Source organism: Podarcis filfolensis (genome assembly GCF_964270895.1).
Source record: "Podarcis filfolensis genome assembly, chromosome: 1".
NCBI classification, from domain to species: Eukaryota; Metazoa; Chordata; class Lepidosauria; order Squamata; family Lacertidae; genus Podarcis; species Podarcis filfolensis.
Window position 1 is genome coordinate 129,428,134 of NC_139604.1, and position 144,179 is coordinate 129,572,312.

The 144,179-nt window shown below is 45.9% G+C and overlaps 1 protein-coding gene across 3 annotated transcripts; it reads left to right on the forward strand.

Annotated features, from left to right (window-relative positions):
• The first annotated feature begins 32,873 nt into the window (after positions 1-32,873).
• On the forward strand, positions 32,874-112,624 carry TMEM260 (transmembrane protein 260). 3 transcript variants are annotated; one of them, XM_083614013.1, is made up of 16 exons: positions 32,874-33,005; positions 39,859-39,890; positions 40,707-40,858; positions 64,980-65,157; positions 68,079-68,192; positions 71,120-71,299; positions 72,798-72,838; positions 74,801-74,884; positions 75,309-75,426; positions 76,978-77,150; positions 79,562-79,733; positions 81,209-81,357; positions 84,282-84,458; positions 85,559-85,612; positions 88,035-88,125; positions 91,362-91,757. In XM_083614013.1, exons 1-16 carry the CDS (start codon positions 32,912-32,914, stop codon positions 91,641-91,643), a joined length of 2,091 nt encoding a protein of 696 aa, XP_083470139.1. In that variant the 5' UTR covers positions 32,874-32,911; the 3' UTR covers positions 91,644-91,757. The 3 variants fall into 3 exon arrangements, with proteins under 3 accessions (XP_083470139.1, XP_083470141.1, XP_083470140.1); XM_083614015.1 differs by lacking the exon at positions 91,362-91,757 and adding an exon at positions 112,290-112,624 and having other exon boundaries at positions 32,875-33,005; XM_083614014.1 differs by having other exon boundaries at positions 32,875-33,005; positions 91,307-91,401.
• The last annotated feature ends 31,555 nt before the right edge of the window (positions 112,625-144,179 follow it).

Sequence of the window (144,179 nt, forward strand, 5' to 3'; positions counted from 1 at the left end):
GATTACAGCATTTTTGTGTCGACGATGTTGATGTTGTCGAATGTTGTCATGCATTTTAATCTGTTTTTAAGTTTACAGTTGATTTAATGTTTTCTTGGAATGTTTTAAACTATTATTATTTTTACGCTTTAAAGGTAAAGGTAAAGGGACCCCTGACCATTAGGTCCAGTCATGACTGACTCTGGGGTTGCGGCGCTCATCTCGCTTTACTGGCCGAGGGAGCCGGCATACAGCTTCCGGGTCATGTGGCCAGCATGACTAAGCCGCTTCTGGCGAACCAGAGCAGCTCACGGAAACGCCGTTTACCTTCCCGCCAGAGTGGTACCTATTTATCTACTTGTACTTTGACGTGCTTTTGAACTGCTACGTTGGCAGGAGCAGGGACCAAGCAACGGGAGCTCACCCCGTCGCAGGGATTCGAACCGCCGACCTTCTGATCGGCAAATCCTAGGCTCTGTGGTTTAACCCACAGCACCACACGTGTCCCTTTTATGCCCTATGCATAATCAAATTATTATTATTATTATTATTATTATTCTTCTTCTTCTTCTTCTTCTTCTTCTTCTTCTTCTTCTTCTTCTTTGCTGCTTTTTCCCCTGATGGAACTCAAGGCAGCTTATAAACAAAAATAAGAACCACTAAAAACATAGGAAAAAACCAATCATTACAAATCTATTGAACTATTTAAATATATAAAATCTATTTAAAACATACAAAACGTAATTACAGTGAATTACAGCACGGCACCAACCCTTTCGTTAAAAGCAGTCAGTTCCCAAAAGCGTGTTGGAACAAGAAGGTATTCACCAGCTGGCAGAAGGACAGCAAGGAGGGAGTGAGTCTGGCTTCTCCAGGGATGGCATTCCAGTGTCTGGGAACAGCCACCAGGAAGGCCCCGGCACTCAGTTGAACACAGAAGCTGTGTATTAATCTTCCTATATACATAGAAATGTAAGGCTGTCGTCACGCAGCCCCCAGTGGAGGATCTGTAGTGCCTCATCACAATCCTGTATTTGCATGAAATCAGAGCACAGTCCTCATTGGATATATTGAACCTGGGACCTTCTGCTTGCTGAATGCATGCTCTTCCACGGAGCTACAGCCCTTCTCAACATATCCTCCTAGGTGGGGCAGGCTGTTCCATGAACCCCCAGAGGATTCAGAAAGTCTATGTTAAATAGAGGAGCATGAGATATCCCCCACTCAACTAGGCTTTCCCCATTGAATTCTGGAATGTGCATTAGGAACAACAGAGACTCCATTTCCTCAGGGTCTTGTAAAAGAATAATGTGGTGCAGTGGTTAAGAGCGGTGGACTCGTAATCTGGTGAACCGGGTTCGATTCCCTGCTCCTCCACATGCAGCTGCTGGGTGACTTTGGGCTAGTCACACTTCTTTGAAGTCTCTCAGCCTCACTCACCTCACAGAGTGTTTGTTGTGGGGGAGGAAGGGAAAGGAGAATGTTAGCTGCTTTGAGACTCCTTAGGGTAGTGACAAAGCGGGATATCAAATCCAAACTCCTCCTCCTCCTCCTCCTCCTCCTCCTCCTCCTCCTCTTCTTCTTCTTCTTCAACAACAACTGATGAACTCCTTTTACAGGTCCAGAATAGAAAGTGTCCTTTCATATTGTATCACAGTGTGGTATGCTGGCCTGACAGCCACGGACAGAAGGTCTCTACAGAGGGTGGTGAATACAGCACATGATATCATGGGCTGTCCCTTGAGTCCGCTAGATGACATTGCAAGGGATCGTTGCCTTAGGAGAGAGAGAGAAATTCTCAGGGATGACTCGCACCCCGGCCATCACCGCAGGAGATATAGAAGTATAATCAGCTGTACCAACAGGCTAAAAAATAGCTTCTGTCCGTGGGCTGTTAGGCTGTTGAACGAAAAATAACATAGTGAAATTGGCTTGCAAGGTGGTGTGTTGTTTGATAAGAGATTGAGTGTTGCGGGGGAGGCTTGTTTAATTTCAGTGTACACAGGTTGTCCAATGACAATAAAGGTATTATTATTATTATTATCATTATTATTATTAGGAACGTGGGAACCTAGGAAACTGCCTTCTACTGTAGCCATCTTCAACTATCTCAAGGGCTGTCCCGTGGAAGATGGAGCAAGCTTGTTTTCTCCTGTTCTGGAGGGCAGGACTCGAACCCATGGCTTCAAGTTACAAGAAAGGAGATTCCAGCAAAACTTCAGGAAGAACTTTCTGATGGTGAGAGCTGTTTGAGAGTGGAACTGTCTGCATTTTAATGTTTCATTGCTGGCCTTGAGGCAGAAGTGATTGGCATCTGACAACCCCTGGAGTGCCGCAGTCTGCCCATTTCTGTTCTAGAGCCTCCGTCTCTCCTCGCACCTGGACCCCATTAGTCCCAAATACAGCCCTCAGCAAAAAAACAAAACAAAAAGGTGTTCTGCTGGAGCATCTCGGGAAAAGCTCCCTCTTCCAAGTTAGCAGTGACGAATATAGGATTTGTAAAAGGGATGGCAAAGGCGACAAGCTCACATCTCAGAAAAACAGTACGGGAGATTGTTGCGCCGCGGTCTGACCAGCAGAGGTCGCTGCCGTGCAGCAGGAGGTCCCTGCTGCTCCACCTACCAGATATAGCCCGCAAAGCTCTTAATCAGACTCTCGAGGGAGGCATTCCATTAGGATTACCGCACTGGAAGTTAAGCACACGTTCTGGGGCTTTGCTGAATCAAGGCCTAAGTGCGCTCAGACTTCGCCGCACGCCGGCAATCTGGGAATACGGCAGCATCTGGAAAACAGACCCTATTTTTAACCACAAGTCTTTCTGGTATCAATATTCCAGATTATATATATCGCAGAAATATATACCTTTCTTTCGCTTTCAGTAGGCAGCCAACCTCCGTCACAAGCGCCGGAAGCGGCCGAGGCGACTGGACGTCCCATGGACTGTCCCCCTTGGCCAGGGCACAGATTATGGAATTTACCTTCTGCAAACTGTTGTTCTACCTAGCTCAGTATGTCCTACAGTGTTGCATGAGCCTCTGTGGTGTAGTGGTTAGAGTGTTGGACTAGGACCAGGGAGACCGGGGGTTTGAATCCCCACTTGGCCATGAAGCTCAACTGGGTGACCCTGGGCCTTGCCTCTCCGGCTAACCTGTCTCACAGGGTTCTTGTGAGGATAAAACCGTGGTGTAGCATGGGTTGCCAGTTCCCGGGGCCACTCAGAGCAGGCTGGGGAGGGAACGGATGGAATACGCATGCGCATTCAACTGCCTAAATGCATCGGCTTCACCCAGGAGATTGCAGCCGCAGAGATAAGGAAATTTCGTTGTCTGGAGAGGTCACTTCCTGGTTCACATGGAGAAGCCATTTTCAATGGAGCCCAGTGACAGAAATGTGCCGCTATTTCGAGGCAGTACTGAGTGTTTTGTGCCTCGGTCAACCCCCACCCCATGCTATGTCACTGGGATAAAACGAGGAGTTGGAGAACCATGTGCACCACCTTGAACTCCCTTAGAGGAAGAAGTGGTATATAAATGTAATAACCATATTTTTTGCTCTATAAGACTCACTTTTTCCCTCCTAAAAAGTAAGGGGAAATGTGTGTGCGTCATATGGAGCGAATGCAGGCCGCGCAGCTATCCCAGAAGCCAGAACAGCAAGAGGGATTGCTGCTTTTGCTGCGCAGTGATCCCCCTTGCTGTTCTGGCTTCTGGGATTCAGAATATTTTTTTTTCTTGTTTTCCTCCTCCAAAAACTAGGTGTGTCTTATGGTCTGGTGCGTCTTATAGAGCAAAAAATACAGTAAATACACTGACTGGCAGGAACATTCCAGGGTTTCAGGCAAGGGAGTCTTTTCCCAGCCCTACTGGGAGATTATGCTATAGGGTGAACCTGGGACTGTCTGCAGGCAAATCAGGTGTCCACTGCTGAGCTGAAGCCCCTTCCCCACGACTGCAGCCCCCTGCCCACTCCCAAAGCTCAGTACAATGAAATCAGTGTTGAAAGTGCTGGGATGCAACTCGGCTTATATTAGGGCTGGTAGATTTGCATGGGAGGAAAGCAGACAGAAGAACTGCCGAGCTTCCTAAACTGTCTCACTGCCCCTTGATCTCTGTGCAGACCTCTCAGCAATTGCTAGACGGATATTCTTAATAATAATAATAATAATAATAATAATAATAATAATAATAATTTATTATTTATACCCCGCCCATCTGGCTGAGCTTCCCCAGCCACTCTGGGTGGCTTCCAATCAAGTATTAAAAACAATACAGCATTAAATATTAAAAACTTCCCTAAACAGGGCTGCCTTCAGATGTCTTTTAAAAAGAAGATAGCTGCTTATTTCCTTCACATCTGAAGGGAGGGTGTTCCACAGGGCGGGCGCCACTACCGAGAAGGCCCTCTGTCTGGTTCCCTGTAACCCTGTAACCGCATCTTAGAGATGCGGACCTCACTTCCTGTTCCTTTCTCCAGAGTAGACATCTTCCCCTTGTCTCCTTCTCTTGCAGAAATCAAACAGCAAGCAGGGCCCCCAACTTAGGTTAGTTAGAATAGGAATTCTTTACTACCCAATATGTATTTCCTGGGGTAAACAGCAGCTTTCTCATTTTCTTACCTGAAGTCTCAACGTGATCAATTTCAGGTAGAAAGCAAGATGATGCAAGCAAGGATTCATAGCTCGACTCAAGTTCTGATGTTGCATACAGCCCCCATACGCCAACAATTAAAACCACGCCAAGCCCGAAGTAGGAACTTGAAATCACTACTATCTTTAATTTTCAGGGTAGAAATCTAGGAAGCTACCTGATAACCAAGGCAGAAAATTCCCACAGGAACATAGGGAGCTCTTTATATAGAGTTAGACCATGGGTAGGCAAACTAAGGCTCGGAGGCCGGATCCGGCCCAATAGTCTTCTAAATCCGGCCAGTGGACAGTCTGGGAATCAGCATGTTTTTACGTGAGTAGAATGTGTCCTTTTATGTAAAGTGCATCTCTGGGTTATTTGTGGGGCACAGGAATTCGTTTATTTTTTGTTTCAAAATATAGTCCGGCCCCCTGCAAGGTCTGTGGGACAGTTGACCGGCCCCCTGCTTAAAAAGTTTGCTGACCCCTGAGTTAGACCATTGGTCCATCTATCTCACTATGCCCCACACTGACTGGCAGCAGCACTCCTAGGGCCATTCCCAGCGTTTCTTGGAGATAAACCTGGGATTGAATCTGGAGTCTTCTGCATACAGTGCATGTGCTCTGCTCCTGAGCTGTGCTCCTTTTCCTTTTTTTCCAGTTGACCCAAAGGGGTTTGCAAGAAGCTCGATTCCGCAGAGGACTTTCTGTCATCTCTTCCTGGTAGCGAGGGATCAGGCTACAAGTTATTTAGGGATGCTTTGGTCCACACTACATGCAATGCCTAACCTTCCCCACTAGATGGAACCAGATGGTGACATTTGGCTCAGCAGCAAGCGCAGAGTTACAGCGCCAAAAGGAAAAAGAGATTTCTGGGACAAACGGTTTGTTTGTCTGTCTGTCTGTTTGTTCAACTTGTATACAGCTTTGCATTTCAACATAAATCTCCAAGCCGTTTACATATATCAACAAAAATTGTTGTTGTTTAGTCGTGTCCGACTCTTCATGGCCCCTTGGACCAGAGCACGCCAGGCACTCCTGTCTTCCCCTGTCTCCCGCAGTTTGGTCAAACTCATGCTGGTAGCTTCGAGAACACTGTCCAGCCATCTCGTCCTCTGTCGTCCCCTTCTCCTTGTGCCCTCCATCTTTCCCAACATCAGGGTCTTTTCCAGGGAGTCTTCTCTTCTCATGAGGTCACCAAAGTATTGGAGCCTCAGCTTCAGGATCTGTCCTTCCAGTGAGCACTCAGGGCTGATTTCCTTCAGAATGGAGAGGTTTGATCTTCTTGCAGTCCATGGGACTCTCCAGAGTCTCCTCCAGCACCAGAATTCAAAAGCATCCATTCTTCAGCGATCAGCCTTCTTGATGGTCCAGCTCTCACTTCCATACATCACTACTGGGAAAATCAACAAAAATAAAACAATACAAATTCCGCATTCGGTGTTACTACTAACAATGATGATTCTAAAATCATGGAAGGGATCTCAACGGTTATCTACTCCAAACCTTTGCAATGCAGGAATCTCAACACACGGCCCCCCATCTCATTTGAAACCATACCAGACACTACTTAGCTTTGCAACTGTGCTGTTGGTTTTATTGCTGCACCATTTGGGGGGATAATTATTCCCACATTTTAAGTAACATAATTGCACAACAATAAATCTCGAAACAATGTACAGGAGGACATAAATAAATAAAAAGCACAGAGGCAAATCATACACCAAACATCAAAACACAGCAGCAGCATCAAAATGCAAGGTAATTACAGCATAATCTCATAAATGGTGCCCCCCCCATAGGATAGCATGTAATACAGCCAGGAATTCAGAAGCTGTGCTGACACCCACAAGTGCTCAACAACCACATTCTCATTGCACCCACCATATCACTCCCCTCAATTCTCAGTTCTGCAAAACACACAACCAATAATCATGTACAGAAAGATTGGCATCTACAGAAACAGTAACTCCAATAACTGTTAGAGGATTCGGGACAGATAAAATAACTTCTTTAACCACGGCATAGGCAAACTTTATAACTCGCTCCGTGTGTGTCATGATTGCCACACCCAAAACCAGAGCTTTTCCAAACTTTTCACGATGGTGACACACTTTTTAGCCGTGCATCATTTCGCGACACAGTAATTCAGTTTTACTAGCAAAACAGAGGTTAAACTCCTTTTTTAAAGATAATCTTTATTGATTTTATGATTACATACTATACAAATAGACATTGCATTTACATTTACTCCTAAGAGTTGACTTCCCTCCTTCCTCCTTCTGGCTTTTTTATGTCATCTCTAAGTTTTTTGCATTGTCTTTATCGATTTTGTATATTGTTGTTCTTCATTCAAATTTATCCGCACCTTATCCTATGTATAACATACATTTTCCCCGTTCTTTTTGAAATGTTTCATCACCCTGTTGTCGAATTTCCCCCATTAATTTGGCTATTTCCGCATATTCCATGACCTTGTACTGCCGCTCTTCTACTGTTGGCAATTGTTGTTTCCACACCTGAGCCAGCAGTAATCTCGCCGCTGTCGTTGTGTATAGGAACAATTTCTGATCCTTCTTATCAATATCCTCTCCCACCATCCCCAACGAGAATGCCTCTGGTTTTTTCAGAAATGTGTACCTAAAGATCTTCTTTAATTCATTGTATATACTTTCCCAAAAAGCTTTTACCTTATCGCATGATCACCACATGTGGGAAAAAACCACCTTCTTTCACCCCACACTTCCAGTAATTCTTGCTTCCTGCAAACCAGAGGTTAAACTGGCCCCTTTCCAGGAAGAGAGTGGGGAATGTTTGCACGACACACTGCTGAAGAGATTTCCCCACCCTGGTCCAAAGTTGGAATCTGGCATGTGCATTAGGAATGTGAACAGAGACATAGGAAGCTGGCATATACTGTACTAGGGCTGGGTGATATCTGGTTTTCAATATAGCGATAAATCACCAGCTAAAGGAAGGAACTATGCAGAGGTGAACAGGACAGTGTCCTGGCAACTGCTACTACTTAAAGATCTAAAACTGAAAAATGATATTATCAATCACCTCATGGTTACTTTCAGCAGCAGGCAAGCCAAAATGCATCCCAACAGGACTTTTGGTTTTGGGCTTGGGTAGCGCTGTGGGTTAAACCACAGAACCTAGGACTTGCCGATCAGAAGGTCAGCGGTTCAAATCCCCGCGATGGGGTGAGCTCCCGTTGCTCGGTCCCTGCTCCTGCCAACCTAGCAGTTCGAAAGCACGTCAAAGTGCAAGTAGATAAATAGGTACCCCTCTGGCGGGAAGGTAAATGGCGTTTTCGTGCGCTGCTCTGGTTCACCAGAAGCAGCTTAGTCATGCTGGCCACATGACCTGGAAGCTGTATGCCGGCTCCCTCGGCCAATAAAGCGAGATGAGCGCCGCAACCCCAGAGTCGTCCACGACTGGACCTAATGGTCAGGGGTCCCTTTACCTTTACCTTTACCAAATGGTGGTATTCAGGACAATCCAAAGTATGGCGATGAGTCATAGTGAATACAAATAATCTGGGACTGCCAGCAGGCCTAGCTGTTACACACACTATGATTTGCCATATATTGCCAGCTCAAATATTATGAAACAATTATCACAATGTGAACTTCAAACCGATTTTGGACAATATACTGTTGAATGGTTTCTTTAAATATTAAGGTTCATTATTGTTTCACAAGATGTGTATCTCTTTAAAGGCCAGAGCAAATAACATGACCTAGTTTTACAGCTGTGAAGCAGTACAGCAGGTGCTGTTAAGTTGTATTAATTAAGCTGTGTCAGCAAATGGGTATAGTATATAAAGAGCAGTACCCTGGTGAATGGATGGGTCATACTTATAGATTTAATGTAAGAGGAGTTTTTGGTTTTTTAATTTTGTTGTTGTTTAGTCATTTAGTTGTGTCTGACTCTTCGTGACCCCCTGGACCAGAGCACGCCAGGCACTCCTGTCTTCCACTGCCTCCCGCAGTTTGGTCAAACTCATGCTGGTAGCTTCGAGAACACTGTCCAACCATCTCGTCCTCTGTCGTCCCCTTCTCCTTGTGCCCTCCATCTTTTCTGACATCAGGGTCTTTTCCAGGGAGTCTTCTCTTCTCATGAGGTGGCCAAAGTACTGGAGCCTCAGCTTCAGGATCTGTCCTTCCAGTGAGCACTCAGGGCTGATTTCCTTCAGAATGGAGAGGTTTGATCTTCTTGCAGTCCATGGGACTCTCAAGATTCTCCTCCAGCACCATAATTCAAAAGCATCAATTCTTCGGCGATCAGCCTTCTTGATGGTTCAGCTCTCACTTCCACACATCACTACTGGGAAAACCATGGCTTTAACTATACGGACCTTTGTTGGCAAGGTGACGTCTCTGCTTTTTAAGATGCTGTCGGATACTTTTGTGTTTCTTCATTGTTTCCTGAACGTGTGGTATCCCCGGCACGCTTTCTGCACCGCAATTAATCTGCTAAATACGGAACAATATCGCCCAGCCCCAGCATATACTGAGTCAGACATCTACACTGACTGGCAGCAGCCCTGCCTGGAAATGCCAGGGATTGAACCCAAGACCTTCTGCATGCAAGGCAGACGCTCTCTACCACTGCGCCACAGCCCTTCCCCAGCTTCCTGCCCCCGCCGGCACAGCTTGAAAAGGCTGCTGTTTCCAGATCAATCTCACAAGCTCCAGTTTCCACAAGTCCAGCCTCAGAGAGAATCCATCTAAATGTAACTGACCAAATCCTCAAATCTCCAAATAACGAAAACAAGGCGATGCAAGTAATGCAATCTGCCGGAAGTTGGCTGCAAAGTGACTTGGATCTCCGCTGGCTTAGGAGAAAGTGTCCATTAACGAGGGATTAACATGAGTGCAAGGGAAGCACATGGCCAGGCCACTCCAAGTAGGGAAAGAGCTGTTCCGTTTGCCTTTGGGGAGGGTGCAGGGAGGCAACGCTTTAGATGTGCCCCCCCCCTCAGTGGCAGAGAACCATTTCCTGAATTTTGATGGGAGAAGCAGGGAGACCCAAACTGATCTCTGCCTCCCCCACTGCCATGAAACCATTTGGAAAAGTTGCCAAAGTTCTGCAGTCAAACAGCAGGCCTCTGTAGACGCCCTTCTTATTGTGCATTCATGGTGATTTGTGCTCCTGAAGAAGAAGAAGAAGAGTTTGGATTTGATATCCCGCCTTTCACTCCCCTTCAGGAGTCTCAAAGCGGCTAACATTCTCCTTTCCCTTCCTCTCCTACAACAAACACTCTGTGAGGTGAGTGGGGCTGAGAGACTTCAGAGAAGTGTGACTGGCCCAAGGTGACCCAGCAGCTGTATGTGGAGGAGCGGAGACGCGAACCCGGTTCCCCAGATTACGAGACTACTGCTCTTAACCACTACACCACACTAAAGCTATCAGGGTGGCGTTATCTGATCCAGCTTTAAATATTGTTTGCACCCGCAAAATGTTCAGAGCAGACAAACATCCTTGTTTCCAAATTGTGCATGGCCTTGAATCCTGCAACTTAAAAAAAATATATTTTTTTTTATTAGGAGTTTCAAAATAATGGTCAGTCAAAAATACATCATCCTCATTCCCCCCCATTTTTCCCTCCCCCCTCCCCAAAAAGAAAAAAGCCCCCCCCCCCGCCAGACTTCCCTCAGCTCCTCTCTCTGGTTTCTCAGCACATGTTAATCTCTGCATGTTATAAAATTATAAAGATCCTTAAGTTATCTATATATATGTTATCAATAAAAAGTCTGTGTATGTTTATTCAAAACCTGCCAAGGAGTCCAGTTCATTTTGTTGTTTCTTTAAGTACTTTGTGAAAGGTTCCCATTCATCTTTAAAGTCACAGTCATCCTTGTCGTGTAGTCTGTGCGTCAATTTCGCCAGTTCTGCGTTACCCATCAATTTCTCTTGTCGCAGTTCTTTGGTCGGGATTTCCTCGTTCTTCCATCCTTGTGCTATTAAGACTCTTGCCGCCGTTGTTGCATACATAAAAATGTTTTTCAATTTCTTTGGCAGGTCTTTTCCTACAATCCCTAACAAAAATGCTTCCAGGTTTTTTTTACAAATGTTAATTGGAACATTTTCTTCAACTCATTGTATATCATTCCCCAATTTTTTTGATTTTACTACAATCCCACCACATATGGTGAAAAGTCCCTTACATATGGTGAAAAGTCCCTTCTTTTTCCTTACATTTCCAGCATATATTTGAAGCAGTTTTATACACTCTTCCTATTTGCACTTGGGTTATGTACCATCTAGAATCCTGCGACTTTCCAAACCAAAAATGTTCCTGGGTATGTGTGTCGTAGTCCCACTTTTGTTCGCCACCGTGCCTTCCACATGTGCTGCGCCGGGAAAATTATGGGATGGTGTCTCAAACACAGGGGTGCTCTCCTGGCTTGGTCACATCCACAGAATGGAAGATGGCAGGATCTGCAAGGATGTGATCTATGGGAGCTAGATTATTATTGGCACAGAAACGGAAGCAGGAAGAATTACCAGCAGTGATCAGAGGAGGGATGACTGCTGGGAGGAGTGCAGAGAGAAGAAACGCCATGCTCTGGTTATCTCCCGCTTGGACTACTGCAATGCACTCTACGTGGGGCTACCTTTGAAGGTGACTCGGAAACTACAACTAATCCAGAATGCGGCAGCTAGACTGGTGACTGGGGGCGGCCGCCGAGACCATATAACACCGGTCTTGAAAGACCTACATTGGCTCCCAGTACGTTTCCGAGCACAATTCAAAGTGTTGGTGCTGACCTTGAAAGCCCTAAACGGCCTTGGCCCAGTATACCTGAAGGAGCGTCTCCACCCCCATCATTCTGCCCGGACGCTGAGGTCCAGCGCCGAGGGCCTTCTGGCGGTTCCCTCCTTGCGAGAAGCAAAGCTACAGGGAACCAGGCAGAGGGCCTTCTCGGTAGTGGCGCCCGCCCTGTGGAACGCCCTTCCAGCAGATGTCAAAGCGATAAACAACTACCTGACATTCAGAAGACATCTTAAGGCAGCCCTGTTCAGGGAATTTTTTAACGTGTGATATTTTACTGTATTTTTGGTTTTTTTGGAAGCCGCCCAGAGTGGCTGGGGAGGCCCAGCCAGATGGGCGGGGTATAAATAATAAATTATTATATATATTATTATTACAGCAGAGCAGCAAAACTGGAGGCCTCCATATGTCCTGGCTGCAACAAAACATGTCTCTCCCGTGTTGGTCTCTACAGCTACCGCTGGTGCTGTAACTCTGCAACTGTTTGACTTCACCCCTGAAGGCACGCTCTTCCATCTCGAGATAGACGGATGCCAGCCTAGGGCAAGAATGCCCCAGCAGGTGGCACTAATTTGGTAACATTGCAGAAGCATCTCAGAACAGCTAATCACAGCAGAATAATACGCCCACCTGAGCAACAGAACTTCCTCCCCCACTCTCCTCCCCCTGCGTGTCCCCTAAATTTGTTCTGATTTCCCCCCAGCCCTCCAGAGCAGATTTGGGGGTGGCATGGAGTACCCAGGGGGTGAGAGGGGGAGGAAGGCCCTACCCTGCAAGCAGAAGTCATGTCTGAGCTTGCAAGCTTCCCCCAGTGGTTAGCCACTGTGAGAAAAGAACTAGATAGGATACTGGCCTGATCCAGAAGAGCGCTTCTTGTGTTCTCTTGCTCTTACAGACACCGGCTGCTCTGCTGTGATTTTTGACCCTGGGTGTCAAAGAGGAGCAGCTGCACTGAATGTGGAATTTAAGCAATATCTGTTGATTTTTGTTGAGGTATGCAGCAAAAGGTATAAAGCAGTATACAAGATAGATGATGATAGATATAGATAGATACCAGTAGATAGATAGATGATAGATAGATAGATAGATAGATAGATAGATAGATATAGATAGATAGATACAGTAGATGATAGACAGATGATAGATAGATAGATAGATAGATAGATAGATAGATAGATAGATAGATGATAGATAGAGATGATTCAGCAGTTCTCAACCTGTAGGTCCCCAGATGTTGTTGGACTACAACTCCCATCATCCCCGAGCTCTGGCCTTGCTAGCTAGGGGTGATGGGAGTTGTAGTCCAACAACATCTGGGGACCCACAGGTTGAGAAATAGATGATAGATAGATAGATAGATAGATATAGATGATAGAGAAGATGATAGATAATCCATCTGTATGACAAATAAGGAACATGGTGTCATGGAAACAGAGGGATGGTGGGAGGAACCAGCTGGGGAACCCCCAAGGTAAGAAGCCTCAGAGCCTGGGGAATGGTGGTGGGACAACGATGAGTGGTCAGACGGAGAAGACTGGGAAGAGGAGGTGTTGGCAGCTGACGATGTAACAGGGTTTAGTGAGCAGGAAGAGTCTGTGGCAGAGAGCAGCCCAGAATCAAAAGCTGAAGCAATAAACCTAACAAATTTGATGTTGGCACTGGAAACTCCTGAGATTGAGGGTCTGGTAAGATTGGAGACTCTTGAGAGTCCCATGGACTGCAAGAAGATCAAACCTCTCCATTCTGAAGGAAATCATCCCTGAGTGCTCACTGGAAGGACAGATCCTGAAGCTGAGGCTCCAAGACTTTGGCCATCTCATGAGAAGAGAAGACTCCCTGGAAAAGACCCTGATGTTGGGAAAGATGGAGGGCACAAGGAGAAGGGGATGACAGAGGACGAGATGGTGGGACAGTGTTCTGGAAGCTACCAGCATGAGTTTGACCAAACTGCGGGAAGCAGTGGAAGACAGGAGTGCCTGGTGTGCTCTGGTTCATGGGGTCATGAAGAGTCGGACATGACTAAACGACTAAACAACAACAAAGATTGAGGGTCAAGAGACATAGGGTTGTGGGAAGCTGCCCTATAGTGGGACAGACCTGGGGAAGTTGGCAGGAAGAAGATTGGCAGAAGCTGGCAGAGGTGTTTGGGTGATGCTGCCAAGTGGTCCTTGTCTCTGGCTCCCCATACTCTGGATTTCTGAAGTCGGTGAGGTTTTCTGGAGACCATCCCTGAACACAATGAAAAGAACTGCTGTGCTTAAGCAAACCAGCTGATATTTCTAAATAAATGGCTTTCTAAATACATTTAGCTGTAGTGACCGTTCTAACTTTTTCTTCAAAGGCAGACAACAGAAGATCAGATACCTGAGTGTTACACTAACACTACTTCTTCTTTGGCAATCACTCATAGCCGAGTAAGATTGTCTTCCATGAACACAGTCTTAACGGTGAGTCCGTAAGTGATTGTGGAGGCCAATTCTGGATCCACACATCCTTCCACAGTGGGGACATTGGTTTCCAGGTGGGAGTTGATCACGGTGTGGATTTGCCAAACGTGCTTTCCTTTTAACACCTTACTCCCTTTCGTCCTGAGTTCGTGCTTCTTCAAAGTTCATGACGCCTTTGGTAGAGACTATTTTCCCATTGGACCTCTCGCATGCCAGTGTTTCCCAATTGCCAGAGTTTATACTACATACCTTTAAGATTTGCCTGGAGAGAGTCTTTAAACCTCTTTTGTTGACGACCAGCATTACGGTTTCCATTCTTAAGTTTGGAATAGAGTAGTTGCTTTGAAAGATGATAATCAGCTTTGGGTGTACAGTGGTACCTCGGGTTAAGTACTTAATTCGTTCCGGAGGTCTGTTCTTAACCTGAAACTGTTCTTAACCTGAAGCACCACTTTAGCTAATGGGGCCTCCTGCTGCTGCCGTGCCGCCGGAGCATGATTTCTGTTCTCATCCTGAAGCAAAGTTCTTAACCCGAGGTACTGTTTCTGGGTTAGTGGAGTCTGTAACCTGAAGCGTCTGTAACCTGAAGCGTATGTAACCCAAGGTACCACTGTACATCTGTTCCAGCCCCCAACAAAAAAACAATTATTTAATTTAATTTTAAAAAGGTAAGGGAACTTAGTTCCCCCGAGTTCCTGCTCAAAACCCCTCATGGGTATATAGATTTATTATGATTATTGTATTTAGTCACTCCTCCATTGACTCCTGAGACAGACAGATGCCGCCGACAACAATTTATATTCCACCTTTCCCCCAGACCGGGACTCAAAGCTGCTTGCAAAAATTAAAGCAACATCGGTAAAATGCAAAAAGCAAAACACTTATAAAAGAGACTCATCAAAAAGTAATTAAACTTTAATAGAATCAAAACAATATAAAAACAAATGTATTAAAATACAGATCAAAAGAAAAGCATGGCACTATTGAAGCAAATTTCTTAAGAAAACAGTCAAAGGCCTGGCAGAATAAAACAGTCTTCACTTGCTGGCGGAAGGACAATGAGGAGCCAGTCTAGCTGTAGATTATGCCAGCGGTTCTCCAAGGTTTTTTTTCCTCTGGGCCAGACTTTCAGAATAAAAATTTGCTCATGCCACACCGAATTTTTTATTGATAAGAAATACATTGGGAAACAAGAAGAAACAACACCTAGCAGTGCTTGATTTATAACGCAGAACACAATGACTTTATAATACGATCACAGGATATCCAGAAAGTATAAAGCAGCTACAAGAGAACACCGATCATTTCCAAAATATAATTATAAACGAGCCTCTTACATATGTACTTTAAGTATGTACACAAACTCAATGAAAGGTGTGAACTTGCTTTTGCCGGGCAATCTCATTTATATCAGATCTAATTTGGGACAAATAAAACTCTCATTTCCTTATCAGGCAAGGAGGGAGGCAAAGAGGAAGAGGTGAGTCAGGCTGGTGAAGAGTCCCAGATGTCTCCCCACCTCCCGGGTAGCAAGCTCCCCTCTCCCCAGTCTCCCAGGACCAGGAGAGGCATGAAGTGGGAAGAGCAAAGGCAGGCATGCCGGCGTAGTCTCTGATTGCTTGGGAAAGTAGGAGGAACCTTCAGCAGCTGTGGGAAGGCAAGGACCTTCAGACTCTGCACTGCCTCATAGGGGCCAGACTAATTGAAGAAGTGTTGCTGTGCTCATTAGGCCTGGCATTCCCGAGCAGATCCTGTTTCTTCTGATGAAAAGTTTTCACTTTGTGTGGTTTACTGCTGGCTTGCTTCTGACACATAGGCGGCTGCCTTGTACGGAGCCAGACCATTGATCTAGCAGGCTCTGTATGGTATACACTGCCTGGCAGTGTGACTCTCCAGATTTTCTGGCAGGATGTATATCCCAGCTCTGCCTGGAGATAGGCATGGAATCTAGGACATTCTGTACGCAGAGCAGATGCGCTCCCACTGAGCTGCGGCCCTTCCACAAATCACAGAAAACTAGTAGAAAGCACCTCCCTGAGATGGAAGGATATTTTGAAAAGGAGGATCCTTTAATTCTGTGTGCCTCCAGGTGCAGTTCAAAGTGCTGCATCAAAGATACAGGTTTCCCCACCTCAATGTGAATGAGGCCCTACAGAGAGTTGCTGACATCATCTCTCTCCCTCTCCCCCCCCCCCCCCCCGCCATTGCCCCTGGCTTTGCGGTGCCAAAGACGACTTTTGAAAGAGCCTTGAGTTACAGAGAGAGAAAGAAAATATCTGTGGAAGAAAACTGCCTTGAGCTGTTCTTTAAGTTAATTATCACTTCTTTGGGTACCCTGAATGGCTGTTCAATGACAGTGTCAGCGAGTGGAAAGAAGCAAATTACTTTAATTATGGAGTAATTGCACAGAGTGATGGTAATTAAATCTTGATCAGTTTAAGTGAGCGAATTAATTGCTCCAACTTGGAATGCAAATCACAGCGAGAGGAGTTGTTTTGTAGTTTAATTAACACCAGCCACTAAATTCTTATCATATCTAAAATGCTGCCCATTAATGAGTTTGAATCTGGGCTCACCTTAATAGGAACTAGGACAGAATCCCTGCTGCGGAAGGTATGGCAGGCTGGGCGAAAAGGGATGGGGAACTTAATATTCTTGTCAGTTGTGCAGATATTAGTTGCCCACTCCACTCTGCCTTCCAGTGTAACGTGCAAATAGAAATATTTCCATATAATTAGCTTTTGGACCCCTTTCTTTTCAAAATTCCCTGATCTGCTAAAGAGTATCTGCTTTCAAATATGACGGGGGGGGCCTCCCACCAAGTTGCATCTTTGCAACAAGATCCCTTCTGTCTTCTGTCACTCTTCTGTAACCAAACCCACCCACCCATTTCCTGATACCTGTCTCTCCACTTCTGGAACTTCATGCCGTTGCAATAAACCTAACAAATTTGATGTTGGCACTGGAAACTCCTGAGATTGAGGGTCTGGTAAGATTGAGGGTCAAGAGACATATTGTTGTGGGAAGCTGCCCTATAGTGGGACAGGCCTGGGGAAGTTGGCAGGAAGAAGATTGGCAGAAGCTGGCAGAGGTGTTTGGGTGATGCTGCCAAGTGGTCCTTGTCTCTGGCTCCCTGTACTCTGGATTTCTGAAGTCGGTGAGGTTTTCTGGAGACCATCCCTGAACACAACGAAGAGAACTGCCGTGCTTAAGCAAATCAGAACTTCAGGTTACAGTTTCCGCTAACACGGAAGTAGTACCTTGGGTTAAGAACTTTGCTTCAGGATGAGAACAGAAATAGCGCGGTGGCGGCAGCGGGAGGCCCCATTAGCTAAAGTGGTACCTCAGTTAAGAACAGTTTCAGGTTAAGAATGGACCTCCGGAACAAATTAAGTTATTAACTAGAGGTACCAATGTAAATGGCTTTCTAAATACATTTAGCTGTCGTGACCGTTCTAACTTTTTCTTCAAAGGCAGACAACAGAAGATCAGATACCTGAGTGTTACACTAACACTACTTCTTCTTTGGCAACCACTCATAGCTGAGTAAGATTGTCTTCCATGAACACAGTCTTAACAGTGAGTCTGTAAGTGACTGTGGAGGCCAATTCTGGATCCACACATCCTTCCACAGTGGGGACATTGGTTTCCAGGTGGGAGTTGATCATGGTGTGGATTTGCCAAACATGCTTTCCTTTTAACACCTTTCTCCCTTTCGCCTTGAGTTCGTGCTTCTTCAAAGTCCATGACGCCTTTGGTAAAGGCTGTTCTCCAATTGGAGCATTTGCAGACCAGTGTTTCCCAGTTGTCAGTGTTTATACTACATTCCTTTAAGATTTGCCTGGAGAGAGTCTTTAAACCTCTTTTGTTGACGACCAGCATTACGGTTTCCATTCTTAAGTTTGGAATAGAGTAGTTGCTTTGAAAGATGATAATCAGCTTTGGGTGTACAGTGGTACCTCGGGTTAAGTACTTAATTCGTTCCGGAGGTCTGTTCTTAACCTGAAACTGTTCTTAACCTGAAGCACCACTTTAGCTAATGGGGCCTCCTGGTGCTGCCGTGCCGCCGGAGCACGATTTCTGTTCTCATCCTGAAGCAAAGTTCTTAACCCGAGGTACTGTTTCTGGGTTAGTGGAGTCTGTAACCTGAAGCGTCTGTAACCTGAAGCGTATGTAACCCGAGGTACCACTGTACAGGTGCCCAGCTGGCCTGGGTCTCCTGGCCCTGCCTCTCACCCCCTAGCTCCTGCTGGTCCAGCCTCCCACTCCGTCTGGGCTGTGGCCTCTGGTCATTCTCCCCTCAGGCCTGGCAGAAGAAAACTACAGATGGATGGAAGCCCAGTGCTCTCCCCTCTGCTTTTCATGCAGAACGTCCTGGGTTCAGTCCCCAGTGGCAATGTCTCCTGCATGAAACCCCAGAGAGCTGCTGGCATTCTGTGTAGGCAATATTGAGCTAGATGGAGCAATGTTGTGATTCACTATAAAGCAGTGTCTGATGTTCAGGGACAATGCAAAGGTTCAGGGACGATGCACCTGCTCCTGTTCAGAAGTGCTCCAAACTCTCAGGACAAAGGGAACAAGACGTCATCTTGCTCTGGAACCGATCTCATCTTTGGGAAAGTGCCTGTGTTTTTTTGGGGAGGCGGGGGGAAGTGAGTGGGGGGCAAAACATCTGGATCCCCCTCGTCCTTTTATCTGCCCATCTTTGAGAGATTTAGTAGCTTACTTTTTATTTTAGTCTCTTCCAACACATTTCTGCAAAGCTGCTTTGGGCTGAGTGCTTCTTAGTCTCCTTTTCTGTTTCTATTTAAACATATAAAAATGTTTTTAAAAGCACATTTGGGGGGGTGGAGATGGGGGGGTGGGCTGCCTAAGAGCGAACTGGAGACGTGCCCCATTTGAGTCTTGTTTACAACGCAGCTCAGCGGCACAATAAATTGCAATAGATTAAGATTTCCACTAAACTGCGTATGTGTGCGTATATGTGTTGGGGTTATGTTTTTGTTTTTTGTTTTAACTCTTCTCAAAGTGCAGAATCTATTAGTTCACAACCTTATGTTTCAGTCGGAAGAAAGTAGCTTTGCACTCCATGAAATGTGTTAATGCACGGATAGAACCCCTCTTATCCTTTCGCTTTCGCCAGTTCCAATCAGCAGAATGGATTATGTTTTTAATAATCTGACATTAGTATTAAAAGTGATATTTAAGGCATTAGTCCCTGTAACTGGCACAGCGCGTGAGAGGGCCGCAGCGTCCCCCTTCTCTCTTTGGCGACAAAACATATGTTTACGAAACAATGCATTAGCGAAAGGGGACCAGCCAAATACGTGGAGATCAACGGAGGAGACTAGATTACGCTCCGAACATCACTTCCCTTCTGCTTCCCCCCCCTCCTCCAATTAGTGGAGAGAGAAAGATTTGAGAGCCATTATGGAACTGATTGTGGAGAAACGGATTACAGAGACAGTTCATGACTGGTGGGCAGGGAGGCCGTGGCTACGACCGGAGGACCAAAATTTGGCTCGGCGTGGGGAAACCCAAGCGCGGCTCTTTGGGCATCTCCGTTTGGCCCTTGGCCAAACCACATCTCCCCTAGAGCCAGTTTCCCCCCACTTACCTGTCCTGCTCCTCACCCTCCATAAGTACCAGGCTAGAATGTATCCTTGAACTCTGATCATACCTCTTGCCTTCCTGGGTAGAGGACAGGGAGGTAGAAGAAGAGTTTGGATTTGATATCCCGCTTTATCACTACCTGAAGGAGTCTCAAAGCGGCTAACATACTCCTTTCCCTTCCTCCCCCACAACAAACACTCTGTGAGGTGAGTGGGGCTGAGAGACTTCAAAGAAGTGTGACTGGCCCAAGGTCACCCAGCAGCTGCATGTGGAGGAGCGGGGAAGCGAACCTGGTTCACCAGATTACGAGTCTACTGCTCTTAACCACTACACTACATTGGCAACATACACACTGGTGTATATGTAGAAACGAACCATAGAATCATAGAATCATAGAATCACAGAGTTGGAAGAGACCACAAGGGCCATCGAGTCCAACCCCTGCCAAGCAGGAAACACCATCAGAGCACTCCTGACATATGGTTGTCAAGCCTCTGCTTAAAGACCTCCAAAGAAGGAGACTCCACCACACTCCTTGGCAGCAAATTCCACTGTCGAACAGCTCTTACTGTCAGGAAGTTCTTCCTAATGTTTAGGTGGAATCTTCTTTCTTGTAGTTTGGATCCATTGCTCCGTGTCCACTTCTCTGGAGCAGCAGAAAACAGCCTTTCTCCCTCCTCTATGTGACATCCTTTTATATATTTGAACATGGCTATCATATCACCCCTTAACCTCCTCTTCTCCAGGCTAAACATGCCCAGCTCCCTTAGCCGTTCCTCATAAGGCATCGTTTCCAGGCCTTTGACCATTTTGGTTGCCCTCCTCTGGACACGTTCCAGTTTGTCAGTGTCCTTCTTGAACTGTGGTGCCCAGAACTGGACACTGTACTCCAGGTGAGGTCTGATCAGAGCAGAATACAGTGGCACTATTACTTCCCTTGATCTAGATGCTATACTCCTATTGATGCAGCCCAGAATTGCATTGGCTTTTTTAGCTGCCGCGTCACACTGTTGGCTCATGTCAAGTTTGTGGTCGACCAAGACTCCTAGATCCTTTTCACATGTACTGCTCTCAAGCCAGGTGTCACCCATCTTGTATTTGTGCCTCTCATTTTTTTTGCCCAAGTGCAATACTTTACCAGGATGAAGAGGAACCATTGATGAGCACCCTTTGGGTTCGGTCAGTCAGCCAGTTATAAATCCACTGAGTGGTAGCATAGTCAAGACCGCATTTTACCATCTTCTTTACAAGAATATCATGGGGCACCTTGTCAAATGCCTTGCTGAAATCAAGGTAGGCTACATCCACTGCGTTCCCTTCATCTACCAGGCTTGTAATTCTGTCAAAAAACGAGATCAAGTTAGTCTGACATGACTTATTTTTCAGAAATCCATGCTGACTATTGGTGATCACAGCATTCCTTTCTAGGTGCTCACAGACTGTTTGCTTAATGATCTGCTCCAGAATCTTCCCTGGTATTGATGTCAGACTGACTGGGCGGTAATTATTTGGGTCCTCTCTTTTCCCCTTTTTGAAAATAAGGACAACATTTGCCCTCCTCCAGTCTGCCGGGACTTCGCCTGTTCTCCAGGAATTCTCAAAGATGACTGCTAGTGGTTCTGAAATCACATCTGCCAGTTCTTTTAATACTCTTGGATGCAGTTCATCTGGCCCTGGAGACTTGAATACATCTAGACTAGCCAAGTATTCTTGTACTATCTCCTTAGTTATTCTGGGCTGTGTTTCCTCTGCTGAATCATTTGCTCCAAATTCTTCAGGTTGGGCATTGTTTTCTTTATCGGAGAAGACTGAGGCAAAGAAGGCATTGAGGAGTTCAGCCCTTTCTGTGTCCCCTGTTTGCATTTCACCATCTTCTCCTCTGAGTGACCCCACTGTTTCTTTGTTCTTCCTTTTGCTACGAACATATCCATAAAAACCTTTTTTGTTGCTTTTAACCTCTCTAGCAAGCCTGAGTTCATTCTGTGCTTTAGCTTTTCTGACTTTGTGTCTACACGTGCTGGCTATTTGTTTGAATTCCTCTTTGGTGGTTCCCCCCTTTTCCATTTTTTGTACACATCCTTTTTTAATCTTAACTCAGTTAAAAGTTCTTTAGATAGCCACCCTGGCTTCTTTAGGCACCTTCCATGTTTCCGTCTCATTGGTATTGCCTGAAGTTGTGCTTTTACTATCTCCCTCTTAACAAACTCCCAGCCATCATGAACTCCCTTTCCTTTTAGTATTACTGTCCATGGGATCTCACCCAGCACTTCCCTAAGTTTTATGAAGTCGGCTTTAGAAAGGTAAAATTAGCACACGTTGCTTTGTCCACCTTTGCCTCTAGCCATTTCCATCACTGGCACGTGGTCCCCAAAATGTTGCCCAAAAAGGAATGGTCAGGTGCAGGTGCCAGGAGAGGATCAGTAATAACTCACATGGCGTCCATGAAGTTAACTCGTTAGTCAAAGAAACAAGACAGCTCAGGAGGTCAGGCCTAGTGAGCACAGCAACTCTTCCCAGATCTTGCTCCAATGAGGCAGTTGTGGAGGCTGAAGGTCCCCACTTTCCCACAGCTCCCTATGTCTCCTCCTCTCCCAGGTGCTTTCTAAGCAATCTGAGATTCTGTCTCTGCATCTGCCTCTGCTCCTCCCTCTTCATACCTCTTCTGGTCCTGGGAGACCAGGGGGGAAGGGAGCTGGTCGCAGCAGGAAGGGGAGAGAACCTGGCTTCCTCACCAGCCTGCTTCATCTCTGCTTCTTGGCTCCCCTCTTCTCTAGCCTCTGCTTCTGCCTCTGAGTCTGGACTGCTCTCTGTCACAGACTCTCCCTGCTCACTACAACCTGTTGCCACGTCAGCTTTTGACACCTCCTCCTTCTAGTCTTCTCCCACTGAGCCCTTGGGGGTTTCCCAGCTGGTGCCTGCCTCCATTCCTCTGCATCCAGCCAGTGCACGATAGGAATGTGGACCTTTGGGAATCTTTCCAGCTGCAAACTTCAGCATTGTCCACTTACTTCTGGCATTTTAGCAGAGATAGCCTGACGAGATGTTGTTGTCAGATGGGAAGAAGATGGGCTTAGGAGCTGATAACGTCACAACCACTCAGGCCATCTTCTCAATTATAGAGCAAGGTATGTGTGCACCTTCAACTGAGACCAGTGGTTACTTGGCAGCTAGTGCAATTTTTTTCAGCAGCAGTATAACATGACAACGATATTCTGCCCTGCTGAGCGGTTGATTTTATATCCCTTTTTCTGTCCCGGCGCCCTCTAAAGAATCCTGGGAATTGTCATTTGACAAAGTACTAAACATTCTCCTGGAACTTCAGACGCTGGGGATTTCAAGCTGAGACCTCGTGAAGGGTGAAAAGAGGCTCCACCAGTGAACCCTGGTCCTGTCAAATGCATTCAATAGCTGTGTAAAAATAGGCACTGCTCAGTCACTGTAATGTCAGAGGACAACTTGTGTCACTGAGCAAGCTATCAGAGATTAGAAACCCACAATCTCTGCTGATCAAGCTTGTAATTGACAGTATGGTTCATGGAGAAGGGCGTTATGGGAAGATGGCAGCATAGATCACGTCGGAAGATGAGGGAGAGCTCTGTCAGTAGAGCATGAAGCGCTTAATCTCAGGGTTGCAGGTTTGAGCCCCACGTTGGGCAAAAAGATTGTGGCAATGCAAGATTTCTGCATTGTAGAGGGTTGCATTAGATGACCAGATGGGCCGATGGCCTGATCCAGCGGGTCTCTTCATATGTTCTTATCTCTCCAAATAGAGGACTGCCCTCTGCAGAGTGGGGAACATGGCCACCCTAACTCTTAAGCCAGTTTAAGTGTGTGAATACTGTTTTGTCTTATGATCAGCCTGTTAGTTCTTTTTAATGACTCGCCTGTCTCCTGCCCCCACCCCCACCCCAAAAAGTGCCTCTGAGTGTTTTCCTATTAACCTTATCACCTGATGGGCGAAAGAAAAGGTTTAACGGAAGCTTAGGCCTAATTGGATGGCATTTCTGTATTTTCTTATGTAAAACTGGTTCTGGTCCATTGTTTTTATTTATTTGCAATAACTGTGCTCATTGGACTTTGTAATGACAATGCCATGGGTGAAGAGAATTTGCTCTAAGTATTATTCTCTCTCCCTTCCGTTATCTCCTGCCTCTCCTCTAAACTAGGCCTCTCAGGAGAAAAGCTGCAACAGACCCCGGCAGGAGAGGCACCTCGCTGAGTACACACAGCTTCGGTTGGTTTTGGAGATGCCTGCTCCAGCTGCGTTTGAGATTGCTTTACAAATATCTTGTTTATTTTTCCCCCTGCTCTCTTTCCACCTTGTGTACTTGCTAATACAGAGCAGGAAGGGGAAAGGAGGCAAAAGAGCGAGAGAGAGAGTTGGGCATCGTACGGAGAGAGAGGTGGTGCCATAAAGCAGGAAGTCCCGGATTCAAATTTTGCCCGTGTGCAACGAACTTTCTAAGGGTTAAAGCAAGTCTTCATATCCAGTACCGACATTCACATACTGTAGATAAACTCATCCCCGGTGCCTCCTACCAGTGCCGGATTTACGTATAAGCTAAACAAGCTCTAGCTTAGGGCCCCACTCTCTTGGGGGCCCCCAAAAAATGTAAAGGAAAAACAACAACTGGATGTACATTTCCAAAATATAAGATAAAAAAAATAAAAATAAAACCTATATCCAGCAACAGTGTTTTGTGTTGTGTAGGGTCCTATGATGTAAGTCATGGGCCCTGCCTGCTAGCCTGCTCCCTCAAATATCACTGGTTTGCTCATTTTTATATAAAGGGTGCCTACATTCTGCATGGACTGGTCGCATGGCAACATGTGCAAATGGCTTGAGATACATACCTATTAGGTCAGTGATGGCCAAACTTGGCCCTCCAGCTGTTTTGGGACTACAGTTCCCATCATCCCTGACCACTGGTCCTGTTAGCTAGGGATGATGGGAGTTGTAGTCCCAAAAAACAGCTGGAGGGCCAAGTTTGGCCATCACTGTATTAGGTCCAAAAATTACGATATAGCATATATTCAACACAAAAAAGCGACAATTTGTTGTTGACATAGGACAGCTGGACATATCAAGGGCCCCATTACCTTCAGGACCTTAGGGCCTCATCAGACCTAAATCCGGCCCTGCCTCCTACACCTTCAAGTGTCCCTATTTTCCAGGGACAGTCTTGGATTTGCAGAAAGCGTCCCTGTTTCTTATTTGATCCCGGAATGTCCCACTTTTCCTTAGGACATCCCTATTTTCATAGGAGAGATGTTGGAGTTATGTAACCCGTGATCCAAGGAGATAAGCAACTATACAGCCTTTAGAAGACATCTGAAGGCAGCCCTGTATAGGGAAGTTTGCTGAATGTTTAATGTTTCATTATGTTTTTATATATGTTGGAAGCTGCCCCGAGTGGCTGGGGCAACCCAGTCAGATGGGCGGCTGTAGTAGTAGTAAAACAACAACATCATCATCATCATCAACAACAACAACAACAACAACAACGGGGATGTCCCTATTTTCATCAGAGAAATGTTGGAGGGTATGAAACGACACAATTCTTATCACTAACATCATTTGTACTCCCAATGATGTGAACGATTGTAAAACTTATAAAACAAGAAATTAAAAATGACTTCCAATTAGTCTCGCTGTGCTTTATCTGTTGATTATTTTACACTGATCAGGTACATATTTCTTATATAGTTTTTGTTAAATTTCCTACAAACTTATATTTATACAATGCAAGGTTCAGTCTAATTCTGCCAAAAAGAGGGCCAGATTTAATGAAGTGAACATGCATGAAGGCCAACCACAGTTTTCTCGAAGTGGTTGAGCTGTTTTTTTTACAATTTCCCCCCCAAAGTTGTTGAGCTTTATCACAGATTCTTTGGACTCTGGCCTGTAATGCATTGTTGTTGTTGTTTATTCGTTTAGTCGTGTCCAACTCTTCGTGACCCCCTGGACCAGAGCACGCCAGGCTGAAAAACCAGAGAGAAGAGCTGAGGGAAGTCTGGGCGGGGGTGGGATGATATGTTTTTGATAAATTGTTATGTTGAAATTCTTAATAAAAAATATTTTTAAAAAAGGGGAAAAAAGAAAACGCTTTCCGGCTAACCGATAGCAGCGAGGAAAGGTTTTCTAAATCTATTACACTCCACTGTGCAATGCAATGTGGATTTGGCATATCACGATTTTGAGTTTAAACTGGGCTTCCTTGCTTTCGGACCCACCTCTTCGCCCCTCGCCACCTCATTTTCTTCCTGCTGTTGCCTTCCTCCATTTCCATTGCTCTCAAGTCCCTCCTTGCATCTCTTGCTGACTTTCTTAAAGATATTTGACTTTTTCTTGACTTGTTCAGGGTCGTAGCTTTCGCTGTTCCTTATACTGATCCTTTCCCCTCAGATTCCTCCAGTTCTGTTTCGCTGACTCTCCACTAGAGTATGCTCAAGTGTCACAAGTTTTAGAGCTACAGCGCAAGGTGAAGTGTTAGAAACTTAAAGCTTAATCTCAGGACTAGCTCTATACCTGGAAGGGGAAAGTATTTTCCTGTTTTTTCTTCAGCTTTTTTTTTTAAAACAAAAAACACCTTAATTATAGAAAACTACAGAAAACACCAATCCACACCTACAGCAAAATATATTAATTGAATCAAATAAGGTTAACAAAAAAAGCACACCCCTGAAAATGTCATGTCCATCTCATTTTCCAAAAACCCGCTAAATGCAGACTTAGGCTTCACTTACTGGGTGTCCTTCAGATCCTTTGGACTACAACTCCCATCATCCAGTGCAACACTGTGGTGTTGGGGCTGATGGGAATTGTAGTCCTAAATCTCCTGGAGGGCGCCAGTTGCACAGGCACTGATTATTTGTGAGACAAGAAATTTGGTATAACAAATCATAGACTAGAGCAGAATGCTAGTGGATCTAGCCAGATCGCTTCTGTTTCACTCCTCCCCAGTGGTGTCTGTGCACGTGTGTCTTAAATTTCCCAGAATGAAAGATTTTTCAGAAAAACTTGTAGGGCTTATTTTTCCACATAAAAATGTCCCTTTTGTAAGACTGTTAGTAACAATGAATGGATGCAAGTTGCAAATACAATACTGGGCAAGCTTGACATTTTCAAAGTTTCTAACTTTGTTTATCCTTTCATAAAGGATGATAACCCTGAAGATTGTCACAAAAGACTCTCACAAAATTTATTAATCTGATCTGTTCAATGGGTGGGTGGGGGGGAAGGAATTACTGTAAATGTATCTGTTTCCATGTTAGATACTGAAAGTGAATAAACATTTGTTACCCCCCCAAAAAAGTTTCTACCATCGTTTCCTAAATGCAAGGAAAACACGGTAAATTAGATCACTCTCTACGGCATCAGAATTCCTTTTGCAAACTGTCAATTACCCCATGCAAATGACCTGACTTGCACTGAAAATTGTTCAAGTCCAACATTTCCTGGAAAACACAAATCACTGACCATCCAGCTTGAATCTGACCCACCCCCCGCCAGCACTTCCATTCATTTCAATGGAGGGAGCAACATTTGTTGTTGTTTAGTCGTTTAGTTGTGTCTGACTCTTCGTGACCCCATGGACCAGAGGACGCCAGGCACTCCTGTCTTCCACTGCCTCCCGCAGTTTGGTCAAACTCATGCTGGTAGCTTCGAGAACACTGTCCAACCATCTTGTCCTCTGTCGTCCCCTTCTCCTTGTGCCCTCCATCTTTCCCAACATCAGGGTCTTTTCCAGGGAGTCTTCTCTTCTCATGAGGTGGCCAAAGTCTTGGAGCCTCAGCTTCACGATCTGTCCTTCCAGTGAGCACTCAGGGCTGATTTCCTTAAGAATGGATACGTTTGATCTTCTTGCAGTCCATGGGACTCTCCAGAGTCTCCTCCAGCACCATAATTCAAAAGCATCAATTCTTCGGCGATCAGCCTTCTTGATGGTCCAGCTCTCACTTCCACACATCACTACTGGGAAAACCATGGCTTTAACTATATGGAGCAACATTATGTGCATTGAAAAGGTGTGTGTGGGAGGGGGACACACACACCACACATGAGCACCTGGGCACACCCAGACCTCTGAACCGGGGTGGCTACCTTAGATGGTCCACGATCGCCCACCTGCTCAGAATTTGATACACAACATTTCAATCAAGCCATCCCTTAATCTCCTCTCTTTTCCCACTCCCCCCTTTCCTTAAAAAAAAAATTAAATGAAATGCAAACCTAATTTCCCAAACGTCTCTGCTTAGATTTAATCCACATGACTGTTCTATCATCCCGGTTATGTGCTCCGCTATATCTCTCAAGCCCCCCCCCTCTCCATTTGTATTCAAAACCCTTTCTTTAATCTCCTCCAGTACTCCAGGTACAGCTTCTCTAGTCTTTTGTTACAATCCCATAATGATTTCTGTGAATGTGTGTTTTATTCTTCTATCAATACTTCCCTGTACTCTATTTGCTTTCTAAACTACTGCCACGCGTTGAACTACTGTTTCTTTTTAATAAAAAAATATCCTTTACTACAATCCTCGGCCAGATTTGCATCTCTCTCTCTCTCTCTCTCTCTCTCTCTCTCTCTCTCTCTCTCTCTGTGTGTGTGTGTGTGTGTGTGTGTGTTTTCTTAGATATCCTTCTGTTTGGCATACAAACATCCTCCATACAATGCACTAAGTCCAGTGTCTGAAAATGGGAATTCAGGTGAGAGAAACACACACACACAACCCCCCCAACAGTTTTTACATATAAATCACATGCATATGTTGTCCTTGCAGCAAGGGAGCAGGGGCTTAGCTGCAGGACAATTCTGCAAGAAGTGGAAGCTGGTCCATTAGAGAAAATGAAGCAGTGTCTCACTAACTTTAGTCCAAAGAACCTAAGGACTATTGGCAAAACCTGTTGGTGTTTCGCAACTTTCTGACTAGACCTAGCAGAGAAAACGCAGAGTTCACAGAAGCAATTGGCAACTTGGCTGCAGACAGGATGGACAAAGCAGGAACCAGGAACTTGTAGTTAGGTGTTTATTATATTGCTGTTGTTGTTGTTTAGTCGTTTAGTCGTGTCCGACTCTTCGTGACCCCCTGGACCAGAGCACGCCAGGCACTCCTGTCTTCCACTGCCTCCCGCAGTTTGGTCAAACTCATGCTGGTAGCTTCGAGAACACTATCCAACCGTCTCGTCCTCTGTCGTCCCCTTCTCCTTGTGCCCTCCATCTTCATCTTTCCCAACATCGGGGTCTTTTCCAGGGAGTCTTCTCTTCTCATAAGGTGGCCAAAGTCTTGGAGCCTCAGCTTCAGGATCTGTCCTTCCAGTGAGTTTATTATATACAATGGACTATTTACAGGAACAGAACAGAACACGGATCTTTAACTAACTCTCTCTCACACAACTCACAACTCCTGCACTGAACTGACACTCAAACTCGTACATTCCAGTTAGTAGGCCATTAATCATTATTCCTGTGAGAGAGCTTGACCAATCATGGAGCTGTCTCCATGCCTCTGTATCACCAGGCAGACTTACTCCTTCACATTGCCTTGGCTGTCGGCCAAATGCTAATTTTCTGTGTGGGTAGCTGCACGTATTCAGATTCCCAACAGCCTGTTGGATGAGGCCAATGGCCCATCTAAGTCTAACATTCTGTTCTCACTGGGGCCAGCTAGATGCTCCATGGGGAAGCTTGAAGGCAGGACCCAAGCACAAGAGCTATCGCTCTTCCTGCAGTTTCCACTGACTGGTTTGTAGAAACATCTGTAGAGGCAGAGCACAGCCACCATGGCTAGCATGTCAGGAGTTCAGCCTACACTCGAGTAGGACCCTGGCAGAGACGCATGCCCGACCTGGCATGTCTCCTCCCTCCTGGTCGATCGTTTGGGAGTTTCAAAAGCTTTGTTCTGCCTAAACATCACAGCGACCAATGCCAACCGACACCGGCACACTCAGGGATCCGCAGAGTTTGCACAGATTGCGTAACAGACCTCAGCAACTCAGCATTTTGGCTAATCTACTTTATTTACATATAAACACACACGGAGCACTGCAACATGGCTCCCTCTCTCTCTCGCATCAGACAGCAAAGAGAAAAAGAACAAAGGACAATAGTCCCACTTCACGGAACGCAGTAACACAAACATCCTGTCTCCGTCACTTCCAACTCTGCGGAGTCAAAACATATACCGTCATGTGAAAGACAAAAATCCCATGACTGCAATCATGGACCAGGAATTCTAACAGCCATTGACAGCCCTCTCTCTCCTCCATGAATTTGTCTAATCATCTTCTAAGCCATCTATGTTAATGGCCATCACTGCCTCCGACGGGAGTGAATTTGGATATTGAACATTTCACTCTAGCCCTTTACTTCCTGCTCTTTCTCTCTGTCTCCCCAGCCTCCCACCCCACAATTTGCCCAAATTTACTTCCTTTTTAGGATTATTCTGTATCGTGACAGCTATTTCAGCTATGCAACAAAACTGGTTGACAAAGGGAAGGGGTGGGTGGGGGACTGTGCACCTTCAAGGCTTGTTAATTCTCCCGGAAGAAGTCATAACTGTATTATTATTATTTTAATGTTCCATTCCAAGCAATCCTTCACAAATTCCAGCTTGTTTGCACTGAGAAGTCACATTAGATCTGCTCTTGGGTGCTTAGCGCAAGTCTTGCGTTTTGAATCTCATCTGTGCTATGAACTCAAAAGGGGGCCTTAGGCAAGTCAGTCTCTCAGCCTCAGTCCTTCCAGCTGCCAAATGGGTATAATACCATATTGTCTTTTACAGTGATGAGGGGAGTTGTGGTTCAGCAAACCCTGGAGTCTCCCTCTCTCATAAATAGCAGAACTTGGGCCTATTCAATGAAGCTGAATGTCTGAACACAAAAAGAGGTGCGCTGGATCAGGCCAGTGGCCCGTCTAGTCCAGCATCCTGTTCTCACAGTGACCACTCAGAGATCTATGGGAAGCTGGCAAAGGGCCTGAGCGCAAGCGCAATCTCCCCTGCCATAAAAGAGAATTGGTGCAGATGCATGTACACGCATGCACTCTCCCCACGTTACGTGCACGCTGCATGAATTCGCGGTGATAACACAGGCCGGTTGCGGACCTGAAATCAGGGTGTGGTGGTATAAACCATTGCTAGAAATGCACAACATCAAAAAAATGAAGTTCATGTCCACTGGGCCCATCACCTCCTGGCAAATAGAAGGGGAAGAAATGGAGGCAGTGAGAGATTTTACTTTCTTGGGCTCCATGATCACTGCAGATGGTGACAGCAGTCACAAAATTAAAAGACAGCTGCTTCTTGGGAGAAAAGCAATGACAAACCTAGACAGCATCTTAAAAAGCAGAGACATCACCTTGCCAACAAAGGCCCGTATAGTTAAAGGTATGGTTTTCCCAGTAGTGATGTATGGAAGTGAGTTGTTGTTGTTGTTTAGTCGTGTCCAACTCTTTGTGACCCCATGGACCAGAGCACGCCAGGCACTCCTGTCTTCCACTGCCTCCTGCAGTTTGGTCAAACTCATGCTGGTAGCTTCGAGAACACTAGCCAACCATCTCGTCCTCTGTCCAGCTCTCACTTCCGTACATCACTACTGGGAAAACAATAGCTTTAACTATATGGACCTTTGTTGGCAAGGTGATGTCTCTGCTTTTTAAGATGCTTTCTATGTTTGTCATTGCTTTTCTCCCAAGAAGCAGGCGTCTTTTAATTTCGTGGCTGTGAAGCTGGACCATAAAGAAGGCTGATCGCTGAAGAACTGATGATTTTGAATTATGGTGCTGGAGGAGATTCTTGAGAGTCCCATGGACTGCAAGAAGATCAAACCTCTCCATTCTGAAGGAATCAGCCCTGAGTGCTCACTGGAAGGACAGATCGTGAAGCTGAGGCTCCAATACTTTGGCCACCTCATGAGAAGAGAAGACTCCCTGGAAAAGACCCTGATGTTGGGAAAGATGGAGGGCACAAGGAGAAGGGGACGACAGAGGACAAGATGGTTGGACAGTGTTCTCAAAGATACCAGCATGAGTTTGACCAAACGGCGGGAGGCAGTGGAAGACAGGAGTGCCTGGCGTGCTCTGGTCCAGGGGGTCACGAAGAGTCGGACACGACTGAACAACAACAGAATATACTTGACTGTCCTTCCTTTAGTGTATTGCTTGCATCCCTCTGGAGGCAGGAATGGCCACCAATTTGGATGGCTTCCAATAATGGAGGATAATAATGTCTACTTAACCATGATGTCTGTGCTGTGCCTCCACATTTGCTTCTGAATACTAGTGGCTGGAAACTTCAGGAAGGGAGAGGGCTCTTGTGGTCATGTCTGAGCTTGCAAGCTTCCCCCAGTAGTCAGCCACTGTGAGAAAAGAACTAGATAGGATACTGGCCTGATCCAGAACAGCGCTTCTTATGTACTCTAGCTCTTACAGACACCGGCTGCTCTGCTGTGATTGTTGACCCTGGATGTCAAAGATGAGCAGCTGCTGTACTGAATGTGGAATTTAAGCAATATCTGTTGATTTTTGTTGAGGTATGCAGCAAAAGGTATAAAGCAGTATACAAGATAGAGAGATGATGATATAGATAGATGATAGATAGATACTGTAGATACATGATAGATAGATGATAGATAGAGATGATTCAGCGGTTCTCAACTTGTGGGTCCCCAGATGTTGTTGGACTACAACTCCCATCATCCCTGAGCTCTGGCCTTGCTAGCTAGAGGTCATGGGAGTTGTAGTCCAAGAACATCTGGGGACCCACAGGTTGAGAAATAGATGATAGATAGATAGATAGATAGATAGATATAGATAGATAGATATAGAAGATGATAGATAGATGATAGATCTGTATGACAAATAAGGAACATGGTGTCATGGACGCAGAGGGATGGTGGGAGGAACCAGCTGGGGAACCCCTAAGGTAAGAAGGTTCAGAGTCTGGGGAATGGTGGTGGGACAATGATGAGTGGTCAGAGGCACAAGAAAGGAACTACAACAACAGCAACAGAACTGCGCACCAGGCGCAATTGGGAGCTTCATTTGCGCGTTCTCGGTAGTAAAGTGAGGCTTGCCCCGGCGTGGCACGCGGGAAGGAGGTGCAGAGAAGGAGGACTGCCCTCGATGCGGCGATCTGGGGCCTCAAGGAACCCCTCAAGGAACTACACGCCTCCGCAAAGACTCCCCATCTTAGCGACCCCGTTTCCCCGCAATCTCCCGGGTCCTCTCGTGCCTGCAGTACCGCTGCCCGCCGGGCGGGGGAGCGCGTCGCCGCAGCCAGGCCAGGCAAGCGGAGAGCGCTCCGGCGTGGGCGCAACCACCGCGTAGGGGGTGCAGGAAGCTTCCCTCCTCCGCGCCCTCGGGGAATGGAACAGGCCGGCGTTGGCCGCGCCCACAACCCGGAAGCCGGCGGGCGGGCGAGCGGGCGGTGAGACGGGCTGGGCCTGCGCATGCGCGGCTCCGATCCATGGGGCCGCTGAGTGGGGCCGGCGCGGTGGGCGCGGGGGTGGCGGCCTTGTACGTGGCGGCCCTGCCCCTCTCCGTGCCCGGGGGAGACTCTGGTAACGTACCCGTCCCCCTCCTCCTATCCCCATGATGCGGCGAGGGGCGGGACCCTCTCGGCAAAATCTGCATATATTTGCATATTCTAATTTATGTTAATATGGAGCCTCCTTGGTTTGTGCGGGTTGTCCCCCCCCTTTCTCCTTCTCCCTCTATTTATTATGTATTACATATTTCATTATATATTTATTGGTTTCATAAAATTTATGCATCTCAACTTTGGAACTCCCTGCCTCTTGAGGGCGCCAGCTAAAAATATTCCTCTTCAGACAAGCCTTGCTTACCCAGGTTCTTAGAAAGCGGAGGTGACCTTAATCTGTTTCAGTACTTTAGATTTGTAGGGTTAAAAACAGGGTTGTGATTTTCCCCACCGCACCCCACACTCGGTTATTGCTGCTTTACCTTTTAGTAACCCCCCCTTTTTATTTTAAAAAAGCAGGGTATAAATTTTATGAAATAAAAATATGAAAATTGTATGTGGGGGAAAATACGCACCTCAGAGTGGTTTTACAAAAATATAAAGCAATAAAAGTATCACCAAAAAACCAACAAACAAAAATCCCTCCAAGGCGTTTTACGAGAAGATAAAACAATTAAATCCAGAATTCTCAACCCTACTTTAAAGAGTTTTAAGGAGGTCACTATTACTCCCCATTTGGTAGGTTCAAAACTCACATCCACTGCATACATATAAAGCACTTTATTATATTATTATTATTATTATTATTATTATTATTATTACGTGACCTCCAGCTCTCAGAGTTGCAAGAAATAAAACATCATGTTAAAAACACTTTAAAACAGTTTAGAGTCATGGAAATAGGGTGAGTTCTAAAATTATATACCTCACGTGTCAAAAGCCGGGGTGAATTTATAAGGAAAGTGCCAGGAGCACGTCTGTGGGGAGGGAGTGCCGCAACTTTGGGGCTACCACAGAGAAGGCCCCGCGAGCTTCTTAAGGGCAGAGGAAAGCCGCTCCTCAAGTAAGTCTCCCAGTGTAGTGCAGTGCCTGATGGACGTTTACAAAATTTGCATGGCATGGAGAAATTGGATAGACAAAACTTTTTCTCTTTTCATAGCACTAGAACTTCTGGGCTTTCAACAAAGCTGGATGTTGAAAGATTAAGGGCAGATGAGAGAAAGCCCTTCATGCAGGACATAGTTGAACTGTGGAACTCCCTTCCACAGTAGGCAGTGGGGCCACCAACTCAGATGGCTTGGATGATTAGAGTCCAGGGGTCAACAAACATTTTCAACAGGGGGCCGGTCCACTGTCCGTCAGACCTTGTGGGGGGCCAGACTGTATTTTGGGGGAAAAAGAAGAACGAATTCCTATGCCCCACAAATAACCCAGAGATTCATTTTAAATAAAAGCACACATTCTACTCATGTAAAAACACCAGGCAGACGCCACTAATAATAATAATAATAATAATAATAATAATAATAATAATAATATAAATTTTATTTATACCCTGCCTTCCCCAGCCAAGACCGGGCTCAGGGCAGCTAACACCAGATATAAAGCAATTGATTGAAATACAACTTGAAAAACAAGATTAAAATACATTAAAATGCAGCCTCATTTCAGCAGAAACTCAAAAACTTTTAGGCGGGGGGGTGAAAATGCATTTTAAATAAAAGGACACTTTCTACTCATGTAAAAACACTCTGATTCCCAGACCGTCCGTGGGCCGGATTAAGAAGGTGATTGGGCCGGATCCGGCCCCCGGGCCTTAGTTTGCCTACCCATGGCATGGATGATTAGACCTTCAGGGAGCAGAGAGCTTTCCACGATTCCTAGCCATGATGACTATGCTCTGCCTTCACTGCTGGAGACAGCAATGCTTCTGGAATACCAGTCGCTGGAAATCGCAGGAGGGGAGGGGGCTCCTGTGTTCAAATCCTGCTTTCGCTGGTCGGCCACTGTGAGCCTGCTGGAGTAGATGGGCCACTGGCCTGATTCAGCAGGTTCTTTCTTACGCCTTTATGGCTGCTTCTCATTGGGCTGTTGGGGGAGTTCCTCGTGAAGGTATTTTGTGCTTCTGTACAAATGCGAGTGGCGCTGTGGTCTAAACCACAGAGCCTAGGACTTGCCGATCAGAAGGTCGGCGGTTCGAATCCCCGCGACGGGGTGAGCTCCCGTTGTTCGGTCCCAGTTCCTGCCAGCCTAGCAGTTCGAAAGCACGTCAAAGCTTGCCATTTGGCCTTCGTCAGTCAGGGTCCATGGTGCTCACACTTGGGGACTCCCTGTGGGAGTTATGAAGCTAGGCTAAGCTGGCTTGGCAGCTGAAGGAAATCCGTTTTGAAAGGCAGGTCAGTGTGCACCATCCCTGGGAGCCAAAGATGCCCATCCGGCCTCAGGCTAAGGAGTAAAAACCACATGGAGAAACACAGGGAGCTGCCTCATAGCAAGCTAGACTCAATATAGTCTACACTGACCGGCAGTGGGTTTCCAGGACAGGGGTCTTCCCCATCCCTTCCTGGGCATGTTGGGGATTGAACCCGTGACCTTCTGCATGCAGAGCAGGTGCTCTATCACTAAGCTCTATCACCGGATCCCTAGGGATCTTCTGCTACCACTCTCAGGACTCATCTTCACTTCTGCTTGTCCATTCATTGCAGGCACAGATGAGAGCGGTTTTCTGTTTGCCCCACTGTTTCCCCGGGAAAACTCATTCTTTAGTGCTGAATCGGAGCAAATGTCTATTTGTGGAAAACCTGGTTGACGTTTGTGCCAATTCAGCGGTAAAGATTGGGTTTTCTGGGGGTGGGGAAGGAGTGGGACAATCAGACATCTGCATGAGCCCTTGGTGTTTGCCCCTGCAGCCTCTTATCCCTCACCAGGCCCACTTCAATGTAACAGGATGACATCCTCTTATATGGAGGAGCTCTGTGGGTTAAACCACAGAGCCTAGGACTTGCCAATCAGAAGGTTGGTGGTTCGAATCCCCGTGACGGGGTGAGCTCCCGTTGCTCGGTCCCTGCTCCTGCCAACCTAGCAGTTCAAAAGCACATCAAAGTGCAAGTAGATAAATAGATACCGCTCCGGCAGGAAGGTAAACGGCGTTTCCGTGCGCTGCTCTGGTTCGCCAGAAGCGGCTTAGTCATGCTGGCCACATGACCCGGAAGCTGTACGCCGGCTCCCTTGGCCTATAAAGCGAGATGAGCGCCGCAACCCCAGAGCCATCTGCGACTGGACCTAATGGTCAGGGGTCCCTTTACCTTAACATTAAATCTGACCTTGGGATTCAACTAAGCCGGCTGATACCCACTCCTTTGCAGCAATACTGACCTTACATGCCATGGGAAGGGAGAAGTGGGTATTGGAAAAAGGAGGTGCTCCCTGTTTTGTGCATTCTGCACATCACTGAAGCATTGCCAAGTGGCAGCTGTATGGATTTCCTGGAAAAGTTTGAATCAGATTCCCGCCCCCCCCCCCGCCCCGCAAATACATCAAAAAATTTTCAGTTTGCACCAGGAAAATTCTCCGCTGCATCGGAGAATGGTAATAGTTTAGCATGTTTGCTTCGCTCATGCTTACTAAACAAAGACATTTTGAAACTGCTCAGATTGCCTAATGCTATATTTGCAAGTGCCAGCCATTCATCTGTCAGGGTCATTACTGGGACTGTGCAAACGTCAGTCTCCCTTAGCAGAACTTTGCTCCTCCCTGGTCCTTTCCACTGCCATGCCGTGCTAAGCTAAACCAAGGATTGTCTCAGAGTGTCATCCGAACCAGGATTTATGGTTTGGCTCTCTCCTCCCTAACCAAATAACAAGCTTATAGGTTCAGTGGTGCCTTTATAGGATTGCAGTTTAGGCTGCTGAGATAGTTTAGCGTTACGTCGCTGTTGGAGAGTGTGGATTCGGCAAATACCGAAAATATAATTTGCAGTTGTTTTTCTCAGTTCAGTCCCGCCCTGAAAATGCAGTTAAACTCTACAGTAGCAACGTTTTGTGATTTGCACGTGCAGTACAACCAAGATGGAGCGGTATTTTAAGCAAATTGTCCCCCAAGTGTAGAAATGTATGACAGACAAACAGTCTCTCAGGTGGTCTTGCCTGGAATATATTTGGAAGCCAATAGGATCAGAAAATAGTCCTAGGAGAGATTGTTGCTTGGCCCCATGGCGTTTGAGTTGTGGGGTCCTGAAAATTAGTCCATTCTGTCCCCTATGCTGTTCAACATCTGTAGGAACCCCTTGGGAGCTGTCATTTGGGGATTTGGAGCATGATGTCATCTGTATGCAGCTGTTATCTCTCCATTCCCTCTGAATCAGGAGAGGCTGTGAAGGTGTTAGACCAGTCCCTGGAAGGAGTGGGGAACTGTGGGTGGCTGATTCTTGGAAATAAAGTATTAGGTGTGTTCTGGGAGGGGCTGCACAGATCCGGGAGTATTGTGCACCAGACACTCTTATGTCTCGCCAGAGTGGTGCATGCTCAGGTTATCTCCCGCTTGGACTACTGCAATGCGCTCTATATGGGGCTACCTTTGAAGGTGACTCGGAAACTAAAACTAATCCAGAATGCAGCAGCTAGACTGGTGACTGGGAGCGGCCGCCGAGACCACATAACACCGGTCCTGAAAGACCTACATTGACTCCCAGTACATTTCCGAGCACAATTCAAAGTGTTGATGTTGACCTTTAAAGCCCTAAACAGCCTCAGTCCCGTATACCTGAAGGAGCGTTTCCACCCACATTGTTCTTCCCGGACACTGAGGTCCAGCGCTGAGGGCCTTCTGGCGGTTCCCTCGCTGCGAGAAGGGAAGTTCCAGGGAAACAGGTGGAGGGCTTTCTCGGTAGTGGCACCTGCCCTGTGAAACTCCCTCCCACCAGATGTCAAGCAAATACTGTAAACAACTATCTGACTTTGAGAAGATATCTGAAGGCAGCCCTCTTTTAGGAAGTTTGTAATGTTTGATGCTTTATTGTATTTTTAGTATTTTGTTGGAAGCCTCCCAGAGTGACTGGGGAAACCCAGCCAGATGGGTGGGATATTATTATTATTATTATTATTATTATTATTAATAATAAATTTGTTTATTTATTTATTATTATTTGGTGTCTCTGGCCAGGAGTATTTATGCCCAGCTTAGGCTGGTTTGCCAGCTGTGGATGCCCCTGGACTGGGATAGCGTGACCTCAGTTGTCCATGCCGCAGTGACCTCCCACTTAGACTACTGCAGTGTACTCTTTATGGGGCTGCCCTTGAAGCTGGTCCAGACGCTGCAGCTCTGCACTTGCTGCCAGTGAGCTACTGAGCCCAAGGTGTCAGTGCTAGAGTAAAAAGCCCTAAATAGTGCGAGACTCAACTACCTAAGATAGCGACTTTCCCAGTAACAACCATCTTGGGCCCTACAGTTGGCCAGGGGAGACCCAGTGGTGGTGCTGTTTCCTGCTACTGCCCAGTTGGCAGTGACCCATGACAGGGCCTTCTCGGTGGTGGCTCCATGTTTGTTCCCTGCCCTCCCCAGTGAGCTGCATCAGTCTCCCTCATTATTGGCTCCCAGCGGAAATTTATAAAGGCATCCTTGCTTACCCAGGCATTTGATGGCTGGTAGATATTGGCCCTGGCAAGTTTGAAATTCGCCACTGCTTTTAACGTTCTTAGTGCTTTTTAAGTGCCTTTAAACCTTTCAAGTTTGCTTTTATTTTATTTTAAGCTGTATGGTTTTATAAATAGCTGGCTTGATTCCCTCCAGATACTGTTGGACTCCAGGGGTTTCATTCAACGTAGCACGAAGCAAAAATTCCATCAGTGCTAGGATTGGTATCCATTTCACAGCCAGTTAGCTCGATAAGTAGATAATCTGATTTCTTGCCGCTCTTCCCAGTAAGGTCCCAGGGCGGTTTGCAACAATTTTTTTTTTAAAAAAGGTTAAGATTGGTTTACAACAAATGACAGTCGAGAGAGCCCAGGGTGGGTCCTAAAACATATCTCATGTTTCAGAAGCCATGGTACAGGTGTGTCTTCAGGCATGTGATGAAAACCACCTAAATAATACGTCAGGTGCGCCTCCAAATATTTATTGGTGCTGAGCGCTGGAGCCGATGGGAGTGATTTGCTTTGGACGCTCGTGTTTAATTCAGACCTGCCCAAAAGTACTATCCTTCCTACAGTAATGTGAAACAGATTTGGCTAATGCCATCTGACATATCTTACAGTGCATCTGATCCCATGTACAGTGCTTTGAAGATGCCACCGGCCGAACGAACATTCTTGACACCACTCTTCTCTTTCATTTCATTAAAAGAAATTGCAAAAAAGGTGAAAAAATAATTCAGAACAGGGCTTTTCGTACACAATAAACTGAGGCCAAATATAATGGCAACGCAGCAGAGAATTCACAAGTCCCTTGGGAATACACTGCCACAGGTATATGGCCATGTTAGGGTGGTCCCCTGCTTCAAAATGCGAAGCTGCAGATATTTTGGGAGACAATGAACGATATCGGTAAATCGGTATTGAGCCGAGCTGCTGTGGAAATGGAAGTTTGCATGGTTATTTCACATCCCTTTCTGCAATACTGTTTGCGTCACCCGAATAGTTCCATCATCATCATCATCATCATCATTATTATTATTATTATTACAATACACCTTCATTTATCTGCTGATAGAAGTGCCGAGAAAAAAAAACACGCAACAAAAGATATTTTGTGCAACGACATCAGTGGGGGAAGAAAATATTCTTGGAAAAATTTCATGCTGTTAAATCTCCACAGATTTACACTTTTATCCAGTCAAATTAATGCAAAACCCCCAACGCAAGGGTTTGGATTTTCAAAACTTGGGAGGAGTGTCGTTCCCTAATAGTAATTATTGGTTTTACATTATTTTTTCACAGGGGAGCTGATCACAGCCGCCTATGAGCTTGGAGTAAGTATTAGTTTTATTGTTTAATCAATGCTCTCATTAACAGTTTTAGGAATTAAGGAAGTTTAATTAAGCATGGAGTTAAAGTAGATTAATTTATTTTCAAACCACAGTTTTTGCTAACTTATAAGTACAGCACGCGACAATTTACTCCCAAGTTTTAAATCCAATTAAACTAAATTATAAAGCAAAGGCTTTACTGTATATACAGTAGTTGGCTTATTATCAACCCAAATTTTGTATAAGCTGGGGAGAATAAAATAAATCGGGTTAACAATTTTAATAAGTTTTGTTATTTAATAAACTTTTATTACGGCGTGTGATCCCCTTTAGGCGAGACCTTAGGACTGTCATCGCGGTGGTAATCCGATAGCAGTGTGGTCTTTCAGCTTGCTAACCAATAAAATAGTTCAGAATCTGTTCTTTCTCTCTATTTTGGTCGAATCGTATATGTGCATGTATATATATTTGGAATCCCAGCCTTTTGAATGACCCTAATATATTATGAACCCAAACTTCAAGCCATTTAAAGGACAATGGCGACGAGTCCCACCGCATCTCTTAAGTGGTGCATTCATCTCCTTGATGAATGTAGCAAATCCACTAAGGCAAATATTTCTGCAAAGTTTAGAATCGGCACTTTAGAGAGACGAGATGAGATGAGAAGGGGTGGGGGAGAAAATCTGCTTTTTTAAAAAAGGGACTGTGCTCTGACTTGCGTGTTTATTATGAGGCAGATAAAGCACTTATTTCTCCATCAGACAGCCCTTGTGTGACATCTTCACTGCAAAGCCTTCTCTGTTTGTTTTTCCCTCCTAGGTTGCTCACCCCCCAGGCTATCCTCTTTTCACTCTTTTGGCTAAACTGGCAATTGAGCTGCTCCCTTTCGGCTCGGTCGCTTTCCGCGTGAACCTGCTCTGCGCTGTGCTCGGAGCCGCCGCAGCGCCGTTTTTCTTTTACACCGTGGCCAGGTAAAGTAGATGCTGCTGGTATATATTTCCCCCCTGCTTTTCCGGGATCTGCAGTTACTGGGTAGGATCTTTTAATTGTGGAGATGAGCTTCTCCCCGACACAAAAGCAGCAGCGGCGGTGGCAGTGGCTGCTGTCCATGACAGGCTGTGCATGCAGAACCGAACAAAATGCATAATTTTCCGGGCGAAGGCAGGCCTTGACAGGACATGACGCTAGCTCTGTGTGAGTCCAAGGGAGGACTCCTCACCCCCCCCACCTCGCCTCACTTGCTTTCCTGGAGTGGCTAACGGCTTCTGAAACACCAAAGGAGTTTCAAGAACAGTTTGTAACATGGGTGTTTTGGGGATTCAGTTTTGGGAAAGCGGCGGGGACAGGGGATGTCGAAAATTGTGCATGGCTAGTGCAGGCCCCTTGCATGAGTCTAAGCTGGCCTTTGGATCCCAAGCTCAGTTGATTGTGGAAAAAACTACAGAGCACCAGAGAACTAATATCTCTCTGCCCTGATGCATCTCGGCTCTCGGCTCCATTCCAGAAGCGGAAGCTGGCGGATGCTCCCTCGTGGAAGCTGCCTGCTTGGGGTTACGGAACAAACCAGACACTTTGGGAAATGGAAATCCACCGTATCAGTAGGGCTGGGCAATCTATTGATACAGAGCTTTCCAAACGATGCGTCGCGACATGTTCGTGTGTCGGCTGCAGTGTGTAGCTGTGTCGTGCAAACACTCCCTGAACTTCCCCAGGGCTGGAAAGGGAGCGAGCAGACGGCGGTTTGCTAGCAAGACTGAATTGCTGTGCCGCGAAAGGATGCGTGTCTAAAAAGTGCGTCACCAGCACGCAAGGTTTGGGAAGCTCTGTATTGATATATCGTCCCCAAACCGGTTTTTGAAGTCCGTATCGTGATAGAGGTTTCAGCGTTCTGGACCCGGCAAGATACCGCGAATCGTGATGGGCGTTCATTTTTGACCTGGCAGTATATTGTGAACCGTGGTGTGTGGGTGTGTCTGCCACGCAGAAATCACAATGTAGGAAAAACCGTGACTCCAGCCGATGCCTCTGCGTAGCTCCATCCTTATTTCAGACACTGTGATATATCGCGGTGTTTAGCTGGTGATATATCGCGATGTTGGAAACTGGATGTCGCCCAGCCCATGTATCAGCAGGGCAAAGTGTTCCATGCAGATTGTACAGCTTTTGCACTCATCCTGGTTGCCGCTCTCACCTGTGGGGAAATGGGCAGAGGCCCATTGCCTGAATTTGGAGTCCCTGCACTCGGACTGCTTCTCCGTGGCGTGTTCCATTTGCCTAAGCAGAGCTGGCACTGCCTGCCTAAGAAGGAGGGGAGCCTTTGGGGGCCGGCAGAGCTCAGCATGTGCCCTGGATGTGCATTTAGTCGAGGCATGTACATGTGCTGGCCCCGCAAATCCCCAAGCATAAAGCATTTCGTTTTCAAACATCCCTGCAAGAGCGTACCCCGGACTGCATTTCTGGGGACGTTAGGGCATGATCTTAGGAACATAGGCTGCTGCCTTCTGCTGAGTCCATTTAGCTTAGTATTGTCAACACTGGCTGGCAGCAGCTCTCCAGCATTTCAGGCAGGGAGTCTCTCCCCGTCCTACCTGTAGAAGCTTGGGAATGAAGCTGGGACCTTCTGAATGCAAAGCAGATGTTTTGCCTCTGAGCTACGGCCCTTCCCCCTGATTTTAGAAGTAAGCAGCTGATCTAGTTATTAATCTTGTATCCCCTTCCTTTCCCCTCTCAATTTCTTGCTTGTTTCTGCCTCCCTCCCTTCTATACCCACTTCGCCTTTCTCCCTTTCTCTTAACCTTATTGTAGTTCGTAGTCATATCCTTAGTGGGAAAACGTCATTCATAAATTGCCTTCTAAAACAATAATAATATCTGCAATCAATCTAAATTAATTGGGATACATTCCGTGAACTGTTTTGCTTTAAACAAACGGTGCACACAAGGAAATATCTGCTATATACTAAAAGCCCTTCCCTCCTTTGGTTTAGCAGTACAACTCTACATTAAAGTCAAAAACAACATTCAGCTGAATCGTCACGGCTGCCGAATTTTCAGTATCCACCCCAGCGCTTGCTGCAAACTGCTAATTGATTCATCTGGCTACAGTTTATATAATTTAAATTTTGTATCGGGCCTTGGAGTCTTCACAAAAGTTAAAAACACACGCACAGACAACATCCCCCCCCCTTGCCGGAAAACCCCCAACTAATTTATTTCAAAAGAGTGGCAACATTGTTCAGTCTCGTTGATGCTGATCAGGTTTATCTAACCAGAAGTAACAATGTTTGTCATTACAAAAAGACACAGATGTCTTTTTTTTAATAAGTTAACAATACACGCATCAACTGTACTGGCAAACTTTTAATTGCTGGCGTTACGAAGGGGAGGCAGCTGCCTGCTGGTGCGTTATTCCACCTGTGTGTACAGTACAGTGACTTGGAATACTGTACTGACCAAATAATATTGAGATGCAGCTTGGATTGGCAGGGGCCGCAGTGGCAATGGGAGATCATCAGTTGGAAGTGTGTGTGTGTGTGTGGAGGGGGAATTTTCAGGATATACCGACTTGCAAGAAAATATGAACAATCTTTCCCTTTTTTTGCATTGCAGGATTCTCTGCTGCTAACCATGTGCAAAAGAGAAAGCATTTTGGGGTGGCCTGGCTTGGTTATTCGTTAAATTTATACCCCTGTCCTTCCTTCCAAAGGAGCCCAGGGTGGCAGCTGCTACAGTAATTCAAAAATACATTTAAATAATGGTACTACATTAGCTCCCCCCGCGTCTTTCTGTATCCTAACTCATAGGTGAGAAATGGTATTTTGGACGGTTCAAACCATCTTTTTGGGCCGGCTTTGGCCAGCCCAGTGGCCTCCAGAGAGTTCGGACTGCGCTGGCTGTGCTGTCAGGGGCTCACAGGAGTTCATATTAATTGTTTCAGTCTCAGGGTGACTCAAGAAGATAACATACAAACAGATAAAATCGCCGAGAAGCCAGAAGTGTAACCAACGACGTACAACGCACAATTCTCCAAATTCTCAGCCAACAACACAGTAAGGACAAGCCTTACCTGGCTCTGCTCAAAGATGACCACAGCTGTAGAGGCTTGCTCAGGGGTAGGCAACCTAAGGCCCGTGGGCCGGATGCGGCCCAATCGCCTTCTAAATCTGGCCTGCGGACGGTCCGGGAATCAGCGTGTTTTTCCATGAGTGGAATGTGTCCTTTTATTGAAAATGCATCTCTGGGTTATTTGTGGGGCATAGGAATTCATTCATTTCCCTCCCTCCCCAAAAAAATATAGTCCGGCCCCCCCACAAGGTCTGAGGGACGGTAGACCGGCCCACGGCTGAAAAAGGTTCCTGATCCCTGGGCTAGCTTAACCACAGAAGGCCTGGGCGGATGGAAGTGTTTTTGCCTGGCATCTAAAAGCTGTCACTGGAGATGCCAGCTGTGTTCCCCTGGAGAGGATTCCAGAATCTGGTGGACACCTGAATTGGTGCCGGCTACCTGAGGCCCTCTTCACCCTCACTTCTAGCAGGGTGGGAGACTGCTCCCTTCTCCCTCCCTACTGTGATCCCAGGCAATTGTGATATATTTAGGGAGGGCAGCCATCTGGGTCTTTCCCAAATGAGCGGCGTAAGACTGCGAGTGGCCCCTGTTACGTATGCTGGTGAGGCTGATAACAAATTGGCGCTGCAGCAAAATGTTGCAGCGTGGTAGTGTTCCTGTTCAGGATGCTTATATCTCCCGCCTTACTTGGTTTCCCTTTCTAATCTTATTATCATCCTGTTATTACAATTAATACCATTTTTTCAAGTGTTCAAAACGCTTTTGAGTGCACTGTCTACTTGTAAGTCTTCCAGCAACCCTGTAAGATAAGTCAACATCGCCCATGACACAGGTGGAAGGACTGAGGGATATCTGTCTATTTTACTATCTAAGGGCATGCTTGTCTAAGGCCACCTGTTGAGTTAATGAGAGGATTCGAACTGGTGACTTCCCGATTTGTAGCTGCAATATGCATCATGCTGACCACAGTGTTAGGGCCCAAGGCCAGTCATATCAGTCTTTCCTATCACCCATTCTCTCAGTTGGGAATCAGCCGGGTGGGGAAAACCCAAATGATAGGCCTCACCCACCTGGGCAGTCACATGCATAAAGTAGACACAGGATTGTATCATAGGAGAAGCAGCATCCACACCTCTGTGGCTTCTTGTGGAAGGATTGTTCTGATTGACAAGGGTCAGAGAAATAGGGCTTGTTTAATGACTTGGGGATAACAGTATAAGGGAGATAAATGCTGCAAGGGAGAGCATTTCAACAAACAATCCCAGGCTGGGATAGCTGGGATAGCAGGCTTGTTGGTTTTTGAATGTCTGATGTAGATTTTTTCAATTTCGTTGTTCTGTATGGGACAATGACAATAAAGATTATAATCGTATCGTAATATACAGGGCAGTGATATACTGGCACACTGCTAAGTCATACCAAAATAGATCACCGAGGCAGCTACTCTAGAGTAAGGAGTGTGGACAAGCAAACAAATATATTGCAGAAGTAAATGTGATTTCTTTCTGTGATTTATTTGTTTGCTTGTCCACAGTGCTTACTCTGGATTAGTTGCTTTGGTGATATATTTTTGCATGAGCAGCCTGGCATTTTGTATTAATCCTACCTAGCCACTTAACAATAGTATGTTTCCTGCCAACAACCCACGGCCTGAAACTATGGTTTGCTGTTGGCACAGTGATTTTTTTTGTGCCAGTGAACTTTGGTTTGTTCTAACCGTGGCTTGGCCGCTGTGTGGAATCCTTCCCTTAACCACTGCTCATTTTTCCACCTCATCCCTCACCAACGCAAGAGCAGCTGGGAAACAAACCAGATTTCTGGAGAAACCATCGTTTGTTTGTTTGATCATCTGTGGGACGTGATTTCTTAAACAAACCATGGCTTAGTGTTACATGCGAACAAGACCAGTGTCAAGGCAATTGTTAAGAAACCCTGTCATGGGACTGTGCCAAATCGGCAAAGGCTGTCTCACCCACATCAAAATGCAGTTTTTGTTTTGGCTATAACCGATAGCACTCTGCCAAGAGAGGTTTCTTGGACTGGTATGGGCGTGCGGGTAAACCAATCATTTTTCCAACTGAAACTGAAGGTTTATGAGTATTTCTGTACAGGGGCTATTTCGAAGATACGTCAAATAAAGCGTCACATTCTCTCCCTGCTCCCCAACCCTATCATGCTAGCAAATTATTTAGTTTGATGGCAGTGCGTTGGCCTTGCCAAACTGTCCGTGGGCAGGGGTGGCTCCTCTTATTTAGAACCCCAGTTATTCATTATTAACCATTCCTATATTGCTTTCGAAGCTCAGGAGTGCTTTGAGAATCCTTATTCCATTCATTTTTCGGGGGCGGAAACCACCCACCCTTAATAATCCCCTTTAATGGGCGTGGAACTGAGGCCAACCGATAACAAGTTGCCCCAGGGTATTCAATGAAAAATTTCATGGCTGGGTGATGCGCTGAACCCACATCCAAATGCCAGCAGTGTAGCCATGCTCGTTCTTATGGCTCGGGGGCTTTCCTAGGGAAATGCCAAACGCCGCTTTCTGCAGACGACTTGTTTCGGAGGCAGACCGGGCACCTTAGATCAGCCACTCTTTAATTCCTTACGAGTGAAATTTCAAGGGAAAGGGAACTTTGCGGGGCTTGCGCGTGAACAGCCTCCTGCAAGCGGAGAAGGGAGCAGCCAGCCTCTTTTGAAGATCCTCATTACACATTTTCTTTTCTACCAAATAAGAATTAACATTGCTTGAAACCCAGACCTGCTCCGCCAAGCACTCCTGCCAGGCTTCCTTGAAAGAGATGCAAGGCTGTTCAGGGAAAAGCGCCTGGTGGACTCCGCTCTCGCTCGCTCGCTGGCTGCTCCTAGGCTGTGATAAATGTTTTACATACTGTGTGCCTTTGGGCACAGCCGCCTTCAGTGCCTTATTTGCTTAAGTACACCTCTCTAATATTTCATGAATAGGGGCTTCCCCTATCAGATAATTCATCCTTAACTAATTTTCAGCGTCGTTAAAGGAGTAGGGTTAATAGCAATAATATGGGGAAAGGGCCCCAAAGCTTTTTGGAGGGAAATATATAAAGCGCGCATTCTCAAGGCAAAGAGTGCTTTTGTCATATCGGCTGGGAGCAGCGTTGAGCCTAATGTTGGAGAAGAATAAATAATAATACTCCCAAGTTCCATTAGTGGTGGCGCAGGGGGGCGAGGGGGCAGAAATCCCCTCGTCTATACATTTTATTTTATATTAATCTCTAATGCATTCCTAGTAATGCCTCTCTTTGTAAGGATACGTCCTCATCCTCTGTTTATTCTAAACATCACAGGATGAAGCCTTACGAAGGAATTACATTTGTGTGCGGGTTTTTTGTGGTGGTTGTTGTTGTCCTACAGCAGAAAGAGAAAAATAATAAACAGGTAAATTGAAAATAAAATCGCAATGGCAAGCTAATTTTGGGAGGTTTTTTTTTTAAAAAAACACATCTTTTTTAGGGAATTAACAATTCATGCCTCAGACGCCAGGCATTTGAAACTCTGTATAGTATTAGGGCATGTATTTACTGGAAAAGAGTGGCCAAATGTGTCATTCAAACATCTTGAAGACTGTTTTTTTGTTTTACACATCCACAAACCCAGTCTTATAGGAACATTTCAATAAGGCTCTTTTAAATGTCCTTTTTAGTGTGCATTCATGATGATTTCTGCTTATGACAGTATTTGGGGCAATCACTGTTTCGTTAAAACATTTTGGGGCAGACCAACTGTTTCATTTCCTTTTTTTAAAATACAATTTTTATTAATTTCTTTTTAACACAATATTTCAACATACCAATAACAAAGCATATAAATTCTTTGCTCTACTGATCTTGTGACTTCCCTCCACCCCTTCAACAGGTTTTTTATTTTCAAGTCTTTGTATTGCACTTTATATCCTCCGCTTCTGACCTTTATATCCTTATAGTCAACTCTGTCTCTTGGGTCAAAAAGTTTTAGAATTTACAATTTTTCGTCGCAGAGTTAATATCAGTCCTGCGAGTGTCTTCACATTTTTACAATAATTATTCATATACCCAATAAATCCAAGTGTTTCGTTTCCAATCCGTGTGCGTCCTGTAGTTTCCTGCGGAATGAACCACGAATGTTCCAGGTTTTTAATTTGGTTTTTTTTTTGGCCCACCTTCTTTGCGCTCCAGCGCAAGGGTGCCGCTCTAGACGTCAATCGTGCTGTGACATTGGAAAGCATTAAAGGTAAAGGTAAAGGGACCCCTGACCATTAGGTCCAGTTGTGAACGACTCTGGGGTTGCAGCGCTCATCTCGCTATATTGGCCGAGGGAGCCAGTGTACAGCTTCCGGGTCATGTGGCCAGCATGACTAAGCCGCTTCTGGCGAACCAGAGCAGCGCACAGAAACGCCGTTTACCTTCCCGCCAGAGTGGTACCTATTTATCTACTTGCATTTGACGTGCTTTCGAACTGCTAGGTTGGCAGGAGCAGGGACCGAGCAACGGGAGCTCACCCCGTCGTGGGGATTCGAACCGCCGACCTTCTGATCGGCAAGCCCTAGGCTCTGTGGTTTAACCCACAACGCCACCCGTGTCCCTTGGGAAGCATTACAGAACAACTATTAACTCAGAAGGGTGCTTGGGCTGTCCACTATAAAACCCACCGGTGATGCATTTTTATTGCATCAGCAATAACGGTGCAGAATACACCCACGGAACAGCAGTGGAGGGGTGCAGTCGCAACTTCTTATACATCACCCACTCTGTCCCAGCTCGCTGCAGCTAGTAGGCCTTCTCAGGAGTTTTGCAGTTTGAGGACAGCGCTTTCCTGCCACGTTAATGGGCCTTTCACACCAAAGCCAGACATAGATCGCAACCTCCAGCACGGAACATTTGTACAGCCAGCTCTGACAATAAGCCACAGAAGTGTTCCACCGCAGCAATGTTTGCGGGATGTTGTACGCTGTGATGTTGCACAGTCACTGTGGGTTGCAGACCACATGTACCTCAGCTGTGGTTTACATGCATTCCCCCACCCCGTGATAAACTCTTCTTCTTCTTCTTCTTCTTTTTTTTTAAAAAAGGTGAAATTAAGTCTAAATGACACTCTGTAGAACAGCCGCAGGAATGCTTGAAGTCCCTTTGGGACATTCTTGCTTTTTAAATTTATTTTAAGTGCCTAAAAAGTTTGCCTTCTGCTCCTCTACCTAAAAAGATTCAGGAAATATTTACAGCAGCTTTTCCTGACCTGGTACCTTGCAGATGTTTTGGAATGCAACTCCCATCAGTCCCAAACATCTGGCCATGCACCAGGTTGCAGAATTCCAAGGTATGTCATTTCAGGGTGGTGAGAGTGGGTGCAACTGAGTTCTAGATGCCCCCGAGGTGTCTCCAAATACGATATCAACCCCCCTATATTTGCATAGGGCAGAGTGACCTTTAAAAAAGTCTTCCGGGGTCTCTTTTGGGTGGTGGGGCTCAGAAACAAGAAAAATATATATCTCAAATTCCTTCTGTAATCCAATAGGTGCTTGCAAATATACGGAAAGTCTGTCGCTTTCCTTTTTTCCTTTTTTTTAAGGCAGCAAATAATTAATGAAGTGCAGATCCTCCGGGGAACAACGGCAGTTCAAGTGGCAAATCTGTTTTCCCCCTCAGACAATAGGCACCCTTCAGAAAGGAGCAGACCATCTCTATGGTAATCTGGAGCCGAGAGCGGCCTATTGATTTGGCAGAAGAAGACATTATACAGTGTCAGTTGGGGTTGTTAACAATTTCATTTGTTGCCTGACCTGAACTTAACCTTCTGGAAACCTTTTTCCTTCCGTGCGCATATAAGCGCACGGAGGCTGTTTGCAGCGCTGACAGTTGAGTACAGTAAAGAATCGTTGCTTGGCTTCTCGCTGGCATTTTTTTTGTTTGTTTTTTGTGTGTTGTTTTAATTTGGTTCTGTTGTTTTATAACCAACCAACGAACCATCTCTCCCCCCCCCCCAGCCATCACTTTCCACAATTTCCTCTCTGTATATGCTATGTAAATCAGTTCTTTTAACAGATTCTGGTCCTTTGTCCAGTGCTGTGTTTTGAGGCATCTTCCCCAAGTTTTCCTCTTCGTTTTCAGGTCAAGATAGTTTCATTTTAATGCTTAATTGAAGGAGGCTTTTTGATTCGTACAATAGTTTCATTCATTCCCACTTAAGAGGACATTGTTCTACACGCGGGATTAGTGTTAACTGTATTCTGACACTTTGTTCTTCTAATCATGGTTTGAATTCTGCCAGGTATTTAGGACTCTCCCCCCCCCCCACTTTTTATGTGAACGGGAAAAAACAACCACCTTCCAGTTTCCATCTATACTTCTTGCCTGAAATAGGAATTCCCTCCCAGAAAAATCTCTTTTAGTCATCTCCTTAATTTTTATCACTTCAATTTCTGCCTGAGCAGATCTGATATGAAAACCTCTGTTTTTAACAGCTGTTACTGATTAGGTTTAAAACGACTCAGCTCCTGAATTTTCCATCTTTTAACTTTTTGGTGTTTTTTTAATGCCAGTTTAATTTTTTAAGATATCCTTTTGACAGAATTGGTTTGCGTGGGTGTGCTGGTTCCCCATCTCCTTTTTCCTTTTGAGGAGGGGGCACCTTTTTTATGTTTTGTATGCTAACATTTCAGCCCTTTCAAAACAAATGTTGCAGTGGTTGTTCAATACAATCCATATGCATTCATTCTCTCGCTTATTTTATTTATTTATTTAAAAATATTTTTATTTATTTGTCAGGAAGTGCAAACAACGAATATAAAGTAGGCGAAGAATCAGAAATGTAAAGCATAAAGTGGAAGGGGAAAAGTACAAAGATAATAGCCCAGCTCCAAAAGAATAATTAAAGTATTGACTCATACCAGGATTCCCTTTGCAAATAATGAAGAAGTGGAAAAACAAAAGTGTTATCTACCTGTGAGTTCCGACATCATTGAAAGCAAAAGTTCTATAGAATCTTAGATGAGCCATAATATTTGCTTATTCTTCCTTCTAAGTGAAATTCTTGTATTCTTTCCGTTAAGCAGGGATGGAGTTATAGGGTGTTTAGCAATACTCATTTTAGCAGTTGTGAAATGTGCTGCATTGCACATGGAGGAAGAAAGGGAAAAAAGCAGAAATCCTTAGACCTGGGATGTAATTCTTTTACAAAATGTCTCTTCCTAAGGTTTTGCAACTGTACTGAAGAATGTTGCGTTCTCCCAAGACTGCCGAAAAGAAATAAATTCACATTAACCAGTATTCCCAAAGTGGAAAGTTATAATTCATTCCATCCGGGTTTGAAACTGCAAGATGGGTGTTAGGGTATAAGGCCACCCTCATGTTTGTTTTGCCTGTGTGTGTATTCAGAGAAACACAGGAGAGGACAAGAGCATAAATTAAAAGCAAACGTTAACTTTTTGCTTGTGTGTGTAAAGGGTGAAATCACTACAAAATTCTCTCTTGTTTACATTATGGCAGGAGACGTTTACATTTTTTCCTAGGTAGAAATACATAGCGAGAGCAAGCCTTGCCCCCTTTCCTTTAATTTTTAGCTTTCATTCTTGGCATGTGGGAACTCTTGAAGCAGAAGCCACGACATATTGGCTCATCTAAAATAAAAGCAAGGCGTCCACAGGGCAGCTGACAAGCCACATCGATTTGCCTGCCTGTTTGCACCCGCAGCCGAAAGTCACAGAACAGCACTGACATTTCCCCCCCCCTTACCCTGAAGTGAAAGGAATCTTAAATATGCCGTGGAGGGGGCGAGGGGGGGGGCGAAGGTGGCTTCTCCAAAGTTAAGCCAGAACTGTGTAAATCAGAAGGTAAATTTGGTTTCAAGTCACAGTCTGCTAAAGCGAAAGGCTAGCTCTTTGCTGCGAGTTTGCAATGCACCCATTTTGCAGCTCTCGGATCCTGAGTTTAAACGGGACGAGTTGACTCCCACTTTGGATTTATATTCCCTTTCCCACCCGCCTCTCGATCTTTTATAAACTTGTGGCTCGTTTGAGGAATTGTTCGGCTTTCTTCGCAGAATTTGAGGGTGCTTGCCTTTGTTTGACCATGCAGTTTTGACTCCTTCCTTCTATGGCCTGGTGGTGAGGCTGCTGTATCAACCACCACCCCTCCAAAATCCTGAAAGAATCCTTACCTGCCTACTGTCAGGCAAATTAATTGATCAGATTTTCCACCTGCGCGGGTGTCTCCCTTGCTTTCATATGCCAGCCTGGAGCAAATGGAGACTTTACTCTTTAAGCCCAGAGCTTATTCTCTTCAAACATTGTATCTCTGACCATCATCCCATTCAGCGACGAGCAGAAAATTAAAACGCCGCACTTTGAAAAGGGAGTGCGGAATCTTCCGATTTAAGGTATATTTGGGTACATTTCTCCCAGATTAGACTATTCCCCTTTGTCTGCGGTTCTTGCAAGGCTCTTTATAATTTCGGGAGCAGCTAATACTTAAGTAACAAGTAGCTTCTAAGTTTTAGCAAAGTGGGGGTGTGGAATAATAGGCTGTAGAAAGCTCTTCTATTAATTTCCCTTTTAGGAGACTATCTACCATGACCCTTTGGCTAATTGATCTCTCTCTCACACACACACGGAGAGATATTTCCTCCCCTCTCTCTCACTTGCAGCAAAGTTGCATTGCATTAGACTTTATAGGGACCTTAACCGATTTCCCTCATTTGCATTTGCTTTAAAATAATTTTTTAGCAGATGCTGGGTTTCTTTCTTTTTTTTGTTAGACTCAAGGATCCATGCTTCATTTTTGGGAGCCGGGAGGGGGGTGTTGGAAAGAAAAAAGCAGGCCAGCGCACCCCCTCCCACCCTTAATTTTCTCCCCCCCCCAAAAAAGGGAGTCTTTCGTGACAGCTAGTCAGAGTTAGAATTAGTTCAAGGAAATGTTAATAAAGCGCTGCCTGGCCTAATCCTCTTGATATCGCCAGGTATCCTCCTGTTCACGGGTTAATTGCTTTAAAAGCGGAGGCAGTATTCTGAACGGTGGGCTGCTTCACCTTTTCACAGCTGTTCCCATTGAGTGACAACTAAATCCCATGTGTAAGATGGGGAAGAGCTCAATCTCCAATTGGGAGAAAATTTATGTAAACCGCAATCCCTTCAGAATGTGCGGAAGTCATAGACTTTCTTGATTTACTCTGCTTTTCCAAGAAAGCTCCATTGTCCCCGTCCCTAAGTCCCATCAACCCTTTGTAGCCGAATATCACAGCCGAGGCAGATAGCTTGAAATATATAAATGCTATCATAGCTCTGATTAATAGCACCGCTTATGAGTCAGGTCTGATAACGCGGCTGCTCTCCACTCAATTTCAGATACCGCTAATGGAATCTGTCTTCTGCAATTGTAATGTTAGAAGGTCTAATTTGCTATGGAGCTTGGATCTGTCACCAGTAGGGGATTGCGGGGTCAGAAGGGAGCTGGCAGGTTTTTGCCCTGAAGCTTGTATCTCTCACTTTGAAAGGCGCAGCCCCCCGCCTGTTAGTGAGCTGATAGGCCCCTCTGTGGGGTTTATGCCACTTCACACAATAGAGGAGGGCTTCCTAGCCTGCCTTCATAATTGTGAAGCGAGCTCATATTTCCACAGCCCTCTCCGCTGCATAATTTCTAATAAGTGGGCTCTTTTTTTTTTTTTTAACAAATGTCAGATTATGAAAAGTTTCCTCAATTACAAAAAAAAACTTATAAAACATTTAAATTGCTTAAATCTGTTTCCTGCAGAGTTTCCTCTTTTCTTTTCCTTCCTCCCACCCCTCCAACCTCCCCCCTTCCTACCCCATACCCCTAACTTTCCGTTCCACCACTTGGCATCCGGGCATCTCTTCTTAAACTACACCAGTTGAAGCTGTAATAAAGTGCAGGTTGGGTTTTTTTTTAAAAAAAGTATGTATATAGAGAGATTTTTTGGAAAAAAGCATGACTTGGAACGCTAGATTGGGCCGCAACGTCAGCCCTGGCTGCCTTAAGGAGATAGCCGCCCGCCGTAGAGTTAGGTGCAACTTCTGATGACACCATTTTTGCAATTTCTGGGGGAAAGTGCCCTTTGGAGTGTGTTTGCACTGTGCGGCTGCTTTCACGTAACACTTCTCGCGCGAGAGAAATCGTAGGAGCTCCACCTTCTTCAAACATTCCGCAGAACCGTCACTCCAAAGTAAGTGTTTTCTAATCCCTGGACCTGCTGAACTTCCGCCAGGTTTCATTGGTAGAATTGGAAAAGAGGGAGAGACTTGACCTGTTCTAAATAGGATCGGGCCTTTGATTGGGGCACCAGAAATTCTCCTTTGTAACCCGCCCAAACCTAGACAGCATCTTAAAAAGCAGAGACATCACCTTGCCAACAAAGCTATGGTTAAAGCTATGGTTTTCCCAGTAGTGATGTATGGAAGTGAGAGCTGGACCATCAAGAAGGCTGATCGCCGAAGAACTGATGCTTTTGAATTATGGTGCTGGAGGAGACTCTTGAGAGTCCCATGGACTGCAAGAAGATCAAACCGATCCATTTTTAAGGAAATCTCTCCATTCTGAAGGAAATCAGCCCTGAGTGGTCACTGGAAGGACAGATCGTGAAGCTGAGGCTCCAATAACCACAAGGGAGCCTGTTTGAGAATCGTAGAATTGTAGAGCGGGAAAAGCAGCTAAAAGAAGCCCTGAGAGATGGCCGTCCAACCTCTGCTTAGAAACCTCCAAGAAGAAGAAGAAGAGGAGGAGGAGGAGTTTGGATTTGATATCCCGCTTTATCACTACCCAACTGAGTCTCAAAGCGACTAACAATCTCCTTTCCCTTCCTCCCCCACAACAAACACTCTGTGAGGTGAGTGGGGCTGAGAGACTTCAGAGAAGTGTGACTGGCCCAAGGTCACCCAGCAGCTGCATGTGGAGGAGCGGGGAAGCGAACCCGGTTCCCCAGAATACGAGACTACCGCTTTTAACCACTACACCACCTTCCACTGTTGGACAGCTCTCACCATCAGAAAGTTCTTCCTGACGTTGAGTCAGCATCTCCTTCCTTGTCATTTGAATCCATTAGCCTGGGTCCTACATTCTTCTGGAGCAGGAAAAAACACCTTCCATGTGGCATTGTTGTTTGTGTCCATCTGTTTCGAGAGACAGCGGAGTTCACCTCCGGGGCTGAAGTCACACTGCTGGAGAATCCAGCACCTGCTGTGGTTGAAGTAACTCATAACTGCTGCCTCCTGCATAGTTTCTGCTGCGTTAGCAGTGCTGAAGTGACCTCCCCATGGCGCAAGCCTAGGCAGTGTGTATGGAGGTCCTGGGCTGCCCCCAGGTGACAAGACCCCCCCCTCCGTCAGCCTCACTGATGTGGTCCAAAGGAAAGCAGAGCAATATGCTTGGCACCAGCTTGGCTGCAGGAGTTGCTGGAAGGAGACATACTAAGTGCCACATCCAACTGCCTTAGGGAGTCCACTCCAGATTTGTGTAGGGTTTACTTTACAAGGTTGTAAAGACTGCAGAGCCCCTTCATGGATCACTGCCTTGCCGTGGCGAAGGGGCTTGAATAACTCAGAGAAGCTATGAGCTATGCAGTGCAGGGCCACCCAAGGTGGACAGGTCATAGTGGAGAGTTTTGACCAAACGTGATCCACCTGGAGCAGGAACCGGCAAGCCACTCCAGTATCCTTGCCAAGAAAACTCCGTGGACAAAGACAACAGGCATATAAAAGTTATGACGCTGGAAGATGAGCCCCTCAGGTCGGAAGGCGTCCAACATGCTACTGAGGAAGAGCAGAGGACAAGTCCAAGTAGATTCAGAGCTGATGAAGCAGCTGGGCCAAAGCCGAAAGGACGCTCAGTTGTGGGTATGCCTGGAAGCGAAAGGAAAGTCCAACGCTGTAAAGAAAAATATTGTATAGGAACCTGGAATGTAAGAACCATGAACCTTGGTAAGTTGGATGTGGTCAAAAATGAGATGGCAAGAATAAATATTGACATCCTGGGCATCAGTGAACTAAAATGGACGGGAATGGGCGAATTCAGTTCGGATGTCCATCATATCTACTACTGTGGGCAAGAATCCCGTAAAAGAAATGGAGTGGCCCTCATAGTCAACAAAAGAGTGGCAAAAGCTGTACTGGGATGCAATCTCAAAAATGATAGAATGATCTCGATACGAATCCAAGGCAGACCTTTTAACATCACAGTAATCCAAGTTTATGCACCAACCACTGGTGCTGAAGAAACTGAAATTGACCAATTCTATGAAGACTTACAACACCTTATAGAATTGACACCAAAGAAGGATGTTCTTCTCATTATAGGGGATTGGAATGCTAAAGTAGGGAGTCAAGAGATAAAAAGAACAACTGGCAAGTTTGGCCTTGGAGTTCAGAATGAAGCAGGGCAAAGGCTAATAGAGTTCTGCCAAGAGAACAAGTTGGTCATCACAAACACTCTTTTCCAACAACACAAGAGACGACTCTACACATGGACATCACCAGATGGGCAGCATCGAAATCAGATTAATTATATTCTCTGCAGTCAAAGATGGAGAAGCTCTATACAGTCAGCAAAAACAAGACCTGGAGCTGACTGTGGCTCAGATCATCAGCTTCTTATAGCAAAATTCAAGCTTAAACTGAAGAAAGTAGGAAAAACCACTGGGCCGGTAAGATACAATTTAAGTCAAATCCCTTATGAATACACAGTGGAAGTGAGGAACAGGTTTAAGGATTTAGATTTGGTGGACAGAGTGCCTGAAGAACTATGGATGGAGGCTTGTAACATTATACAGGAGGCAGCAACTAAAACCATCCCAATTAAAAGGAAATGCAAGAAAGCAAAGTGGCTGTCCAACGAGGCCTTACAAATAGCGGGGGAGAGAAGGCAAGCAAAATGCGAGGGAGATAGTGAAAGATACAGGAAATTGAATGCAGATTTCCAAAAAATAGCAAGGAGAGACAAGAAGGCCTTCTTAAACGAGCAATGCAAAGAAATAGAGGAAAACAATAGAATGGGAAAAACCAGAGATCTGTTCAAGAAAATTGGAGATATGAAAGGAACATTTCGTACAAAGATTGCCATAATAAAAGACAATAGTGGAAAGGACCTAACAGAAGCAGAAGACATCAAGAAGAGGTGGCAAGAATACACAGAGGAAGTATACCAGAAAGAAATGGATGTCTCGTACACCCCAGGTAGTGTGGTTGCTGACCTTGAGCCAGACATCCTGGAGAGTGAAGTCAAATGGGCCTTAGAAAGCACTGCTAATAACAAGGCCAGTGGAAGTGATGATATTCCAGCTGAACTATTTAAAATTTTAAAAGATGATGCTGTTAAGGTGCTACACTCAATATGCCAGCAAATTTGGAAAACTCAGCAGTGGCCAGAGGATTGGAGAAGATCAGTCTACATCCCAATCCCAAAGAAGGGCAGTGCCAAAGAATGCTCCAACTACCGCACAATTGCACTCATTTCACACACTAGCAAAGTTATGTTTAAAATTCTACAAGGCAGGCTTAAGCAATATGTGGACCGAGAACTCCCAGAAGTGCAAGCTGGATTTCGAAGGGGCAGAGGAACCAGAGACCAAATTGCAAACATGCGCTGGATTATGGAGAAAGCTAGAGAGTTCCAGAAAGACATCTACTTCTGATTCATTGACTATGCAAAAGCCTTTGACTGTGTCGACCACAGCAAACTATGGCAAGTTCTTAAAGAAATGGGAGTGCCTGATCACCTCATCTGTCTCCTGAGAAATCTCTATGTGGGACAAGAAGCCACAGTTAGAACTGGATATGGAACAACTGATTGGTTCAAAATTGGGAAAGGCGTAAGGTAAGGCTGTATATTGTCTCCCTGCTTATTTAACTTATATGCAGAATTCATCATGCGAAAGGCTGGTCTGGATGAATCTCAAGCCGGAATTAAGATCGCCGGAAGAAATATCAACAACCTCAGATATGCAGATGACACAACCTTGATGGCAGAAAATGAGGAGGAATTAAAGAACCTTTTAATGAGGGTGAAAGAGGAGAGCGCAAAATATGGTCTGAAGCTCAACATCAAAAAAACGAAGATCATGGCCACTGGTCCCATCACCTCCTGGCAAATAGAAGGGGAAGAAATGGAGGCAGTGAGAGATTTTACTTTCTTGGGCTCCATGATCACGGCAGATGGTGACAGCAGTCACAAAATTAAAAGACGCCTGCTCCTTGGGAGAAAGGCGATGGCAAACCTAGACAACATCTTAAAAAGCAGAGACATCACTTTGCCAACAAAGGTCCGTATAGTAAAAGCCATGGTTTTCCCAGTAGTGATGTATGGAAGTGAGAGCTGGACCATAAAGAAGGCTGATCGCCGAAGAATTGATGCTTTTGAATTATGGTGCTGGAGGAGACTCTTGAGAGTCCCATGGACTGCAAGAAGATCAAACGTATCCATTCTTAAGGAAATCAGCCCTGAGTGCTCACTGGAAGGACAGATTGTGAAGCTGAGGCTCCAATACTTTGGCCACCTCATGAGAAGAGCCTGATGTTGGGAAAGATTGAGGGCACAAGGAGAAGGGGATGACAGAGGACGAGATGGTTGGACAGTGTTCTCGAAGCTACAAACATGAGTTTGACCAAACTGCGAGAGGCAGTGGAAGACAGGGTTGCCTGGTGTGCTCTGGTCCATGGGGTCACGAAGAGTCGGACACGACTAAACGACTAAACAACAACAACAACAAAAGACTGCGGAGAGAATAACTGGGTGCACTCTTCCCACCTTGGATCAAATCTCTTGATCTCTTTCAGCTTCTGCCTTCTGGAAGAAGGTACAGGGTAATAAAGACTAGGACTAGCCACCTGAGAAACAGTTTCTATCCAAATGCGATCTTGGTTTTAAATGCAGTGTAAAGTAGTCTCTATGGGAGTATATTGTATTCAATTATGGGGTATCAGAGTTTTTAGGGGCATACCAGGCTGGGATAGTTCGGATAGCAGGCTTGTTGGTTTTTGAATGCCTGATGTAGATTTTTCAATTTCGTTGTTCTGTATGGGACAATGACAATAAAGATTATCGTATCGTATCCTTAGCCCATGGGTAGGCAAACTAAGGCCTGGGCGCTGGATCCGGCTCAATCACCTTCTAAATCCGACCCGCGGATGGTCCGGGGATCTGCATGTTTTTATATGAGTAGAATGTGTGCTTTTATTTAAAATGCATCTCTGGGTTATTTGTGGGGCATAGGAATTTGTTCATCCCCCCCCATATAGTCCAGCCTCCCACAAGGTCTGGGGGACAGTGGACCGGCTCCCTGCTGAAAAAGTTTGCTGACCCCTGCCTTAGCCTTTTCTTCTCCCAAAGATGTCCTGCAAGATGTCTATGTAACAGCCCTCCAGATAGTTGAAGATCTGAAGTCCAGAGGTGTCCACTTGTTAGCCCATAACTTTACAGTAGAGCACGTGTTGTGAATGCATGTTTCAGTCCACACAGCACCTCCATTTTTAAAGGGATCTCAGATGACAGGTGACTGGGAAGACTTCTGTGCCAGAAACCCTGGGGAGTTGTTGCCTGTCAGAGTGGGTGACATTGGCCGATGTTGACGAGTGGTCCAACGCAGTATGACGTAGCTTCCTGTCCTCACTGCGCAGATGCAACAGCCCCCAAGGGAATTTTATCTGATAGCCCCACCAAATTTTAAAGGGGCCCAATTCAAGAAGTGAGAAAATGCAACGTGCAAAGGGGAGACTTCGGCTCGAATCTTTGCTCGGCTATGAAGCTTACTGGGTCAATCATACTTACCCTAACTCACCTCTCAGGGAAGTTGTGACTTCTCTTGAAAACTTTTGTTATTGGGCAGGATATAAATATATAGAATAAATAAATTAGTAATACATTAAATAAATGGTTCCCGATTGCTGGTCAGCAGGGGGGGTCCATAGCACCGTTCACATAACAAAAACAACCAAACAGATATCAAAATTTTCAAAACTAGGGGGTCCGTGGCTTGGCTTTTGAAAAACAGTACTTACTTAATTGGGAACCGCTGTATTAAATAAATGGTGTCAGCTTTGCAAATAGCGATAAACATTTTATTTCAGCAAGCTTGCCCAGGCGTACAATTTTAGGCAGCCATATTTATTTTAACCAATTTTTACCTGTGTCTTTTCACTATAATTATTTTTGCATGTAGGTTTCACCTGTGTTTGATCTGCAGTTTTATTCTCTGTGTGGCTACTTAGAAAGTTTTTTGATTGAGTGGTTGAATAAATCTTCCAGAACAAAACGAATAAATAAACGTGCTTCTGGAGCCATCTCACACATTGGCCCACAGCACTCCGTAGCTCTTGAGAAATGATTCCTGGCTCACTTTTCCAGCTACTGCTCATTTTAGACTTCTGAAAGAATTTCTTTTAAATAGCGGGAGAGCCCCCAATTCTTGTTGGTTTGGTTTTTTATTCGTATAGGTGCTAATCATTGTTCGCTTCAGGTGAGAAGGAAAGAGACCCTCTCTTTCAGGACAGATAAAAAAAGGACTTCATCGCACAGCACCTAGTTAAACTGTGGAATGAACTCCCTCCCTCCCTCCAACCTTTGTTGTTGTTTAGTCGTTTAGTCGTGTCCGACTCTTCGTGACCCCATGGACCAGAGCTCGCCAGGCACTTCTGTCCTCCACTGCCTCCCGCAGTTTGGTCAAACTCATGCTGGTAGCTTCAAGAACACCATCCAACCATCTCATCCTCTGTCGTCCCCTTCTTCTTGTGCCCTCCATCTTTCCCAACATCAGGGTCTTTTCCAGGGAGTCTTCTCTTCTCATGAGGTGGCCAAAGTATTGGAGCCTCAGCTTCAGGATCTGTCCTTCCAGTGAGCACTCAGGGCTGATTTCCTTAAGAATGGATGGGTTTGATCTTCTTGCAGTCCATGGGACTCTCAAGAGTCTCCTCCAGCACCATAATTCAAAAGCATCAATTCTTCGGCGATCAGCCTTCTTTATGGTCCAGCTCTCACTTCCATACATCACTACTGGGAAAACCATAGCTTTAACTATACGGACCTTTGTTGGCAAGGTGATGTCTCTACTTTTTAAGATGCTGGCTTTAAAGGAGGATTAGACAAATTCATGGAGAAGGAGAAGCCATTGATGGCTTTTTCCCAGGATGGCTACACTCTGTCCTCCCCAGTTGGAGTCAGCAATGCTTTCCAATACCAGATGCTGGAAACTTCAGGAGGGGAGAAGGCTCTTGTGTTCGAATCCTGATTGTGGGTTTGCCACACAAATCTGGTTTCCCACTGCGAGAACAGGAGGCTGGACCAGAAGGACCATTGGCCTGATGCAGCAGCGTGTCTTCATCATCATCATCATCATTTTTTATTTGTATACCGTCTTTCTATCTTACAATACTCAAGGCGGTTTACAAGCTGAAGAAACAAAAAATGTACATCTTATAACAATCTAACGCAATACAAAAATGTGATAATAAAACGAAGCTGTAAAATAAGCAACCTACATCAAATAAAGTAACATTCAACAATCATTAAAGGTAAAGGGACCCCTGACCATTAGGTCCAGTCGTGGCCGACTCTGGGGTTGCAGCGCTCATCTCGCTTTATTGGCCGAGGGAGCCGGCATACAGCTTCCGGATCATGTGGCCAGCATGACTAAGCCGCTTCTGGCAAACCAGAGCAGCGCACGGAAACGCCGTTTACCTTCCCGCCGGAGCGGTACCTATTTATCTACTTGCACTTTGACGTGCTTTTGAACTGCTAGGTTGGCAGGAGCAGGGACCGAGCAACAGGAGCTCACCCCGTCGCAGGGATTCGAACCACCGACCTTCTGATCGTCAAGCCCTAGGCTCTGTGGTTTAACCCACAGCGCCACCCGCGTCCCTCTAATTATTAGAACAATTATTAGAATAGTACAAAATAATATCAACATATAAAAGTTTAAGAGAAATCCACTCAACAGTTACAATAAATACTTTCTAAACTATAATCGATAAAACAACGGCAAACCACAGTACATAAAATAATGCAATACAAATTGAGAAGCAGAGATTAGAGGGTGGAGCAAGGCAGGTGGAAGAAGGCCTTGCCTGATGGAGTCTCTCCCCTCAGAGTGTCCTTATTGGTAACTGATTGTAAGACTTTCCTGGACCAGGCTAGAATTGGTGACTGATCTAGAGGGATGTTGTCTGTGCATAGGGCATTTGTGTTTTTTAGGGATCGGGCAGAAGGCGCCACTGGTGTGTTGTAGTGGCTATAATGCTGGAACGTGATTTTTAATTTTTTCAACGTGTGCTTATTACGTATAGACATTGTTGTAAACCGCTTTATTATATTTTATGATATAGCAATGTGCATATTTTTATAAATAAGACCTTGAGCTGGCTCCCTCGGAAGAGCACAGAAAAATTACAACATATTACATTGCTTTTTCGCATATTTCAATCAATGGCTGTTGCTGTTTTACTGTGCATTTTTAATTACATATTTTGATTACAGGTCTTTTATATTTTAATGCCTGCGTTTGCATACTTTTAAACTGCTTAGAAGTCCTTTTTTGCCATGAAGTGGTATATAAATTAGGTAGTTGACTCAACAAAGCAAAATGAAGCAAGCATTGCCACTACCCTTCCTTATTTTTTCCCGTCCCAGATGTGGAGACAGACTGACTGGACTTAACTGTCCAGAGGTCCTTTACCTTTCCTTACCTACCTGTGCCAAAGTCCATTAAACTGAGCCTCCCGGTCAAATATCTGTGGTTGCTGTTGTTTGTGCTGTTGTGTAGTCCAGGCCTTAAAAAGGTGTGGGGGGGGCAACACAGTCTCATAGCTGACCCCCATTTTTTCCCCCATGCTTGTTTGAACAGCAGCATTAATGTGTGCCTGGGTCAAAAGTTTCGGGGTTGCTTTTCTTTAAAAAGCAAAACCTTTGGCTAATATTTGAGGGGAGGAAGTGTGATGCAAGAATCCAAACTCCTTGCTTTACGTCATTTTTTTTTGTGCAGGGAGGGGGCAGAGATCAACAATCACCAACATTTCAGCGGTTAGATGCCATTTTGGAACGCTCCAGAAGGAAGCCACATGTGGACACGCTATCAACTGGGTCCCTGTTGGTGTGGCGGTCCGCCATTTTGTTTCTCTCAGAATATTCCTCAGGAGGAAGCTGCGTTAGCGTAGCCGGGAGGGGTCAGCGAATTTCGTCCTTGGAAAACACTGAAACACTACACCTGACAGCCTGCGAACAGGACCACAGGGCTCTGGGGCTGGTTTTTGGCGCAGAGCCAGCCTGCCCATGGCGGAAAAACAACCCCAAGACCCTGTTCTCTCATATAAAAATACCAATAAACTGTCATTAACGTTTTGTGCAGGCCTGTCAAGTCATGTTTGAACGCAACTGTCAGGGAACTGCCATCGGAACTAGAGGAGGAGGCGAGGCTCCACAGCGATGCTGGAGAGGGGCCAAGCAGGGAGAGAGGCAGGTCTCCGGCTGGGGAAGAAAATCAGCGCAACACCAGGGATAGAGGGGGGTCGATGGGGGAAGCAGAGAGGAGGCTCCAGGACTCTTCGCAGGAGACCAGCGAGGAGAGCACAGGTCCTCCGCTGCCCACACCCACCCTGCGCAGAAGACTTCCGCGCAGGGAAAGTAGGCGGCGACTTGGCGTCAAAGAACTTCTTTGCTGGAAGAGGTTCAAGAAACGCCCACTGACGGATTCTGCTAGCGACTGAACAGCCACGGAGTGGATGGCTGTCCAGACAGAAACGGTTTAACAAGGCAACCTAGCCCAGAGCGGCGGTAACTTACGCACGAGCAACCCCTAAAGCCATTACAGCAACCTTAAGGCGTAAGGGTTTTTTGATTTTTTGTTTTGAAAAATAAAAATAAAACCTTGCATTGGGATGGACCAAGATCGTGGTGAGAGCACTTTAAACTTTTTAAAAAAGATCTTTATTGAAACTTAACATATATACATAATAACCAAGATTCCCAATGATTCCCTCACATAAAATATAATACCTAAATTACAACAGCTGCATAATTATACACTTAAGTATAAAACCCACCACCCACCCTCTACTTCCCTTCCACGCATAAAGTATTAACAATTAACAGATAAAAGGGAGAGAGGAGGACTGGCATTACCAAATCTAAAATTATACTATGAAGCCTGGCGTGGCTAAAAGAATGGATTGTATTGGAAAACACTAGTATTTTAAATCTAGAAAGTTTTGACAGTAGGTATGGATGGCACGCCTACCTAGCGTACGAGAAGGTTAAGGTACGTAATGGCTTCAAAAATCATATACTCTGAGAGCACTTTAAACCTTTGTCCGCTCAGCAGTCCTGGTGGAAATTGAGGCCCCTGTGTTTATGGTATTCAACCGTGCCAATGGGAGATCCCCCCCCCATCACCACCACCACAGTTCGTATCTGAAGAAGTGTGCATGCAGAACAAACTTAGTTGGTCTCTACGGTGCTACTGGACAATTTTTTAAATTTTTAAATTTATTTCGACTTCGTCAGACCAACATGGCTACCTCCCTGAATCTAGAACCGCAGTCCAGTTTCATCCTCGGTCCCCTCAACCACACTTTTGCTGAACCCGGGGCTGCTGCAGGATGCTTGGAAACGGATGTGAAAGCTATTGCAACGGGTGTTTTTGTGTGTGCGCGTGTGAGAGAGAGAGAGCACTCCTGTGCATGCACAGAGTCTCCAGCCCTCACTAGCTCTCTCTGAACTCTCAACCAATGGATCCTGCTTCCCCCAAGCATTTCAGAGCTGAACGCTTGTAATCAAGAACCGATCCAGAAGTCCAGATTATGGCATGTTTTTAAAAAGACCCCAAACCCAAAACAAGAAAAGCCTTGCAGTGGGTGCGTCCCCCCAGAAAGGTGTATTTTGCTGCTGCTGTTGTTGTGGGTTTCCAGATGGGTAGGGACGTCAGCCCAGAAGGACAACGAAGGCTCCTTCAATTTTGTTTTTCCGTCTGAGGGGTGGGGTGTGTACGAAGAGTTGTTGGAGGAGACGGTACATTTTCTTGTTATCTGTGTTTGCAGGCTTTCTGGCAAGCATGCTGCAGGAATCTTTGCTGTGGGGATGTTTTCGTTTTCTCGCCTCACATGGCAGTGGTCCATCACGGCAGAGGTTTTCAGCTTAAACAATCTGTTTGTGGGGCTGCTGATGGCTCTCTGCGTGCGCTTCCGGGAGGCTGCGACCGCCAAGGAGAGATCAAAGGTAGACCGCTCACGATCAAAAGCCATCACGATAGATTATTTCCTTCCCCACCTACACCATTAATGGAAGCAACCCGAGCCTACAAATAATAATAATAATAATAATAATAATAATAATAATAATAATAATAATAATAATAATTTATTATTTATACCCCGCCCATCTGGCTGGGCTTCCCCAGCCACTCTGGGCGGCTTCCAAAAAAAATATTAAAATACTGTAATACATCAAACATTAAAAGCTTCCCTAAAGAGGGCTGGCTTCAGATGTCTTCTAGAAGTCTGATAGTTGTTGTTCTCTTTGACATCTGGTGGGAGGGCGTTCCACAGGGAGGGCGCCACCACCAAGAAGGCCCTCTGCCTGGTTCCCTGTAACTTGGTGTCTCGCTTTGAGGGAACCGCCAGAAGGCCCTCGGAGCTGGACCTCAGTGTCTGGGCAGAACGATGGGGGTGGAGACGCTTCTTCAGGTATACAGGACCGAGGCCGTTTAGGGCTTTAAAGGTCAGCACCAACACTTTGAATTGTGCTCGGAAACGTACTGGGAGCCAGTGTAGGTCTTTCAAGACCGGTGTTATATGGTCTCAGCGGCCGCTCCCAATCACCAGTCTGGCTGCTGCGTTCTGGATTTCAGCCTTCCAAGATGTTTTGGACTACAGACCCCATCAGCGCATGGCCGTGAAGGCTGGGGGTGATGTGAGTTGTAGTCCGAAACATCTGGAAGAAGCTGAGTCTGGGAAGGTTTATCTCGGACCAAACTGCATACGATGCTTTAAGACCTGGAACAGACGAAACTGTCTGCTACTGAGTCAGACCATTGGACATCTAGTTCAATATTGCCTGCCCTGACTGGCAGCAGCCCTCCTGAGGTTCAGATCGACCTACCTGGAGGTGCTGCCAAGTTTTGAACCTGGGGCCGTCTGCATTTAAAACAGATGCTCTTCCACTAAACCCGGATTTGTTCCTGTAGGAACGCGGGAGACTTCTTCCTACTGCCTAAGTAGGATGGTGTTTCCTGCTTGGCAGGGGCTTGGACTCGATGGCCCTTGTGGTCTCTTCCAACTCTATGATTCTATGATTCTATGATTCTATGATTCTATGATTCTATGATTCTATGACTGCTTGTCCATCTAGCCCAGTATAGCCTGCTCGGACAGGCAGCAACTCCTGTGAACATGAGAAGAGCTCGGCTGCCAGATCAGGCCAAAAGCCCAACTATCCCATCATCCCTGCTCTTATTCCCAGAGACTTCCACAACACCTGCTACCTGAGCCTCTTTCTAAACCCATAGATGGCTGGGAGGTTGCACCAGTGCTGTAGAATTCCCTCCCTGCTGAAATATGAGAGACTCCCATCAGTGTCGGCATTCCGCCGGCTCCTGAAGACGCAAGCGTTCCATTGAGCAGAATTTCTTGTTTTATTGTTTCAGCTGTTTGTTTTATTTTTACTTGTTTTACTTGTTATGCATTTTGTTTTTAAAAAACGATTCATTGTTTACTTTAAGTATCTTTTTAATGTTGTGTGTTTTAAATATGAGTTTATTTTATAGCTGTAAACCGTGTAGAAGCCATTTTCGCATATAAACGGTATATAAATTAATAAACGATAATATATGTGCTGCACCAGTGAGAGGCATTCTCTCTCTCTCTTTCTAATTATTTTCTCTGATTATGAGAGAAAATGAGGTGGTGGGATTTTAATTTTTTTAATGAAAAATGTGGTGCATGAGTTGAGATGATACTGCCCCAACAGTTTATCTCTGTAGCCTGTCTCACAGTTGAGAGAAGAGTCTTAAGCATGTAAGAATTTCTGAAAGGTGGTGCTTTGTCCTGGATCTTAGGCAAGTCAATCAAAAAATTACATTTTTTGGGTATTTTTGTAACAAAAAACTCACCAACTTTCAGGCTGCCCTCGTTTTTAATTTTTGAAACATTCACACCAAAGGCCTATTTAGTCTTATTTCCTTCAGTGGCCAACCGGTAAAAACAACAGTCCCTGTTAATCCCATTTAACCTCAGTCCCTGGTTATTAGGGGTGGGGGCAAATTTCAATTCAGTTCACCTCTGAAAGCGATTTTACCTAATTCACACTTTCAGAAACACTATGGCAGGGCTGTCCAACCGATCGACCGGGATTGACTGGTCGATTCCCGGGATGTTAGAGTCGATCACAGTCGATCACGGGCTCTTTTTCCTTTGCGGGGAAAAAAGAGTATCCAGCCCCGCTGCCTTGCACTGTCCTCCATTCGCACACGATCGGAAGAGGCTGTTTGTTTCCTGAATGATAGTTTGGTGAGAGTTTTTCCCCTTTCCCCCCTAAAGAAAGCTCAACATTTTATACCTGTCCCTCTAAAAAAGGTGAACAACATTGACTTTCCTCCCCACAAAAAGTTCAACAACTTTGACTTTCGTCCCCCCAAAAACTCAACAACTTTGACCAAATCTCAACAACTCTGATCACTGCCATATTTTTTTTCTGTGAGTAGATCGCAGTCCCTTGGGAGTTGGACGTCCCCAGACTCTGGTAACCGAAACACAGTGATTCTTTGAAATTTGCACTTCTCTGAAATGTGCAATGCAATTCTCCAGCAAAGCATAGTGTGCACAAAAATGCATATATTGGACTGAAGTGTGTATAAAAATGCACAGATTAGTGAGGGGGAGGGGAGTTAGAAATGCATTGTATTAGGAAATTTCTTTTCAGAAATAATAATAACAATACTACTACTAATAAGAATACAGCAATTTATTTATAGCCCATCCATCTGATTATCATATTTCTATATAAAATATTCCCACAAGCATCTGGTTGGCCACTGTGGGAGCAGGAAATTGGACTAGCCAGATCTAGCACGTTCTTCTTACGTTCTGAAAAAACAATTTAAAAAGCGACGATTAGATGCTCGTTTCGTTTCCTTTTTGCAGATCTGCAAAGCGGGCGCCTTCTGCTGTGGCCTCAGCTTGTGCAACCAGCACACCATCGTCATCTATGTGATTTGTGTCACGCTGTGGGTTTTCTCCTGCTTGCTCAAGGAGAGGGTGAGTACCCACAAGCGCACTTTGGAAAGAAGACTTGGGTGGCCGAGAGAGTCCAGGGATGAGCGTGGCCAGACACTCTTCGCAGCCTTCTCTCTGTGGCGCTGTGGTCTAAACCACTGAGCCTCTTGGGCTTCCCGATCGGAAGGTCGGTGGTTCGAATCCCCACAATGGAGTGAGCTCCTGTTGCTCTGACCCAGCTCTTGCCAACCTAGCAATTTGAAAGCATGCCAGTGCAAGTAGATAAATAGGTACCACTCCAGTGGGAAAGTAAACAGCATTTCCATGCACTCTGGTTTCCGTCACAGTGTTTCATTGTGCCAGAAGTGGTTTAGTCCTACTGGCTACATGGCCCGGAAAGCTGTCTGTGGACAAACGCCAGCTCCCTTGGCCTGAAAGCAAGATGAGCGCTGTAACCCCAGAGTTGCCTTTGACTGGACTTAACTGTCCCGGGGTCCTTTGCCTTTTACCTGGGCATGCAGAAAGGGGCAGAGCTTGCCACCCAAAGTTGCAGGAGGGAGATTCTAATAGCTTGGAGGAGGTAACTTGGAACTGGTCCCTTGCAGTGCAACTGACCGAGTGCAAAATGGAAGACATCTCTAGGTGGTTTGAGGAAGTGCTATTCCCCTTGGGACCTGCGCATAAAAGCAAGCCTACAGTGAAGGGTTAGGGGGTTTGCCAGTTGGTTCCAGGAACCCCCATTATTGTGAGGAGGGGGTGGTTTTGTGATTTTTTTTTCTGTCCTGGGAGAGAGCCAAGGTAGATGCATGGAGTTTTGGGTGAGAGCCAGGAAGCTGGCAGGTGTCTCAGAAGGAGAAAGAACTGGGAATAGTCCGTATTTGTTGGTATTAATGGTTTTATTATTGTAACTTGCTCTACGCGGGGCCGCCCTTGAAGCTGACCCAGAAACTCCAGCGGGTGCAGAATGCCATGGTGAAACTCCTTACAGGGTCCTCACCGCGGGATCACATTCATCCAGTGCTTTACCAACTGCGCTGGCTCCTGGTGGAGTACAGGGTTGGGTTTAAGGTGCTGGTTTTGACCCTTAAAGCTCTATGTGGCCTAGGACCCACGTACCTACGGGACCGCCTCTCCTGGTATGCCCCGCGGGGAACCTTAAGGTTCACAAATGACAACATTTTGGAGGTTCCAAGTCACAAGGTGGTTAGGTTGGTCTCAACTAGGGCCAGGGCCTTTTCAGTACTGGCCCCAATGTGGTGGAACGCTCTGTCACAAGATACAAGGGTCCTGCGGGACTTGACATCTTTCCGCAGGGCCTGCAAGACAGAGCTGTTCCGCCTGGCCTTTGGTTTGGACTCAGTCTGAGCCTTATGTTTCCCTCCCCTTATGATTTTGACTTTTAAAATGAGGCTGCATTTTAAATTGTTTTTTTTTCCTTTTTCTTTTTTCTTATTATGTTTTTACTGTAATTTTATTGGTGTTAGCCGCCCTGAGCCCGGCTCTGGCCGGGGAGGGCGGGGTATAAATAATTTATTGTTGTTGTTGTTGTTGTTGTTTTATTCTGTGTTTTTGTAACATTATTTGTTGTTTTAGTTTTCTATACACTGCTTGGAAAGGTTTTTATCACATATTAAAACCATGTATAAAAATATAGCCCTTATGTTTTTATATCTGTTGGAGGCTGTCCAGAGTGGCTGGGACAACCCAGTCAGATGGACAGGGGACAAATAATAAAATCACCATCATCATCATCATCATCATCCCCGTTATCATTCCAGACAGCAAAAAAATAGGTCTCTGTTCCCAAGGACCTTACAATCTAGAATGGGTTGCTTGTTATGTATTAAAGTGCAGTTTTTAAAAAAAAAACAAAACAACAACAACCATGCAACCAGTTTTCAGAGGTCTGTTGCCCCTGAACATGGAGGTTCTGCTTTGCTAATAGTTATTGATAAACATCTTCCTTCAAGAGCTTGTCTAACTTTAGCCTCAGAAAGAATGCAATAATCCTTTCAGTTGCCCTGTTAGCTGCGTTTTCCTGTCACAGTAAACTGTGGTTTGCCAATGTTAGGCTTAGTGGGATGTCTGAACCAGGGATTGTGGGTCCCTCTGCTCCTAAAAAAGCCATAATGTAAAGCCAAGATTTGTTCTTTACTTACTAATTGTGGTGTGAGCAAAAGAAATGATAGTCAGTGCTTCAGACTAAACGCCAAGCTGCAGGCCGTGGTTTGTGGTTCCTCTCACCCAGCGGGGAGGAGCAAAGGGAGAACAATCTGTAAACAGCTAACCATGGTTTACTGTGACATGCAAACAGAACTGTTGTCTTTTACAGTTAGACATACACCCATTCTCTTCTGAATCCTTCTGTGCGGCTGCGTCCTGGCACTCCAGAGCTAGAAAAATAAATGGGATCAAGCTATTGACGAAGAGCATGTTGTGTGTGGGTGGGTGGGGGACAAGCCTTAGTTATTTAATTTAATTATGGGCGAAGGGGGTTGCAGGTGGAAAGCCAGCCAACTCTGATCATCGCAAAGTGGTTTATCTCCGCATTGCAGCGTTTCCCACCACCCATGGCACAGTTTCAGTGGCGAAACGCACCACCAACATGATCTTTCGGGCAGCCTCTAATATTATTCGCTTCACTTTAAAAATTTATCCTGCCATGCAGAAGAGATCAGAGCGATGTCATTTCCCCCGAGTAATCCACGGAGATGGTGCCGTTTTCAACATCGCCTTTTCGCGGGGACTTAACGTGCAAATTGAGAGATCAGTTCTGTGTGTGTCTATATATATATAGACACACACACACACACACACACACACACACATATATATATATATATATATATATATATATATATATCCATATGTTTCCTTTGCCTTTCCTTGATGTCCGATGGCAAAGTTCCGGCACGACCCCACTGAAATAATCACCATGGTGCAATTTGTCATTTTATTTATTGGTGCAGGAATTGTCCCCAGGCCACATGCTAAAGTTGACTTTCTGCTTCCTGGCCGGCTGCCTGCCGTATCTCTACCTGCCTTCCTCTTCCTACCTCAACAAAGCGCGCTGGACCTGGGGAGACCAGACAACCCTTAAGGGATTTACGACCCATCTTCTCAGGGAAGAATACGGAACCTTCAATTTGGTAAACCGGGGGTTGGGGGAGAGAGGGGCTCTCTTTCGGAGAACAAGATTTCTCTTCTGTGTCTTGAGTCCGCGTGGCTCCGAATCTTTTAGACGCACAGCCTGGGATCCTAGTGGCAGAAGAGCTTTAAAAATTGTTATTTCTCAAATAGCGGTTTCGTAGCCCCTGTGCTTCTTCTTTGGGGTGGCTAAACCGCTTGGTAGCTAGAGAAATAAATGCGATCTCCCTCGTGCCGCTTAATCGTAGTTATTTTGTTCCGAAGGGAAAATGAGCAGGCCGGTGAGGCCGTCACAGCTGCGGTGTGACACTCTGCTCTGCTCGTGTCAATGGAAAGGGAAGGCTGAACATATGCAATGAATTGGAGGCATAGCTGTCAACCGTCCCTTATTTAGCGGGAAACTCCCTTATCCCAGCGCCGTGTCCCGCTGCTGCCCCTTATTGATGGTGTCCCTTAAATTTCCCGGGTTTCAAAGGAAGCAGCTCCTCTCCCTCCCTCCCTGCCTGCCGGCCAGGGAGGAGGGAGGCTCCAACTGTGTTGCTTGGCTGCGTTGCTCACCCAATAAGGAGTCTAAGAAGGACTGGGGGGTGGCGCTTGCATGCCTTGTGCCGATCAAATTGGCCACGTTGCCTGGGGACTCGCCTTTGCTCAGCGCTTCCCAGCGGAGAGGTGACGGTGGTTTTCCTTGCTGCATCCCCTTAGCCGGGTTGCTGCGCTGTGGGAACCACCGCTTGAGGCTTTGTTTGGCTGCTGGCTGGGCTTTCTGCCTTTGGCTTGGAGGGGCTCAGAAGTTGAACATACCTGTGCTCGCAAAATCCCTTATTTTGGCTGCTGATCCCTTATTTTCGAGGCTGCTGGTCCCTTATTTTCAAATCTGTAAGTTGACAGCTATGATTGGAGGTGCCCTGGGCAGGGGGTGTCCAACAGATATCCAGCTGCTAGCAGTTTCCAAAAAGGTAGTGGATTCGGTCCAGAAAATGAGGATAAATCTATCAAGGGCTATGAGCCAAGATGGCTCAGCTCTGCCTCCACGGTTGAAGGCAGCAATGCTTCTGAGCATTGTCTGGAAACAGCAGGAGGGGAGAGGGCTCCTGTGTTCGAATCCTGCTCCCTGGTTTCCCACAGGCATCTGGTTGGCCACTGTGAGAACAGGATGCTGGACTAGATGGGCCGTTGGCCTGATCCTGTAGGCTCTCTTTACGTTACCGGGACCAGCGGCAAGTGACTCTGAGGAAAGTCCGCGATAAGGGAGGACATGGCAGTGGCGCAAAAATTTATGCCTGGAGAAAGTGCATGGGGATTTTTTCCCTCTCTCCTTTTCTAGAACTTGGGACCCTCCGATAAAGCTGAATGTTGGCAAATTCAGGACAGGAAAAATAAAGTGTACTTCCGCCCATGGAGTTGGCTCTGACAATATGTAAAAATCCTGGGGTTAACCTCTGGAAAAAGAGGGCAGGAACCTATTGCAGCATTTGTTGAGTGTTTTTCTTTCCTGTGTAGGCAAAATTAGAGAATGGATCGAGTATGGCTGATATATTGCTGTAAGTGAATCGTTTAATTTCTTTCTTGGTCTGGGAGGGCTCATAACAAAATCCTACACTGGTGACCTCTTCTTCTTCTTCTTCTTCTTCTTCTTTGTCAAAGAGAAAAACGACTACCAGACTTTTAGAAGACATCTGAAGGCAGCCCTGTTTAGGGAAGCTTTTAATGTTTAATATTGTATTTTAATATTCTGTTGGAAGCCGCCCAGAGTGGCTGGGGAAACCCAGCCAGATGGGCGGGGTATAAATAATAAATTATTATTATTATTATTATTATTATTATTCTGTGTATTATATGTATATCCTTCTTTTTTCACTGCTAGGGACTCAAGGCAATTGATAAAAATAGGAGCTGCTAAAAACATAGGGAAAATCATTTAAAATCCAATTAAACATTGAAAAAATTATATACACACACACATCATACAAATAATTTTAATAAAAGCAGCACTGCACACCAACCCTTTCATGAAAAATGGTCCGTTCCCCAAAGCACATTGGAATAAAAAGGTCTCCCATCTGCTGGCAGAAGGAAAACAAGGAGGGAGCCAGGCTGGCTTCTCTAGGGAGGGAGTTCCAAATTTTTGGAGCAGCCACACAGAAGGCCCTGGGGATTATACGGCTGCAGCAGGCAGCAGCATTTTGTCTTCCCACAATGCCGCTGTTGTAACATTGTTCCAGGGCAGGGATGCTCAGTGGAGTTGATCTCCGTGAATTCTCACACAGCTGACCAGCTTCGTACCTCTTGGAACCAATGTGCAGATTGGAATTCATTATCCAATGGTCTCTTGCACTTCCCAAACATTTTGACATGTCGGATGTATCGGAATGTACAGTCATACCTCGGGTTACAGACACTTCAGGTTGCGTTTTTTTGGGTTACAGACCCACCGAAACCCGGAAGTACTGGAATGGGTTACTTCCGGGTTTTGGCGATCATGCATGCACAGAAGTGCTAAATCGCGTTTTGTGCATGCGCAGAAGTGCCGAATCGCAACCCTCACGTGCGCAGATGCGCCTCTGTGGGTTGCAAACATGCATCCCGCACGGATTGTGTTGGCAACCCGAGTGTCCACTGTATTTAAAAATGAAAATACTGATGTAACGTTGGACATGCATGTTTTGAAAGAAGATGCTTTTCAAAAAAATGAGTTTAACAATCTTTAAACACATTTTTGAGAGGATTAATGTACAGATGGGGACGCCGGTGGCGCTGTGGGTTAAACCACAGAGCCTAGGACTTGCCGATCAGAAGGTCGGCGGTTTGAATCGCCGCGACAGGGTGAGCTCCTGTTGCTCGGTCCCAGCTCCTGCCCACCTAGCAGTTTGAAAGCACGTCAAAATGCAAGTAGATAAATAGGTACCGCTCCGGCGGGAAGGTAAACGGCGTTTCTGTGCGCTGCTCTGGTTCGCCAGAAGCGGCTTAGTCATGCTGGCCACATGACCCGAAAGCTGTACGCCGGCTCCCTCAGCCAATAAAGCGAAATGAGTGCCGCAACCCCAGAGTTGGTCACAACTGGACCTAATGGTCAGGGGTCCCTTTACCCTTTACCTTTACCTTTAATGTGCAGATGAATGTGGCAATTGGACGGTGTAGACGTCTGGGGAACCACAGTTGAATTTGACGCAGGCTGAGTCACTTCACCTTGAAACACCGTGGGAACCAGCGGCCAAATATTCATTGGAACCTTGGGCAAAATACGTCTTTAAAGGGTGGTCCAGGGCAGGTGTCAACTGTGGGCCATGCAGGGCCCCAGCAACTGCCCAGGCCTGCCTTGTTGCATCAACTTAGTCTTCCCAATTGTCAGAATAGGACATCATGACTTCCACTCCATGGCTCCTGAGACCCCGTGATTTTTCTGCCAGCGGTTGTACTGCCGTGATTTGTCGATGCATTGATTTGACGGATGTTGCAACACCTCCTTTTAGCTTTTAATATTTTGACTTTTGATGCCTTTGCAGTTTCCAAGTGACTGACATGAGGACGGAGCTCTCCGCCATCACCCAAGCCCTTGCGATCATCGCATGTTTGTGTGCAGCAGTGAGGTAGCGGCAGGTTTTTGTGGGTTTACTTTTCAAAATGTTGTGGGCTGTATTCTCCTCGGTTGTGCGTTGCTACAAACCAGGCCTTTGTGGGGTGTTTGGACCGCTCCCTTATTGTACCGATTAGTGATTTTATGGCTGTGTAGCTTATTTATTTTATTTCACTGCAGTCTTTGTATTCCACCCTGGGAACCTTGTCTGAAGCGTAGTTTTAACGATCACATTAAAAATAATGATTTAAGCCAATGGCAACCACCTTTTGCCTGGCTGTCTTTGGAATCACATCTCTGATGCACCTTTCGTGACGTTAGTTGTGTGTGCTGCATCTTCTGCCGTTCTTCAATTAAAACGCAGCTTTGTCATTTGCATTTTTCCACCTTAATCACTCTCTTAATCGCAGTCTCTCTCCCCTCTCCCCCTCTTCTAGGCCCAAGATGGAGAAGCCAAATTTAGTCTGGCTGTTCACTTCAATGCTCCTTGCCTATTCATTTTTCTTTGCTTGGAGAGCAAATCTGGATATTTCAAAGCCGCTGTTTAAAGGAGTGGTATGTTTGCTTTCAAGGTTGCTATTTACGTTGTTGTTTTTTAAAAAACCAAAATGCCTGGTTTTAATTTAATTTAAAGCTTATTTCAGGATTTAGAAATTGCTCTGCGATGTCTGAGCAGAGAGATGAATGTCTGGGGGAGGGAGAGAAAAGTTCAGGGGGGGGATGTATTTTTCCATTTCCCCCCAAAGCCCATTTCTTGGGGGCGGGGGCGGTTCTGGAAAAAAATGAAAAAGAAAAAGCACTGTGACATGTGAAAGGCTGTAGAAGTTTGTTTCAATCTGGGCAAACTTTCAGCTTTTAGAAAGTCTGTGATAGATAGGGTGACAAATACGAAGAAGCAAAAAGAGAAACTGATAGTGATATCTCAGATAATGAGACTGATTAAATTTATGGTATTCATCAACTCTTGGGTCCTTCCCTTTTTCGCAGAAAACATGTTATGGACATGAGTGCTGTACTTGACTTTGTTGAGGACTGGAGAAAACCTAATAATTTTCAGCATACATTATACTTTTCTCTTTTTTTCTATAATGTTGATGCGTTCCCTTGTTTTTATTGTTTTATACCTGCTCCTGATAGACTGGCCAAATGAAAAAAGATGCCAGGTTGTAACTAAAATTACATGCAACTAAAATTTAAACCTGAAAATTCCAACTGTCCCAGGCAGAGATTACCTTCTTTGCTGGTGATGCAAGGGATTTAACCTAGGGCTTTCTGCACATGCTCTGCCAGTGAGCTGTGGCCCTTCCTCTAGATTTCGGAAAATCGAAAGACAATCTCCCAGGTCTATATTCACCAAAGCTGAACTCCATGCAGTGTTTTGCAAACATGCATTGTGTGGGAGATTTGCAGTCAAACCTAACAGTGCTAGTTAGTATGTGAAGGGGTTAAGGACCACATAGTTCTCAATTACTAGAGTAGCCTCTGTGATGTCACATCCTTTCTCTGTCTCTCTATCACGCTGCAAGCAAGGAAGCAGAAATACATCAACTTTGTTCTCTGCCTCTCATATGTATCTGAGGCTGCTTTGCTGTATATATTTCAGCTAAGCACATTTACCTGCATTTTATTGTTGCTACTAAGGAAAATTCAACTCTGAGACCTAGCGACTGTAAGTAAAACATTTTAAACTTACCTTGCAGTCTGTGGTCTTAAGGCCAGGTGCCTTAAGAGCTGGGATGTATTAAAAAGGTTTAAAAACCTATTCTTAGGCGTCAGTAAATCTGCCTAACAGTGAGATTTAAACTCCAGTACTGGGTCTCTTTAGGTGCAAGCCCTGCATTTTAAAAACAGGCACAAGCCATTTTGTGTTACTCCAAACACAGGGGTCTCTAGAGAATCAGTTATAATTAATATATCCTTACTATAATACCTAGGATAGCTCAGTTGGTGGAGCATGAGCCCCACGTTGGGCAAAAGATTCCTGCATTGCAGGGGGTTGGACTAGATGACCCCCCGTAGTCCCTTCCAACTCTGCATTTCTATGAGTCTAATACCCATCACATTTCTACACAGTTGGGGAAACGCTGTCTGTCTATCCTTCTGCAGGTTGAGCGATTCTGGATGCAGAGCAATGCGGTGGTTGCTGTTCTAGCCGGCCTCGGTTTCTCCTCGCTTTTCTCTTTTGCAGAGGGGTTAGCTGGAAACAGGCGAGTGCTTCGCTGCCTGGAATGGCTTTTTGCTGCCGTTCTGGTTACCGGGCAAATCTACTCTAATTACAGGTAACTGCAAGAAAGAGCACAGTGGGTTCAGCTTTGCAGAGTGTGCTTAAAAGTCCAATTAGCGTCGTGTTCATTTCCCACTGTTCCCTCAAGTGGTTCAGGGCAGCCACACCTGCTTCTCGCTTCCTTATTTATCCATGCAACTCGTGTTGTAAGGAGGCATCGTCTTCTGTTCTCCCTTGTATCCATCGCATGCAGCGCCGCTTCCGTTCCACTGCATTTCGCCTTTCGCTAAATGCTACGTCATTCATCTGGCTGCCCTGCTGCTACATGCCATCCCACTCTGTGCAAAGGAAAGGGAATGCAAACAGGGAGGGGGATATAATCAGTTACATATCAGAAGGAGCAGGAACAACAACAAATCCCAAACTGGTTTGATTTCCATTCTGGACATGGACATGGACATGTAAGCAAACATCAGCCATTTTCCCTTCCGTTTCCATTTCCATTGAAATTGTCTGATGTCCCTACTCACAACACCCTTGCGAGATAGGTTAGGCTGAAAGATAGCAATTGGCCTATTTATTACTATTACTATTACTATTTACTACTACTACAGGTTTTTTTATTCTTTTACTCGTACCCAGTCACTCTAGGCAGCTCCCAACAAAATACAGTGGCACCTCGGGTTAAGTACTTAATTCATTCCGGAGGTCCGTTCTTTTTTTTTTTTTTAGGAAATATTTATTAAGATTTTACAGAGACAAATATACAAAAACACATAATAAAAAAATAAAAAATAAGTAAACATACAGAAAAAATAAGAAAAATTAAAAACAATTATTTTTCATAACTTAAAACTCATTTGCTTGTTTCTTTGACTTCCTCACACCTCCCCTTCTTGTATTCCCATTTAAATAATCAAATCAGCAAATCCTTACCCTCTTTCATTTATCTTATCTCTATAACTTAACATTTTATAACTCAGTATTTTCATCCATTATCAATTCATTTTTGCATATTCTTATTAACTTTGTTGCTAATACCACTTATTTCCAATCCAACACCATTTTAGTTATTTTTTTACCTGTTTATACCCTTCTTCCATATTCTTAAAGCATTACAGCTGGAAACCCCTTAAATTCTATCCAACATCATTCTAACATTCATTAATTTTACAATATTTCTGTAGATAGTCTTTAAATTTCTTCCAATCTTCTTCCACCATCTCTTCTCCCTGGTCTCGGATTCTGCCAGTCATTTCTGCCAATCCGGGGGTCCGTTCTTAACCTGAAACGGTTCTTAACCAGAAGCACCACTTTAGCTAATGGGGCCTCCCGCTGCCACCACGCCGCCGGAGCATGATTTCTGTTCTCATCCTGAAGCAAGGTTCTTAACCCGAGGTACTATTTCTGGGTTAGCAGAGTCTGTAACCTGAAGCGTATGTAACCCGAGGTACCACCGTATTCACAACGAAACACCAACCATTAAAAACTTCCCTATACTGTACAGAGAGCTGCCTTCAGATGTCTTCTAAAAGTCATATAGTTGTTTATTTGTTTGACAACCGACGGGAGGACGTTCCACAGGGTGGGCGCCACTACTGAGAAGGCTCTCTGCCTGGTTCCCAGTAGCTTCACATCTCGCAGTGAGGGAACCACCAGAAGGCCCTTGGAGCTGGACCTCAGTGTCCAGGCTGAACGATGAATGTGGAGACGTTCCTTCAGGTATACAGGGCTTAGCGTGGATCTGAACCCAGGTCTCCCTGCTTGTAGTCCAATCATCTTGCTACGCTAGCTCTTGCTTAGAACCCTTTAAGACTTTGCACTGCTTGGGCAGGATGGGAGCGTCTTCTAAAAACGTGCCACCTGGGATCTTATTATTAGCAAAAACGCTTCATCAGGGCAGTGCTGGATTTACGTATAAGCTAAACAAGCTATAGCTTAGGGCCCCACTCTCTTGGCCCCCCCCCAAATTATGAGTCTTTGTAAATTGTGTTTCTAAAGGAACTTTTGTTATTGCCAAATGCCAATGTGTTTGCATTATTAAGTTTGCAATGAATAAAAAATCATTTAAAGTTAGAGCTTAATAATTATTTTACTATTAATATACAGGGTGAGGCCCCGTGGAACATGTGTACTCTTTTAAAAGACTCACCCTGTACTTCTTCTTAATTGTATTTCACTATTTTGAACCGGGAAGGGCGGGGTATAAATAAAAATTTATTGTCATTATTATTATTATTATTATTGCATTGCTTGTAGAGAATGTCAGGTCCTTAATAAACAAACACTACGCTGCCCAGTGGCCTGTCATTGCTCTTGGAAAGGTTTGCAAATGCTACAAATCCTGGGATTCAGAGCCACGCTGTGTCTCTCACTCCTGTTTATCTAGCTGAGCTACTTGGGGATGGACTAAAAGCAACACAAAACAGCTTTTCCTTTTCTTTCCCATTATCTCTTTCCGCCCAGTGTCTGCGACCAAAGCCACAACTACGTCGTTGACCGCTTTGCGAGGAACCTTTTGTCCTCCATGCCTCCAGATGCCATCGTCCTGCTGAGAGGGGACTTGCCCGGCAATTCTCTCCGTTACCTCCATTATTGTGAGGGAGTGAGACCTGACGTTACCTTGGTGGACCAAGAAGTAGGTGGAAAGCGAGGTTTGCATACTTTACAGAGTGTGAGATGACAGTTCCTTGCAAGGCATGGGAACAAGAGAAGCTGCTGTGCTGGCCAGACGTTGGTCCATGTAGCTCAGTCTTGCTGATGCCGCGAGCAGTTTAAACCAGAGTTTCAGGTCAGGCAGGTGACACTCCTGGCCAGGGCCGGATTTAGGTTTGATGAGGCCCTCAGCTCCTGTAGGTAACGGGGCCCTTTATATGTCCAGCTGTCCTTTGTCAAAAACAAATTGTCACTGGTTTTTGTGTTGAATATATGCCATATGGGAATTCATGGACTTAATAGGTATCTAAAGCCATTTGGACATAACAAAAAAATGTATTTTATCAAAGTAATTGTTGAACTGAAATACAATTAAGAAGAAGTATATTAATGGTGAAATACAATGTTCTAGGGGTTGTTTTTAGAAGTCTGCAACGGATTAATCCGTTTTGCATTACTTTCTATGGGAAAGCACGCCTTGGTTTTGGAACGCTTTGGTTTTGGAACGGACTTCCGGAACGGATTAAGTTTGAGAACCAAGGTACCACTGTATATAGAAATGAGCAAAATAGTGATATTTTAGGGAGCAGGCTAGCAGGCGGGGCACATGACTTATATCATAGGAGCTTACACAACACAAAACACTGTTCCTGTATGTAGGTTTTATTTTATTGGTTTTTTTATTTTATATTTTGGAAATGTACATCCAGTTTTTTCCCCTTTAAATTTTTTTGGGCGCCCCCCCCCAAGAGAGTGGGGACCTAAGCTATAGCTTGTTTAGCTTATACGTAAATCTGGTACTGCCCCCAGCCCTGCCAGTTTGCATTTCTTAGTGCAGAAAGTATTGATCTGATGTGTAGAGATCTTTCCTAATCTACTTAATTCAAGAGGCTTCTGGAAGGACAGGGTCCAGGCAGGAACTACAACCAACAATGTTGCTCCCGCAACTTGGGACTGGGACTGGCCGGCTTTTATCTGCGGCCCTGATCCTCTGGTGACTTGCCTCTCCTGGCCTGGAGGCAAGCACTCCTCCTGCAGGAACTTAGTTCCCTCCGCCTCTCTGCCCTGAGCCTCTGCAGCTCAGGAGAGGCTGGAGGGTCACCGGACCCAGAGGCAACCTCAGCTTCCCCTGACGGGGCTGAGAGTGGAGCACCTGCAGGCAACGGGTCCTCCATCACCTCAGGAGCCAGAGCAGACTCAGCTGGTGCCTGCACCTGCAGATCCAGCACAGGTGAGGACCCTTCAGGCTCAGGCCCCAGCCCCGGCTCAGCTGGTTCTGGAGGCGGGGACTCCTGTGCAGGCTGGGATTCCTCAGGTTCAGCCTCCGAGTCCGAATCCCAGGCCATCACAGCAGCCTTAGTGTCAGGTTTTAGGTATGTTTATTTACATCGATGGTGCTTCGAGTCGTAGAAGCCCACAGGCCTCATCTTTAATTTCATCTCGTCTTGCCTGCGCTAGATGATGACTTACCACTGGTACTTACTGAAGATGTCAAAACATTTGCCTGGCGTCATTTTTCCTGGTAACCGGTGGAATCCTCTGGAAGGGACGCTGCCCGATGGGACGACCACATTTAACCTCCATCACTTTCTCAAAGTAAATAAACAGTAAGCATTCCTGTTCGCATAATAGCATTCCTTTTCCCCATAAAAACTGCATCAGTTCCATTCTCAAATTGCTCTGTGTTAGAGGAGGCTAATCTCCCAGCTGGGGCCCTGATTGGGACCACCTAAGTGTTTTTGTGTGTCCCCAAAAACTACTCACCTGCCCCAAGTTTGATAGCAGCAGCAAAAAGAAGTAGACTTCTGGTGTCACCACACATAAAGCTCTGATTCTTCCTTGGCTCATTAAAAAATAAAGTTAACCACCCTTGCTTTCTATAGCGTCTGAACCTGCAATCCAAAGTACAGCTTTCCTCCTGAACACTCATGTTTACATCAAGAATTGGTATAGGTGTGTGTTGTGTGCATGTATATATGTTGAGCACACACACGTTTTTGTTGTGATTGTAATTCATTACCTACCTTCACCCTAATGATGTCCCAGGGTGGGTTACAGCAAAACTATTGAAATAATAATAATAATAATAATAATAATAATAATAATAATAATAATAAAATATTTCTACTCCGTCCATCCATCTGGGTCTCCCCAGCCACTCTGGGTGGCATCCAACAGAAGGTTAAAAATACATTAAAACATCAGTTATTAAAAACTTCCCTAAACAGGGCTGCCTTCAGATGTCTTCTAAATGTCAGAGAGTTGTTTATTTCCTTGAAATAAGGAATAATGGGAGGGCATTCCACAGGGCGGGCGCCACTACCGAGAAGGCCCTCTGCCTGGTTTCCTGTAGCTTTGCTTCTCGCAATGAGGGAACCGCCAGAAGGCTCTCGGCGCTGGACCTCAGTGTCTGGGCAGAACGATGGGGGTGGAGATGCTCCTTCAGGTCTACTGGGCCGAGGCCGTTTAGGCCTTTAAAGGTCAGCACCAACACTTTGAATTGTGCTCGGAAATGTACTGGGAGTATTGAAAACAGTTTTAAAAAAATATTTCAGAAATAAGATGGGTCCTTAAAAATAATGAGTTGTGGGTACTTCGTACAAATTCGTACAAATTCTTTTGTTGGTGTAATGTATTTATGGCTATGTTTTCTAAGTGTGTTGTCAGTCGCTTGGAGACATTTGTATAACAAAGAACTAAGAAGTCTAAAAGAATCATAGAGTTGGAAGGGAACCCCAAAGGTCATCCAGTCCAACAGCTCTTACTGTCAGAAAGTTCTTCCGTATGTTTAGTCTGTTAATAAGAATAGCTATATCCTTGCAATTATTGGTTTTCTGTAGAGGGCTGTGTACATATTGGTTACCAGTCTTTTTCTGAGCTCAGTTCAAAATGTTGAGTTTTGGCCGTTAAAGCCAGGATGTGACCCGAGTATCTTGCAAATCATCTCTCTACCCTCTCCTCATTCCCCAGTGATCCTGAGATGGTACACCTTTTTATTGCACAGCAGAAGGCAAAATATATGTTCTGTGTTGCTCCAGAGTGACCGTAAGTTACAGGAAGGTGGGTGTCAGTTGTGTTCAGTGTTGGAACACATGACCTGCAAGGTCCTCTGAGTCTTTAATTTTATGGTGAGAGCAGACTACAGACTTCTCCAGTCCAGCAACGTCTTCTCCACAGATTCTAAATTGCTGTGGGAAGCCTAGCCTAATTAATCTCTCTCTGAACAGTTTTAATTGTTAAACTCCGCCTTCTGCATGTGGTGGTTTCCTTGTTACCCAGAACCAAGCTACATTGTTGACATACGAGAGGCCTCCATCAGTATTGACATCTTAAAGTACCCATTTTTAGACGAGCGTTCCTCCTGTTCTCTTAACTTTAACTCCCTGTTGTGAATGTTTAAATTGCTGCTTTAACAGAGTGCATTGCAGTAAATCCAATCTTGAATGTAAATTAAATAATAATAATAATAATAATAATAATAATAATAATAATAATAATAATTTATTTATACCCCGCCCATCTGGCTGAGTTTCCCCAGCCACTCTGGGCGGCTCCCAATCAAATGTTAAAAACAGTACAGCATTAAATATTAAAAACTTCCCTGAACAGGGCTGCCTTCAGATGTCTTTTAAAGATAGGATAGCTGCTTATTTCCTTCACATCTGAAGGGAGGGTGTTCCACAGGGTGGGCGCCACTACCGAGAAGGCCCTCTGTCTGGTTCCCTGTAACCTCACTTCTTGCATTGAGGGAACCGCCAGAAGGCCCTCGGTGCTGGATCTCAGTGTCCGGGCTGAACGATGGGGGTGGAGACACTCCTTCACGTATACAGGACCGAGGCTGTTTAGGGCTTTAAAGGTCAGCACCAACACTTTGAATTGTGCTCGGAAACGTACTGGGAGCCAATGCAGATCTCTCAGGACCGGTGTTATGTGGTCCCGGCGGCCACTCCCAGTCACCAGTCTAGCTGCCGCATTCTGGATTAATTGCAGCTTCCGGGTCACCTTCAAAGGTAGCCCCATGTAGAGCGCATTGCAGTAGTCCAAGCGGAAGATAACTAGAGCATGCACCACTGGCGAGACAGACGACGGGCAGGTAGGGTCTTAGCCTGCGTACCAGGTGGAGCTGGTAGACAGCCGCCCTGGACACAGAATTAACCTGCGCCTCCGTGGACAGCTGTGAGTCCAAAATGACTCCCAGGCTGCACACCTGGTCCTTCAGGGGCACAGTTACCCCATTCAGGACCAGGGAATCCCCCACACCCGCCCGTCCCCTGTCCCCCCCAAAACAGTACTTCTGTCTTGTCAGTTTTCAACCTCAATCCGTTAGCTGCCAGCCATTCTCCACCTGCCTCCAGACACTCACACAGGACCTTCACCACCTTCACTGGCTCTGATTTAAAGGAGAGGTAGAGCTGGATGTCATCTGCATACTGATGATATTGATAATATTGGTGGTGATGATTTCTTTTGCAGCTCTAGTTCCCCATTTGTATTTTGTTTTTTGTTTTTGTGTGTGGCTTGTTTGCAACAGCAAAGAAACCTTTGTCTGCATTGGGCTCCACGAAGGTGACCCCACCTGGAAGAAAAGCCACTCCCTTTGGCCGTGGGGCTCCTGCGAGAAGCTGGTGCCTTCGGAAACTCCCTTCGACCCCGGAGAGTGGATCGAGAGAACCAGAAACCTCTACAACTGGAGCGAGGAATATGGGAGGTGAGAACAGCAAAACTGGTGGCTGGATTTGAAAGTTTGCAAACCTGGATGAAGAACTTGGATGCAGTTACATCCAGCCTAGTTGTCCCCAGTCTTCCTTGGCAACCTTAGCTCTTGAGCCATGGTGTTGGTCTCAGAAATGGGGTGTGTGGTGGCTTATACCGTATTTTTCGCTCCATAAGACACACTTTTTTCCTCCTAAAAGGGGGAAATGTCTGTGCGTCTTATGGAGTGAGTGTGTGGTTGGTTGCTGGCTCCCTTTCCGGCCCTGAACCCTTGCCCAGGCCTCCACTGTTGAATGTTCTGCGGAAGGAGGCTGTATGTTTCCCCAGCAACATGTGACTGGCTGATTATCTGTCTGGAAACTGTAGAAACTGCTCCTTTTCCTTTCCTAAAGAAGCTGCAGAACTGTGAGTTGAACCCCATAAAAACAGGATTTTTTCCCTTTGCAAAGTAAGCTCAACAACTTTGAGCAGATCCCCCCAAAAAACGGGTCTTTCCCCCTTTCCTCCTCTAAAAACTAGGTGCGTCTTATGGTCAGGTACGTCTTATGGAGCGAAAAATATGGTGCGTTACACCAGACTTTCCCGGGAGCTTTGGACTACAATTCCCATCAGCCCCAGCGAGCATGGTCCAGTGGTCAAGGGTGATGGAAACTGTAGCCCAGCAACATCTACAGGGCTATGTTACAGGCAAAACATTAAAGGCGTTTTAAAAATCAAGCTTCTAGTCCTTCTGATTGTGAAGCTATGCCTGTGGGCACGTGGGTTGTGCTTGCTGAAATCTCAGGAGCTGGAGTGGCAACTAAATAAGAATGAGAGGGAGGGTTTTTTGTTGTTGTTTTTTTTTGGTCTTATGTTGCTCTTTGCTGTTCCATCATAACCAGAATGCTTTGCAGAATGAGACATGGTGTCCAAATGTGCTCGACATCCCACGATTCAGGTGCCCCACAGAATTCTGCTGTCCCTGACGCAGAATGGCTTTGAGCGCCAAATTCCAGTGTTTGTACAGCGTGACCCTGTTTAATACTCTCAGTCTCTCTGTGGCCTTTTCATGTCTGATGAGCCAGTTAATCAGCTCCTGTTGTTAACTTCTTAAAGGTTCGATTCATCTTCATGGGAGTTGGTGGCAAACGAAGAGATGTGGCAAGCCAGGTGAGAAATCCGCCCCCACATATTTCCCCTTCTGAATGGGTTTTAAAGGGAAGGGAGACACCGTGGTGTCCACACGGGCCTTCATTTGGGAAACGACTATCTTCTTATTCTTCTTTGGCTATCACTTGTAGCCGAGTAAGATTGTCTTCCAAAACAGGGTTTTAGCAGTGAGTCCATAGGTGACTGTGGAGGCCAATTCTGGATCCACACGCCCTTCCACAGTGGGGACATGGGTTTCCAGGTGGGAGTTGATCACGGTGAGGGTTTGCCAAGCGTGCCTTCCTCTTAGCATGTTTCTCCCTTGTGTCTTGAGTTCCAGTGTCTTCAAAGCCCATGACACCTTTGGCAAAGGCTGTTCTCCAGTTGCAGCACTTGCAGGCCAGTGTTTCCCAGTTGTCGGTGCTTATACCACATTTTTTTTAGATTTGCCTTGAGAGAGTCTTTAAACCTCTTTTGTTGATCACCAACATTACGCTTTCCATTTTTAAGTAGTTTTTAAGTAGTCCATTTTTAAGCAGAGTACAGTGGATGCTCGGGTTGCAAACGTGATCCGTGCGGGATGCATGTTCGCAACCCGCAGCAGCGTGTCTGCGCACGCGCGGGTTGTGATTCAGTGCTTCTGCACATGCGCAAAGCGCGATTTAGTGCTTCTGCACGTGCGTGACCCCCGAAACCCGGAAGTAACCCGTTCTGGTACTTCCAGATTTCGGTGGGTCCGTAACTTGAAAAAATGCACCCTGAAGTGTCTGTAACCCGAGGTATGGCTGTAGTTGCTTTGGAAGACGATAATCAGGCATCCGAATAACATGACCAGTCCGACGAAGTTGATGTTGAAGAATCACTATAGCTCAGTGGCAGAGCCTCTGCTTTGAATGCAGAAGGTCTTTGATTCAGTCCCCAACAGCATCGCTAGGTAGGGTTGAGAGTGCCCCTTCCTGGAACCCCCCAAGAACCACCACGAATCAGTGACAGCGATCCTGAGCTAGATTGACCAATGGCCCAACACAGTGTAAGGTTGCTTCCTTTAAGGGGAGTGCCATGGCTCAGTGGTGCAGCACACAGAAGGTTCCAGCTTCGATCCTCTGCATCCCCAGATCCCCTGTCCTGAAACTCTGGAGAGCTGCTGCCGTTCAGTGTAGACCATACCGAGCTAGATGGGCCAATGGTCTGGCTATAAGGCAGCTTCTTATCTTCCTGTGATGATTGTGCCACAAGTTGCAGCAGTAAAACTGCTTTAGCGTTTGCAAAGCTAAGCAGTGTCCGGTATGGTTTCAAATTGGATGGGGGGGACCGCGTGTTGAGATTCCAGTAATGCAGGGGTGGGGCTAAATGACCCTGGGGGTCCCCTCCAACTCTGCAATTCTGTAATTAATAAGCAGGTGACACAATGAAGGCATTGGAGAAATATAGGAAGCAGCATTTTGTGACCTGCAGCCAGATGCAAATAGTGTCGGCATGAACCTTTGTGAATGCAAATAATTTCAAGCAGTGTTTCTCAACCTTGGGTCCCCAGATGTTGTTGGAGTACAACTCCCATCATCCCTGAGCTCTGGCCTTGCTAGCTAGGGGTGATGGGAGTTGTAGTTCAACAACATCTGGGGACCCACAGGTTGAGAAAGGCTGAAGTAGAGGAAGGCTGCTTTGAGGCCTCCTTTGCTTAGCCCCAACCCAGCAATAATACAGCAATACAACTGCTAGCCTGTTTGCAAAGCTAAGCAGGGTCCTGTATGGTTTCAAATTGGATGGGGCCCCCTGCATGCTGAGGTTCCAGCATTGCAGCGGGTTGGACTAGATGACCCTGGGAGTTCCCTTCCAACTCTAGAATTTTATTATTCTTTACTGCCACCATCTTCGGCACCACACCTGTGGCATAGTTTCTCTGGCTCCGTGTCCTCAGCCAACCCTGGTTCAGGGGCACCAGCTGGTATTTAAAGAACCCTTAACCCTGACAGTAATGTACTTCTGTTAGAATTCCTGCTCCGTGATTGCAGTCATGGGATTGTTGTCTATCACATGACGGTATACATTTTGAATCCACAGAGTGGGAAGTGACGGAGACAGGATGTTTGCGTTACTGTGTTCCGTCAAGTGGGACTATTGTCCTTTGTCCTTTCTCTTTGCTGTCTGATGCTAGAGAGAGAGGGAGCCATGTTGGAGTGCTCCGTGTGTGTTTATAAATAAAGTAGATTAGCCAAAATGCTGAGTTGCTGAGGTCTGTTACGCATGATGCACAAACTCTGCGGATCCCTGAGTGTGCCGGTGTCTGTTGGCATCGGTCGCTGTGGTGTTCGGGCTGAAGAAAGCTTTTGAAGCTCCCAAACGATCGACCAGGAGGGAGAGAACATGCCAGTCGGGCATGTGTCTCTGCCAGGGTCCTACTCAAGTGTAGACTGAGCTCCTAACAGCTTCCACTTTTTTGCAGGATGAAGACAGCCTTCTTCATTTTTGACCTAGCGGAAACGGCTCGTGTGTCTATGGATGTGAAAGCCCAGCTTTATACATATGCTTACAAGGTAGGTACCTTGTATTCTTTAACTTAAAGAAGCAGAGGGGAAGCCTTAGTGTGTATGATGGAGTTCTGTCCTGCTTTCTGACCTGGATCCCCAAGGAAACTTCCATTCTTCGCTCCCTTCCCTAGCATCTTCCTTTCCAAAGCTCTCTCCTTTCCCCTCCTTTTTGCTCTGCTGGACCAATCTTCCTGGGGCATCACAGCAGCACAGCCAATTACTGCCTGAGGCTTTGTCAGCTGTGGGCACAAAACCTCAAAGGTTTCAATCCTGTGCACACTTACCTGAGAGTAAGTCCTATTGAATTCAGCGGGACTTCCCTCTGCATAAATATGCATCAGACTGGGCTGCGTCTTACAATGTGTGTTTGTTGAACACGTACTACTTTTCTGCAGTTCTGAACGAATACTTAACTTATTTTTTTGCGGATTTTTGGTGCATCAAGCGTGACCTTTAAAAAAAATAACCTAAGTGAGTGTTAGTTTAAAATTTGAGAAGAATGAGGGCATGGTATGAACATGCGACATTTCTGCGGGTTTTCTGCAAATGTTTAGGAAGCAGGGTGGATAAAAATCAACGATTTTTTTAAAAAAATAAAGTTTTTTTATTTAAATCAGATTTTTTTCTATTTAAATCAAATTTTTTTATTTAAATCGGATTTTTAAAATAAAATGATTTTGGAGGGAAAATATTTCTAAAGATAGTTTTCTATTTAAGTTACATTATTGTCCAAAGGCTATTCATCAGGAAATAAGAATTTGTTTTAAGTTTTTCATGTGTGTTAAAACTCAGTCTAAGTTTGTTTTATAAAAAAAGTTTGACCACAGTAGTCAACAAACATGCATACATATGCTATAATGCTATTGTTTTAGTTAAATAAATTGTTTAAATTGTTATTAAGGAAATGATTATTTTTCTCCTTCCAGTAAAGTGCAGCGGAAAAGTTGTCCAAATATAAACAGTTACCGTATATATTCGAGTATAAGCCGACCCGAATATAAGCCACGGCACCTAATTTTAGCACAAAAAACTGGGAAAACCTCTTGACTCGAGTATAAGCCGGTTCACCACACCACAAACCTGGTGGTGGCATAGCTGTCAATTTTCCCCTTTTCTTGCGAGGAATCCTGTTCGGAATAAGGGAATTTCCCTTAAAAAAATGGGAAACGTTGACAGCTATGGGTGGTGGCGACAGCAGCGGAGGAAGAACAAGCAGCCTGAAAGGGCTGCTTTCCGGCCACTTGTCCCTCCGCTGCTGCTTCTGCCACTCGCAAGAGCAGGCATAGGAGCCGTGGTTGGGAGGGGCACAGCGCAGCAGCCGCCGCCGCCCCGCTCACTTGAGTATAAGCCGAGGCAGTGGCGTAGCGTGGAGGGTGCAGGGGGGGCCGGCCGCACCGGGTGCAACATCTGGGGGGGCGCGCTCGCTGCCTCCGGAGTTGCCAAAGAGCCTCGGGCGCAGGCTGTAGCAGAGCCCCATGTCTCGCGGAACCGATGAGCTGTCCGGGCTGAAGGCATCCGGCAGGCAGCGGCTCTCAGCGCTCGCCGCGGTCCCCGCGCGTCAGGGCCGCGGAGGGCGCGCCAGGCAGCCCCTCCTCACAGCCCCGCTGCCGCTGCTGCTGCTGCAGGGCCATGTTGCATTTTCCTCGCCTCTCTGCCCTCCTCCTCCTCCGGGCAAGCGGTGTCGTTTGGGCGGCAGCGCCAGCGGCAACTCGCCTCAGATCACCTGACATGGACCCGCCGCCGCCGCCATGGCTACCTTACCGTAAATACCCCAGCCCAGGCAGCAGCAAGAAGAAGCTGGCAGCGGCAGCAGGTTAGGGGTTAGGGGGCGCAAATTACTTGCCTTGCCCCGGGTTAGGGGGCGCAAATTACTTGCCTTGCCCCGGGTTAGGGGGCGCAAATTACTTGCCTTGCCCCGGGTGCTGACAACCCACGCTACGCCGCTGAGCCGAGGGTTTTTTTTCAGCATAAACAATGTGCTGAAAAAGTCGGCTTATACTGGGGTATACAGTGGTACCTCGGGTTAAGTACCGTATTTTCGCTCCATAGGGCGCACCTGACCATAGGGCACACCTAGTTTTCAGAGGGGGAAATCAAGAAAAAAAATATGATTCCCCCCCCCCCAGCTCTGGGAGCAGCGGACAGGCTGCAGGCAGCCTGTGCGCATCTCCCAGACCTTCTCCCTGCTTTTGCGGGAGGTGGGGGAATTCCCCCATCTCCCGCAAAAGCCCAAAGGAGCCGCGCACCCTTTAAGGTGCCCCCAAGAGAAAAGCCCCCAAGAGCGGCATGCTCTTTAAAGGGTGTGCGGCTCCTGTGGGCTTTTCTACGAGGTGGGAGAAGGGACTGATGCGGCCAGTCAGTCCCTTCTCCCTCCTGTGGAAAAGCCCTCAAGAGCCGCACGGAGCTTGTGTGCGACTCTTGGGGGCTTTCCCCGCCTGCCTCCCCCCTGCATTCGCTCCATAGGACGCACACACATTTTCCCTTGCTTTTTAGGAGGGAAAAAGTGTGTCCTATAGAGTGAAAAATACGGTACTTAATTCATTCCGGAGGTCCGTTCTTAACCTGAAACTGTTCTTAACCTGAAGCACCACTTTAGCTAATGGGGCCTCCTGCTGCCGCCGCACCACCAGAACCCGATTTCTGTTCTTATCCTGAAGCAAAGTTCTTAACCTGAAGCACTATTTCTTGGTTAGCGGAGTCTGTAACCTGAAGGGTATGTAACCTGAAGCGTATGTAACCTGAAGCGTATGTAACCCGAGGTACCACTGTATACAGTAACTTACTAAACCTCACAATAATTTCATAATGGTCAGTCTATGTATTTCTAACAGTATAGCCAAATCAGTAATTTTTGATATACAGTGGTACCTCGGGTTACATACGCTTCAGGTTACAGACTCTGCTAACCCAGAAATAGTACCTTGGGTTAAGAACTTTGCTTCAGGATGAGAAGAGAAATTGCGCTGTGGCGGTTCAGCAGCAGCGGGAGGCCCCATTAGCTAAAGTGATACCTCAGGTTAAGAACAGTTTCAGGTTAAGAACGGACCTCTGGAACGAATTAAGTACGTAACCAGAGGTACCACTGTAACTGTAAAAACTACTCTGAAAATTTATTATTCCCAAAATGAAACCTTCATCTGGTTGTAAATATTTGACTAGTGATTTAAATCAATTTGATTTAAATCAGATCCATCCTGTTCGGAAGAGCCTTCAAAACTGAGTTCTCCCCCCATTGCCTCTAGCTGTACAAGGAGATCGTCAGCACCCACAAAGTGCACCCGGTCAACTGGCACAAGAACTACGCGATTGCCTGTGAGAGGATGTTGCATCTTCAGCCAGGAAGGGAAGACCCGGAACTACTGCTGTCAGAAGCCATCAAGCACTTCCTCCTCTACACGGAGAAAGCAGCAGACGAGCCCCAGCAGAGCAGCATTTTGCAAGCTGTGAAACACCTGAAGAAGGAACTTCGGGGGTTGAGAAATATGAAAAAGGGCAGGGAGACTTTTCAGCAAGGCACAAAGTGAAGGAGTTGTGGACAACACATAGAAAATAACTCTTGGGGAAATAATGAAATGTAAGAAGAAAATGTAAGTTGAACAGTCTATGGGTGGAAGCGAAGTCAACCTCTTGGTTGCTTACTTTGTTAAAAAAAATTGGGGGAGAGCAGGGCCAGATTTAGGTTTGATCAGGCCCTCAGCTACTGAAGGTAATGGGGCCCTTTATACGTCCAGCTGTCCTTTGTCAACAACAAATGGTCGCTGTTTTTTCCTGTTGAATATATGCTATATGGTAATTGATGGACCTAGTAGGTATCAAAAGCCATTTACACATAACAAAATATGTATTTTATCAAAGTAATTGATACAGAAATGAGCAAACCAGTGATATTTTAGGGAGCAGGCTAGCAGGTGGGGCCCATGACTTACATCATAGGAGCCTACACAACACAAAGCACTGTTGCTGTATGTAGGTTTTATTTTATTGGCTTTTAATTTTATGTTTTGGAAATGTACATCCAGTTTTTTCCCCTTTAAATTTTTTGGGGGGGCTCCCAAGAGAGTGGGGCCCTAAGCTATAGCTTGTTTAAAGGTAAAGGGACCCCTGACCATTAGGTCCAGTCGCAGACGACTCTGGGGTTGCGGGGCTCATCTCGCTTTATTGGCCGAGGGAGCTGGCGTACAGCTTCCGGGTCATGTGGAACCAGAGCAGCGCACGGAAACACCGTTTACCTTCCCGCTGGAGCAGTACCTATTTATCCGCTTGCACTTTGACGTGTTTTTGAACTGCTGGCTTATCCATAAATCTGGCACTGGGGGAGGGTCTAAGAAAGGGGTGAAATGATAGAGGCTTTATGAAATGGCGTCAAACAAACAAACAAAAACAATGTGCAAGCTGGGAAAGTAGACAGAGAAGCATTTCTCTTTTTGCCAATAGTACTGGTGGCGCTGTGGGTTAAACCACAGAGCCTAGGACTTGCCGATCAGAAGGTCGGCTGTTCGAATCCCCGTGACAGGGTGAGCTCCCGTTGCTCGGTCCCTGCTCCTGCCAACCTAGCAGTTCGAAAGCACGTCAAAGTGCAAGTAGATAAATAGGTACCGCTCCAGCGGGAAGGTAAATGGTGTTTCCGTACACTGCTCTGGTTCGCCAGAAGCGGCTTAGTCATGCTGGCCACATGACCCGGAAGCTGTACGCTGGCTTCTTCGGCCAATAAAGCGAGATGAGCGCTGCAACCACAGAGTCGGCCAGGACTGGACCTAATGGTCAGGGGTCCCTTTACCTTTACCTTACTGAAACCTTTAGTCATCCAATGCTCTCAGTAGTTTGTGCACAAATTGAAGGGCATGTGTTTAAAACAGATGGAAGTGTTCTGCGGCCCAAGTGCAACAAATCCACTTTCAGAAAGGAACAGCCTTTTTGCAGTTGGAAAAGCAACAGGAAAATGCATTGAGAATTGAAGTGAAGGAGAGACTTGACGGGAAGATGTACCAACACCCCTCAGCCAGATCGGGAGCGATCGGAGGGGCCGTGCCCATTGCCAAATAAGTCCCCTGCAAACGAGTCGATGCAAACTTTCAACGGAGTCTCTTGCGGGCTACTAAATCCAGCCCGTTATTTGGAGAGCCCAGCAGCCTCATCGGCACAGCGCTCCTTTCCGTGCACCATTTGCAGCCTCCGAAAAAAAGTTGCAAATTTTCTGGTGGCATCCCAGGATTGTTGTAATTATCCAAAGGGGTGGGACCATAAATCTAGCGGTTGAGCGCCCGCTTTGCATGCAAAAGGTCCCGGGTTTAATCCCCAGCACCTGTCGGTTGGGCTGGGAATGCCCCCTGCCTGAAACCCTGGAGAGCTGCTGCCAGTCAGTGCAGACAATACTGAACTATATGGACCATTGGCCTGGCATGGTATAAAGCAGCTTATATCTTCCTATGAATTCTGGCATTTGGTCTTAATCAGGATTACTCACCATCAATACAAAATTCATTATCCTTAGGATGATGGCTACTGCCAGCCAGAGAAGGCAATACTGGGCTAGATGAACAAATAATCTAACTCTGTATAAGGCAGCTTCATATGCATATAATGCACTGAATGCGGAGCTTTCGTTGAGTTTGGAAACTGTGGTTAGTACAAAACGCACCCGCTAGGTTGCTAACTGGGACTGGGTGCATTTCGGCTGTTTTAAGACAGCTGTCCCCATCTCTTCTGGGTGGGTGGGTGGACTAATTCAGGGTGCTGGTTTTGACTCTTAAACATCCCCAACCTGCCCGACTTGTCTCTTACATCCATCTCCAGTGCCTGTTAGCTTCCTCCTTAATCTCAGAGTTGCCCTTGTAGAACTCAGCAGGGAGGAGGATGGAGACAAAAACTAGAATTAGTTGAACCCGGTGCTATTTTTCCAGAAAAAGAGGTGCTGGATCTCACTGTGAACACCTCCCTCATTCTTTTGGAAGGGCAATTTTCTAATGCTCCTCTACATTTGCTTTTTTAAAGTGTATATTGCCATTTTGTTTTCGTTTCTCATTGTGTTAGCTGCTCTGGGGGGTGTTTTTCTTAACCTGTGGGTGCACGATCGTTCATCGAATAAACAGATAAATTACCCTGTTTTCCTGCCTGTTTTGTAGCATCCTCTTGCCGCTGCAAAATCGCTTAGAGTGAATAGACAGTTGCAGTGCCTGCAAACAGTCAGGTTGTTTATCCATAGCATCGACCAAGGAGGAATGACCGCCATCTTTGTCCCTGCCTGTTGCCCATGCATGCTGGAGCTGATGCGAGTTGGGAGTCCAGGGACAATTCTGGTGCAAGGACAAAAGGCCCACCTGAACAGCCCCTCGCCCTCTTACCCACACCTGGAAACTCCGTGCTGTCCTGCTCCCAAAACAACACTGCCTGCGGGGAAAGGGCCAGAGTCTCCTGAAACAGGGTTAATAATAATAATAATAATAATAATAATATGCCCCCCCCTTTCTGGATGGGTCGCCCCAGCCATTCGGGGCAGTTCCCAACAAAATATTAAAACCACACTAAAACACCAGCCATTAAAAACTTCCTTGAAGAGGGCTGCCTTCAGATGTCTCCTAAAAGTCAAATACAGCGGACGCTCAGGTTGCGAACATGATCTGTGTGGGATGCACTTTCGCAACCCGCAGCAGTGCGTCTGCACACGCACAGGTTGCGATTCGGCGTGTATGCGCAAAGCACGATTTAGCGCTTCTGTGCATGCGCGGCTGCTGAAACCCGGAAGTAACCCATTCCGATACTTCTGGGTTTCGGTGGTCCGTAACCCGAAAAAATGCAGCCTGAAGCATTTGTAACCCGAGGTATGACTGTAGTTGTTTATCTGTTTGACATCTGACAGAAGGGTGTTCTGCAAGGCAGGTGCCACTACTGAGAAGACCCTCTGTCTGGTTCACCAGGTGCCTGAGTCTCCCAGTAACCCCAACCCTTTTTTCATTACTGAACTGATTGCCCGACCCTGGTTGCCCTCTGGAAAGCAAAGCTCCGCTTGCCACCAAACATCCACCCAGCGCGTCCAGAATGAGGCCTCCTCGTTCCTTGCAGCGGCCGCGGTGCTTGAAGGAAGCCAACGGGCAGAAGTTTAATTCCAGCGGTCCTCCTGGGGCCCCCGGCCTCCCCGAGTTTCTCAAACAACCTTGTTCCCTTCGTCTCAGTTGCACAAACCGGTTGCCAAGTAAACACATTTCTGCATTTTCCTAATTACTTTCCTATTTGCGTTTTGCCTCCCCTGTTTGTTCCTTTTGCAGATCTGGTCCTTGTAATTAGCTGCCGGTCCTGCTGCTCACATGTTGAAAAGGAGAATTTGTGGAAAGCGAATAGGGGGAGAGTGTTTTTCTTTTCACCCTCTTTTTTTTTCTCTCTCTCTCTTGTGTGCGTGTGCTGGGTTTTTCTTAAACCCTCCCCCCCCCAAATTTTATTTTATTTTTTGTTAAAAGAATCTCCCCCCACTCCACACACCGCCTCCTCGCTTGCGGACTAAAAGGGAACGGCGTTAAGAAATGCAAATAATGGCTCTTTATTTGATTATGACAGTTAATTAATAGCAACCTGTTTTAATGAATTAAGTCACTCAGGGCCCTTCAGCACTTGGGTAAGTAGTAGCCAGAATCTGTAGGGATTCTCGGCCCCCCTGCACCCTGCTCCAATTGTGTAGCCGCTAGACTCCAGAGCACTTACGCAGGCCCCTGTATAGAAATGTCCCCTTAATGAAGAGGGAAGGTTTTAGGAGCTCGCTTGGCATTCAAAGATCACTGGCGAGCTATTCAGGGGCGGAGGGGGGAGAGAGCCCCTGCACCCCCACCCCACCCCGACTATTCCTCCGTACGAGGAATAGTCACAGTTCCGCACCATTGTTCTAGCCAAGGTCCTTGATCAAAAAGGCCTCCTGGTGAACTCCACTGGGCTCCCTTTCAGACGACAGCCATAATTAAAACCACTAATTCTCTTTTAAAAGTGCTACAGGATGCCATTGCGGGCCCCTGTTTTGGAGTGTCCTTTGTGATGTCATAAGCCGTTGAGGGCCGGGAGTTGGGTTTGTATGATGGGATGGGGAGCTCTTTTTTTCTTGAGACCAAGAGGTGCCCGTCACCAAGTTTGCTCTGCAACAAGGGTTCCTGTGACAGCCGTTGACGAGGTCTTGACTACTGCACAATCCCCGAACCCTCCATCTGCCTCCTTGTCCGCTGCAGCCAGGAAATAAATCTCAAAGGGGGATGGATGAGAGGGGAGGGGGACGGGCTGGGAGAGGGTGGTGGCAGTGGGGCTAATGGTGGGGGCTGGAGTTTCGTTGACTGATCGGCCAGGGCTTTATTGGTCTTGGCGTGACACCAACGGAGACAATCCTGCGCTCCCTTTCTCCGGCGGTTTGAAGATGCCCACTGGAGCCTGCCGGGCTCAGAGCACGGCCTTTTGAACAGCATCAATGGACGCAACAGTTCAGCTGTTAGGGGGACAAATAAACGAAGGAGGGCTCATTAAGACCTTTTTTTGGCTGTCTCGGTGCCTTTTGCCCTTTTATCACACTGCCTTATTAGTCTCCTACTCATCTTGAACCGGGAGGGGATGAATAGGAGTTGTCGAGCGCTAATTGGCAAAGACTTTTAATCATAGGCTAAGGACTTTCGCTGACTTGAAAGTAACTTCTCCATGGGAAGGGGCCAAGAAGAAATCACAAGTCGTTCCTCTTCCCCACCCCTTCGCTCTTGTCTACAAAAGCATTATCAGAGGGAGGGAGAGAGAGAAAGAAAGAGAGAGAGAGAGAGAGAGAGAGAGAGAGAGAGAGAGCGCTTGCTTAGTACTTGGTAATAAAAAAATTGAAAAAATGCGAAGTTAAGCAACCGTTTGTTCGCCTTTAAAGGCACCTACTTTTAAAAGGCAGCGGTGGTGCTCCACAGCCTTCACAGTTGCTCAGTCCCAAGGAGTTTGGGCAGACCTGCTCACGAGTAAGCATGCTGGGGTGGCCATTTTAGGACCCAATATTGATTCAGAAGATAAAAACGGGTGCCCTTCTTTTATGGAAATGGAACACAAATAAATCTGGCACCAAGAGAAGTATGTTCATTTCCCTCCTGCCAAAATGTCTTGCGCTTTTCTCGAGTACAATTAAGAACCACCAATCTCTGTGCTTTTTCAGGATGCTGTGAAAATCTCCTCTATGTAAAAGTACTGTTGTCACATTTTTCAGTATTCAGCATATAAGCTCACCGCTGGGCAAGCTGTTAGATTATTTTGCTCGTTTTTCTTTGTAATAGAATACTATTCTAAAACATGTTATAGTATATAATGTAAACATCTACGTAAAAAAGTCTCATCAACTTTATTATCTTGTTAAACTAATTAGACAATATAAGGGGCCTGCCGTATAAAACACTATTTTCAAATGTTTAAAAACTATTTTACATTGAGAGTATAAATATATAATATAATTCACACAATGTCTTAATAGTTGATACTTAGTGTATATAATTATGACAATACAGTCACAATTCTGGCATCTAGATCGTAAGTGTGTGTGTGTGTGTGTGTGTGTGTGTGTGTGTGTGTAAAAAAAGTATTTGCACTTAAATTCTCACTGATCTTTCTATTTAAGATATTTCTCAACTGCTTATTGAGCCAAAGTAAAATCTCCAGCGACAGCATTTGAAAAGCAGACTGCTTGATAGATTAAAGGATGCCTTAGGAGAAAGGTTTACACCTGCCTCCTGCTAAATTAACGCGATGTGACAGAGGTGTGTAAAATTATTCATGGAGTGTGGGAAAAGTGAACAGAGAAAAGTTGTTCTTCCTGTCTCTAATATCAGAACTCAGGGGGAATCCAGGGAAGCTGAATGTTGGATGACTCACCATGACTATGGAATGGTCACCAACTTGGATGACTTTAGAAGAGGAGGAGATCCTTGGAGGAGAATGAGCCCAGCACTGGCTGGCAGCCACAATGTATATGTTCTGCCAGCACTATCTGAGACTGGACAAGACTGAATACCAGTTGCTGGAAATAGGAGGGCGGGGGGAGAGGGCTGTTGCGTTCAGCTCCAACTTAAGAGCTTCCACTGATGGGCAGCAGGTTCTTCTTATGTACTTGGTTGGGCGAGAGCCCACCCCAATAACCAATACACAGGCAATGTCCAAAGGGAAAAGGGGCAACTCTTATAAGGCAGCTTCCTTTATCCAGTGGGTAGAGATCCTTCATGAGCAAATCAGGATCTGCACAGGAGTGTCAGGTCTAATCAACGCAGCAACTCAGGTCTTGACCCCATGAAGCAGTTGCCGAGACTAAAGGTCCACTGCCTAAGCCTCCTGTTTCCCTGGTCCTTCCCAAGCAATCTGAGACTCCTCCGACGTGTCTCTGCTCTCTTCATGCCTCTTCTGGTCCTGGGGAGACCGGGGGTGGAGGAGCCTGTCGCAGCAGGAGGGGGAGACTCTTGTGACTCTTCACCAGCCGGACTCATCTCTGCCTCCTGGCCTCCCTCCTTTCCTGCTTCTGCTTCTGCCTCTGATTCTGAACTTCTCTCTGCCATGGATTCTCCTTGCTCACTAAGCCCTGTTACATCTTCAGCTTCTGACTCCTCCTCTTCCCAGTCTTCTCCTTCGGACCGTTCATCATTGTCCCACCACCACGCTGAGCTGTCTTTCCTTGCGGGTTCCCCAGCTAGTTCCTCCCACCATTCCTCTGCACCCAACCAGTCCATGACACGGATGGGGACAAAGCTAGAAATAGCTGACTCAGCCTGCCATTGGCTCTGGCGCCCCCTGCTGTTGGGCTCCCTGCCTCCTGCCCTACCAGTTCCCCTGGGTACCAGCCAACATGGAGGAGATCACTGGTTTGTTCCCCATGTCTCCAGGTGGAAAGATCTTGAATAGCAGGACCTGGAAATAATATCTGCTTGGAGAAATTTATGCAACATCAAAGTAGACTGACTGGCAGCTACAGTCTTTTCCCACAGGGCTCTTTAGACTGTAGCATTTATCCATTTGCCATGAGCTAGACCCAAACTTTCTTGAACTATGGACTTTTTACAACAATGGGACAAGTCAGTCATGAATCAACCTCAGTCCCCATTGATTTCAGTGGGACCTCAGTGGAAGCAACGTACAGTGCGATTCTACTCAGAAGTAAGCTTTATTCAATTCAATAGGGCTTACTCCACGGTAAGTGGGGCTAGGATTGCGGCCTTTGTCTGGATCCTACCCAATATCTTCCCCATGGCTCAAAGCAGTGAGCAACCACGTGCTCAAAGAACAACCAGGCAAATGCTCAATAGCTGGAGACCATCAGATGTGGGTTGAACACAATGTGAAAAAGGATATAGGAGGGTATCTTAGCAGATCACAAGCTTAACTCGAGTCAACAGTGTGATGCAGCAGCAAAAGAAAGCTAATGCTCTTCTAGGTAGCATCAACAGAAGTATAGTGTCCCCATCAAGGGAAGTAATAGTACCACTCTATTCCGCCACGTGGGTGGCGCTGTGGTCTAAACCACAGAGCATAGGGCTTGCTGCTCAGAAGGTCGGCTGTTCGAATCCCCACGACGGAGTGAGCTCCCGTTGCTTGGTCCCTGCTCCTGCCAACCTTGCAGTTCGAAAGCACGTCAAAGTAGATAAATAGATACCGCTCCGGTGGGAAGGTAAACGGCGTTTCCATGCGCCGCTCTGGTTTGCCAGAAGCGGCTTAGTCATGCTGGCCACATGACCCGGAAGCTGTACGCCGGCTCCCTTGGCCAATAAAGCGAGATGAGCGCGCAACCCCAGAGTCGTCCGCGACTGGACCTAATGGTCAGGGGTACCTTTACCTTTTTATTCTGCCTTGGTCAGACCACACCTGGAATGCTGTGTCCAGTTCTGGGTGCCACAATTTAAGAAGGATGTTGACAAGCTGGAACATGTGCAGAGGAGGGCGACCAGGATGATCAAGGGTCTGGAAACCAAGCCATATGAGGAATGGTTGAGGGAGCTGGGTATGTTTAGCCTGGAAAAGAGGAGCTGTGATAGCTGTCTTCAAATATCTGAAGAACACGGGTGATGGAGCAAGCTTGTTTTCAACTGCTGCAGAGAGTAGGACCTGAATCAAAGGATTCAAATGACAAGAAAAGAGATTAGGAAGATCTTTCTGACAGCAAGAGCAGTTTGACAGTGGAACGGATCACCTCGGAAGGTGGTGGACTCTCCTCCGCTGGAGTTTCCTAAACAGAAACTGGATGGCCATCTAGCTGTGATTCCTGCACTGCAGAGGGTTGGACTAAATGGCCTTTGGGGGTCCCTTCCAACTATCTACAATTCTATGACTCCAAGAATGTTTTGATCAAACCTGGGCCGCCGTGCTAGCTGCATATTACCGCTGTCAGGTTGACCCTCGCTGTAGGAGATCAGTGCAAACCTCACCCCCTCCACCCTGCCAAGATACCATAATTATTTCTCAAGTTATATATTTTTTGTTTCTTTTCTCTCCTTTTTTTCTACTGTGCCATCAGCGTTTTCCTGATAAGAGCCCACATTTTAAGTGGTATTATGCTAAGTAATTATTTGTACCGGATGGGAAATTAAACAAATTTTTGCACAGCCATGAAATTATGCCTGCCACGTATTTACTTTGGTGACAGATTTTTTTTTTTTTTTTTTTTTTTGAGTTTGGACAGGCTGGGTGGCAAGGGAACAAAAAGCAAAAAAACAAAAAACCGCAGAGAACCAAGAATAATAACTCCCCCCCCTCGCCCCCCCACAAAACCCCCCTACCATAGGTAAGTCCTTGTAGCAAAAATTTTTTGGCTGGATCAAATATTAAACCTGCTACTCCAAATTTCACGCTTTGGATTCCTAAAGCAGATGCGAGCGGAAGTTGCCAAATTTTAATTGGAGGCAGCGTGGCCTGCGCTTGCGGCTTCTCTCCAGCAGAGGGCAGGCCAGAGAAGACCTGGGGAGCATCTCTCTCCGTTTGCAAAAAAAAAAAGGGGGGGGGGCATCTTTGACAGAGGCAGCCTTGCAATTGTTTCCTTCAAAATATGTAGCCGCATGCTTGCGTGTGCGTATTTACATTTTGGAATGTGTTTCAGAATGCGGGCGTCAGATTTAAAACTTCCCTTCTCCTCGTCGGCACGCTGGAGACGCCTTTAGAGGCGCGCTCTCCTCTGTTTACAGATGCAGGTTGCTAAATGGTTGGATTTAATTGACACACTAGAACGAGCCCTTGCATCTCCTTCCTCTTCTTCTTCGCCCGACTTTTCTTTTTCTTTTTCTAATGGTGAGAAGGGGGGAAAGGAAATAGGCCACCTTTTAAAGACCCAGGAAGGAGAGGGGAAGCAGAAATGTCAATCCACACAGAGAGACACCCCGGTAGTTCCTTGGTTTTTATTAAATACCCAACTCAGTGCTGGATTTAAAGGTAAAGGTAAAGGGACCCCTGACCATTAGGTCCAGTCGTGACCGTGACCGACTCTGGGGTTGTGGCGCTCATCTCGCTATATTGGCCGTTTACCTTCCCGCCAGAGCGGTACCTATTTATCTACTTGCACTTTGACGTGCTTTCGAACTGCTAGGTTGGCAGGAGCAGGGACCAAGCAACGGGAGCTCACCCCATCGCGGGGATTCCCCTTTAATTTTTTGGGGGGCCCCCCAAGAGAGTGGGGTCCTAAGCTATAGCTTGTTTAAAGGTAAAGGGATCCCTGACCGTTAGGTCCAGTCGCAGACGACTCTGGGATTGCGGCGCTCATCTCGCTTTATTGGCCGAGGGAGCCGGCGTACAGCTTCCGGGTCATGTGGAACCAGAGCAGCGCACGGAAACGCTGTTTACCTTCCTGTCAGAGTGGTACCTCTTTATCTACTTGCACTCTGACGTGCTTTCAAACTGCTAGGTTGGCAGTAGTGCTTACGTATAGGCTAAAACAAGCTATAGCTCAGGGCTCCTCTCTTAGGGGCTCCCCAAAAATTTAAAGGAAAAAAACTGGATGTACATTTCCAAAATATAAGATAAAAAAATAAAACCTACGTACAGCAACAGTGTTTATTGTGTCGTGTAGGTTCCTATGATGTAAGTCATGGGCCCCGCTTGCTAGCTTTCTCCCTTAAAATATCACTGGTTTGCTCATTTTTATATAAAGGGTGCCTACAGTCTGCATGGACTGGCTGCATGGCAACATATGCAAATGGCTTGAGATACATACCTATTAGGTCAGTGATGGCCAAACCTGGCCCGCCAGCTGTTTTGGGACTACAATTCCCATCATCTCTGACCACTGGTCCTGTTAGCTAGGGATGATGGGAGCTGTAGTCCCAAAACAGCTGAAGGGCCAAGTTTGGCCATCACTGTATTAGGTCCATAAATTACCATATAGCATATATTCAACACAAAAAAGCGACGATTTGTTGTTGACAAAGGACAGCTGGACATATAAAGGGCCCCAATACCTTCAGTAGCTTAGGGCCTCATCCAACCTAAATCTGGCCCTGACCCAACTAGATATACGAGTAATGAAACTTGGCATTTAGATTTTATGCATTTATGACTGCAGTTATTCCCCCTGCTTTTCCCCAAGTTATTATTTCTTTTATTTTAATTGTTGCTGTTCTATTTAATGGTTGCCGTCCTCCAGCCCATCATGGCTCATAGAATCGTAGAGTTGCAAAGGATCCCAGGGGGTCATCCAGCCCAACCCGCTGCAATGCAGGAATTTCAGCTAAAGCATCCATGACAGGTGGCCCTCCAACCTCTGCTTAGAAACCTCCAAGGAAGGAGAGTTCACCACCTCTCGTGGGAGACTCTTCCACTGTCGAACAGCTCTTACTGTCAGAAAGTTCTTCCTGAAGTTTTGCTGGAATCTCCTTTCCTGTAACTTGAAGACATGGGTTCGAGTCCTACCCTCCAACTCTTACTGTCAGAAAGTTTTTTTCTGCTCAGTGGGTCGGTGCATCTGGCTGCTAAGCAGAAGGTTGGTGGTTCAAGCCCACCCAGAGACGGCTGTGGGCAGGATTCCTGGATTGTTGGGGGTTGGACTTGATGACCCTTGGGGTCCCTTCCGACTAGGATTCTATTATATGATATGCCACCTTTCTCCTCCTTTCGCCAGTGTGGTGTAGTGGTTAAGAGTGGTAGTCTTGCAATCTGGTGAACCGGGTTCGCGTCTCCGCTCCTCCACATGCAGCTGCTGGGTGACCTTGGGCCAGTCACACTTCTCTGAAGTCTCTCAGCCCCACTCACCTCACAGAGTGTTTGTTGTGGGGGAGGAAGGGAAAGGAGAATGTTTGCTGCTTTGAGACTCCTTAGGGTAGTGATAAAGTGGGATATCAAATCCAAACTCCTCCTCCCCCTCCTCCTCCTCCTCCTCCTCCTCCTCCTCCTCCTCCTCTTCTTCTTCTTCTTCTTCTTCTTCTTCTTCTTCTTCTTCTTCTTCTTCTTCTTCTTCTTCCTCTTCTTCCACCAAGGTGGAATACATGGGTCTTCCCCTCTTCATCTGATCCACACAATGATTGTGTGGGATAGGTTGGGCTGAGTGAGCGCAACTGGCCAAGGTCAGTCCTTTGTGGCTGAGTAGGGTTTCGAACCCTGGTCTCCCAGGCCCAAAGGCAGAGGGTGTCATGTACATGGTTCTTCCACTCCCCATTTTATCCTCACAACAACCCTGTGAGGTGGGTTAGGGTGGGATGTTGTGACTGGCCCGAGCTCAGCGTAGCGAGCAACAGGGCTGAGTGTGAATCTGAATCTTTTTAATAATAAAATTTTATTTATATCCTGCTCTCCCCAGCCAAAGCCGGGCTCAGAGCGGCTAACAACAGTAAAAATAGCACAACTTACATAAAATCACAGTCAATTAATTGAAATACATTTTAAAACCAATTCAGAATCAAATTAATGGCAACCATTGGGCTAGAGTTCTGTGAGGATTGCCAAAGGCCTGGTGGAACAGCTCTGTCTTGCAGGCCCTGCGGAAAGATGTCAAGTTCCGCAGGGCCCTAGTCTCTTGTGACAGAGCGTTCCACCAGATCGGGGCCACAGCCCAAAAAGCCCTGGCTCTGGTTGAGGCCAGCCTAACCTCCTGTGGCCCGGGATCTCCAAGATGTTTTTATTTGAAGACCGTAAGGTCCTCCGTGGGACATACCAGGAGAGGCGGTCCCGTAGGTATGAGGGTCCTTGGCCTAACCTGACACCCTAACCACTGCACCTCACTGTCTCTTTAGAATACAGGCGTTTTGTTTGTTCATCCGCGTTGCCTGAAGACTGAGACAAGAATGACACAATAGCCCTGTAAGGTCAGTCTGCATTAGCCTGGAGATAGCTTCTCCCTCATAGAGCTGAAGGTGTTTTGAAAGAAATGTTTGTGTGCACTCATTCTCCTTTTGCCTCTATTTAGTCAAAGTTTTGTGCAATTCAAAAACCAGCGATTTCTACTTTCCTGAAAGTCACAGCAAGACTGCAGTGTACATTCATGCAAAGTACCACTTTCAGTTCTTTTGAAAGAAATTACGTGTTTCTTATTATTCCCATGTTACAGATGGGGTGGGGATAACTGAGGCTGAGAGATAACAAAGGCTAACCTAAGGCTACCTGCCGAGTTCGTGACGGAAGTGAGATTTGAGTTGGGGATCATTCACAAAGGACCCTGAGCTTACCCAGAATGCCAAGCCATTGTGGGAACAAACCAAAGGTTCCTCAGCCAGCCACAAACCATGGCTTTGGACCACAGCTTAACCATGGACAGCAGCCAATAAACCGTGAGTTAATGTTAGACAGCTTTGCCTCTTTCATTTCACAAATGTTTTGTGTCACTGGGAAGGCGGGAATTCTGTACTGATTTGCTATGGATGAGAGCCAGTGTGGTGAGCCGGTGTGGTGTAGTGGTTAAGAGCGGTAGTCTCGTAATCTGGGGAACCGGGTTCGCATCTCCGCTCCTCCACCTGCAGCTGCTGGGTGACCTTGGGCCAGTCACACTTCTCTGAAGTCTCTCAGCCCCACTCACCTCACAGAGTGTTTGCTGTGGGGGAGGAAGGGAAAGGAGAATGTTGGCCGCTTTGAGACTCCTGAAGGGGAGTGAAAGGCGGGATATCAAATCCAAACTCTTCTTCTTCTTCTTCTTGTATGTGATGCCAATAACAGGTTTGATGATGATGATGAATAAACCGTGAGACAACCAATCAAACCATGTACCTCGAATTCCCAATCCACAAAGCCACTCCAGGAGGATACAATTGCCGATGGTATCTAAAGCTACTGAAAGACCAGGGAGGATCAACAATGGCCACATCCTAACCTGACCTACCTCACAGGGTTGTTGTGGCCTGTGGAGAAGGGGTTTGGCTGGGGAGAGTCCCAGGGTCCGGGCTGAGAGGCCCAGGAGGCTGAATTCAGCTGCTAGGAATGAGGTTCGTCACTGTTGCATTAAGTATTAATATTTCATTAAGCGAATTCCATTCATAAAAAGAGGGGTGGGGGTGGGAGAGAGAGAACGAAAGAAAAAAAAGTGAGTGAGAATGATAAAGGGGGGGGACTCCCCCCTTACCATACATGTGTATATTCTGATTATCCTAATAATACACATATAATTGCCAATAACCTAATATATTCTGTGTAAACTCATTCCAAATATCATTGCATTTATCCAAAGAAAGTCTGTGTCTATAAGCTGTTGCCAATGTTGTCATGTTGTCAAGCCATCAATGAAGGGGAATCAGCACACAGAATCCATTTTCACTGCCTTGCTGTCAATTTCCATACAATGGGTATATAGTTCAAGAGCATATTTACCTCTGAAAAACTTAATCTCCCCCACGGTCTCCTGATCATGTAGTGTAGGACACAGTAAAAACATGTTTGCAAGAAGCATTGTCCATATTACATCTCCGACAAAGAGCTACACCAAATAGTCCCTTTTTATACAAACCTTTTACAACTTTTTATACACCTTATACAGGTGGCGCTGTGGTCTAAACCACAGAGCCTAGGGCTTGCCGATCAGAAGGTCAGCGGTTCGAATCCCCGCGACAGGGTGAGATCCTGTTGCTCGGTCCCTGCTCCTGCCAACCTAGCAGTTCGAAAGCACGTCAAAGCGCAAGTAGATAAATAGGTACTGCTCTGGTGGGAAGGTAAACGGTGTTTCCGTGCGCTGCTCTGGTTCGCCAGAAGTGGCTTAGTCATGCTGGCCACATGACCTGGAAGCTGTACTCCCTCGGCCAGTAAAGCGAGATGAGCGCTGCAACCCCAGACTGGACCTAATGGTCAGGGGTCCTTTACCTTTTTAAAGGGAGTTCAATAGATTCTAAATAGCATTTTCTGTTGTATAAGTCTTGGTTTAAGATCTTAAACCCCTGCATTAAGCAGAGTGAGGCAGCTGGGATGGCACTGGGGTAATGGGAACAGCCTCTGCTGCCTCTGCAATGATTCTCCTGAGAAGCAGAGCTTTGTGTGTCCTCTCCCTGCTGCTCTCAGTTGTGCTGTTGGGGATGCTGTCCTGTCCAGCAGTGCTGAAGTCAACTTGGACTGCCAGAGCAGTCAGTTTCTCTTACCTGCGATGGCTCCTTCTGGACAGGCCTACCAATGGCTATAAGGCCCCATGGCTATGTCCAGTGCCGGATTTACGTATAAGCTAAACAAGCTATAGCTCAGGGCCCCACTCTCTTGGGGCCCCTCCAAAAATCTAAAGGGAAAAAAAACCTGGATGTACATTTCCAAAATATAAGATAAAAAAAACAAATAAAATAAAACCTACATACAGCAACAGTGTTTTGTGTTGTGTAGTTTTTATATAAAGGGTGCCTACATTCTGCATGGACAGGTTGCATGGCAATGTGTGCAAATGGCTTTAGATACCTATTAGGTCCATCAATTACCATATAGCATATAAGGTAAAGGTAAAGGGACCCCTGACCATTAGGTCCAGTCATGGCCGACTCTGGGGTTGTGGCGCTCATCTCGCTTTAGTGGCCAAGGGAGCCAGCGTACAGCTTCCGGGTCATGTGGCCAGCATGACTAAGCTGCTTCTGGCGAACCAGAGCAGTGCACGGAAACACCATTTACCTTCCCGCTGGAGTGGTACCTATTGATCTACTTGCACTTTGACGTGCTTTCGAACTGCTAGGTTGGCAGGAACCGGGACCGAGCAACGGGAGCTCACCCCATTGCGGGGATTCGAACCACCGACCTTCTGATTGGCAAGTCCTAGGCTCTGTGGTTTAACCCACAGTGCCACCCGCGTCCCTTTCTCTTTTAGTTATATTTTATTAAATTTCAGAAGTTTCACATATACACTCCAATCCACAATAATTTTTTATTTCATTTTGTTGACTTCCCACCCCGTTTTCCATGGTATTTTTTCCTCCCCCCCCCTTTGCTGCACCCTATCTTCTGTCTCTTAAAGGTAAAGGTAAAGGGACCCCTGACCATTTGGTCCAGTCATGGCCGACTCGGGTTGCGGCACTCATCTCACTTAATTGGCCGAGGGAGCCAGAGTACAGCTTCTGGGTCATGTGGCCAGCAGGACTAAGCCGCTTCTGGCGAACCAGAGCAGCGCACGGAAACGCTGTTTACCTTCCCGCCAGAGCGGTACCTATTTATCTACTTGCACTGGTGTGCTTTCGAACTGCTAGGTTGGCAGGAGCAGGGACTGAGCAGCGGGAGCTCACCCTGTCGCGGGGATTTGAACCGCCGACCTTCTGAATCGCAAGCCCAAGAGGCTCAGTGGTTTAGACCACAGTGCCACCCGCGTCCCTCTGTCTGTTACACCATTACAATAATCTCTAATTCCTTCTGCTGATCATAGTTCAATGCCTGCTTGCAAATTCATCATACTGTAGTTCTTCCTTTAAGTCATCCGAACGAGTCCTTTTGTCTTCCTCAAGCTCAGTGAGTCAACCGAGTGGAAATGCTACTTCCATCCTTAATCGACAGATGAAATTAAAGTGGTTGAAAGATGCCTGTGAAACCAGGATCCTTCCACCCTTCCACAAAACTATCAGGTTTAGGTTCTCTAACCTTGCCAATTCTGCACAGCCCATCACCTTGTTTATCCATTCTTCTTTGGCAGAAACTTTTTATTCCTTCCATTTTTGTGCATAAAGAATCCTTGCTACTGTTGTTATCAGAATCTGCTTTTCCCTTTTTGTCTCAGTCCTCTGTCCCACCTGCCCCAAACCAACTCTGTCCCAGTTTCTCATGACAACAAGCCAGCGCTCTGAAGATTCACTGCTTAAGCGATAACCTTTGCCACGTGGAACATTACACCCCACGTGGCTTCCGGGATCACATAACACTGGTCCTGAGAGATCTGCATTGGCTCCCAGTACATTTCCAAGCACAATTCAAAATGTTGGTGCTGACCTTTAAAGCCCTAAATGGCCTCGGTCCAGTATACCTGAAGGAGCGTCTCCACCCCCATCATTCTGCCTGGACACTGAGATCCAGCGCCAAGGGCCTTCTGGCGGTTCCCTCATTGCGAGAAGTGAGGTCACAGGGAACCAGACAGAGGGCCTTCTCGGTAGTGGCACCCACCCTGTGGAACGCCCTCCCTTCAGATGTGAAGGAAATAAGCAGCTATCCTATCTTTAAAAGACATCTGAAGGCAGCCCTGTTTAGGGAAGTTTTTAATATTTAATGCTGTATTGTTTTTAACACTCGATTGGGAGCTGGCTGGGGAAACTCAGCCAGATGGGTGGGGTATAAATTATTATTATTATTATTATTATTATTATTATTATTATTATTATTATTAATTCTCCCCTTCTTGGTTGAAAGGAGATTGCAGGCAGACCTTGGTGCCAAAGATAGCTAAAGGGCCCCTTGCTTGCCTGGTGTATATGTGACTCCCTCCTGCTGCAGACTGCAATGTCCCTTCCAGTTCTGTCATCTCTTTCCGCTGCTGGGGACCTGGGATCTCCTCCTCTAACCACATGGAAACACCGCTCTGACTTCCTTGGCTCTGCGCAAACGTCACGGATTGTCAAGCCTCCTTCATTAACACTCCTTTCTCTTTTTCTTTTTCTTTGCGCCGAAGAAACCTTTAAACCTCTAAATCTCCCTCCTGCGAGCCAACCTGCGCGTCTCATGCTCGCGGTGCGTCTGCAAGCATGCGCTTAGCAACGATCCCAGATATAATTGGAAATTTAATAAAGCTGCTAAAATATTTGGTGGGTTTCAGCTTTTCTTCTGCTCTCAGCAAGAAGCGAGGCCTTCCTGGTTTCACAGGCATCTTTCAACAACTTTAATTTCATTTGTCGATTAAGGATGGAAGTAGCATTTCCACTCGGTTGACTTAACTGGGCTTGAGGAAGACAAAAGGACTCATTGTTTGCAATGTTCGGGAGTGGTTTGATAGTCTCTCCCCCCCATCCCCGCTCTGACTCTCTCTCTCTCTCTCTTTCAGTTGTATTTTCTAAAGCCAGACATTAAGCCGTAGGTGGCATTCTTTACATCTGACGTCGAAGCGCTTTTGTCAGGTGTTGAGTTGACAGGATTTACCACAAGCTCATTTTAGATGCGAGGAGCACTGAAAGAGAAGAGGAGGAGGAGGAAAATGCTCCTGTCGTAGACTGGGATGTGCCAGTATGGTTGAACATCCCTAGCTCGCTAACTGTTGCTTACCACACAGTGCATTGGCAGATGTTCATGGGAAATTACTTGGCAAATTATAGCCCCAGGGCGCAGCGGGCAACCAAAATGCAAAGGCCATTTCCTCATTCTTGACGGATGGATTTTCTCGACTCACTTATCAAGGAACTGATAAAAGGTAAAGGGACCCCTGACCCTTAGGTGCAGTCGTGGCCAACTCTGGGGTTGCGGCGCTCATTTCGCTTTATTGGCCGAGGGAGCCGGCGTACAGCTTCTGGGTCATGTGGCCAGCATGACTAAGCCACTTCTGGCGAACCAGAGCAGCGCACGGAAACGCCGTTTACCTTCCCGCCGGAGCGGTACCTATTTATCTACTTGCACTTTTGACGCACTTTCGAACTGGTAGGTCGGCAGGAGCAGGGACCGAGCAACAGGAGCTCACCCTGTCGCGGGGATTCGAACCGCTGACCTTCTGATCAGCAAGTCCTAGGCTCTGTGGTTTAACCCACAGCGCCACCCGCATCCCAAGGAACTGATGCCAGTGTCCATATACTGGCCGGCCTTGTGCATGTGACGTCACTCCTACAATTTCTGTAGTTTAGCCACCAGAACTTTTCCTTGATATTCAGAGACCAACTGCAAAGTTCAGCAGCTTTTATCACTCTCTTGTGTGAGGTGAACATTGCCTCTATTATTATTATTATTATTATTATTATTATTATTATTATTATTATTATTTATTCAACTTATACACCGCCCTATACCTGGAGGTCTCACGGCATTTCACAAGACCACAACATATAAAAGCAAACCAAAAGCAATAACCCAATAAACACCCCCCCAAGGCATATTCTAAAAGGGTGTTGGATGTCAGTAAGATCAACCAAAGTCCTGGTTAAAAAGGAACCTTTTTGCCTGGCACCTAAAGGTGTATAATGAAGGTGCCAGGCGAACTTCCCTTGGGAGAGGATTCCACAGACAGGGAGCCACTGCAGAGAAGGCCCCGTTCTTGTGTCGCCACCTTCTGGACGTCTTGAGGAAGAGGCAAACGAAGGAGGGCCTCAGAAGCGAACACCCCTCAGAAGCGACTGTGATGCACAGAAGCTTCGCTGGAGAAGTTCTCCTTCCTTGGAGGTTTTTCAGCAGAGTTTGGATGGCCCTCTGTCGTGGATGCTTTAGCTGAGATTCCTGCATCGGAGAGGGTCAGACTAGATGACTCTTGGGGCTCCCTCGCAACTCTGCGATTCTGTAATTCTGTGAGATGTCCGGAGATTTCTTTTTTATTATTATTAATATTCTTTATTGATTAAAAAAATTGCATGTCTATACAACCATTATGTACTATCTCTTAGCAGGTTTTAAAAAAGAAAACTATATAAAATAGAAAATGTATAAAGAAATAAAAAAATAAAGAAGTAGCAAAGATAAGAAACAAAGAAATAAAAAAAGACAAAATTATTTCCATAGTAAAAGTATTCATCGACACAGTCCCTTCCCATCCTTCTCATTATTCTTTTTTACACAGGTTTACATTATATAATATCATTTCTTTCTGCTTTGTATACATTCCTTTGATCTTTTTCTTTCCAAATATCACACAATTTCTGCTAATGTGGAGTTATTTGTGCAATAAAGTTTTACGTGATTCTTAAATATTATCCATTCTCTAGTTGCTTTTCATTTCGATATTCCTCTAACTGATCCCGTCAGTTTTGCTAATTGTAGATATTCTAACATGAGTATCTGCTGATCTGTAATCTCTGGGAGCGTTCTCTTTTTTCCAACGGAGATTTCTTATCACATACTGTTTTTCACCTGTAACGGTTCTCAAAGAGTAACAAAAGCCATTTTGAAAGGTGATATCAGAAGAACAGATCCAGAATACCAGGTGTTATCAATGGTTTCAAACTGTGATGTTTTCCAGGGCCGGCCTTACCATTAGTTTGAGTGTAGCAGTGGCCTGAGCTGAGTCAGGAGGTCCCAGGACATGGGGGGCTTGGAGGGAACTCAGGAAAAGTCCTGGAAGAACAAAGGGTGTGTGTGATGCTAAGCTCAGGCACTGGGGTGCCCATAAGGAGGGTGGTGTCAAAAACTTATCGGAAATGCTTTATAATGAGATGAAAAAGATGTTGAAATATACATTTTTTAAAAAAAACCAGAAGCATTTTTACTTGGTATTAAAGGTAAAGGGACCCCTGACCATTAGCTCCAGTCGTGACCGACTCTGGGGTTGTGGCGCTCATCTCGCTTTATTGGCCGAGGGAGCCGGTGTACAGCTTCCGGGTCATGTGGCCAGCATGACTAAGCCGCTTCTGGCGAACCAGAGCAGCGCACGGAAACGCCGTTTACCTTCCCACTAGAGTGGTACCTATTTATCTACTTGCACTTTGATGTGTTTTCGAACTGCTAGGTTGGCAGGAGCAGGGACCAAGCAACGGGAGCTCACCCTGTCGCGGGGATTCGAACCGCTGACCTTCTTATCAGCAGGTCCTAGGCTCTGTGGTTTAACCCACAGCACCACCAGCATCCCAATGTTGAAATATTTTTTTAAAAACCAGCAATGTTTTTAATTGGTATTATAGGTGAGGATATTAACAGACAAGATGTTAAATTGTTTCTATATGCAACAACAGCGGCAAGAGTATTGTTAGCCCAGAAATGGAAACAAGAAGAAATACCGACGAAAGAAGAATGGCAGACAAAACTAATGGACTACGCAGAATTGGATAAAATGACAGGAAGGATTCGAAACCTGCGGGACCAGAGATTTATAGAAGATTGGAAGAAATATACGAATTATTTGAAGAGCAACTGTAATCAACAAATTAGGCTAGTAGGACTACAATAAGTTTTGTAAGGAGGAATATATGAAACCTTGCAAAGTAGAGAAAGAAGAGAGATATTAGTTATGAGACTTAAATGTAATAGTGAAAGTAAGAAATGTAAATTAAGTGAAAAGATTGGAAAATTTTCAGATGTGATTGATGGAAGTCATAAAAAAATTGTATAAGATATAAAAGTATGTTTAATTATTCTTGAAAATGATATGTTAAAAAACTAATAAAAATATTTTAAAAAAGAAGGAGGGTGGTGTCAGGTGCTACCATGTGGAGGCTGTTTGCCTGTACATACCAACTCTTAAATATTAGCATTTCAAAGCCTACTTTGTCCCAAGCACATCTGTGTGTAAGCCCCTGACAACCTTCAAAAACCTCCTAACAACAAAGGGAAATGGTAAAGGGACGGTATCCGCAATATACAAAATACTACTCCAAAATCCCACAAACCCCCTAGACGCAATCAAAAAACAATGGGAGAATGACATAGGCTATGAGATTAACCCCACTCAATGGACCAGAATGTGGTCTAACCCCTCCCCCTTTAAATCCATATCAATGAAAAGAAAAGAACTCACTCTGAAACTCACCTACAGGTGGTACCTAACACCAAGAAAACTAGTGCTAAAACACCCAGGAACCTCACCAAAATGCTGGAGAGGGTGCACCTCCACAGGCACATACCTCCACATGTGGTGGGAGTGCCCCAAAATCCAACTATTCTGGACAACAGCCACACGAGAAATATGTAAAATAACTAAGCAAGTATTAGACATCACCCCAGAATTGGCCCTACTAAGCATCTTCCAAGACAACAATGCCCATTTACACCACAAAGAACTCATAACCCACCTACTTTCAGCAGCCAGAAACACTATAACCAGACACTGGAGAGACCTGTCAGGAGTAAGCATGGACCAATGGTACCAAATAGCATGGGAAACAGCCCGGCTAGAAAAATTAACCAATAAACTGAAACTGACATGGGGACAAACAGAAGAAGATGCCTTTACCCCGGTATGGCTCCCCTTTATCACATACACAGCCCAACAAGACAATGACAATAATCCACAAACAGCATACAAATCAATATGGGTAACCTGATCCAAAACACCCACCCACCCCACTCACACACGAAAACAAAGATCACCACATGATGCTCTCTTTCCAAAGTAGCCCCCCCCCCAGCTTTGATGTCATTAAGGGAATAGGGTGAGTTGATATACCGTATTTTTCGCCCTATAGAATGCACCGGCCCATAGAACGCACCTAGTTTTTTGGGGGGGAAATCAAGGGAAAATTTTTTATTCCCCCCCCCCAGGTTTGCGCAGCCACCCCCAAGCTAGAAGAGGGAGACGGAGCGCTCCGTCTCCCTCTTCTGCCTTCAGGGACAGCCTCTCTAGCCTCCGTGGGGCAGCGGCTTGCCCCGCTGTCCCCCGAGCTTGTGGGGCTGCCGATGGGGAGAAGCAAGCTTGCTTCTCCCCCCCCCCCCGCCAGCCTCCAGACCAGGTCCGGGAATAGCGGGGTGGCGGGGAAAAAGTGTGTCCTATAGGGCGAAAAATACGGTATATATATTTAATGATGCAACTTACAAGTTGAATATCCATTTAGAATTCCAGCACAGCTAATCCTCCCTCGCCCACAAAATAAACATTTTTTTAAAAAATTTCATTGCACGATGCTGCCCATTTGAGTGTCTGTTATCTCCACCTCGAAAGCCAATACAACTCAGCTTTCAAGACAAAACGAGGATGATTTGGCTTGAAAGGAGGGCTGGGTTCATTGGTGGCCAGGCACAATGTTTTTGCAGTTCGCCAAAGTCCGATAATGAGGGCAATCAAGCCCCTTTGCTTCAGGGGGTAAACCGATGCTCCCAGTGAGAGACCTCATCACTGGGCGCTGTTATTGGGAAACGAATGTGCTTAAAGTATCAGGTATTGGTTAGTGCTTCAGGGCAAGACTCCAGGTTTGATTACCCAGTTTTCTGACTCAGTGAGCAGGAAAGCTCTGCCTGCGCTGAACCAGAGGAGAAAAGCACAAAGGTTTGGAAAAAAGAAAACATCACTTTGACGATGCCGCCGTATGCCCAACAAATAAGTAGCTTGAACACGAAGAGCTCCTTTAGAGTGTTTTCTTTGTTTTATATAATTTTCCCTCTGAAGAAAGGGACAACACGGGAAATGTGTTGATGGAAGAGAACAAAAACACACTCGGGCAGTTAATTCCACCGCCCCTTTTGTTGTTCCGCCATCCAGAGGAGTGGCATTTGCTATCGCGGGCTCTTGGCCAAAGCCATTGGTAAACCCCATTTTCCTCCGGATAAAATCATTTCAGATTAGCAGCCCCTGCGGTGGCGGCAAAACTGTAAAACGAAGCCCATCTTGTGTGTTATTGCTTAAACTATTCAGGTATTCTCTTTCTTGCGTGTACTGCGAAGGTGCTCGCGGCAGAAATTCAATCTCTTTTCTAATTATTATTTATTTGCAGAAGTAGCCGCAACGGAAAGGACTTGGTCGCTTTCCAGATATTCATAAAGAGGCCATCGTTCCACATAGGCTTAGGTGGCTCGGGATTTATTTGTTTAGATTGGTAGCCCTCCCACCCCCAAGGCTTGGGGTGGGTAACGGAAGCCAGAATCAACAAAATGCAGCAGTAAGTCTTTCGATTTGTTCATGCATACTGCATTGGCCACGATAGGCAATACTGGTGTCTTCTAGATGCTGTAAGTATCCCATTCCCATCACCTGCAGCCAAGATGCCCAATGACTGGGATTGATGGGAGTTATAATTCAAGAATATATGGAGGATACCAGATTGGACACAATCTGACCCAGGGGGATCTGGGCCTGCCTCAACCTGATCTGGCCAAATCCTGAGTTGATCTGAAAATGCAGTGCATGATTTAGGTCAGTGCGGGCGGTTCTGCCACACGGGGTGCCAAGCTGAGGGGGTGCAACATTGAGAAGATCCATAACTGATAAGATCTAATTTTTTGCCTTGCCACGGAGGGTGCCATGCTATGAAATATTACCCAGATCTGCCCCTGAGTGCAGGATCCGGCCATATCTGGGACACAGCCCTACTATTTAGTCTCTTGGTTAGTTTCATTGTGGCAGAAGGAAGCCGAATTGATGTGATGGGGATGGTGGTTAGGTGATTTTTCTGTGTATCCGCATTCCACTTTACTGAGGACAGTCCTCTATATGAAGTATCTGCCTGGTCCAAGTCTGATATATAAATAGAAATAACCATGGCTTAGGGCCGTCGCATTTATGGGACCGCCTCTCCTGGTATGCCCCACAGAGGAATTTAAGGTCCATGAATAACCATAGTTTAGAGGTCCCGGGCCCTAAGGAAGTCAGATTATCCTCCACCAGGGCCAGGGCCTTTTCAGTGATGGCTCCAACCTGGTGGAATGCTCTGTCCCATGAGACTAGGGCCCTTCAGGATTTAACCTCCTTCCGTCGGGCCTGTAAGACAGAGCTATTCCGCTTGGCCTTTAATCTGAATTCAGCCTGATCTTTTATTTCCCTTTTCTTCCCTCCCCCTCCCCCTTTTATGAAGATCACCCGCTCTGAGACCCCACAGCTAATTCTCCCCTGGCCTCCTCGCTGGCCCAAGTAGGACCAATTCAGCCAGCTAGCCCTGGGGATTATCTAATGCTTATTTCCCCTAAACTGATTTATGAATGTTGAATTTTATTGCTATTCATGTTTTTATACTGTATTTTATGCTGCTTTTACAATTAAGTGTTTTAAATTTGTTGTTAGCCGCCCTGAGCCCGGTTTTTGAACTGGGAAGGGCAGGGTATAAATAAAAAATTGTTATTATTATTGTTGTTGTTGTTGTTGTTGTTGTTGTTGTTGTTGTTATAATGGGAGACCCGCAGGAGCTATTAAAGTTGCCGATCAACTTGTGAGCACCTGAACTACATACTGGCTGAGAAGGCACACACAGATCACCTGGGCAGAGTCTTGCTCCCCAGTAGGGTGAGATCCCCACCTAGTTAAATTACAGAAATCAGTTCGCAGAAATTAGCATATCTAAATGTTTTGAAAATGTGCCTTGCCTTTGTTTTGGGTGATGCAAACATAGTCACCCTAACTGGGCTACAGGTCTCTACTTATCATATCAACCTACCTGAAGCATTTTGATTCATTTCCTCTGCACCCAAACACATTCCCAGTTCAGCAACCCCCGCCTAGCATCAAGTGGATTGTTTAGCAAATCATTTCATTTCCTTGCCATTGTCCAAAAAGGTAATCAAGTATATTGGATACAATAGTTCTCTGTAGGAGGGAAGCCAGCCCCCCCATCTTATTTCTATTCATATAAATTTCATATATATGACTTCCCAAGCATTTATAAATATTAATACAGAATGCTCGGCAAGAACAATACATAACAATAATGAGAATCGCAAAATCCCATCCTATTGATTCTGGTGTCTCAGCAGCTTTAAGGATTAGCAGGTGAACTTTGGAGTTAAAATATTGCTTTGGGGGGAAAACAAAAAACAAAAAAAATGATAATGTCGAAATGTTAAAAGAGGGAAATAAGGCCCCTGAGTTGAATTCCCTGTGGCCTTGGATCAGGTATTCCACCACGGCTAGGAATTGCTGGTGCTGAGAGATCAGAAGCTACCCATGCTATTTCCCTAGAGGGTCTCCTGACCTTCTCCAGCCCCTGTCCTGCCCCCAGCCCCCCAGCCCCCAGACAAGGTACACCACCCTTCCATGCAAGAGAGGAATCCTAGCTCAGTGGTAAAGTACCCGCTTTGCATGCAGAAGGCTCCATTTTCAATCCCTGGCTTCTCCAGGTAGGTCTGAGAACTGCTGCCCATCAGTGTGGACGTATTATTATTATTATTATTATTATTATTATTATTATTATTATTATTATTTATATACCATCCTATGCCCGCAGGTCTCAGGGTGGTACACAGATGGTAAGCTAGATGGACTCAGCTGCCACAGGAGCCTGCCAGTCCAAAGATGGAGTTCACTCTTTATTAGTGGTTTTTTGTTTTTTTTTTACGGTACATTTGTCTCTCTTCTCTTTTTGGCGATCACTTGTGGCCGAGTAAGATTGTCTTCAATAAACACGGTCTTAACAGTGAGTCCATAAGTGACTGTGGAGGCCAATTCTGGACCCACATGTCCTTCCATAGTGGGGACATTGGTGGGAGTTGATCACGGTGTGGATTTGCCAAGCGTACCTTCCTCTTAGCATGTTTTTCCCTTGCATCCTGAGTTTGAGTGTCTTCAAAGCCCATGACACCTTTGGTAAAGGCTGTCCTCCAGTTGGAGCGCTCGCAGGCAAGTGTTTCCCAATTGTTGGTGTTTATACTACAATTTTTTAAGATTTGCCTTGAGAGAGTCTTTAAACCTCTTTTGTTGACCACCAGCCTTACGCTTTCCATTTTTAAGTTCAGAATAGAGTAGTTGCTTAGGAAGACAATAATCAGGCATGCGCACAACATGACCAGTCCAACGAAGTTGATGTTGAAGAATCATTGCTTTGACACTGGTGAATCTCCTTGAGTTACAAAGTACACAAAGGAAGAATTGTGCACATGTAAATAAGCAAATAGGGACGTGGGTGGCGCTGTGGGTTAAACCACAGAGCCTAGGACTTGCCGATCAGAAGGGCAGCGGTTCGAATCCCCGCGACGGGGTGAGCTCCCATTGCTCGGTCCCAGCTCCTGCCCACCTAGCAGTTCGAAAGCTCATCAAAGTGCAAGTAGATAAATAGGTCCCGCTCTGGCGGGAAGGTAAACAGCATTTCTGTGCGCTGCTCTGGTTCACCAGAAGCAGCTTAGTCATGCTGGCAACATGACCCGAAAGCTGTACGCCGGCTCCCTTGGCCAGTAAAGCGAGATGAGCGCCGCAACCCCAGAGTCGGTCACGACTGGACCTTATGGTCAGGGGCCCCTTTACCTTTACAGTGGTACCTCGGGTTAAGTACTTAATTCGTTCCGGAGGTCCGTTCTTAACCTGAAACCGTTCTTAACCTGAAGCACCACTTTAGCTAATGGGGCCTCCGCTGCTGCCGTGCCGCCGGAACACAATTTCTGTTCTCATCCTGAAGCAAAGTTCTTAACCTGAAGCACTATTTCTGGGTTAGCGGAGTCTGTAACCTGAAGCGTATGTAACCTGAGGTACCACTGTACCTTTAAATAAGCAAATAGATTTATTCCCCCCCACACACACACATCAACCCATCCATCACGGTTGCAACCAGGCTTCACAGATTGGCCGGGCACCCATGGCCAAGCTACCTTGAGCACTGCCACCAAAATGTGGGTCAGGACAGAACCCTGGGCAGCCGAGTCGATGGGTGGCAAATAAGACTGGCATTGAAACGGTAGGCGGAGCAGACTCCTTTCTCCCTCGGCCGAGTTCCTCCCATGGTTGAGGACACACCAGAGGTCAGCGGGGTTAGACAGCAATAACAGCTGGAATGGCAGCCCTAAAGAATGGGGAGGGGACGAGACAAGAGTCGGGATGAATAGCAGCCTGCAGGCCTTTTCATCCCTCCATTGAGAAAATGATGCTCTGGGTGGGACGCCTCCTCTTCCTGCCTCCCCTGCCTGCCCATCAAGTGTTCCTCCCGCCCCGACAGCCCATTCATAAAGGGAGAGTGACGGGAAACAGGGTCTTGTATTCCCCGCTGGCTCTGGTAATGAGAGGGGAGTGTCTCAGGCCGGCAGCCGGCCCCAGATGTCGCAGGGATGAGTTCGGAGATGTGAGCTCCAGGCCTTAGCAGAAATTGGGCCGGCGGCAGGTGGCTCAGGCTGGGGAATTGATGCTGGACCCAAAGGAAGATGGGTGGGGTTTTTTTAAATAAAATAATCCTGGGAGTGACAGGTGCCCTTTTTATCTACTTCTGTACTTGCACAGTCACCTATCAATCTGAATGTGGCCGCCAGCAACGGCTTCACACACAAGAAACACAATAAAATGAAACGGGAAGCAGCCAGTGCACTTTTTATTGCGGGACAAAACAGTTCTTTTCTCGGAGGCTTTGCTACCCCCCCCAAAAAAAGGGGGGGCAATTGGTAATAAACCACACAAAACATGAAGATACCTGAAAATGCAATATCAAAACTGTTCCCATTTCAATCTCATATACATACAGTGGTACCTGGGGTTAAGTACTTAATTCGTTCTGGAGGTCCGTTCTTAACCTGAAACTGTTCTTAACCTGAAGCACCACTTTAGCTAAGGGGGCCTCCTGCTGCTGCCGCACGGTTTCTGTTCTCATCCTGAGGTAAAGTTCTTAACCTGAGGTACTATTTCTGGGTTAGCAGAGTTACAGATAGGTAGCCGTGTTGGTCTGCCATAGTCAAAACAAAAAAATTTTTTTCCTTCCAGTAGCACCTTAAAGACGAACTAAGTTAGTTCTTGGTATGAGCTTTCGTGTGCATGCACACCTGAAGGGTATCTGAAGAAGTGTGCATGCACACGAAAGCTCATACCAAGAACTAACTTAGTTCGTCTTTAAGGTGCTACTGGAAGGAAATTTTATTTTTTGTTTTGGGTTAGCAGAGTCTGTAACCTGAAGTATCTGTAACCTGAAGCATCTGTAACCTGAGGTACCACTGTATATCAAGTTTAGGGGAAGGTGGGAGAGCACCTGCTTTGCGTGCAGAGAGCGGTGGCACCAGTAATGGTGTGGCGGGCACAGAATCATAGAATCGTAGCATTGCAGCGCTGGAAGGGACCCTGAGGATCATCTAGTCCAACCCCCTGCAATGCAGGAATATGCGGCTCTACCATACGGGGATGGAACCTAAGGGGCAAAATATATTCCTAGGCAGGTGAGATGTGGCCCACATGCTAAGATTGCTGAAGGAAAAATAGCAGAATAGGTGAATGACAGGAATCCCGCAATGGGGAAGGGCAATGGGGAGGGGGAGATCCTTGCTTTTGGGTGTGTGTTTTTGTACCCCCCCCCGGACCCCCTTACTTGAAAAATGTCCCCAGTTCAGTCCTCAGCATCTCCATGAAAGGCTGAGGACAACTCCCTTTCTGGAGAGCCACAGCCAGTGCCAAATCACCCTGAAAACATATATAAACCTTAAAACACGACCTCGGGGGTCACATATCATAAAATAGAATACAATCACAATTTTAAAAATAATTAAAACTAAAGATACAACAATAATATCAATAACAGCAACAGCTCTCTCGACTCCACCTCTGGCGTGTCCTCAGTGGAGCTCAGCAGGAGGAGTGCAGTGGTCACGATCCCTTCTCTGGGAGTCTGGAGGCTCGCACATTTATGCTAAGCCATGTGTGTCCATGGGTGCACGCATGTGTAAGAGAGGCTGGGTTTTCATGCCTTCCTTGCGGCCTTCCTGAAGGGATCCTGAAGGCATCTCCCAAACTGGGCATAAAACCCTGATTGAAATGGATCCAGAAAATCCGTTTCTTCCCAAAGTGACTGGATCTGGTCTGCAAGCAGTCGCAGGCCAGACTTGGATAGCTTCAGAAGTGTTTCTGGATACAGTCATACCTCGGGTTACAGCCGCTTCAGGTTGCGTTTTTTCGGGTTACGGACCGCAGAAACCCGGAAGTACCGGAACGGGTTACTTCTGGGTTTCGGCAGCTGCACATGCGCAGAAGCACCGAATCACAACCCGTGCATGCACAGATGTGGGTTGTGAACACTGCAGGTTGCAAACGTGCATCCCGCACGGATCACGTTCGCAACCCGAGGGTCCACTGTATTCCTGTATTGGCCTGCCTCCCAAGTACAGATCTTGGAGAATTCCAACAAAAACAGGAATGGGGGCAGAAATGGCTGTGTTTACTAATCTGTCCACTGTACAGAATGGAAGTCAGTGGGCAGTTGCTGTTCCTTTCAGTCCACAAATTATACTTTATTGATTATGTCCCCTCCCTACTCAATTTGCATTGCATTCAGTTTGCATTGAAATGGATGGGGTGCAATAATGTAACAACAATGTAATTTCTCTAATTAATTGTGTTAGGTGAAGGTAAAGGTAAAGGGACCCCTGACCTTAGGTCCAGTCGTGGCCGACTCTGGGCTTGCGGCGCTCATCTCGCTTTATTGGCCGAGGGAGCGGGCGTACAGCTTCCGGGTCATGTGGCCAGCATGACTAAGCCGCTTCTGATGAACCAGAGCAGCGCACGGAAACGCCGTTTACCTTCCCACCAGAGCAGTACCTATTTATCTACTTGCACTTTGACGTGCTTTCGAACTGCTAGGTTGGCAGGAGCAGGGACCGAGCAACGGGAACCCACCCCGTCGCGGGGATTCGAACCGCCGACCTTCTGATCGGCAAGTCCTAGGCTCTGTGGTTTAACCCACAGCGCCCCCCGCGTCCTAATTAATTGGGTTAGTTATTTTATTTTTCCGCAGCAGACAGTGAGGTGAATTATGTGCTTTTCAGTGGAAGGATGAAATGCAGCAGAACGGAAACACTCCTGCATGCGATAGATACTGGGCAGAATGGGGAAGGACGCCGTCTTACAGCCCTAATCCCAAGAAAGACTGCCTCTCTTTCTCTCTTCAGCCACATGGATCCCTTTTCTGAGGGCTGAGACCCTATCTGCCTGCGGACTGTCTTGCCAGAGTGGTGCATGCTCTGGTTATCTCCTGCTTGGACTACTGCAATGCACTCTACGTGGGGCTACCTTTGAAGGTGACCCGGAAACTACAACTAATCCAGAATGCGGCAGCTAGATTGGTGACTGGGGGCGGCCGCCGAGACCATATAACACCGGTCTTGAAAGACCTACATTGGCTCCCAGTACGTTTCCAAGCACAATTCAAAGTGTTGGTGCTGACCTTTAAAGCTAAAGGCCTTGGTCCAGTATATCTGAAGGAGCATCTCCACCCCCATCGTTCTGCCCGGACACTGAGATCCAGCGCCAAGGGCCTTCTGGCGGTTCCCTCCCTGAAAGAAGTGAGGTTAAAGGGAACCAGGCAGAGGGCCTTCTTGGTGGTGGCGCCCTCCCTGCGGAATGCCCTCCCACCAGATGTCAAAGAGAACAACAACTACCAGACTTTTAGAAGACATCTGAAGGCAGCCATGTTTAGGGAAGCTTTTAATGTTTGATGTATTACAGTATTTTAATATTTTCTTGGAAGCTGCGCAGAGTGGCTGGGGAAGCTCAGCCAGATGGGCGGGGTATAAATAATAAATTGTTGTTGTTGTTGCTGTTGTTGTTGTTGTTGTTATGCCTTTCTGTCAACACTTTCTTAATGTGCTCTTCCCACCGTGAGCTAGATCTGCTCTTCTGCAGCCTGCCCCCTTTCCTAAAATGTGACAAATGCGCTGGTCTCATCTTGAAGTGCCAGGGAAAAATGGCAGCTGGGACTCAAAAGTGCCAAGACATATTTACTCTCCGTGTACATGTTGAACGATTGGTGTGGGGGGGGGAGGGAATTGCACCTCCCCTCCTCCCCGATTAAAATTCATACCCTTTAACCCGCCGAGATCTCTATCATTAAGGCTGATTCCGCGAGGTGCCTTGATATTCTCAATTATTTGTATGCCCGGGAATCCCAAATAAACATTTGTGAAATTCATTTCGAAAGACGTTAACACTTGTGAAACCTGCGTGCCCCAGAGGGATTAGATAAATTTCCATGTCAAATATTTGAAGCCGGAACACTTCTACAGAAACAGTGGGCTCCCCCTCCCTTTCTTTTTTTTTGGCCCTGTGTTTTGATGCCTTTCATTTCCATAAACTAGATTACTTTCTGAAATTACTTTCACACAGAGAACAGTTTCTATTGAATTCCAGTCAGTGAGCTCCTGGGAGTGTGAGGTGAATAAAAATATCAGTCGGCCAAGAGTAACTTCCAAGATTCACATGCATTTGAGTCTCATGAAGAGGGCAGCATGAGTTTCACATTTATATCTTGAAGAGAGTTCAAGATACGCCAAGAAGGCTGATTGTCTTAGAATAATTGCTAAACAGCACCCTACTTTATTGCCTCTCTCTCTCTCTCTCTCTCTCTCTCTCTCTCTCTCTCTCTCCCCACTTCTTGTGCCTAGCTAATAAGGACTTGAGCTGTGTACTTAAGGAGAGATTTTGCCAGCACACAGAAGCGATTTCCCTAGGACTCATGATCATTGCTGGGAAATGGCAGGGAATATACAGGCCAGTCCAAACCCTGACCTTCCACTGCTCCTACCACAACAAACTTCATCCAGTGCTTGGAAGATGGCGATGGGCTAGATGCAGTTCAATTAACTGCAGCCAATTCATTGAAGTTTCCCAGTAGTGATGTATGGAAGTGAGAGCTGGACCATAAAGAAGGCTGATGGCCGAAGAACTGATGCTTTTGAATTATGGTGCTGGAGGAGACTCTTGAGAGTCCCATGGACTGCAAGAAGATCCAACGTCTCCATTCTGAAGGAAATCAGCCCTGAGTGCTCACTGGAAGGACAGATCCTGAAGCTGAGGTTCCAAGACTTTGGCCACCTCATGAGAAGAGAAGACTCCCTGGAAAAGACCCTGATGTTGGGAAAGATGGAGGGCACAAGGAGAAGGGGACGACAGAGGACGAGATGGCTGGACAGTGTTCTCGAAGCTACCAGCATGAGTTTGACCAAACTGTAGGAGACAGTGGAAGACAGGAGTGCCTGGCGTGCTCTGGTCCATGGAGTCACGAAGAGTCGGACACAACTAAACAACAACAACAACAAGATTTCTCTATTCCATTCTACCAGGCCCTTATATAATGCTGGTACAAAGGGACCATTCATTTATTTGCTTTCTTTTCCATCTTCTTCTTTGGTGATCACTCGTAGCCGAGTAAGATTGTCTTCCATAAACATGGTTTTAACAGTGAGTCCGTAAGTGACTGTGGAGGCCAATTCTGGATCCACACGTCCTTCCACAGTGGGGACATTGGTTTCCGGGCAGGAGTTGATCATGGTGAGGGTTTGCCAAGTGTGCCTTCCTCTTAGCCCGTTTCTCCCTTGCGTCCTGAGTTCGAGTGTCTTCAACTTCCACTGTACTCAAGTGGACATCCCTTGCTTCAACGGCCAATTATGAGATGGCACTTTATCTATCTTGCTTCTCTCTTTTTTTCCAGCTGCAAAAGCAGATGGGTGAGGCCATTTCAGGTTTCAAGTCTTCCTCCTTTCTGGGACAGTCAACCAGATAAAGGGTTGGGTTGTTCCACCCCTCCCCCTCCCCTGCCCGGTTGGATGTCATTTTCTGCCTGGCTTAGAACCGATCAATTGATTCATCAACTGATTAACCATAATAGTACAGTATCTCAATAGAAGGTTTGGGATCATTTAATTAAATGTCTCAGTGAAATAGCATCCCAGACACAAGTGACTTAAAATTACCTGACCTCCTTGCCTGAATAAAGAGGTGGATGTAGAATGTCTGCAACAATGCTATCAGTGCTGAACACTTCCTTTTATTTACAGGGTACAATTCTGATTAATTTCTGATTAGTGGATTCAGCCCACAGTTTTGCTCCTTCCTCCATCCCTCCTGACCTCCATTCCTGGCTCTCTCCTTCCTCCCCTCAAATATGCTGAAGATCCACACACATAACAGCAGCCATGGGGCATAACCAGCAATATAAAATGTGGGGAGGGAATCTACCCCTGAAAGATCGATGAATTGTACAAACTGAAACAGCCGCGTCTGAGAACTAGAAATTTAACTTGGTTCACTAGACTCACTTTGGGCTCTTGTGAGATGCTCCCATCTGTCTTTAAGCATCTGTCTCGTTTTGCTTTTTCAATTACATTTCTGTAGGTTTTCCGAATAGGGGTTTACTAGTATTAATTTATATCGACAACTTAACGTGCTGCTTAACGCTGCTGGTTTCTGCACAAGAGAAAACAATTTGAACAAGAAATGCCAACTTAAAATCCCTGCTGAATTGTTCTTAAACAGGGTGCCTGAAGTTCAACAGCAAGAGAACCTGCCATATTTCAGGCAGGAGGGAGTTGGGGGCCACAGTAGTGAATGCACAGCTGCCGCTGGTTGATGTGATCTGGGGCTCTGAGCCATGGGTGACCACTAACAGAGTCTCCCCCAAAGACCTTAGTGATCTGGCAGGGATATAAGGAATCAAGTTGCCCTCAAGGTATCCTGGACCAAAATGGTTAAGAGCCTTGTAAATGAATAGAGGAACTTGGCCTGGGAACATACAGGTAGCCAGGGCAAGCATCAGAGTTATGGTCTGGCATTCGTGTGTCCCCATCAACAATCTAGCCATAGTGTTTTGCACCAGCTGAAACTTCCAGACCAGACCTAAGGGAAGCCCCATGTAAAGTGCATTGCAATAACAGAATATCCAGGAGCACACAGAAAAGATCATACTGATTATCCCAAGCAGATTGTCATTTTTGCAGCGAGATTTTATGCACCTATAACCTGGAGGTAGGGAATAATAATAATAATAATAATAATAATAATAATAATAATACCCATCTAACTGGGCTGACCCAACAGCCACTCTAGGTGGCTTCCAGTATATACAAAAACTTAATAAAACATTGAACACTAAAAAGTTTCCCTATACAGAGTTGCCTTCAGGTGTCTTCTAAAAGTCATATACCTGTTTATTTCCTTGACATCTGACGGGAGGGCATTCTGCAGGGCAGGCGCCACTACCGAGAATGCCCTCTGCCTGGTTCCCTGTAACCTCCCTTCTCGCATGGAGAGAACCGCCAGAAGGCCCTTGGAGCTGGACCTCAGTGTCTGGGCTGACCGATGAAGGTGGAGATGCTCCTTCAGGAACACTGGGCTGAGGCGGTTTAGGGCTTTAAAGGTCAGCACTAACACTTTGAATTATGCTTGGAAATGTACTGGAAGTCAGTGTAGATCATTTAGGTCTGGTGTTATATGGTCTTGGCGGCCGTTCCCAGTCACCAGTGCAGCAGCCGCATTCTGGATTAGTTGTAGTTTCCGGGTCACCCTCAAAGGTAGCCCCACGGAGAGTGCATTGCAGTAGTCCAAGCAGGAGAAAACCAGAGTTTGTACTGGAAGGACTGATAGGAACTGAACGCTGATGGGGATGTTGGAAATCTTGGAATCAGCTTTAGAACTTCTGTCTAAGCTTCAAGTTGACGCGGAGCGGAACGCAAGACAGAGCAAACGAAGGCAACAATAACTGAACATGATTTGGGGGTTGGTGAACTCTCTCATCCCCACTGCAGACTACAAAGCACACGCTAGGATTGCTTTGCCAGGTTAGGAAAGATTTCGTTTCCAGCCCTCCAGATCTCTTAAAACACCAGAGATGCAAATTTGGCTCGGGGTAGTCCGCTCCCTTCTAGTTCCCGGGCCTTTAAACGTTGTTGGGGATTCATAAGCAGAGACTTCCAACTTCATTTTCTCTGATCTCCATCCCTTCTGCCCAAACTGGCTGCCTTCACTTACATTTGATCTTTACCCCCTGTGGACGGTGTGCTCAATATAATCTTCTGATAAAGAAGCACTTACTGGAAGAGGATGAAGTTGGCCCGTTCAACGCTGAGTGGAGCTCTAATTAAGAATTAAAAACAAAACAAAACAAAAAAGGGTTCCTGGTGCTTGCCGCTAATGATATGTTTGGTAAACTTGTTTAAAACAATGCAGCATGTGTCCCTCCCCCCATATGCAAATTGGCAGTTCAGCGGCGCGTCTCCCGTCGAACAGCAATTAGACATAATTTGGTCCTGAGATTTCGACATTTGTCTTTATGTCACCAAGTTTACGATTAAAATCCCTTCATGTTGATTCAGGGCGTGACTTAGATCCTTAAGCCTTCCGCAGGCAATCAAGCCATTCAGAGGCGCAGCGGCGCCGAGACGCACCCGATCAAAACATTGCAAGCGTTCCCTGGTTAGCCCCTTAATGGCCCAATCCAAGACCTTGCTGCGCCAGAACATTTTTTTTAGAGAAGAAGAAGAAGACAGGGGAAAATAAATGCGATGGAGGATCTCCTATGCAACTGGAAGGGCAGGTTCTAAGTGCGGTCCTGTCCCATCTCAATCAGGGACAGGTAACCATTTGCGACATGAAAGGGAACAGCAACTACAGGTTAACCGGGTTATTGATGGCTTCGTATCTGTGAGTTTGTTTGTTGTTATTAATATTATTTTATTTATTTGTATCCCGCCTTTTTCCAGGCCTGGACTCAAGGCGGCTTACACAAGTTTAAAACAACACAGATAAAATACCCAAAAGGTAAACCCATATAAAAGATAATTATTAAAAGGTAATTTCTCTTGGGACGCGGGTGGTGCTGTGGGTAAAACCTCAGTGCCTAGGACTTGCCGATCGCATGGTCGGCAGTTCGAATCACCGCGGCGGGGTGATAGGTACCGCTTTCTAGCGGGAAGGTAAACGGCGTTCCGTGTGCTGCTCTGGTGCCGGTTCGCCGGAGCAGCTTCGTCACGCTGGCCACGTGACCCGGAAGTGTCTGCGGACAGCGCTGGCTCCCGGCCTATAGAGTGAGATGAGCGCACAACCCTAGAGTCTGTCAAGACTGGCCCGTACGGGCAGGGGTACCTTTACCTTAATGTCTCTTGGGGGGAAAGCAATGACAAACCTAGACAGCATCCTAAAAAGCAGAGACATCACCTTGCCAACAAAGGTCCATATAGTTAAAGTTTTAAGATGGCTGGACAGTGTTCTCGAAGCTACCAGCATGAGTTTGACCAAACTGCGGGAGGCAGTGGAAGACAGGAGTGCCTGGTGTGCTCTGGTCCATGGGGTCACGAAGAATCGGACACGACTAAACAACAGCAACAAATTAAATTTAAAACAACATAAAGAAGAATCTATTGAAATACAGATAGTAAAACAGCTCTTCACTATTAAAATCCCATTCCTTTTCTTTTTTAAAAAGTCATTCTCAAAGGGTCTGTCAGAATAAAACAGTCTTCACTTGCCAATGGAAGGACAACAAGGAGGAAACCAGTCTGGATTCTCCAGGGAGGGAATTCCAAAGTTGCTAGGGAGCAGCCACCAAGAAGGCCCTTTCCTGCATCCCCACCAAGTGAGCCTCCTCTGGAGATCTCAAAGCCTGGGCAGGTTTGTGTGGAAGAATATGGTCCTTCAGATAGCCTGGGGCCTTTCTCCCCAGGTGCACCATTTTAAACAGAATCATAGCAAACATTCTAAAAGACCAGAAACGTTGGACTCAGCTATACAGCTGCAAATAAAACGTTTTAAGTGTGTTGTGAAGTGCAGTATACAAATGTGACACTAGATGGCGATGGTGAGCTATGGCAAATTCAATCTATTTTTCAAAACGTTTTTTAAAAAAGCATTTCCACAGTGTTTTTATATGTGTGTGGATTCCACCATTCTAAAACAATTACAGTTCAAAACCACCAGCCAGCCTCACCTGCTGATCATAGGGTCTGTATGTATTATGACTGAACTGAAACACCCCTTCCTATGTTGCCATGGACAGCAAAGTAAAGGAAGGGCATTTCAGCTTTCAAGGAGGGGCAAATTCTGAGTAACTGTACACGTGTGTGCAAAACTCACCAGGGCACCCCTGGGTTCCACTTCTGGTGGCCACCATCTTTAATTTTGGAAGGCAATGACAACAGCATACTGAAAGAGTCCCACTGGATCAGGCTTAAAGGCCTGTCTCATCCAGCATTCTAGTCCAGTGGTCAACCAGCTACATTTGCAAGATTTGACATCCTTCCGCAGGGCCTGCAAGACGGAGCTGTTCTGCCAGGCCTTTGGTCAGGGTCCAGTCTGACACATTTTCTCTTTGTATAAGAACAAGCACGAAGGAGGTTTCCCAGCCCACTCACAGGTCCTTATAATATCAGAGGAAACAGTTGGTCCTGGCGAGTATTAACCACTTTCAATTTTAACCTGAGGATTGTTATTTGTCCAGTTTTAGCTTTAACTTTAATTTATTTGAATTAATTTTGGGATGCATTTTAATCGACTGATTGCTTGTTTTTATGCATATTGTATTATTTATATGATGTTAGCTGCTCTGAGCCCAGCTCCGGCCGGGGAGGGCAGGGTACAAATAAATTATTATTATTATTATTATTATTATTATTATTATTATTATTATTATTTATTATGGAAGCTTCAAAGTGAAGCAGAGAGAGGAAATTAGAGTAAAGGGAAGAAAGCCAGCAAACTGATGCATCTCTTATGTTTTGCAGCCAACCTCCTCAACTTTCCACGCTTCAATTAAAGCTCAGGGGAAGACGTCGTTTTGGGACTTTAGTACAGTTTAACCAACAATTCTTGCTTTGCCAGATGGGCACATGAAGGGACTGAAGCTCACAGAGCTTTCCTGTAAAATTTCCTAGAGAGAACTCTGTGAGATCACTTCCTTTGTCTGCCTTGGCAGGAAGCTGTAACACGAAGAGGCACCTTGTTGGCCACTGTGAGAACAGGACCCTGGACTAGACGGGCCACTAGATGGAGAGCTCTTCTTGTGATTTTATGTAAAGCTTGAGTGGTCATAGATATGTTCTGCTTGCAAAAATTTAGATTTGAGTTGCGCAACAACACACCAAACTCTCCGTTGTTGTACACTTGTCTCCATCTTTTCATACTCTTTTCAGAAGCTTGGGGGAAACATGCAGTTTTTAGAAACCCGTCTTCAACTCTTATAAACATGTGAGCTGAAAGGTGTTCAGTTGTCCTAAGGCAGGGGTCTGCAACCTGCGGCTCCGGAGCCGCATGTGGCTCTTTTACACCTTTGCCGCGGCTCCGGGGCGGATACTAGCGAGGGGAGGAGGCGCATTGTGCGCCCCGACACTCCCCACTGTGGCGGGCGCTGTACTGGCTGTGACGTCGCATGGGGGTGGTGCGTGCGTTAGTCACGCACCGTCCCGACGTCACCTTCCCGCCCGCCCGCTACATTGTAAGGGGCATGTACGCTGGTCACTGCATTGAAAGGGGGCATGTACGCTGGTCACTGTTTTGAAGGGGAGTGAAGAACACACACACACACAAAAAGGTAACTTGTTAATTTAACGTTTATTTCTATGAGGAGGAGTAATTCTGAGGGGTCAAACAAAGAAATAATAAAAAAGTGACAAAAAAGTTATTTTTATGATGTCGAGTTTTGCGGCTCCCAGTTGTTGTTTTCTTCGGAAACAGGTCCAAGTGGCTCTTTTTGTCTTAAAGGTTGCAGACCCCTGTCCTAAGGGATTGGATTTTCCATACATTATGAAATGACCCTGAGAGTAGCTAAGCAATGTACCAGATTCTATAGATGCATCTGAAATCAGGTTTTTCAGGCATTCCATTTCATCCCATCAAATCTGGGTGATTTTTCCCATTTTCAGGCAAATGTCAATGTCAGAGCATCATGCTCTTGAGGTTGGGGAAGGCTTGATTATGCTAATAATTTATAGTCGAATGATCTGTTTCCAGCATTAGGCGAGAGCATTAATAATTTCCAATCGCTGCATTCCAAACACCAAAATTAAATTAGGTATTGTTTAAAGTGACAATACCACACATTTGCTTGAAAGGAATTTAGTGTCAGCTCATTGTTTGGAGTGCAATGGGTGGAAATATGAGTGAGGCTAGAAGTGTCAATATCTGCCTCTATTAATTGTATTGAAGCAGTAGATAGAGTTACATGGACCGTTTCTCTGTGTGTTTGGTTAATGTTTTTGCGGGAAATTGGTGTTAGCTTCGACTTAGGCAAACTTACACTTGCTTCGCAAAGGGTGGCGCAGGGAGGGGAGAAATCAATTGAACAACTCAATAACTGGTCAACCTCAATCAGTCTTGGATTCACCCCTTAAGCTACACCGACCGCTGAAAGAGCTGTATTGACTCTGCAAAATTAGAAGCCGGGATATTCTCAGTTCTGCCCGAGAAAAGCTCCGTCCTGTGGCTTGTATAAATCAAGCAAATGACGAGAAGCTAGGCATATGTTGTTTGCATAATTCCCTTCTGTGGGTTTGTACGGCTTTGCCCAGCATTCTTGTGGTCGCAGTGGAAGGAGAGGACCTCTGCCCTGGTCCAAGGGCAGGGCCTGAAGGCACAGAAAGCAAGCAGCTTGCTGAAACAAAGGAAATTTGGGTCTGGGCAGTGCCTGGATCGTGGACCTCTTACGGCAAGAGCAAGGAACCTCAAATGGGGCCCTTGGGGCCTATATTCCTGGCCCTTGGCTCTCCTCAGGCTACACCTTTCACTGACCCTGCTCTGCACCATCCTGGAGTGTTTTTGCCTGACAAATAATAATAATAATAATAATAATAATTATTATTATTATTATTATTATTATTATTATTATTATTATTATTCACATTCTAAACAACTGCCTCAGCTGTCATGCAACCCAAAGGGGCTTACACAGTCTTCCCAGGTGGCTTTTCATCCAGACACTCAATGCTAAACTGTGCTTTTATATCAAATTTCCTTTTCTGCGTATACTGTAATACAGAAGAAATATAGAAGTAAACAAATATCCTTCACCTGTATGTTATTCTCAATGCTACGCACATCTCTAAGACCGCTTAGAGGTTTCTGAAATGCTAAGTTGCAGATAAATGATTTCAAATATATGAAATACACAAAAAAGTAAGCAGACTTTACCTCAGTGTACCCTAGTATATGAATTTTGTACATGTTACTTGGCATTGGAAAATTCAGAGAAGTGTGAACTTCAAAAGACGGTTGTGTTTTGGTTTCCATATTTTTTCAGGATGTGTGAATTAGGAAAGTCCAGCTATAACTGTGAAATGAATAAAATTCTTTCTGCATCCCACATTTTGGAGGTAGCTTTTTCTGACTTAAATAGATTAGTTTTTCCTTGCTCATTTTGCTACTCAGGACCAAGAGTAGGAATGTTTCAGCTTGACTTGGGAAGTGTTTGGGGTGGAATAATTGCACTGGACGGAGCATTTTCATAATGTTTATGTAACCCTGTTCAAAGGCGTTCAAAGGAGAGAAGTGCGAAGATTCAGAATCCAAGGTCATGTCAGGAATGGAGCGTCCAAGTCGCTTGTCAGAAGATGGATGTGATGGATGTGTTTTTGCAATGTTTCCATTTAGTGTGACTGTCAGCGGGGTCCTCACCTGCTAATCTGAAAGCAAACATTATGCCCAATCCCTGGCAAGACTTCACAGGTCAACTGAATTCTATTAGGGATCCCCTCCCCAACAAAAAGATCAAATTTCCTTTATTTATCAACAGTGCTCTTTTCTTGGTGCTTTGAAGTTCTGATTTCACACTGAAGAGTAGAACTATGGAACTCTCTCCTGCAGGAGGCAATGATGGCCAACAACTTGGATGGCTCTAAAAGAGGATTAGACAAATTGGGGGGGGTGGATTGCTACTAGCTATGATGGAGTACACCAGTTGCTGGAAACCACAGGACGAGAAGAGTGCTCTTGTATTCAAATCCTGCTTGCTGGTTTCCCAAAGGCATCCAATTGGCTCCTTTGAGAACAGGATGCTGGACTGGGTGGGCCATTGGCCTGATCCAGCAGCCCTTAGGTTATTTTGAATCCATGCAAATAAGGGTTGGGCCACCCAGTAAGGGCTGGGGCACTCTGCTGGGTGGGCTTGCAGCACAAAACATTCTGGTTGCTGTCAAGCTTACTGGTGCACCCTTGCAGCTCCAATTGCCCAGTGGCATCAGGAGAGGTGGTCAAAGTACTCTTGGCCTTCCAGACAAGAGTGACTGATAGAAAGGTCAGAGGGCCCATAACCAGTCCCTGGTAAGGTAAAGGACATGGGTGGCACTGGGGTCTAAACCATTGAACCTCTTGGGCTTGCTGATCGGAAGGTCAGCGGTTCAAATCCCCACGGCGGGGTGAGCTCCCATTACTCTGTCCCAGCTCCTGCCAACCTAGCAGTTCGAAAGCACACCAGTGCAAGTAGATAAATAGGTACCACTGCAACAGGAAGGTAAACGGGGTTTCCGTACACTCTGGCTTCCGTCACAGTGTCCCGTTGCACCAGAAGTGGTTTAGTCCTGCTGGCCACATGACCAGGAAAGCTGTCTGGGGACAAATGCTGGCTCCTTCGGCCTGAAAGCGAGATGAGTGCCGCAACCCCATAGTTGCCCTTGAATGGACTTAATCATCCAGAGGTCCTTTACTTTTACCTTTTTACCTTTTTAACCAGTCCCTGGGTCTGGGGTAGTACTGGGCAAACCTGTTAGTTTTGGTTTCTCTCGATTTATCATTTTCCCAGTTTTATATTCAGTTATAAGCTCTTTTACATCAATTTAAATTGTTATTGTTTTTGAAGATTCACCCCCATTTAAGTGCAATTTTTTCCTAAAACAGGACCATCATTTATTTGTATGTCACTTTCCCAAAGTTAAAGCCATGCCCAAGGCGGCTTGCAAGAAGGCCAGATTTACATAATTCCAAAAATATAACAAAAGCAGTCACAAGCGATAAATAATAACATATCCAAATGTACACAATGAAATTAAACAATCCCTCTGCAAGTCATGATAAGATCTAAAAATAGCGATAGCAATTTTTAATACAATTAATAGCAAAATTAACACCTCCAAAATAAAATACCTGTGTTTGTATGTTATTTTGCCGAACATACTGCTTTGCAAAGCGCTTTTCCTTAATAGTATGCCCTTTTGTATTTTCACTGATAAATTATATGCACTAGTATATGCATTTTTGTGAACATGACTTGGACGGACCATTGTGTTGCAGAATCCAGAGAATTTCAGAGAAACACAAATTTTGAAGGACGACTGTGTTTCTGTTCATGCATTGCTTTGGAAAGTGAAAATTCAGTAAGTTCTCATTTGAAAGTGAACCGAATCAAATTTCTCCCCATCTGTACACCAGGCTTCAGAATCATAGCAAACAACTTCATACTGAGCCAAACCATTGGGTCATCTAACTTAGCATTGCTTGCACTGGCTGGAAGCAGCTTTCCAAGGCTTCAGAGAGGAAGTCCTTCCCACCCCTTAGTGGAGATGCCAGTGATTGTAACTTTAACTTGGGGCTTCAGGTCAGGGTGTTCCTTGAAATTGGAAATCTAGCTCTTCATTTATTTGCAGGACTGGCCACCCCCCGCCCTCACTTGCTCCACCGTATTTACTCCCTCTGTGAATTAATCTAGAGGGTCCGGCTGTAAGCTTTCCTGAAGACTCGGTTAATTATGCTCTCGGCTGTCCCCATCTGTCTAGTTGTGGCCATGCTGGCTGCTGCTTGCAGAAATTGATGGCTTTAAAACTTTCCATACAGTGTGGATTCAGTAGACGCACAGAGAGAGACATAAGATCGTAAAAAGAGCCTACTGGATCAGGCCATTGGTCCATCATTTGGAATCATTTATTGCTTCGAACCATGGAGGCAAAGTTTATCCACGATGGCTAGTAGACATGAATAGCCTTCTCCTCCAGGAATTTGTCCAGCCACCTTTAAAAGCCTTCCAAGTTGATGGTCTTCACTCCTGTTGGAGTTAATTCCATCGTTTAACTATGTGTGCTTTCATTTGTCTTTCCAGAATCTTGGGTGTCCAAGTATTCTAGTTTTATGCGAGAGGGAGGAAAGCTTTTCTCTAGCCACTTTCTCCATGCAGGTAGGTAGCCGTGTTGGTCTGCCATAGTCAAAACAGAATAAAAAAAATTCCTTCCAGTTGCACCTTAGAGACCAACTAAGTTAGCTATTGGTATGAGCTTTCATGTGCATGCACACTTCTTCAGATACACTGAAACAGAAGTCACCGGACCCTTATATATAGTGAGAGGGTGGGGAGGGTTATTACTCAGAAGGATGGTGGGAACTGGTGATTGGCTGATAGGTGTGGTAAACCTGTTGACGACTGTTAACGGCTGCAATTGGTCTTACAGGAAAAAGCAAGGGGTGAGATGTCTAAAAATAGCTTTATCATGTATAATGAGATAAGAATCCAATGTCTCTATTCAGACCAGGTCTCTCCATGGTTTTAAGTTTGGTAATAAGTTGCAATTCAGCAACTTCCCTTTCCAGTCTATTTCTGAAATTCTTTTGTAATAAGACAGCTTCTTTGAGATCTTGTATTGAATGTCCTGGGAAATTGAAATGTTCTCCTACTGGTTTCTCTGTCTTGTGATTCCTGATATCAGATTTATGTTCATTTATCCTTTGGCGTAGGGTTTGGCAAACAGGGTCTTGTGACTTCTGTTTCAGTGTATCTGAAGAAGTGTGCATGCACACGAAAGCTCATACCAATAACAAACTTAGTTGGTCTCTAGGGTGCTACTGGAAGGAATTTTTTCACTTTCTCCATGACATCCATAAATTTATAAATTTGTATCATGTCATTTCCCCCCCTTAAACTTAGAATTTCCCAACACTGTAACATTCCCTCATAGAAGAGTTGCTCCACCCCTTTGATCATTTTGGTCAGTTACAATTAGGAATCATTCTGTAGAACTCCAGTCTTGAGGTTACCGACACATAGACAACTGTGGTCGTGCTTTGTTTCAAAAGTGGCGTGTGTGTATGTGTGTTATTGCCAGCAGAGTTACATTTCCCACTCGCTGGATCATCACCTTGTCGTGGTGAGCGGCCTTGCATGTTCCTATGACCCTTGTGAGCGAAGCCGTTGGGAATCTCAAACTGCCAGCAAGGTCACCCAAGGCATTAGCAGGGAAACCAAAATGCTTGTTTACAAAGCTATTGTACTACCAACCTTACTATATGCTTGTGAAACATGGACCACTTATAAACACCATCTCCAACTCCTCAAAAGATTCTATCAACGGTGTCTCCGAAAAAAATTACACATCACTTGGGAAGACAGGCGAACTAATGCCAGTGTACTGGAAGAAGCAAAGATCGCCAGTGTCGAAGCAATGATTCTTCAACATCAACTTTGTTCCCTGGTCATGTTGTGCGCATGCCTGATGATTGTCTTCCAAAGCAACTACTCTACTCCAAACTTAAAAATGGAAGGCATAATGTTGGTGGTCAACAAAAGAGGTTTAAAGACTGTCTCAAGGCAAATCTTTAAAAAATCTTTAAACACTGACAACTGGGAAACACTGGCCTGCGAGCACTCCAGTTGGAGAACAGCCTTTACCAAAGGTGTCATGGGCTTTGAAGACACTCAAACTCAGGACGCAAGGGAGAAATGTGCTAAGAGGAAGGCACGCTTGGCAAATCCACACCGTGATCAACTTCCGCCTGGAAACCCATGTCCCCACTGTGGAAGGACGTGTGGATCCAGAACTGGCCTCCACAGTCACTTACAGACTCATTGTTAAAACCGTGTTTATGGAAGACAATCTTACTTGGCTACAAGGGATCACAAAAGAAGAAGAAGAAGAGTTACATTTTAAGGAGGAATTTAGAAGGAGAAAAGGAGGCACCAGGCTGTTCTTCTGCGAGTATGTTGCGGGCATCGGAGACAGGAAGGGAGAATGGGCTGAACCATTTAAGAAAACATCGGAGGGTGGCAGAGTTGGAAGGCAAACACTTTCTCTTGCACTTCAATATAATTGCATGAATGTAGCTTTATTGGTCCACAAACAAATTTATGCCAAACAGGTCCCGTTTCTCCAGGACATGATCTAGTAGGGTTGCCATATTTCAGAAAGTAAAAACCAGGACACCCCGAAAGTTGTTGAGCTATTTATTTATTTTACAAAAACGCCAAAAAAAACCCATGATTTTCTGATTGATCCAGGACAAAGCACTGCCTTTCGGAAATTCCCCCTGGACGTCAATTCCGCCTTTGAAATCCCAGTAATGTCCGGGAAAACCTGGATGTATGGCAGCCCTATAATCTAGATCATGGGTAGGCAACCTAAGGCCCGGGGGCCAGATCGGGCCCAATCGCCTTCTAAATCCAGCCCACGGCTGGATTTTTACATGAGTAGAATATGTGCTTTTATTTAAAATGCATCTGTGGGTTACTTGTGGGGCATAGGAATTTGTTCATTCCCCCCCCCAAAAAATATAGTCCAGCCCCCCCAAGTTCTGAGGGACAGTGGACCAGCCCCCTGCTGAAAAAGTTTGCTGACCCCTGATCTAGATCTACTGAGCTGAGCTCCAAGGTTTCACAAGTTCTTCACTGCTGCAGCAGAAAATCTAGACCATGTGTGACTTACTTTTTTTTTTAAAAAAAGGTCTTTGCACAGGTTAGGTGTGTACATCCTTAACCCACTTCCATCCCCTCCAGCCCTGCCCTAGATTTTTAAGGTCAAGGCATCTGTAGCACTTTGTGAAATGCGTGTGACTCGACTTCATTGTTTACCTCAGGTTATTGGATGCCACAGGTGGACCGCTGGCCTTGTACACCTCCCTTTGCGCATACACAGACACACACACAACGCACACAGGTTGCATGCTTGTTTTATTTTTAGGAGCAATCTCATTTCGACACAAAAGTGACCCCGCCCTCCACTCTCAAGAAATGACACAATCAAAAGCGATTTCTTCCTCAGAGTAATTTCCAGCAACCTCCAGAGTAGGGTTTTTTTTTTAATTAAATAAACTTCATCCCGTCTAGCTTTGTGGTCAGCATTTTGAACCCCCTGCAGATGGGTCTAGAGGATTAACCACAAATCCTCCTCGACCCCAGCTCTAGCAGATGGGAGGCATGTGTTTGATAAATACTAGGACAAGGTCTGCTTCCTCCTGTTCATGACAGATAGAGCGTATACCCTGCAAATTACATTTTTAAAAAATGGTGGCCCTTTCACCCTTTAGAATGGGGGTGGGGGGGGAAGGACACAAATGAGATGCATTTCAGATGACCGCCATATTGTCAAGACACAATGCTCGAATCCAGTCTCACCTGTTGGGATAATGGGAGCTCTGGCGATGGAACTTGGAGCGCTCGTGTCTTGCTCAAAGGGATGCTATGGATAGTGTGTCTGTGTGCACATGTGCGGCTCAGACTCGCCACATTAGAGCATTTTCCATTGCCATTGAGTTCAAGGGGAGAGACATTAGCAAGTGCCTCTTAGGGAAACGAGTGGAACATGCTGAACTCTGGCGGGATTGTGCACAAGCTGGCAAGGAGGAAGGGCCTTAGCTCATTGGCAGAGCGTGTGCCTTGCAAGCAGAAGGCTGCAGGTTCAAACCCCGGGTACGGTTGGGAGAGACTCTTGCCTGAAATCTTGGAGTGCTGCTGCCAGTCAGTGTGGAATGTGTTTAACTAGGTGGACCAATGGCCTGACTCAGAACGTTCCTAATCATTTCCAGTTTGGGGGGGAAACCTTTGCTTGACAGAAGAAGACAATGAGACCTCTGCGCATAAGGTGGTATATAAATTCGAAGTAGGAGAAGGAGGAGGAGGAGAAGAAGAAAGCAGCTCCTTATCCTCCTCACAACCACCAATATTTGCTCGCTCAGCCCCTCTGGCCTAGAGCAAGTGAACAAGCTGGTTACCATGGCGAAGAAGAAGTGGGGCTGGCTCTACCATTAGGTGGAATGAAGCGGCTGCCTCAGGCGGCAGACACTGAGAATCGGGAGCAAGGTGCTGAACAGCAGAGCTATGTGTGTCATGACAGGGAATAATAATAATAATAATAATAATAATAATAATAATAATAATAATAATAATTTATTGTTTAAACCCCACCCATCTGGCAGGGTTTCCCCAGCCACTTTGGTTGGCTCCCAACAGAATTAAAAGACATCAGACATTAAAAAATTCCCTAAACAGGGCTGCCTTGTGATGTCTTCTAAAAGTCAGATAGTTGTTTATTTCCTTGACATCTGATAGGAGGGCATTCCACAGGGCGGGCGCCACCACCGAGAAGGCCCTCTGCCTGGTTCCCTGGTTCTCACAGGGAGGGAACCACCAGAAGGCCCTCGGAGCTGGACCTCAGTGTCCAGGCTGAATGATGGGGGTGGAGACGCTCCTTCAGGTATACTGGTATACTGGGAGGATGTTGACTCATCACCAGTGTTGAAATAAGAGCCAATCGCTGCTCAAGTTAGGTATTGTAGCTGGAATGGGAGGGCGGATGCTATCTTGTCTTGCGCTGGCTCCAGGAGAAGGAGCAGGTCCAAGGGACTCTTCACTGAGGTGTGGCTACTTGTGCCCAATCACACCAACCCTTGGCCCTAGCGCTATTTTAAATTACAAAATATGAGCTGCTATTCATGTTCATCACTACAGGGAATGAAATTCGGGGCCAAATCCATACAATAGTGATGTATGGAAGTGAGAGCTGGACCACAAAGAAGGCTGATCGCCGAAGAATTGATGCTTTTGAATTCTGGGCCTGGAGGAGACTCTTGAGAGTGCCATGGACTGCAAGAAGATCAAACCTATCCATTCTGAAGGAAATCAGCCCTGAGTGCTCACTGGAAGGACAGATCGTGAAGCTGAGGCTCCAATACTTTGGCCACCTCATGAGAAGAGAAGACTCCCTGGAAAAGACCCTGATGTTGGGAAAGATGGAGGGCACAAGGAGAAGGGGATGACAGAGGACGAGATGGCTGGACAGTGTTCTCGAAGCTACCAGCATGAGTTTGACCAAACTGCGGTGGCAGTGGAAGACAGGAGTGCCTGGCGTGCTCTGGTCTATGGGGTCACGAAGAGTCGGACACGACTAAATGACTAAACAACAACAAATTCACGTTCATAGGTGCACTTGTTCCTGGGTACCAGTAAGGCTGTACCTACCAAACCCAGGACAAATCTTATAAACTTGTGTCGTCCAAAATAATTCATTGGGGCATTTCTGCTCTTCGATCCAATCGCTTTGAACTTTCCGTTTGCTGCCAAAGATTGTCCACCTGTAAGCGCAACATACTGGAAACATAATCTGCTATGGTTATGTGGGGGCAGGGGCACTTAGCGGCCTAACTATGCATCTCCATGGCAACAGGGATGCAGCGACAGCTCCCTCCATCTTTCACCTGAGCATCATTGCCCTAGAGAGAACCACACCTGCAGAGCCTAAGCCAACAGCTGCAGTTAATAGCATACTGGACAACGCTGTAATTAGTTTGATTGCAAAAAGGCTCACATTTACAGGGTGTTTCAAGGGAAAGGCAGGGTGGGGGACGACGACTGCACAATTATATCTGGAATATCCAAATATACTACGATATTATGATTGATTCCCAAGTTTTCTTGCCTAATCTGGTTTGGAGATCTGCAGGCTTAGGTGGCAACCCGCAAAGCAAAGAAAAAATATTTTTCTACTTATAAACCCAACTAGCTTGAAGTATTTCTTAACCAGGCTTCAAATATCGAAAGCTGACTTGAGTTCCTTGAAGGCAATGGTGAGATGGGCTTAAGCTTCCTTGGAAGGTAGCGGAGTCTCCAGGTACGCAGCGTGGGAGTCATTTTGGACTCACAGCTGTCCATGGAGACGCAGGTTAATTCTGTGTCCAGGGCAGCTGTCTCCTGCTTGGAAAATGTTATCTCCTGCTTGGACTACTGCAATGCACTCTACATGGGGCTACCTTTGAAGGTGACCCAGAAACTACAACTAATCCAGAATGCGGCAGCTAGACTGGTGACTGGGAGCGGCCACCCAGACCACATAACACCAGTCCTGAGATATCTGCATTGGCTCCCAGTACGTTTCTGAGCACAATTCAAAATGTTGGTGCTGACCTAGAAAGCCCAAAACAGCCTCGGTCCTGTATACCTGAAGGATCATCTCCACCCCCATCGTTCAGCCCGGACACTGAGATCCAGCGCCAAGGGCCTTCTGGCGGTTCCCTCATTGCGAGAAGTGAGGTTACGGGGAACCAGGCAGAGGGCCTTCTGGGTAGTGGCGCCCGCCCTGTGGAACGCCCTCCCTTCAGATGTGAAGGAAATAAGCAGCTATCTTCTCTTTAAAAGACATCTGAAGGCAGCCCTTTTTAGGGAAGTTTTTAATATTTAATGCTGTATTGTTTTTAACACTCAATTGGGAGCCGCCCAGAGTGGCTGGGGAAACTCAGCCAAATGGGCAGGGTATAAATTATTATTATTATTATTATTATTATTATTATTATTATTAAGCAGATGTCAGGGATTCTTTAGCTGTGATTCCTGCATTGCAGACTAGATGACTCCTGTGGTACCTTCCAACTCTGCAATTCTATTATTTTATGATGACCGCACGTGTATAATGTTTGCCCATGTGTATATCTTTTCTACAAATAAAATGTAGACCTCGGAATGGCCAGGATCTGATTGGTCAAGGGAGAGGGGCCAATCACAAAGGTATGATGATGCTAACGAACAAGGGAAGCCCGTCACTAACATGTGATCAAAACAGGCCTCTCAGCACCATGACAGGGCCTGATGCTATAGGACGATGACAGCTGGCGCTTTACATCTTGTATTCCTATTGGTCGGCCAGAGGGAAGCCACCTCAAATCGACACAACACACTGGGGGATTTTGAACATGGGCCTATACATCATGAGGACAACACCTGCTGTGGCTTCTGAAAGACCAGGTATACTGTAAGGACGAGACCCAACTCAAGACATTTAGCTACATGAGGCAAAGGACAAGATGGCGCCCTCTCCAGAGACACATGCAGAAGCCAATTGGGCTTGCAGTTGAATCTTACACCGGTACTGGTGAAAGGACCGTATCCTCCATTGCACTTGAGGGCAGAAGGCTAGCATAGGGGATATGGGGAAGGCCACATGCTCTGTCCTCTCGCCACACCTCAGCATCTGCCGCCTGAGGCGGCTGCCTCACTCTGTCTCATTAGAGAGCCGGCCATGGTTCTAAGACACAAAAAAGTTGGAAAGGTTCCATTGTGGAAGCAGAAGTCATCCCACTCACACAATGACTTCATTGGACACAACCTGACGAAAACTTCTCTGCCCTGATCAGACCTATGCAGGTAATTAAGAGCACATCGGCAACAGTGGTCTATTGATGTTTGGGTTTTTGTTTTGTTTTTGTTTTTTTAAATTGCTTTTAACTTACTTTTAACTTTTTAGGATTTTACTGTATTTATATTTGTTGTAAAATGCTGTGATATATTTTTATGATACAGTGGTGCATGTATGTGTGTGTGTGTGTGTATATGCATATATATATATATATATATATATATATATATATATGGGACGCGGGTGGTGCTGTGGTCTAAACCACAGAGCCTAGTGCTTGCTGATCGGAAGGTCGGCAGTTCAAATCCCTGCGACAGGGTGAGCTCCCGTTGCTCGGTCCCTGCTCCTGCCCACCTAGCAGTTCGAAAGCACGTCAGAGTGCAAGTAGATAAATAGGTACTGCTCCAGCGGGAAGGTAAATGGCGTTTCCGTGCGCTGCTCTGGTTCGCCAGAAGCAACTTAGTCATGCTGGCCACATGACCCGGAAGCTGTACGCCGGCTCCCTCGGCCAATAAAGTGAGATGAGCGCCGCAACCCCAGAGTAGTCCGTGACTGGACCTAAGGTCAGGGGTCCCTTTACATATATATATATGCCTGGAGAACTAGTGGCCAGCTTTGCTTTTCTCCTCTTCTGCCTCCTAACTCCCTTTCCTTTTGTGCCACGTCTTCTAAATTGTATGTTTGAGGGCAGGGATGGTCTTACTGATATCTATAAGCTCGTCTGATAGTTCTTCTTTTTCCCCTTTGTTTTGCTGCTGGTTAAAAGTCTTGCAAATAAATAATAAATTTAAGAACTCATGCTGGTTTATTGCAGCTTAATTCCGCACCCCCACATCCCCAGCTGCCAACACTAGCAATAGCACCTCTCTCTCTCTCTCTCTCTCTCTCTCTCTCTCTCTCTCTCTCTCTCTCTCATCCTCCGCCTCTCCAGTTTCTCCACAGCTTCCGATCACCGTGCCCCCCCCCCCCCGAGTAATCGTTCAAGGTAGATGGTCGGTGTCAGCTGCCTTGCAAGGTCCATATCTCTTCGGCGTGTGGCTGGCTGCAGCCAGACGAAGGTCAGAATTATTATGGGGAGATTAAACGGTAGAATTTAATTATGCATCCTGTTGCTCCTGCTACATTTATTAATTCAGCAGTACAAACTTGACTGGGGCTAAACAAGCAAGGCCTGATTAATTTGCCAAGGCATCTAGGTAACAGATTGTGATCAAATCGGGAGGGGAGGCAGGGGGTGCTGTGAAGAGGAGGGGGGAGGGAGAAAGAGAGACCTGATCCAGTGAGATTGCAATGTGTTCTCTTCTATCTGTAGCATGAAGGACATGGAGCAGCCCGGTTTATCTTTATCAACGCTTTCCTCCGAAGGGAAGGAACACGCTTGCAGATCCTAATCAGTCCTAAAGCAATGCCACTCAATAATTACCCACCATCTCCACATAATCCTGGAACTAAGCCTTCACCCAATCCATTGGGGATACTTTCCTCGCCATCACCCTCCTTGCGCTTACGTGTGTTAGCTATTACTTTGGCGCACAGGCGATCTGTCCCTGGAGAACAGATTCATAATAGAAACCAATTAGGTTGCACTTGGGTTATCTATTTTTTTCCTCTCTCTCTCATTTATATATATATATATATATATATATATATATATATATATATATCCTCTGTGTTTGTCAATGACATTCCCCCTTCCCTGCCTTCCAGATTACACACATGTACACACAAAATGATCGCCGAAGAATTGATGCTTTTGAATTATGGTCCTGGACATGTATCACTGTTGGTCTAAGTATGTAAAATGTAACCGATATGCTTTTGTGCCTAATTGAACCATTACGTGTAGTGCTGTATATAAGGAAACCATTACGATTGTAACTAATGCCTTATCTTGGTGGGGAGGGGTGTTATGTACTGAAGTTCTCACCCTGGGCCAGCAGGGGGATACTGTAGATAGT

Coding starts and splice junctions, on each gene's coding strand:
- TMEM260 (XM_083614013.1), top strand. CDS start 32,912: ATGGGGCCGCTGAGTGGGGCCGGCGCGGTGGGCGCGGGGGTGGCGGCC. Junction 84,459..85,558: donor TGGAGCGAGGAATATGGGAG/GTGAGAACAGCA, acceptor AACTTCTTAAAG/GTTCGATTCATCTTCATGGG. Junction 85,613..88,034: donor GAAGAGATGTGGCAAGCCAG/GTGAGAAATCCG, acceptor ACTTTTTTGCAG/GATGAAGACAGCCTTCTTCA.